The following is a 144,179-nucleotide window of genomic DNA, read 5'->3' as shown; positions in this document are numbered from 1 at the left end:
TTATTTTGCTGTCACAGATAGGAGCAAGGAAAAAGCAGCAGAGTGAGCTGCTGAACTAGAAAAGCCTTCGCTGATTTTGTATGGGTATTATTTATACCCAATGTAATTTAGTTTGATGTAAATAAATATTTTTCATATGTATTAATGTAAAGTTGAGCAATTATATTTATAAATTGTAATAATAATATTTTTGAATTTTATATCTGTAAATTAAACTTGTGAATGTAAATTAGCCTTATTGAATGGAATGTTGATGGAATTATTTTGAAGTGGTTTGATTTGAGAATTTTGAGTTGATTTGGGTTGGGAGTTATGGAAAAATTTATTGAAAGTGTTTTTCTCAGGTATTTGAAGAAATGTTTTCTCAAAATACAGACGACACTTTGCCGAAATTTTTATAGAATTTACTAAAAAATAAAATGAGACAAAAATTTTAAGTAGCTTTAAAACTTTGAATAAATGATTTTAATTCTTACCAAAATGCTTACCACTTCAAAATTGTAAGAAAATGGTTTTAAAATCCCTTGTAGGATACTTAATGGTTATCAGTAGGTGAAGTTTGATAGTTTATTAGGTATTCTACGGGATCATGTCATGCCTTACAAAGGGGTGAGGTGTGACAGGTGGAACCACCAGTGCTGACATGGGACGACTTTCTTAGAGAATTTAGACAAAAATATGTCCCAGATGCTTATGTAGACCAGAAGCTACAAGAGTTCTTAAGTCTCAAGCAAGGGGAGAGAACAGTGGCAAAATATGAGAGAAACTTCTCTCGATTGAGTCATTATGCAGGAAGCCTGCTTACCACTCCTATAAATAGATGTAAACGTTTTGAGGCCGGGTTAAGGCCTAGTATAAGAATGCAAGTTATGGGGTTCTGACACCAGAATTTCTCAGAGCTAATATCGCAAGCCCTGAAACTGGAAAGAATTGAGAATGAAGAAATAGTTAAAAAAGGTACAGAAGAAAAAGAGAAAATTAAAAAGACTACTGATCATGTTACTAATAGTGGGTCAGGAAAAAGAAAGCACATTGGAGAATCTAGCTCACGCGAATCAGGTAGAGATAGATTTTCTGGACTGAAACCACCCCGATCGGATTAGCAAACTCAGCAAAAGCCCAAAAATGCGCTGTCAGATCGACTTTGTGAAACTTGTGGTAAGCCACATAGTGGGGTATGTTATAGAGCCATAGAAGCATGTTTTAATTATGGAGAGACTGGTCGTTTTGCTAAGGATTGTATAAATCCATGCCGTTTTGGATCATTTACTACACCAGAGGGATCAACCTAAGTTTCTACCCCAAAGAGTTCACCATTAATTAGTAGAGGCAGAGGAAGAGGTAAGGGTAGTACACTTAGAAGTCATAGTGCTGCGAATCAGCCAGAACAAGGTGACGCTTCAGCTGGAGTATACACTATGCGGTAGAGGGAAGAGGCTGAAACTTCTGACATTTTTGCTGGTACTTTTTCATTTTTTAACTAAGATATATATATATATATATATATATATATATATATATATATATATATATATATATATATATTGTTTGACCCGGGATCTACATATTTTTATGTTAGTGCCTACATTGTTTGCCTTCCTGCTGTCCCTCGTATTAAAAAAAAAAATTATCAATTACCTAAAAGTAAGTTAAAATAATGGAATTCCTCTAGATGAGTGCAAAGATGTTACAGTTAGTAATTGTCAATGGATATTGTAATCAGAATAAGTTTCGAATATTAGTGAATTCGAGAAGGATAAAATATAGGAAAGTTTGATCTCTTGGAATGTATTGTAGTAACTATGCAATATTCTTGATGTTTGTATTGTAAGCTGCAGATTACAGTACTGACTTGAGATTATTATGTAGAGCTATGTGCTACTCGATAGTACACCAAGATGAGAATAGTTACCAACGACATTTGTTTTGGTATAGTTATGCCAGGACAAAATTTTATTGTTGGAAATGAGTTTGGAAATCCTACTTAGGGATTTAAAACTCAAAATTTAGAATATCGAAAGGTTATAGTTTAGTACAAAAGGAAGTAGGTTATAGAATATTAATAGATAAAAAAGAGTTGTGGAAGTAAAAATTTGAACAATTGGTTCAGATATAACAAAGAAATGTTACAAATATGAGTAAGATTATTGACTAGAATGGTCAGAGGACCAATAATTAGATAAATAATTTTAACATGACCTCAATGGTCATTCAATAAGGGAACATAAATCGAAATATTAGACAGAACGATAGTAAGAAAATATTAGTGTTATACAAACAAATTAAATATTATATTAGCTTGTTAAAAGTCTTACACAAATTCAAAGGAAAGAAGATTATACGATCATATAGAAAGGAGAAAATAAATATGTGACTATTGTAAGATGACTATTGGGTAAATTTTCAAGACGAAACTTATTTTAAGGGGGATAGAATTGTAGCACTCCTATATTCGGTAGTGCATTCTACTGTTCTGGCGACCGGTGTCTGTCCGGACAGCTAGGATGCTTAGAATTATAGTTAAATATTAATGAGGAGACATAAAATAATGAAATATAATAGAGAAAAACACAAGAAAAACAAAGAAAAAATAAGAGCAATGAAATGTGATTAAGTTAAATAAGCCAAAAACCGTAGCGATGGCTGACCACATCAGGAAGTTGCGGCAAGGACCATTGACTAGCCCTGGACCGTGGGTGTAACACCCCTAATTGGATGGCCTGGTATATTTCACTATTCCGGTGACCGGTGTCGGTCCGGACAATTAAGGGGATTAGAACCACACTTAAGATAACTAGATAAGCAATAAACACAAATAATTAGTAATTGTCAATTAGTTAAGTATAAGAAAGAAAAACAAAACATAAGAAGTTAAATGAGCCGAGAGTCACAGCGATGGGTGACCTTCTCGGGAAGGATTGCAAAATCGATTTAAACTCAAATTTCTAACCATAAAATGTGACACCGCGGTCCTTAGGACTATTGCGAACACAGTGGAAAAGAGAAAATCAAGAAAAAGAATTGTTAAGTAAGTCAAATAATTAGGTCAGGGATTCGAAAGAAATATTGAATTATTTGTAAACTGGGTCGAACTAGCAAGGGGCAATTTAATCAATTGACCCCGAGAGCTGACTCCTCACCTAACTGTTAAATAAAATTGGAGAAAAGAAAATTTCGGAATCAGAAATCAAATTAAAGAACTAAAGGGATAATAAAGGAAAAAGAAAAAGAATTAATAGTTGAATTATTACATCACACATATGACATCATGAATGATGTCAAAATTTATTTTAATTTTCACCCAATAATTGACCAAGTCAAATATAATTAGTAAACACATAAAACACAAAAAAATTAAATGAAATTTTACTCTTCTTCCCTCACCATTTTTGGCCAACTCTCTCTCTCCCAAGCTCTCTCACTCAAAACTCCATTAAAGCTCATTTTGAGCTTGATCAAACCCTAAATCCCACGATAAAAACTCCCCTTTCTGTCAATAAACCTTATTAACTCCACTTGAGAAGAAGCTTGAGTAAGAAAAGAAAAGAAGAAAAGGAAGGAATTGAAGGATTTGAAATTCTAAGAAAGGTTAGTAAGCTAAACTTGATTTGTTAGTAGATTTAATTGTGTTTATAGTTGAATAAACTTACAAAGGTAATGAAAACAACTTTGGAGGACTAGTTATGGAATTCGGTTAGTTAGGGTTTGATTTGGAAATGTAAAAATTTGATTGAATTAAACTTGTTAGAATGCTTGAATGATGTATGTAAGCTATGGATTGGTGATTGGAATGTATTAGATTTGAAGTGCATGAAAATTAGGGTTTTGGGCACCTAGGGTTTTGGAGGCAAAAATGTGAGAATTGGTCAAATGTTGTGTTTGACCTTCTTTGAGACGAAAAATGGTCATTTGTGACCAATTGAGATGTGTTGGAAGTGTTAGAAGTGAGTTTAAATTCGGACTGAAAGTGGCCATGCTGTAGGCAGCAGGACCAAGGTCCCTTTGAGGGACCAAAACTGAAAATTTACAAGTCCAATTGGTATGAGACCAATTGGGAATGAAAATAGACACAAATTGGAACATTTTTCATTTAGGAATCATGCCCAAAAAGTGACCAAAACCTAGTGAACGAATTGACCAAATCTGAATTTATGCAGTCTGACCTATACAAAATGACCAAATGAATAGTGTTTGTTCATTTCCCATAACTTGGGCTAGACAGGTCTAAATGACCTGAAATTTTAGCAGTGGATAGTTGAGATATAGACCTAAAACTTTTATGAAGAACAAAAACTCAAATTATGCCATTAACCAAGTCATTTGGCCACCCAAAGTTGGTGACCTAAAACTGCCAGAACCAATTTGGTGCCCAGAAATCTGGGTTAAGTTCAATCCGACAGCCATGATTCAAATGGCTATAACTTGAGCTACAAAACTCCAATTGGAGTGATTCAAAAAGGAGAATAAATTTAAGATAATAGGGAACATTTTCTATGAAGAAAGTTTTGCCAAATTCTAACAGAAAAATGACCAGTGGAACAGTGTAACTTAAGACACCAAAACTAAAAATTTGCAAATTTGCCTAAAAGACTTAGAATTTGAGTAAACAACCAAAATCAACAAATTTAGTGACCAAAATGTGGTATGTGGGTGAAGTTGGAATTCCCATACCTATTAAGCCTTAGAAAGTCAACAAATTGACTTGAATAGTATCATCAATAGTAACCCGAAACATAAATTTTAAAGAACGTCAAGTTTAGCACATTAAAGTTAGGTAAAAGTGAATTTAAATTTATTTTTAGATTTATGCTAAGTTATGGTACTGAAACACTGTGAAACTGTGTGTTTCAGTGGAAAGGAACACCGGGAAAGAACCCGAGGAATCGAGTCAAGGCTAAGAGGCGACTCACTTAAGGTTTGTGCACAATGTAGAATTTCTGTAAATTCTTTTCTGCATATTATTTTGAATAATTTGAAATATTGAATTGTGACATCATTGTGATGAAATATTTATTATGCTTTTGATTTAAATTGTTGAAAGTTATTTGTGTATATTTGAAATGGCAATGTTTAGTGAATTGTTAAGATAAGTTTTGAAACCACAGTGTCATGACCATATATTTGAACACCTCACTAGAATGACTAGCGGGGGTAATCAGTTTCGAATTTTGATTCCTTCTCTGGCTGAAGTGTTGAGGTATGTGTCAGTAGAAGAAGAAATTGAATGAATATCCATATATTTGAGCTAGCTAGCCTTATGATATGACTTCGCCTTAGCCTCTAGCTATTGAGATTATATTTGTTTTGAATGGCATGATATAACTGTGAGTTTTATGAAATTGGTTTTGACACTTCAAAATGAAATTGTTTGGATTAAAATCTCATAATTCATGTTTTGTGTTTAATTCTCATGTTCAGTCCAATTTTTGAATAAATATGATTTAAATTTTGTACAAAGATTATTTTAGTATGTTGTGCACCACTGAGTCGTAGTACTCATCAATGGCAGTTATTGCTATCACAGATTTAGAGGCTAAAGGAGCAGCAGATTGAGCTGCTAAGGACTGAGGAGCTACTTGCTTAAAGTTATCGGGTATATTTTATACCCTAACTGTGAAAAAATTATTTTGATGTATGAAATGTATGTAAAGGTATGGACATGTAAAATTGGTCTTCAGCAGTTTGTATAAAGTTTGTAATAAATTTTAGTTTGAATTTCTCTTAGTTTAAATTTTTGTAATGATGTATATAAATTGTTTTATCTTTAATGAAATATGAATGGAAGTATTTTGCTTAAAATTGAATGAAATTGATTAATGGTATTTTGATGAGTGTTGAATATTGGATGTCACACCCTACCCCTCTATAAGGCATAACATGATCCCGTAGTATACCTAATGAATTACCAACTTCGTCTACTGATAACCCATTAAATACACTACAAGGGATTTTAAAACTTTTCTTACTTCTTTTTACAGTGGTGAGCACTATTTACAGGTGTTAAAAAAACTTTTTCGAACTAAAGTGAAACAGCTAATACATTTGAATTAGTGGTAATTTCTGTAAAAATTTTGGCGGAGTGTCCTCTATATTTTGAATAAAACAGTTCTTCAAAAACCTGTAAAAAGTACTTCAAATATATTTCTTAATCTCAAACTCCAACATAATTCAACACAATATGTTTCTCAACTCAAATCCACAATAATTTTTCAAAAGCTGAGATAAAAGAAATACAATACAAATTTTACAAACCAAAATAACTAATAATTTATTTTTACAACTTCAATGTACAATTTTAATTTACAACTGCTCAAAACCAAGAACAATATATACATACAGTGAACATACATTACAGTACAAAATGCAAAATACGGCATACTCAATATACCCGATGATCTCTCACTGACTGTACTAGCAGCCTAGTCTGCTGCCCTGTCAGTCTGCCTACCTGCGACAGCAATGAAAAGCTATCGCTGAGACAATGTCTCAGTGATGCACAACATTAACCAAATACAACTTTAAATCACAAATCATAAATCATATAAATAGTGGATACGTAAAACCATAGTTAAATTCAAGACAATGAATGTTATAAAGAATTTAAACTCCATTTCATAATATCACAATAAATCTCAATAATCAAAACATAGTTAAATTCAAAAGGCAGTGAATGTCAATAAGAATTTAAACTCCATTTCACAATCTCACAATACGTATCAATAAATCACACACAGGTTGATCATGTTTCAAAGTTCAATTCGTCCCAAAAGCCAATGGCTAATGAGGAATAACATAGCTAGCTAGCAATAATATGAGTACTCATTCTATTCGTCCTCAACAGGCACATACCTCAATACTTAAGCCAGATAGGGAATTCAATTCGTCCCACTAGACAAGCTAGCGAGGAATACAATCAATATACATGATAGCTGTGGTTTCAAACCATTTCCAATGCTTTTCAATCAATAAGTATCCATCAATATCATTCAAACAATTTTTCACAGTTTCAAACCATTTACAATGTTTTTCAAGTAGTAAGTATCCATTCAAACACATTTCCACAATTTAAAATAATAATGTACAAATAGTCATAATTCATTTCAATTGAAAAATTCAAAAGAAATAGCTGTTGTGCACAAACCTCTGATAATTGTCTCCTGTCCTTGACTCAGTGTTTCCTTCCCTTTCCCTGAGTCTTTGCTAGCTGAGAAACACAATTTAAAGTGTTTTAGTACTCATTTAAACTGTCTCTAACGATAATGCTTGATAATTAATTCACTGAATTCTATTATTTGCTTAGTCAACCAAATATGTCGACCCTCGATGCATTCTAGGTATATTTGGTTTTAATGTTACTAATATGTCACATTCAATAGTCTTTTAGGGTTGGTACATGTTACCAAATTCATTTCCATGTATTTTGCGTTTTCTTGCAATTTGCTGAATTCCGGGATACTTGTTTGACCTAGCCGGACGACCTAGTTCTCTCGGTTTTCGGGTTTCAGTCAAAACTACAAACTTGTAGATCTATGTCTTATTGCACGCGGGGCAAAATTTCAGGTCATTCTGAGTTATGTAGACCAAGTTATGGTCATTTTACTATTACTAGTCAAAATGCATCAAAATTGGTCACGTTAGGTCATTTTAGGTTCGGCCAGTTTTTGGACCCGAACTTGTGCAAGCTGTGTGACTTGCTTATGGTCATTTCTGAGCTTTGGTGTCTTCATAAGACTTGTAGATATATGTCTTAGCTATTCATGGTTAAAATTTCAGGTCAATTAGACCTGTTTTGAGTGAGTTATGGCCTAAACACTAACTGCTGCCCAAATGGTCAATTTTCAGGCCTTAATTGCACTAATCCGGATTTGGTCACTTTTCAAGTTACCTTACAAGCAGAATTTTGGTAAGCTTCCTTCATGAAAGTTGGCACATTTTGTGCCTAGTTTCACCTCCAATTGGTCTCATACCAATTGGAGCCACATACTTAAGGTTCTAGGCCCAAAACCTAAGCTGCCCTATTGCATTTTCTTCATTACTCATCAAAGGTCACTTTTAGCATTTACCAAACTCTACATTCATGCCAATTTTGGTTTGTACCATAACCTAAACATATTTCACAACATATTGTTGATCATTTTGGCAGCTTATAATCACACTCAACATACACCATATAGTGCAGAATTTTTTTCAAACTCAATTACAAAAATTTAATCACCTAATCATAACATATAACTTCTCCACTATCATAACATAAAACTTCACCACTATCTTACATACACATTTGGCAAACTTTAGGATTACAATTCATCAAACAACTTCATAAATTTCCAGCATTCTTCAAGAAGCTAACAAGCTGCCGAATTATAAGCCTCCCATAATTACTTTCAAGCTCACTTTCACTTGGTCCACCATCACATATTCATGAAGTCAACTTACTAAAATCTCAAATCACATTAGTCAACATTAATTCTTCACAATACATGTAAGAATAGTTTATTTAGTATATAATTTCATGGCTGTCCATTTAGACATTGACGCATAGAATTTCAAACTCAACATAAATTTCAACTCAAGTGTTCAACTTTAACACACACCAACAATTAACCTACTAAAACTTTTATTCACTTTAATCAACATCAATACCCATCAATTTCATGTGAAAATAGTTCAAACTCTTTAATTACCATGGCTGCCTAAACTAATACATAATCATAACTCACCAAAAACTCAAAATTTCTTCATCAATCTATATATCTCAAGCTTCCCATAAACTTTACTTAAGAAAGAAAACAATTTAAACACTTACGTATTGTTGAGGCTTGTTAAATCTTCATCAAAATCCCTTGAATTTAGTATCTATTTCTTCCTTGTGATGTGGGGATCAAATTTAGTGAAGTGACTTTGGTGTTTGAGTTGGAAATGGAGGAGGTTAGGAAGCTCTCTCAATTTTCGGCCATGGAGGATTTTGAAGGATTCATTTCAGCATGGACAAGGTGAGGGTTGAAGATGAAGTGTTAGTGGATTTACACCTGCCCACTTAGTGATTATTTAACCCCACAGTGCTCCACTTACTATAAATTAACTATATTATATGTTTAAAGTGTTAATTACTCAATTTATACCCCATTTTTGCTATTTACATTAGGTATCACTAATTTAATTTTTCATGACATTTTCAAAGTGTAATATTATTTATTTTTAATGGACATTTAGGTCAAATGACAACTCGGGGTGAAATGACCACACTGCCATTGTTCGGGTTGCATTCTCGATTTTTCGGTAACACCGGGTTTTGTCCGTTTTTTGATTTCTCACTTTTCTTTGTACTAATTATTTAATTTTTATTTAATATTTCTAATGGTATTTATACTTCAATAGGTGTCTATTTAAGTCCTAAAAATATTTTCTAGGGTTCCCCGTGGTCCAGGGCTAGTTAACGGTCCACGCCGCGACTTTCCGGTGCGGTCACCCATCGCTAGGGTTCTCGGCTCGCTTAACTTGGTTGCATTTTTTTTACTATTATTTTTCCTTTGTTTTTCTTGTATTTTCTTTTCTTGTATTTCATTATTTTATGTCTCCTTATTCATATCTAAGTATAGTTCTAGGCATCCTAGCTGTCTGGACAACATTGGTCACAGGAATAGTAGAACGCACCACCGAACATAAGGGTGTTACAATTCTCCCCTCCTTAAAATAAATTTCATCTCAAAATTTTACCTAGCATTAGTCTCTGAACAGCTGTGGGTGCTGTCTCCTCATATCCTCTTCACGTTCCCAAGTAGCCTCATGGCCTGAATGATGGTTCCACAGCACTTTAACTAGGTGTATCTGTTTATTCCTCAGCTGCTTCACCTCATAAGCCAGAATTTCTATGGGTTCTTCCTCATAGGAGAGGTTTGGATTTACCTCAATCTCTTCAATTGATAGTACATGAGATGGGTCTGATCGATACCTCCTTAACATGGACACATGGAAGACACTGTGTATCCTTGCTAACTCCGGAGGTAATGCCAACCGATATGCCAGAGGACCCACTTTTTCTAGAACCTCATATGGTCTGATGAAATGAGGACTCAGTTTCCCCTTTCTGCCAAATCTCATAATCCTCTTCCAATGAGAAACTTTGAGGAATACCTTATCACCCACTGCATATTCAATATCTCTTCTCTTCAGATCAAAATAGGACTTCTGATGGTCTGATGCAGCCTTGAGTCTATCTCTGATCAATCTGATCTTTTCCTCTGTCTGCTGAACAATTTCTGGTCCAATCATCTTTCTTTCACCTACTTCATCCGAACATAATGGAGTTCTGCACTTTCTGCCATACAAAGCTTCATATGGAGGCATCCCAATGCTTGATTGGTAGCTGTTGTTATAAGCAAACTCAATCAAAGGCAAGTGTGTATCCCAACGACCTTCAAACTCAATCACACAAGCCCGTAGCATATCCTCCAATATCTGAATTACCCTTTCAGACTGGCCATCTGTTTGTGGGTGGAATGCTATACTGAAGTTCAATCTAGTTCCTAGAGCTCTCTGAAGACTACCCCGGTGTTACACCCTACCCCTCTGTAAGGCATAACATGATCCCGTAGTATACCTAATGAATTACCAACTCCGTCTACTGATAACCCATTAAATATGCTACAAGGGATTTTAAAAACTTTTCTTACTTCTTTTACAGTGGTGAGCACTATTTACGGGTGTTAAAAACCTTTTTGAACTGAAGTGATAGAACTAACACATTTGACTTATTTGGAATTTCTGTAAAAATTTTGGCAGAATGCCATCTGTATTTTGGATAAAACAGTTCTTCAGAAAACCTGTAAAAAGCACTTCAATATTTTTCCAAATCTCAACTCCAACATATTTCTCAACACAACATATTTCTCAACTCAAATCCACAGTGATTTTTCAAAGTCTGAGATACAAAAAAATATAATAAAATTTTTTTACAAGCCAAAATAACTCATAATTATTTTACAACTTCAAGGTACAATTTAAATTTACAACTGCTCAAAACCAAAAACAATATATACATACAGTGGTCATACATTACAGTACAAAATGCAAAATATGGTATACTCGTTATACCCGAAAAATCTCTCGCTGGGTGTACTAGCAACCTAGTCTGCTGCCCTGTCTGTCTGTCTACCTACGACAGCAATAAAAAGCTATCGCTGAGATAATGTCTCAGCGGTGCACAACATTAACCAAATACATCTTTAAATCACAAAAATCATACAAATAGTGGATACTTAAAACCATAGTTAATTTCAAGACAGTAATTGTCAACAAGAATTTAAACTCCATTTCTCAATATCACAATAAATTTCAATAAGTCAGATCATGGTTGAATTCAAAAGACAGTATATGTCAATAAGAGTTTAAATTCATTTCACAATCTCACAATACATATCAATATATCACACACAGCTTATTCATGTTCCAAAGTTCAATTCGTCCCAAAAGCTGATGGCCAATGAGGTATTCAATTCGTCCCAAAAGTCGATGACTAAAGAGGAATAACATAGCTAGCTAGCAAAAATATGAGTACTCATCCAATTCGTCCTCAACAAGCACACACCTCAACACTTCAGCCAGAGAGGGAGTTCAATTCATCCCACTAGACAAGCTAGCGAGGAATACAATCAATATACATGATAGCTGTGGTTTCAAACCATTTCCAATGCTTTTCAATCAATAAGTATCCATCAATATCATTCAAACAATTTCTCACAATTTCAAACCATTTACAGTGCTTTTCTAGCGATAAATATCCATTCAAACACATTTCCACAATTTAAAACAATAATGTACAAATAGTCATAATTCATTTCAATTGAAAAATTCAAAAGAAATAGTTGTTGTGCACAAACCTCTGATAACTATCTCCTGGTTTGGACTCAGTGTTTCCTTCCCTTTTCCTGAGTCTTTACTAACTGAGAAACACAATTTAAAGTGTTTCAGTACTAAATTAAACTGTCTCTATTGATAATGCTTGATAAGTAATTCACTGAAAGCTATTATTTGCTTAATCACCTAATATACTGACCCTCGATGCGTTCTAGGTAAATTAGGTTTTAGTGTCACTAATATCTCACATTCGATAGTGTTTTAGGGTTGGTACACATTACAAATTTCATTTTCTTGTTTAGTGCATTTTATTGCAACTTGCTGGATTCCGGTACACTAGTTTGACCTAGCAGGAAGACCTAGTTCCCTCAGTTTTCAGGTTTCAGTCAAAACTACAAACTTGTAGATCTATGTCTTATGGAACGTGGGGCAAAATTTCAGGTCATTCTGAGTTATGTAGACCATGTTATGGCCATTTTACTATTGCTGGTCAAATGGCATCAAATTTGGTCATTTTAGGTCAATTTTGGTCAACTTTGGTTCGGCTAGTTTTTGGACCCGAACTTGTGCAAGCTGTTTGACTTTCTTATGGTCATTTCTGGGCTTTGGTGTCTTCATAAGACTTGTAGATATGGGTCTTAACTATTCATGGTTAAAAATTCAAGTCAATTGGACCTGTTTTGAGTGAGTCATGGCCTAAACACTAACTGCTGCCCAAATGGTCAGTTTTTAGGCCTCACTTGCACTTAATCCGGATTTGGTCATTTTTCAAGCTACCTTGCAAGCAGAATTTTGGTATGTTTCCTCCATGAAAGTTGGCACATTTTGTGCCTAGGTTCACCTCCAATTGGTCTCATACCAATTGGAGTTACACATTTAGAGTTATAGGCTGAAATGCATACTGTCCTTAATTACATTGCTTATACATCTATCCATTACACATTTACCTTGCTACAAGTCCACTTCTCTTACCAATTCTGTTTTGGTACATTACCAAAACCATATATCACTTCACTTTAAAGTCACTTTGGGCAGAATACAAATATCTTCAATACACCAAATGAAACTCTAATTCACAAAGTCCAAATACAACCATAAATACACATAAACACTCCCAATTGTCACATACAATTTCCACAACCAATTTACATACATATTCATCAATCCTCAATGTCACAATTTACCCAATATCTTCATGAATTTAAACACTCATCAAGAAGCCTCAAGGCTGCCGAAATGCTTTACATTGCCAAAGTGTCCATAATTTCGTCAACTTCAATCCCAATTGCACAATCACCACATATGCATGGAAATAACTTACTAGGACATTAATTACCCTACTCAACATAATTTGCCATCAAATATATGTAAGAATAAATCATCAAATATACAACTCCGTGGCTGTCCAAACTGGATATATCAATAACTCCTCAAAACTTAAAAATTTCTTCACAAAGCAAACACCCATAACATGTTTTCAAACTTTAACAAAGAAATATTCAAAAACTCAAACTTACCTATTGTTGGGACTTGCTTAATCTTCACTAAAACTTCTTAATATTGGTATCTACTTCTTCCTTGTGAAGTGGGGATAAATTTTAATGAAGATAGGTGTGGGAAAAGGAGGCTTGATCATGGGATTGTTAAGCTTTAAAGGTGGGCGGCCATGGGAGCTTTTCACTTCTTCATTTCAGCATGGGTGAACCAAGAGAGGAAGATGAAGTGTTTAGTGGAGCAATTCTGCCCACTAAACACATATTATAATCCTAAGTGGTCCACTTACACCAAATCAAATATATTTTATGTTTAACTTTCATTTATCTCACATTAAACCCATAATTTTTGCTATTTACTTAATATACCACCAATTAAATTTTTCATTATATTTTCCAAGTGTAATATTATTTATTTTTAATTGAAATTTAGGTCAAAAGACAATTCGGGATGTCGATTGACCATAATGCCCCTGTTCGGGTTGCATTCCCGATTTTTCGGTAACACCGGGTTTTGTCTGTTTTTCGATTTCTCACTTTTCCTTGTACTAATTATTTAATTTTTCTTTGATATTTCTAATGATATTTATACTTCAATTGACGTCTCTTTAAGTCCTAAAAATATTTTTCAGGGTTCCCCGCAGTCCAGGGCTAGTCAACGGTCCACGCCGTGACTTCCCGGTGCGGTCACCCATCGCTAGGGTTCTCGGCTCACTTAACTTGATTACCTTTCTTTGCTATTATTTTTCCTTTATTTTTCTTGTATTTTCTTTTCTTGTATTTCATTATTTTATGTCTCCTCACTCATAACGAAGTGTAGTTCTAGGCATCCTAGCTGTCCGGATAACACTGGTCACCGGAACAGTAGAACGCACTACCGAACATAGGGGTGTTACACCCAGAATCTAGAAGTGAACCTAGGATCTCTGTCAGACACAATTGATACTTGCACTCCATGCAGTTTTACAATCTCATATATGTACAATCTGGCCAATCTTTCCAGGCTATAGTCCATTCGAACTGGCAGAAAGTGAGCAGACTTGGTCAATCTGTCAACTATAACCCATACTGCATCATGAGTATTCTGTGTCCTTGGAAGTCCCGTAACAAAATCCATAGTTATCCATTCCCATTTCCACTCTAGTACTGGCAATTGATGCAACAAACCAGCTGGAACTTGATGTTCTACCTTTACTTGCTGACAAGTTAGGCACTTGGAAACAAATTCAACTATATCTCTCTTCATACCCATCCACCAGTAATGGTCCTTCAGCCCTCTGTACATTTTAGTTCCACCAGGGTGCATAGCAAAACGAGACTCATGTGCTTCCTTCATAATGATCTGTCTCAGTTCAGCATCATTAGGAACGCACATTTTGCCCTGATGTAGCAATAAACCATCATCTTTCACACAAATTTCAGGTTTCTTGCCCTGCTGGACTTCTTTCAGTAGCTTCTGATATTTAACATCACTTTGAGCAGCCATTCCGATCTGATCAATCAACACTGGTTGTACATGCCATGCAACTACTGTCTGTCCCTCATCATCAATCTCTAAACTGTCATGCTGTGCTTTCAATTCATATCTATGGACAAAGGAGAAACTCTGAAACTTGCCATAGTCTTGCGACTTAAGGTGTCAGCCACCACATTTGCTTTCCCTAGCTTATAGTCTGTTAAACAATCATAGTCTTTAATCAGTTCTAACCATCTCCTTTGCCTCAAATTCAATTCATTTTGGGTGCCTAAGTACTTCAAGCTCTTGTGATCTGTGTAAATGTAACATTTCTCTCCATACAAATAGTGCCTCTAGATCTTCAGAGCAAAAACAATAGCTGCTAGCTCCAAATCATGTGTTGGGTAGTTCCTCTCATGCGGTTTCAGCTAGCGTGATGCATAAGCAATGACATTCCGATCTTGCATCAGTACATAGCCTAACCCATTGTGAGAAGCATCAGTATAAACTGTGTATTCTTTACCCGGAGTAGGTAAAGTAAGGACTGGAGCTTCAGTCAAACACCTCTTCAACTCATCAAAACTCTGCTGGCATTTATCTGTCCACTGAAATTTTACATCTTTTCGAAGTAGCTTGGTCATTGGGTAAGATAACATAGAAAACCCTTTCACAAACCGACAGTAATATCCAGCTAAACCCAGAAAACTACGAATTTCTATGATATTCTTGGGCGGTTTCCAATTAAGGATAGCTTTTACCTTACTAGAATCTACCTTGATCCCTTCAGCTGACACAACATGTCCTAAGAAGGAGATTTCTCTCAGCCAAAATTCACATTTCGACAATTTGGCGTATAGTTGTTTCTCTCTAAAAGTCTGCAGTACAATCCGCAGATGTCTGTCATGCTCCTCTATATTCCTCGAATATATCAAAATGTCATTAATAAACACAAATTGGTCGAGATATGGTCTGAAGATAGTGTTCATCAGATCCATAAAAGCAGCTGGAGCATTAGTTAACCCAAATGGCATTACTAGAAATTCATAGTGGCCATACCGAGTTCTGAAAGCAGTTTTTGGAATACTCTACTCTTGCACCTTCAACTGATAATAACCATATCGCAAATCAATTTTGGAGAATACAGTTGCACCCTTCAACTGATCAAACAGATCATCAATGCGAGGCAATGGATATCTGTTCTTTATTGTCACCTTATTCAACTGCCGGTAATCAATACATAAGCGGAGGGTGCCATCTTTCTTCTTAACAAATAATACTGGCGCTCCCCAAGGTGACACGCTAGGGCGAATGAAGCCCTTTTCAAGTAGTTCTTGCAACTGTGCCTTCAACTCCTTCAACTCTACTGGTGCCATTCTGTATGGTATTATGGAGATTGGATCCACACCAGGCATAACATTAATTTCAAACTGCACTTCGCTTTCCGGAGGTAATCCTGGCAATTCATCAGGAAACACATCTGGAAAGTCACATACAGTGGGGATGTCCTTCAAAGCTGGACTATCCACTTGGGTGTCTATCACATGTGCCAAGTACGCCTCACACCCTTTCCTAACCATTTTTCTGGCCAGTGTAGCTGAAATGATGTTTAAAGGCAATAACTGCCTCTCCCCATGTATTACTACATCACCATACTGAGGAAAACCAAAAGTGACTGTCTTCAGTCTACAGTCAATCATCACATGATGCTTGGCTAACCAATCCATGCCCAAGATAACGTCATAATCTCTAAAGGGCATTTCAATCAAATCAGACAGAAAAGTGTGTCCTTGGATCACCAAAGGATAATCCCTATACATTCTATTAACCCTGACTTCCTGTCCTAACGGACTTGTTACTAGCACCTCAAAGTCCATTTTTGTACATGGTACAGCAATGCAATCAATGATGCTAGCACTCACATAAGAATGGGTAGAACCCAGAACAAATAACACAAACACATCCTGATTAAAAGTTGAGAAGGTACCAGCCACAACATCAGATGTCTCAGCCTCTTCTTTCTGTCTCATTGCATAGACTCTGACTGGAGCACTGCCTTGCTCTGATTGTTTCACTGTGCCTTGGCTGCCTGCTGGGCTACCTCTACCCCTGCCTCTACCTCTGCTGGGTGGTTGTGAACTTCTGGTGACAGGGCTCTGAACTAACCCTTCTGCAGTAGTAGGAGGTGGTCCAACTCTGCGAGCACTGGTGCAGTCCTTGGCAAAGTGTCCTGTGGCTCCACAGTTATAACAGGCTCCAATAGCCTTGTAGCATATCTCACCATGATTTCTTCCTCAAGTTTCACATTGGCGGGGAGGGTAGGAACCTCTGGTACTTTGCTGACTAGATAAAGGAGGTTTTTGTCCTGAATATGTTCCCCTACAAGACTTTTTGCCACCTCTGCTGTGTCCCCCATGGTTCTTTCTCTTTCCAGTAGGACCACTGGGACTCTGTTCTACTGATTTTACCTCTTTCTCTGTATTTTCTGATTTCTTTTTCTCAGGAGCTACTTTAGATTCAATTCTTTCTAACTCTAGGGCTTGAGAAATAAGTTCAGAGAAGTTAGTGTGTTTGAATATGACAACTTGTAATCTGATACTGGGCTTCAAGCCGGTTTCAAACCTCTTGCTTCTCTTTCTGCTGGTAGAAAAGTAGACTTATTGCATAATGGCTCAGGCAGGAAAATTCCCTTTCATATTCAGCCACTAATCTACTCCCCTGTTTCAGACATAGGAACTCTTGCAGCTTCTGGTCTACATAAGTATCAGGGACATATTTTTGTCTGAATTCCCTGAGAAAGTCATTCCATGTTAGCACTGCAGGTTCTACCAAACTGTGGGGAATGGTTTTCCACCAGTCATAAGCATCCCCCTGTAGCAAAGATACTGAGTATTCAAATTTGAGCTCCTCTGTGCAGTGCAGTTTCTTGAATACCCTATCCATCCTCTCTAACCACTATTCCGCCTCTAGAGGATCTACTATCCCCTTGAACTCTGTAGCTCCATATTTCATCAATTTGTCATACTGTTTAACAGAAGACTATGGTTGTACCACTGGTGTCTGTGTTGGGACTTGAGTAGGCACATTACCAGCCATTTGTTGGAACATTGCAGCCATCTGTTGAGCGAACTGAGCAGGAAACTGCAGCTGCGAGTGGCTTTCTTGAACCACTGACATTGTGTAGGGCTGGGGCATCCCCTTGCACCTCAGCCTCTATACATTGATCGACTGAACGATCACCCTCTTCCATAGTCAATGCGAGGATCTTAGACCTCCTGAATAAATAACACAAGGAGATTTCCTCCTGTTAGTGCATATTTATAATGTAATGTATTGTATGTATCAAACAATGATATTGAGCAGTTGTACTATGAAGAAAGAATATTCAAGTAACAGGTGAAAACATAATTTAAAAACTAGCTCTGATACCACTAAAACATGTCACACCCTACCCCTCTGTAAGGCATAACATGATCCCGTAGTATACCTAATGAATTACCAACTTCGTCTACTGATAACCCATTAAATACACTACAAAGGATTTTAAAACTTTTCTTACTTCTTTTTACAGTGGTGAGCACTATTTACAGGTGTTAAAAATTTGTTTTTGAACTAAAGTGAAACAGCTAATACATTTGAATTAGTGGTAATTTCTGTAAAAAATTTTAGCGGAGTGTCCTCTGTATTTTGAATAAAACAGTTCTTAAAAAACCTGTAAAAAGCACTTGAAATATATTTCTTAATCTCAAACTCCAACATAATTCAACACAATATGTTTCCCAACTCAAATATACAATAATTTTTCAAAGGCTGAGATAAAAGATATACAATACAAATTTTACAAACCAAAATAACTCATAATTTATTTTTACAACTTCAATGTACAATTTTAATTTACAGCTGCTCAAAATCAAGAACAATATATACATACAGTGAACATACATTACAGTACAAAATGAAAAATACGGTATACTCAATATACCCGATGATCTCTCGCTGAATGTACTAGCAGCTTAGTCTGCTGCCCTGTCAGTCTGCCTACCTGCGAGAGCAATGAAAAGCTATAGCTGAGACATTGTCTCAGTGGTGCACAATATTAACCAAATACAACTTTAAATCACAAATCATAAATCATATAAATAGTGGATACGTAATGTCAGACCCTACCCCTCTGTAAGGCATAACATGATCCTGTAGTAAACCTAATGAATTACCAACTTCGTCTACTGATAACCCATTAAATATACTGCAAGGAATTTTAAAACTTTTCTTACTTCTTTTTACAGTGGTGAGCACTATTTATAGGTGTTAAAAAATTTTTTTGAACTTAAGTGAAAGAGCTAACACATTTGAATTATTAATAATTTCTGTAAAAATTTTGGTAGAGTGCCATCTGTATTTTGGACAAAACAGTTCTTCAAAAATCTGTAAAAAGCACTTCAATATTTTTCTCAATCTCAAACTCCAACATAATTCAACATAATACATTTTTCAACTCAAATCCACAATAATTATTCAAAGACTGAGATTAAAGAAATACAGTACAAATTTTACAAGCCAAAATAACTCATCATTTACTTTACAACTTCAATGAACAAATTTAATTTACAACTGCTCAAAACCAAGAACAATATATACATACAGTGAATATACATTACAGTACAAAATGCAAAATGTGGTATACTCAATATACCCGGTGATCTCTTAGTATAGTACTAGCAGCCTAGTCTGCTGCCTTGTCAGTCTGTCTACCTGCGACAGCAATGAAAAGCTATCGCTGAGTAAAATTTACTCAGTGGTGCACAATAACAGTTTGAAATGCGATACATAAACCTTTTATGGACAATTCACAAATCAAATAGTTCACAATTCCATTTCACAATTTACAAAGTTCATATAACATAAATTTGATCAAATAACTAAGCAACACAGTTTTGCCAATCAATAACACAATTTGATCAAATAACTGAATAACACGATTTTGCCAATCCATAACACAATTTGATCAAATAACTGAATAATACAGTTTTGCCAATCAATAACATCATTTGATCAAATAACTGAATAATACAGTTTTGCCAATCAATAACACCATTTGATCAAATAACTGAGGAATACAGTGTTGCCAATCAATATCACAATTTAGTCAATGACACAATTTTTTTCGCACATGCCGTGTCGTAAACCATGACAAGACACACTCACCCCAATAATCGAAATCAATGAGGGAGGAAGCTAGCTGAATAATGAGTACTCATCCACACTCACCTCAGCCTGGCAAGTCGAAGAGGGAGGAATATATCACACTCACCCCATAAATGGAGGAGGAACATAGTAACAGTGTCATGCCAAGTGTGAATCAAAACAATTTCAAATCACAATATTTCATACAAACCACAAATCACATTTTATCTCAAAATTTCCATTTGCAAGGTTGGCAACACAATAATTTTCAAATAGTATTCCCAAAACCAAAGCAATAAAAAATTATTCGTAACTCATTTCTCCAAATAAATTTGCTAGTAAAAGCAGTGAATATAAAAGTATTGTGCACGGACACAATTTAAAACTATAATGTTCAATTAAATTTTTAAGTAGAAAATGAGAAGTCAAAATTATTGTGCACAAACATAATTTAAAACAATGACATACAAATAATCATAATTTATTTCAATTGAAAAATTCAAAAGAAATACTTATTGTGCACAAACCTCTGATAACTGTCTCCTGGCCTTGACTCAGTGTTTCCTTCCCTTTCCCTAAGTCTTTGCTAACTGAGAAACACAATTTGAAATGTTTCAGTACTTATTTATACTGTCTCTAACGATAATGCTTGATAATTAATTCACTGAATTCTATTATTTGCTTAGTCAACCTAATATGTCGACCCTCGATGCATTCTAGGTAAATTAGATTTTAATGCTACTAATATGTCACATTCGATAGTCTTTTAGGGTTGGTACATATTACCAAATTCATTTCCATGTATCTTGCATTTTCTTGCAATTTGCTGGATTCCGGGATACTAGTTTGACCTAGCCGGACGACCTAGTTCCCTCGGTTTTCGAGTTTCGGTCAAAACTACAAACTTGTAGATCTATGTCTTATTGCATGCGGAGCAAAATTTCAGGTCATTCTGAGTTATGTAGACCAAGTTATGGTCATTTTACTATTGCTGGTCAAATTGTATCAAAATTGGTTACTTTAGGTCATTTTAGGTCAATTTTGGTTCGGCCAGTTTTTGGACACGAATTTGTGAAAGCTGTTTGACTTGCTTATGGTCATTTATGGGCTTTAGTGTCTTCATAAGACTTGTAGATATGGGTCTTAACTATTCATGGTCAAAATTTCAGGTCAATTGGACCTGTTTCGAGTGAGTTATGACCCAAAAACTAACTGCTGCCCAAATGGTCAATTTTCAGGCCTTATTTGCACTTAATCCGGATTTGGTCATTTTTTCAAGCTACCTTGCAAGCAGAATTTTGGCAAGCTTCCTTCATGAAAGTTGGCACATTTTGTGCCTAGTTTCACCTCCAATTGGTCTCATACCAATTGGAGCTACACACTTAAGGTTCTAGGCTCAAAACACAAACTACCCTATGGCATTTTATTCATACTCATCAAAGATCACCTTTAACCCTTACCAAACTTCACCTTTATGCCATTTCTGGTTTGTACCCTAACCTAGACATATTTCACAACATTTTATTGATCATTTTAGCAGCTTACAATCACATTCAACATACACCATTAAGTGCAGAATTTGTCAAATTCAATTACAACAATTTAACTACCTATTCATGCTCATTTACATGTCCAACTTCACACCATCACACATATACCCAAACTGCCATCACAACTAACACAATTCAACATTAATATTCCATCATCCAAACATGAAGTAATATCCTTATGGTTCACCCAACCAGGCTGCCAATTCATGCATTACATTCCATTAATTCCCAAGCTTCAAATTTCAAATACACATCCACATATACTAAGTATACATCACCCAAATAATTTCCTACACACATATACATTTAATCAATCCTTTAATCTACCATTTAGAAGCAAGAATAAGCTGTCCTCAAAGTGTTTCCATGGCTGCCAAAAGTACACATCCCCTTTAAACATCAAACCTCAAAAATTTCTCCATAAATCAAGTACCCATAACATGCTTACACACTTTAATAAAACAATAATAAAAAACTCAAACTTACTACTTTGGAAATTCTTCAAAACTCTACAAAAACTTTCATTTCTTGCTGCTTATCTACTGCCCATGGTGTGAGGATCATTTTTTATGAAGACACTTGCAAGAAATCAAGGCTTGATCATGGAGAACTTGAGCTCCATGCATGGTGCGGTCATGGAGTTTCTTTGGGAGAAATCTTCACTTCGGCAATGGAAGGGAATGAAGGTTGAAGATGAGTTTACAGATTTGTTAGTGGATTTACACCTGCACATTTAATGGTTGTTTAACCCCATAGTGCTCCACTCACCATAAATAATGATATTATATGTTTAAATGTGTTAATTACTCAATTTGAATCCCATTTTTGCTATTTACATTAGGTACCACTAATTAAATTTTTCATGACATTTTCCAAATATAATATCATGTATTTTCAATGGACATTTAGGTCAAAAGACAACTCGGGATGTCAAATGCCCACAATGCCCTTGTTCGCGTTGCATTCTCAATTTTTCGGTAACACCGAGTTTTGTCCGTTTTTCGATTTCTCACTTTTCTTTGTACTAATTAATTAATTTTTCTTTGATATTTCTAATGGTATTTATACTTCAATAGATGTCTATTTAAGTCTTAAAAATAATATCCAGGGTTCCCCGTGGTCTAGGTGTTAGTAGTATGCCCTAGAGCATATCATTTAGTATGTATCTTGTACATAATTTTATTAATAAAAGGCATTTCCACTTTTCCGTTTACATAATATATTTATGTGTAATAGAAAAGGTCCATTGATATTTTGTTAGAAATATTATTCTTAAGTTGTTAAGAATATGAGTGACAATATTTCTAGCACAAAGTATCATAAATAGGTTCACAATCGAGGATACTTCATAATAAGGACATGACTTATCCAGAAAGATTGTATTCATGTTTGTTCCCAAGTTATTTATATGAGATATAAAAAAAATAGAATGGTGAGTCTCATGCCATATAACAAACATGATAGGCACTTATAAATGATAAGTAGGCCGAACCAGTGACACTAATGACAAGCACATGGATTTTACTCTTGTCAATGTTTTGTCATAAATCATATCAGTGCATATAATCTTTAGACCTGAGATAGCACAGTTATCTTGTATATAGGTAGTTTGAGTTTGATACTGCTTTCATACTTGTACTATGTATGGGTATATGGGCATGTGTTGGCTCCTGCTAGTTATATATGGAGGTAGGTGTTGATCAAGATGGAATCTGTTCCTCTAAGTAAATAGAGATAAAATCCTATGTTCATTTAATTGTTCTTGATGTTTCAAGTTCTGGCAGAGACAGATAGATTTATTCGAAAAGAGTTTACGATGAGAAAATCTTTTAATCAAGAACTGGAATTAAAAGAGAACATAATATTCATAGCAAATGGAGTTTGACATAAACCATGACTCGGCTTGAGTTGGGATTTTGTAACATAGAGATTCTAGTGCATGGTAACATATGATTATAGGTTCATTTAAGATAAATCTTATTACTAATTGGGTGGCCATGGCATGCTATGCTAGGTGTTAACCATGGTCTATGAGGTTCATAAAATGATTTAGAGAAATCATTTATGGTAAGAAAGAGTTCTGATGATATCAAGAGTTGATATCATGTCTCATTGCCAATTAGTGATGAGCCTAGTAAGTCACACACATACACAAGTTATCACCTATTCAAATATGATTTAATTAATTAATTAAAGAGTTTAATTGATTAATTAAATAGGTTTGGTTTGCAATTAAATTGCAAAGTCCCTAGCATGACTTGAAACCAAATCTAGATTATTGGATGTGTAGTATAAATTAAATTTATATTTAAAGTGTTTAAATATGAATTTAATTAATGAGAAATTAATTAATAGAGATTAATTAATTAATTTATATTTGATATAAATTAATTAGAAGAAGAAAATAATTATTTTGGGTTAAGAACTCAAAATTAAGACACAGGGGCATTTTGGTCATTTTGCAGTGTGACACGTGGCACCATGAGATGGTGACACATGGCATAACACATAAGCTTGCCAAATGTTTTTTTAATCATGTAAGATGATTAAAATCAAGATTAAATATAGGTTTGACACTTGGCACAATGTGATTGGGTCACTTAAACCTAGAGCTAATCAAAAGGTGACATGTGGCTAGGGTTTAATGTGTTAACCTAGCTATTTAAGTGTGGTTATGAAAAGAAAAAATAACCAGCAGTCTCTCCTCTCCTTTGTCACGCCACTTTGAGGGTTTTTATCTCTTCTTCTTCATCTCTTATCAATTCAAAGAGATTAGCCATCAATCTCTTGAATTAAGAACACTAAAAATTGTTTCTAGTGTCCTGTTTACATCTCTAATCTCTTAAAAGGCAGAACTTGAATTTATAATTAATAGAAAAAGCTTTAGAGGCTGTTCAAGGGCTGCCATAGGTGTTCTTGGTGTGGACAAGCTAGAGGGACAACATTTGGTGTCCTGAAGACGAATCTCAAAGGCGCGAACACTGCGGTGCATCAAGAGGTTAGTGTAATCGTTCTTGATTTAATCTAGGGTTCTAAAATTAATCTGATTAATTTTAAAATCTTAAATGGCAAATACAGATCCAAAAACATATTAAAAGAGTTTTAATATGTTGTTTATCATTGAAATCAAATAGATAAAAATAAATCTTGCATGATGCATGTGACCCTAGGTGAAAATTTTTGAATTCAATGGTATAAACTTGTGTTTTTCATGCTTCCGTTCCTTCACTAGGGTTAGTCAACGGTCCATGCCGTGACTTCCCGGTGCGGTCACCCATCACTAGGGTTCTCGGCTCGCTTAACTTGGTTACATTTCTTTGCTATTATTTTTCCTTTGTTTTTCTTGTATTTTCTTTTCTTTTATTTCATTATTTTATGTCTCCTCACTCATATCGAAGTATAGTTCTAGGCATCCTAGCTGTCCGGACAACACTGGTCACCGGAACAATAGAACGCACTACCGAACATAGGGGTGTTACAATTCGCCCCCCCTTAAATAAATTTCATCCACGAAGTTTTACCCAATAGCCATCTTACAATAGTCATACGTTTATTTTCTCCTTTCTATATGATCGTATAATCTTCTTTTCCTCAAATTTGTATAAGACTTTTAACAATCTAATACAACGTTTAATTTTTTTATATAACACCAATCTTCTCTTACTATTGTCCTGTCTAATATTTCGGTTCATGTTCCTTCTTGAATGACCCTTGAGGTCATGTTAGAATGATTTATCTAGTCATTGGTCTTCTGACCATTCTAGTCAATAGTCTTCCTCACATTCGTAACATTTTTTTGTTATATCTGAACCAACTGTTCGAATTTTTACTTCCATAACTCTTTTTATTTGTCAATATTCTATAACTTACTTCCCTTTTGTACTAAACTATAACCTTTCGATATTCTACCTTTTGAGTTTTAAATCGCTAAGTAGGATTTTCAAACTTATTTCCAACAATAAAAATTCTGTCCTGGCATAACTATACCAAAACAGATGCCGTTGGCAACCATTCTCATCTTGGTGTATTATCGAGTAGTATGTAGCTCTACACAATAATCTCAAGTCAGTACTGTAATCTGCAGCTTACAGTATAAACATCAAGAACATTACATAGTTACTACGATACATCCCAATAGATCAAATTTTCTGATATTTTATCCTTTTCGAATTTACTGATATTCGAATCTTATTCTGATTACAACATCTATTAGCAATTACTAACAGTAACATCCTTCCCCTCATCTAGAGCAATTCCATTACTGCATCTTACTTTTACGTCCTCTTGCCTTACATTAAGTAGGCTCGCCAATTAGCTTTATAATTTATGGTGTGTTAGAAAATACTTTTCGCTGATAAACTCTTTCAAAACTAATTTCACTTATTATCACAATCCTTATCTTAAAGGACTAATCACTAATGCATCAAAATTTATTCCCCTGTAAAGGAATAACAACAGAACATATAGTTCTAATACTAACATAAAAGTATGCAAACTCTAGGTCAAACAATACATATATATATATATCGTAGTTACTAATTGAGAAAGTACCAGTAACAATGTCAAAAGTCTTAGCCTCTTCTCTCTGCCGTATAGCGTATACTCCAGCTGAAGCATCACCCTGTTCTGGCTGATTCATAGTACTCTGACTTTTAGGTGTACTACCCCTACCTCTACCTCTGCCTCTACTAACTGATGGTGAACTCTTTGGGGTAGAAACTTGGGTTGATCCCTTTGGTGTAGTAAATGATCTAGAACGACATGGATTTACACAATCCCTAGCAAAATGACAAGTCTCTCCACAATTAAAACATGCTCCTACGGCTCTATAACATACCCCACTATGTGGTTTACCACAAGTTTCACAAAGTCAATCTGACAGTGCATTTCTGTGTTTCTGTTGAGTTTGCTGATCGGATCGAGGTGGTTTCTGTCCAGAAGATCTATCTCTACCGGACTTCTTACTACCTTTGTTGTATCCCCCAAAGTTTTTCCTCTTTCCAGTAGGACCACTAGAACTCTGTTCTACTGACTTTCCCTCTTTTTCTGTCTTTTCTTATTTCTTTTTCTCAGGAGCCGCTTCAGATTCAATTCTTTCTAATTCTAGTGCTTGAGAAATGAGTTCAGAGAAATTGTTATGTTTGAATCTGACCACTTGTAATCTGATACTAGGCTTGAAGCCTGTTTCAAACCTCTTACATCTCTCCCTACTGGTAGAAAGTAGACTTACTGCATAATGGCTTAGGCAGGAAAATTCCCTTTCATATTTAGCTACCGATCTACTCCCCTGTTTAAGACTTAGGAACTCTTATAGCTTCTGGTCTACATAAGCATCGGGGACATATTTTTGTCTGAATTCCCTGAGAAAGTCATTCCATGTTAGCACTGCAGGTTCTACCAGACTGTGGGGAATGGTTTTCCACCAGTCATAAGCATCCCCCTGTAGCAAAGATACTGAGTATTCAAATCTGAGCTCCTCCGTGCAATGCAGTTTCTTGAATACCCTATCCATCCTCTCTAACCATTGTTCTGCCTCTAGAGGATCTACTGTCCCCTTGAACTCTGTAGCCCCATATTTCAACAATTTTTCATACTGTCTAGCAGAAGACTGTGGTTGTACCACTGGTGTCCGTATTGGGACTTGAGTAGGCACATTACCAGCCATTTGTTGGAACATTGCAGCCATCTGCTGAGCGAACTGAGCAGGAAACTGCGGTACTGCAGGGGCATCCCCTTGCACCTCAGCCTCTATAGATTGATTGACTGAACGATCACCCTCTTCCATGGTCAATGCGAGGATCTTAGATCTCCTGAACAAATAACACTAGGAGATTTCCTCCCATTAGTGCATATTTATAATGTAATGTACTGTATGTATCAAATAATGACATTGAGCAGTTGTACTATGAAGAAAGAATATTCAAATAACATGTGAAAACAGAATTTAAAAACTAGCTCTGATACCACTAAAAAATGTCACACCCTACCCCTCTGTAAGGCATAACATGATCCTGTAGTATACCTAATGAATTACCAACTTCGTCTACTGATAACCCATTAAATACACTACAAGGGATTTTAAAACTTTTCTTACTTCTTTTTATAGTGGTGAGCACTATTTACAGGTGTTAAAAATTTTTTTGAACTTAAGTGAAAGAGCTAACACATTTAAATTATTAATAATTTCTGTAAAAATTTTAGCAGAGTGCCATCTGTATTTTGGACAAAACAGTTCTTCAAAAACCTGTAAAAAGCACTTCAATATTTTTCTCAATCTCAAACTCCAACATAATTCAACATAATACGTTTTTCAACTCAAATCCACAATAATTTTTCAAAGACTGAGATTAAGAAATGCAGTACAAATTTTGAAGGAACGGAAGCGTGAAAAACACAAGATTATACCATTGAATTCAAAAATTTTCACCTAGGGTCACATGCACCATGCAAGATTTATTTTTATCTATTTGATTTCAATGATAAACAACATATTAAAACTCTTTTAATATGTTTTTGGATCTGTATTTGCCATTTAAGATTTTAAAATTAATCAGATTAATTTTAGAACCCTAGATTAAATCAAGAACGATTACACTAACCTCTTGATGTGCTGCAGCGTGTCTGCGCCTTTGAGATTCATCTTCAGGACACCAGATGTTGTCCCTCTAGCTTGTCCACACCAAGAACACCTATGGCAGCCCTTGAACAGCTTCTAAAGCCTTTTCTATTAATTAGAAAATCAAGTTCTGCCTTTTAAGAGATTAAAGATGTAAACAGGACACTAGAAACAATTTCTAGTGTTCTTAATTCAAGAGATTGATGGCTAATCTCTTTGAATTGATGAGAGATGAAGAGAAATAGCTGGAGAGGCTCAAAGTGGCGTGACAATTGAGAGGAGAGGCTGCTGGTTATGTTTTTTTTTTCATAACCCCACTTAAATAGCTAGGTTAACACATTAAACCCTAGCCACATGTCACCTTTTGATTAGCTCTAGGTTTAAGTGACCCAATCACATTGTGCCAAGTGTCAAACCTATATTTAATCTTGATTTTAATCATCTTACATGATTAAAAACATTTGGCAAGCTTATGTGTTATGCCATGTGTCACCATCTCATGGTGCCACGTGTCACAATCGTGAAATGACCAAAATGCCCTCGTGTCTTAATTTTGAGTTCTTAACCCAAAATAATTATTTTCTTCTTCTAATTAATTTATATCAAATATAAATTAATTAATTAATCTCTATTAATTAATTTCTCATCAATTAAATTCATATTTAAACACTTTAAATATAAATTTAATTTATACTACACATCCAATAATCTAGATTTGGTTTCAAGTCATGCTAGGGACTTTGCAATTTTATTGCAAACCAAATCTATTTAATTAATCAATTAAACTCTTTAATTAATTAATTAAATCATATTTAAATAGGTGATAACTTGTGTATGTGTGTGACTTACTAGGCTCATAACTAATTGGCAATGAGACATGATATCAACTCTTAATATCATCAGAACTCTTTCTTACCATAAATGATTTCTCTAAATCATTTTATGAACCTCATAGACCATGGTTAACACCTAGCATAGCATGCCATGGCCACCCAATTATTAATAAGATTTACCTTAAATGAACCTATAATCATATGTTACTATGCACTAGAATCTCTCTGTTACAAAATCCCAACTCAAGCTGGAGTCATGGTTTATGTCAAACTCCATTTGCTATGAATATTATGTTCTCTTTTAATTCCAGTTCTTGATTAAAAGATTTTTCTCATCAGAAACTCTTTTACGAATAAATCTATCTGTCTGCCAGAACTTGAAACATCAAGAACAATTAAATGAACATAGGATTTTAACTCTATTTACTTAGAGGAACAGATTCCATCTTGATCAACACCTACCTCCATATATAACTAGCAGGAGCCAACACATGCCCATATACCCATACATAGTACAAGTATGAAAGCAGTATCAAACTCAAACTACCTATATACAAGATAACTGTATATCTCGTGTCTAAAGATTATATGCAATCGATATGATTTATGACAAAACATTGACAAGAGTAAACTCCATGTGCTTATCATAAGTGTCACTGGTTCGGCCTACTTATCATTTATAAGTGCCTATCATGTTTGTTATATGGCATGAGACTCACCATTCCATCTTATTTATATCTCATATAAATAACTTGGGAACAAACATGAATACAATCTTTCTGGATAAGTCATGTCCTTATTATGAAGTATCCTCGATTGTGAACCTATTTATGATACTTTGTGCTAGAAATATTATCACTCATATTCTTAACAACTTAAGAATAATATTTCTAACAAAATATCAATGGACCTTTTCTATTACACATAAATATATTATGTAAACGGAAAAGTGGAAATGCCTTTTATTAATAAAAATATGTACAAGATACATACTAAATGATATGCTCTAGGGCATACTACTAACAATCTCCCACTAGCACTAGAGCCATTCATTACAATATCTTAGACCTATCTTCTCAAGATGTCGGTCTAACTGGACTTGTGACAAAAGCTTAGTGAATGGATCAGCTGAATTTTTTAGCTGATGTTATTTTTCTGCATGGCTATATCGCCTTGCCCAACTATATCTCTGATAATGTGGTAGTGCCTTTCTATGTGTTTGGATTTTGGGTGAGACCTTAGTTCCTTAGCTCAGATGACTACTCCATTGTTGTCACAAAGGTAATGGAACCGTTGACTCAATGGAAGGAACTACCGTAAGTTCTCACACGAACTTCTTTATCCAAATGACTTCTTTTGCAAGATTCGATGCAGAATATACTCGACCTCGAGTGGAATCTGCAATGCGTGCTCGCTTGGAACTCTTCCAACCGATCGCACCTCCATTACAAATGAACACATATCCCGAGGTAGACTTTCTATCATCGATATCTGATTGGAAATCAGAATCAGTATAACCATCCAATTGCAAGTCTCCACCTCCATAAATCAAGAATAAATCCTTAGTTCTTCTCAAGTACTTAAGGATATTCTTGTGACTATCCGATGTTCCAAACCTGGATTGGATTGATACCGCTAGTCAAACTAACGAGATATGCGATATCCAAACCTAGTACACAACATTGCATACATTAAACTTCCAATAGCCAAGCATATGGAATCCTGTCAATCTTATCTCTTTCTTCAGGTGTATTTGGAGACATCTCTTTAGAAAGGTGGATAACATGTCTCACTGGTAACAATCCTCTCTTGGAATCAAGCATGTTAAACCTCTTTAACACCTTTTCCAAGTATAGACTTTGGGATAAACCAATTATTCTTTTCGCTCTATCTCTATAGATGCGAATCCCAAGAATATAGGTTGCCTCCCCTAAGTCTTTCATGGAGAATGTATTTGACAACCATACCTTTATAGTCGTCAACATACTTGTATCATTACCCATCAACAGTATGTCATCCACATATAAGACAAGGAAAGTGATAGCACTGTCACTAACCTTCTTATATACACATGGCTCATCCTCATTTTTTATAAAACCAAAAGATTTAATGGCTTCATCAAAACGAATGTTCTAACTCCTCGAAGCTTGTTTCAACCCATAAATAGATCGCTTTAGCTTGCATACCTTGGAACCATCTTGGGATTCAAATCCCTTAGGTTGTTCCATGAAAATGTTTTCTTCAATGTATCCATTGAGAAAAGCTGTTTTGACATCTATCTGCCAAATCTCATAATCATAGCATGCAGCTATTGCTAATAAAATCCTAATTGATTTAAGCATGGCAACAGGCGAGAAAGTCTCCTCATAGTCTATTCCTTGCCTTTGGCGAAACCCTTTCGCTACTAGCCTTGCCTTATAGGTCTCTACCTTTCCATCAGAACCAATTTTCTTCTTGAAAACCCATTTGTTCCCTATAGGTACAATACCTTCAGGTGGGTCAACAAGATCCCAAACTTGATTCTTATACATGGAATCAATCTCGGATTTCATAGCATCAATCCATTTTGAAGAGTCTATATCTGATATAGCTTCTTCATAGGTAAGTGGATCATCTCCATGATCTACTTCTTCATGAGTAGACAACTCTTGTTCTTCTTCATGAAGAAAACCATATCTCACCGTGGGTGAGATACCACAGTTGTTCTACGAGGAACAAATTGTAGATGTTTCATTAATGGGTATAGGTTGACTAGATGGATCTATATCCATCCGATGCTGGTTGGTCGAATTCTCCAATTCTAACTCTATTTGCCTTCCTTGCCTCCTTCTTGAACAAACCGTTGTTCAAGAAATGTGGCATCTCTACTTATCACAACCTTTGTGAAGTAGGCAAATAAAAATAATATCCAAAACTATCTTTTGGATATCCAACAAATCGACCTTTTCTCGATCCGGTCTCCAATTTATCGTTGTTCACTTTTTGATATAAGTGGACAACCCCAAATATTAACATGCTTAAGACTTGGTTTTCTTCCATGCCATATCTCATAAGGTGTGGAAGAAACTGATTTTGATGGAATCCTATTCGAATATATAAAGTGATTCTAATGCAAATCCCCAAAAGGAGATTGGCATATCAAGATAGCTCATCATACTACGTACCATATCCAATAAGGTACGATTTCTCCTTCAGATACACCATTCACCGTATGGCGTTCTGGAGGAGTCACCGAGAAATAATGCCATGCTCTCTCAAGTATTCATCAAATTCAGTACTCAAATATTCACCTCCACGATCTGATCGAAGAGCTTTAATACTTTTTCCTGTTTGATTTTCTACTTCAGATTTAAATTCCTTAAACTTTTCAAAGGATTCATGTTTGTATTTCATCAAATACAAATACCCAAACCTTGATTTATCATCAGTAAAGGTAATAAAATAATGAAAGCCCCCTCTAACCATTTCTTTAAACGGACCACATACATCACTATGTATTAGTTCCAAAATATTTTCAGCTCTTAGCCCTTGTCCAACAAAGGGTGATCTAGTCATTTTGCCTTGAAGGCAAGATTCACAAGTTGGAGTAGGCTCAGAGCCCAATGAGGATAGAATCCCCATTTTCTCCAATTTTGCAATCCTATCTTCTGCAACATGACATAACCTTAAATGCCAAATATATTTTGAACTTGAGTTGGTTTTCACCATGGCATTGCATTTATTTAGATTACTATACTATGGCCAATCAAAGCTACCTCTTTTCCTTTATTGCCCGGCATATTCTTTTGGGCAATAACCAGCATGTTGAGTAATTCAGCTAAGGTGCATTCCTGTTTAGTCATATGGAAATTTGTCACAAAATTCCCAAAAGACTCAGGAAGGGACTGAAGGATCAAATCCGTTTGTAGTTGGAAATCCATGTTGAAGTCAAGATGTTCCAACTGCTCAATCAGCAGAATCATCTTGTGGACATGATCCCCAACATTCTGTCCCTTAGACATCCTCATACGGAATAACTGTTTAGATATCTCATACCTAGCATTCCTGCTGTGCTCACCATGCAACTCTTGTAGGTGAAGGAGGATCTCACTCGCACTCTGCATGTTCTCATGTTGCTTCTGTAACTCATTACTCATAGAAGCAAGCATGTAACACTTAGCTCTCATATCATGCTCCTTCCACTTGTCCAAAGTTTCATGTTCCTCTTGTGTGGCCTCTGGAGGTAAGGGACCAGGAACATTTGAATATAGAACATATCCTATATGTTCAAGGTTCAGGACAAGTTTCAAATTTCTTAGCCAATCGCATGATTAGGTCCTGTCAACTGTTGTGATCAAGTATGCTTGCAAGGATATTGGATGGTGGTTGTTTTGTGCTCATTTTTATCGTAAAATTAATCGCAGAAAATAACTGCATTAATTAGTAAATGTATCATGTAATTAACCAAAATGATTATGGTCTTTTAATCAAATTGGTCCTCCCACTAACTTAGCGAATCCTACACTTCCAAAGTAGAAAACGGAAATCCTAGTTGGATGGATTTCTAGTGGGTGATTGAATTCTTATAATTCTATTGATCATCCTCAGGTACATCCATTATTGGAATTACAATAAACTATAAGTGAGCAACTCTTTGCCCATCACATCTCATGTGAGGTTCAATCCTTTACTAGCCCCTAATGCTCAAAATCTCAGTACATCCAATATTGACTTATCTTGCATTAGTTAAGTTGATCCCATTGAGCCAAGAATTATGCAAATAATTTTAATGTCCTCAGTACATCCAATATTGGCCACCAAACCATTTACATATTTACAACATCTCATGCTTAACAATTATTCTTAAGAAAATCTCTTAAATTAATTGCATCTCATGCAACTATTTAAAATTTCTTAAAATAATTGCCCCAATGGAGGGCTTATGTTATAATTACTTTAATTATAGCATTTCCAACTTAATCATTTGTTTGGAAGATTTTATAGCCATCCTAATTACTATTAAGGTCTCACTTTGCACATTATCCATTTAGCATGCATATATCATATAATTGCATACATTCCCATACATCTCATGCATTCATGGATAAGCGATAAATATGGTATGATCATGGACTTTCTAAGGATTCAATTGAGCCACCAAGAATTGAATCAGGGCATTCCTAGGTGCATTTCATTCATTCATTTTACAAGAGTTGCTGAAGGAGTACATAATCAACACTTGATATTGAATTCTCCCACCGGTCCCACCAATGCTCTTGACCTCCTTGAACTTCTTGCAATCCAATATTACATAGTAATCCTTGGCATACCAAGGCGAATTTACAAGAACTTAAATAAATGAAATTACAACCCAAAAATATTACAAACTTAATAATACATGCCCAAAATAAATTAAAATAAATTAATTAATTTACAATCCCAAAGAAACATAAAAGAAATAAATCCAATCACATTGGTCTTTTATAGTCCATGATCATCCATCATGCATATCACTATTTAACAATTAAATAAAACATAGATTCTTAAATTAAATTGAATATCTCATATTCAACTTAAAATTCCAGATTTGAATATGATTCAAATAAATTTAAAAATTCAGATTTGAATCTCATTCAAACAAATTTAAAAATTCAGATTTAAATCACATTCAAACAACTTCAAAAATTCAGATTTGAATCACATTCAAACATTTTTTAAAAAATCAGATTTGAATCACATTCAAATATTTTTAAAAAAATCAGATCTGAATTTTATTGAATCAATTTTAAAAAATCAGATTTAAATATGATTCAAACAACTTTAAAAATTCAGATTTGAATCACATTCAAACAACTTTTAAAATTCAGATTTGAATCACATTCAAACAATTTTTAAAATTCTGATTTGAATCATAATTTAATTGTGTGATTAAAACAACTAATTAAACACTTTAATTAGTCAAAGAATAGGCCTTAGATCATACAACAATTGCAGAATTAAAAGCCAAACCTTGAACCACCCATGGAACCATTGTTGCCGCCACCAATGGTGGCTTCTCAATGTGTGACGCCACATCTCATGATCCAACCAGCAATGAATCTCTTGATCTCATGATCAAACACACAATTAAATTATATAATCAACAATCTAAATGGCAAATATAGTGGCTCTGATACCAATTGAAGGAACGGAAGCGTGAAAAACACAAGATTATACCATTGAATTCAAAAATTTTCACCTAGGGTCACATGCACCATGCAAGATTTATTTTTATCTATTTGATTTCAATGATAAACAACATATTAAAACTCTTTTAATATGTTTTTGGATATGTATTTGCCATTTAAGATTTTAAAATTAATCAGATTAATTTTAGAACCCTAGATTAAATCAAGAACGATTACACTAACTTCTTGATGTGTCAGCAATGTCTGCGCCTTTGAGATTCGTCTTCAGGACACCAGATGTTGTCCCTCTAGCTTGTCCACACCAAGAACACCTATGGCAGCCCTTGAACAGCTTCTAAAGCCTTTTCTATTAATTAGAAAATCAAGTTCTGCCTTTTAAGAGATTAAAGATGTAAACAGGACACTAGAAACAATTTCTAGTGTTCTTAATTCAAGAGATTGATGGCTAATCTCTTTGAATTGATGAGAGATGAAGAGAAATAGCTGGAGAGGCTCAAAGTGGCGTGACAATTGAGAGGAGAGGCTGCTGGTTATGTTTTTTTTTTCATAACCCCACTTAAATAGCTAGGTTAACACATTAAACCCTAGCCACATGTCACCTTTTGATTAGCTCTAGGTTTAAGTGACCCAATCACATTGTGCCAAGTGTCAAACCTATATTTAATCTTGATTTTAATCATCTTACATGATTAAAAAACATTTTGCAAGCTTATGTGTTATGCCATGTGTCACCATCTCATGGTGCCACGTGTCACACTGTGAAATGACCAAAATGCCCCTGTGTCTTAATTTTGAGTTCTTAACCCAAAATAATTATTTTCTTCTTCTAATTAATTTATATCAAATATAAATTAATTAATTAATCTCTATTAATTAATTTCTCATCAATTAAACTCATATTTAAACACTTTAAATATAAATTTAATTTATACTACACATCCAATAATCTAGATTTGGTTTCAAGTCATGCTAGGGACTTTGCAATTTTATTGCAAACCAAATCTATTTAATTAATCAATTAAACTCTTTAATTAATTAATTAAATCATATTTAAATAGGTGATAACTTGTGTATGTGTGTGACTTACTAGGCTCATCACTAATTGGCAATGAGACATGATATGAACTCTGAGTATCATCATAACTCTTTCTTACCATAAATGATTTCTCTAAATCATTTTATGAACCTCATAGACCATGGTTAACACCTAGCATAGCATGCCATGGCCACCCAATTAGTAATAAGATTTACCTTAAATGAACCTATAATCATATGTTACCATGCACTAGAATCTCTCTGTTACAAAATCCCAACTCAAGCCGAGTCATGGTTTATGTCAAACTCCATTTGCTATGAATATTATGTTCTCTTTTAATTCCAGTTCTTGATTAAAAGATTTTTCTCATCGTAAACTCTTTTACGAATAAATCTATCTGTCTGCCAGGAACTTGAAACATCAAGAACAATTAAATGAACATAGGATTTTAACTCTATTTACTTAGAGGAACAGATTCCATCTTGATCAACACCTACCTCCATATATAACTAGCAGGAGCCAACACATGCCCATATACCCATACATAGTACAAGTATGAAAGCGAGATCAAACTCAAACTACCTATATACAAGATAACTGTGCTATCTCAGGTCTAAAGATTATATGCACTGATATGATTTATGACAAAACATTGACAAGAGTAAACTCCATGTGCTTATCATAAGTGTCACTGGTTCGGCCTACTTATCATTTATAAGTGCCTATCATGTTTGTTATATGGCATGAGACTCACCATTCCATCTTATTTATATCTCATATAAATAACTTGGGAACAAACATGAATACAATCTTTCTGGATAAGTCATGTCCTTATTATGAAGTATCCTCGATTGTGAACCTATTTATGATACTTTGTGCTAGAAATATTGTCACTCATATTCTTAACAACTTAAGAATAATATTTCTAACAAAATATCAATGGACCTTTTCTATTACACATAAATATATTATGTAAACGGAAAAGTGGAAATGCCTTTTATTAATAAAAATATGTACAAGATACATACTAAATGATATGCTCTAGGGCATACTACTAACAAATTTTACAAGCCAAAATAACTCATCATTTACTTTACAACTTCAATGTACAATTTTAATTTATAACTGCTCAAAACAAAGAACAATATATACATACAGTGAACATACATTACAGTACAAAATGCAAAATGTGGTATACTCAATATACCCGGTGATCTCTCAGTGTAGTACTAGCAGCCTAGTCTGCTGCCTTGTCAGTCTGTCTACCTGCGACAGCAATGAAAAGCTATCGCTGAGTAAAATTTACTTAGTAGTGCACATTAACAATTTGAAATGTGATACATAAATCTTTTACTGACAATTCACAAATCAAATAGTTCACAATTCCATTTCACAATTTAGAAAGTTCATATAACATAAATTTGATCAAATAACTGAGTAACACAGTTTTTCCAATCAATAACACAATTTGATCAAATAACTAAATAACACGGTTTTGCCAATCCATAACACAATTTGATCAAATAACTGAATAATAAAGTTTTGCCAATCAATAACACCATTTGATCAAATAACTGAATAATACAGTTTTGCCAATCAATAACACCATTTGATCAAATAACTGAAGAATACAGTGTTGCCAATCAATACCACAATTTAGTCCTTGACACAATTTTTTTCGCACATGCCGTGTTGTACACCACGACAAGACACACTCACCCCAATAATCGAAATCAATGAGGGAGGAAGCTAGCTGAATAATGAATACTCATTCACACTCACCTCAGACTGGCAAGTCAAAGAGGGAGGAATATATCACACTCACCCCATAAATGGAGGAGGAATACAGTAACAGTGTCATGCCAAGTGTGAATCAAAACAATTTCAAATCACAATATTTCATACAAACCACAAATCACATTTTATCTCAAAATTTCCATTTGCAAGGTTGGCAACACAATAATTTCCAAATAGTATTCCCAAAACCAAAGCAATAAAAAATTATTCATAACTCTTTTCTCCAAATAAATTTGCTAGTAAAAGCAGTGAATATAAAAGTATTGTGCCCGGACACAATTTAAAACTATAATGTTTAATTAAATTTTTAAGTAGAAAATGAGAAGTCAAAATTATTGTGCATAAATATAATTTAAAACAATGACATACAAATAATCATAATTTATTTCAATTGAAAAATTCAAAAGAAATACTTATTGTGCACAAACCTCTGATAACTGTCTCCTGGCCTTGACTCAGTGTTTCCTTCCCTTTCCCTAAGTCTTTGCTAACTGAGAAACACAATTTGAAGTGTTTCAGTACTTATTTAAACTGTCTCTAACGATAATGCTTGATAATTAATTCACTGAATTCTATTATTTGCTTAGTCAATCTAATATGTCGACCCTCGATGCATTCTAGGTAAATTAGGTTTTAATGTTACTAATATGTCATATTCGATAGTCTTTTAGGGTTGGTACATGTTACCAAATTCATTTCCATGTATCTTGCATTTTCTTGCATCATCCATTGAATTCAAAAATTTTCACCTAGGGTCACATGCATCATGCAAGATTTATTTTTATCTATTTGATTTCAATGATAAACAACATATTAAAACTCTTTTAACATGTTTTTGGATCTGTATTTGCCATTTAAGATTTTAAAATTAATCAGATTTATTTTAGAACCCTAGATTAAATCAAGATCGATTACACTAACCTCTTGATGCACTGCAGCGTGTATGCGCCTTTGAGATTCGTCTTCAGGACACCAGATGTTGTCCCTCTAGCTTGTCCACACCAAGAACACCTATGGCAGCCCTTGAATAGCTTCTAAAGCCTTTTCTATTAATTAGAAATTCAAGTTCTGCCTTTTAAGAGATTAGAGATGTAAATAGGACACTAGAAACAATTCCTAGTGTTCTTAATTCAAGAGATTGATGGCTAATCTCTTTGAATTGATAAGAGATGAAGAAGAAGAGATAAAAACCCTCAAAGTGGCGTGACAAAGGAGTGTGGCTGCTGGTTGTGTTTTATTTTATCATAACAACACTTAAATAGCTAGGTTAACACATTAAACCCTTGCCACATGTCACCCTTTGATTAGCTCTAGGTTTAAGTGACCCAATCACATTGTGCCAAGTGTCAAACCTATATTTAATCTTGATTTTAATCATCTTACATGATTAAAAAACATTTGGCAAGCTTATGTGTTATGCCATGTGTCACCATTTCATGGTGCCACGTGTCACACTGCAAAATGACCAAAATGCTCCTGTGTCTTAATTTTGAGTTCTTAACCCAAAATAATTATTTTCTTCTTCTAATATAAATTAATTAATTAATTTAATTATAAATAAAATTAATTAATTAATCTCTATTAATTAATTTCTCATTAATTAAATTCATATTTAAACACTTTAAATATAAATTTAACTTATATTATACAACCAATAATCTAGATTTGGTTTCAAGTAATGATAGTGACTTTGCAATCTAATTGCAAACCAAACCTATTTAATTAATCAATTTAAACTCTTTAATTAATTAATTAAATCATATTTAATTAGGTGATAACTTGTGTATGTGTGTGACTTACTAGGCTCATCACTAATTGGCAATGAGACATGATATCAACTCTTAATATCATCAGAACTCTTTCTTACCATAAATGATTTCTCTAAATCATTTTATGAACCTCATAGATCCTGGTTAACACCTAGCATAGCATGCCATGGCCACCCAATTAGTAATAAGGTTTACCTTAAATGAACCTATAATCATATGTTACCATGCACTAGAATCTCTCTGTTACAAAATCCCAACTCAAATTTGAGTCATGGTTTATGTCAAACTCCATTTGCTATGAATATTATGTTCTCTTTTAATTCCAGTTCTTGATTAAAAGATTTTCTCATCGAAACTCTTTTACGAATAAATCTATCTGTCCTGGCCAGGAACTTGAAACATAAAGAACAATTAAATGAACATAGTATTTTATCTCTATTTACTTAAAGGAACAGATTCCATCTTGATCAACACCTACCTCCATATATAACTAGTAGGAGCCAACACATGCCCATATACCCATACAGTACAAGTATGAAAGCGAGATCAAACTCAAACTACCTATATACAAGATAACTGTGCTATCTCAGGTCTAAAGATTATATGCACTGATATGATTTATGACAATACATTGAGAAGAGTAAACTCCATGTGCTTGTCATAAGTGCTACTGGTTCAACCTAGTTATCATGTATAAGTGCCTATCATGTTTGTCATATGGCATGAGACTCACCATTCCATCTTATTTATATCTCATACAAATAACTTGGGAACAAACATGAATACAAACTTTCTGGATAAGTCATGTCCTTATTATGAAGTATCCTTGATTGTGAACCTATTTATGATACTTTGTGCTAGAAATATTGTTACTCATATTCTTAACAACTTAAGAATAATATTTCTAACAAAATATCAATGGACCTTTTCTATTATACATAAATATATTATGTAAACGGAAAAGTGGAAATGCCTTTTATTAATAAAAATATATACAAGATACATACTAAATGATATGCTCTAGGGCATACTACTAACAATCTCCCACTAGCACTAGAGCCATTCATTACAATACCTTAGACCCATATTCTCAATATGTCGATCTAACTGAATTTGTGACAAAAGCTTAGTGAATGGATCAGCAGGATTTTTTAGCTGATGTTATTTTTCTGCATGGCTATATTGCCTTGCACAACTATATCTCTGATAATATGGTAGTGCCTTTCTATGTGTTTGGATTTTGGTGAGACCTTAGTTCCTTAGCCTGTATGACTGCTCCATTGTTGTCACAGTGAAATGGAACTGCTGAATCAATGGAAGGAACTCATGTAAGTTCATCACGAACTTCTTTATCCAAACGACTTCCTTTTGAAGCATCGATGCGACAATATACTCAGCCTCTGTAGTGGAATCTGCAGTCGTGCTCTGTTTGGAACTCTTCCAACTGACTGCACCTCCATTACAAATGAACACATATCCAGAGCTAGACTTTCTATCATTGATATCTGATTGGAAATCAGAATCAGTATAACCATCCAATTGCAAGTCTCCACCTCCATAAATCAAGAATAAATCCTTAGTTCTTCTCAAGTACTTAAGGATATTCTTGACAGCTATCCAGTGTTCCAAACCTGGATTGGATTGATACGCTAGTCAAACTAACGAGATATGCGATATCCGGCCTAGTACACAACATTGCATACATTAAACTTCCAATAGCCGAAGCATATGGATTCCTGGCCATCTTATCTCTTTCTTCAGGTGTCTTTGGAGACATCTATTTAGAAAGATGGATACCCTGTCTCACTGGTAACAATCCTCTCTTGGAATCAAGCATGTTAAACCTCTTTAGCACCTTTTCCAAGTATAGACTTTGGGATAAACCAATTATTCTTTTCGCTCTATCTCTATAGATGCGAATGCCAAGAATATAGGTTGCCTCCCCTAAGTCTTTCATGGAGAATGTATTTGACAACCATACCTTTATAGTCGTCAACATACCTGTGTCATTACCCATCAATAGTATGTCATCCACATATAAGACAAGGAAAGTGATAGCACTGTCACTAACCTTCTTATGTACACATGGCTCATCCTCATTTTTGATAAAACCAAAGGATTTAATGGCTTCAACAAAATGAATGTTCCAACTCCTCGAAGCTTGTTTCAACCCATAAATGGATCGCTTTAGCTTGCATACCTTGGAACCATCTTGGGATTCAAATCCCTTAGGTTGTTCCATGAAAATGTTTTCTTCAATGTATCCATTGAGAAAAGCTGTTTTGACATCCATCTGCCAAATCTCATAATCATAGTACGCAGCTATTGCGAATAAAATCCTAATTGATTTAAGCATGGCAACAGGCAAGAAAGTCTCCTCATAGTCGATTCCTTGCCTTTGGCAAAACCCTTTCGCTACTAGCCTTGCCTTATAGGTCTCTACCTTTCCATCAGAACCAATTTTCTTCTTGAAAACCCATTTGTTCCCTATAGGTATAATACCTTCAGGTGGGTCAACAAGATCCCAAACTTGATTCTTATACATGGAATCAATCTCGGATTTCATAGCATCAATCCATTTTGAAGAGTCTATATCTGATATAGCTTCTTCATAGGTAAGTGGATCATCCCCATGATCTACTTCTTCATGAGTAGACAACTCTTGTTCTTCTTCATGAAGAAAACCATATCTCACTGGTGGGTGAGATACCCTGGTTGTTCTACGAGGAACAACTGTAGATGTTTCATTAACGGGTATAGGTTGACTAGATGGATCTATATCCATCTGATATGTTGGTTGGTCAGAATTCTCCAATTCTAACTCTATTTGCCTTCCTTTGCCTCCTTCTTGAACAAACTGTTGTTCAAGAAATGTGGCATCTCTACTTATCACAACCTTTGTGAAGTAGGCAAATAAAAATAATATCCAAAACTATCTTTTGGATATCCAACAAATCGACCTTTTTCTGATCTGGTCTCCAATTTATCAGTGTTCAGCTTTTTGATATAAGCTGGACAACCCCAAATCTTAACATGCTTAAGACTTGGTTTTCTTCCATGCCATATCTCATAAGGAGTGGAAGAAACTGATTTTGATGGAATCCTATTCAGAATATACAAAGCTGATTCTAATGCAAATCCCCAAAAGGAGATTGGCATATCAGTATAGCTCATCATACTACGTACCATATCCAATAGGGTACGATTTCTCCTTTCAGATACACCATTCAGCTGTGGCTTTCCTGGAGGAGTCAGCTGAGAAACAATGCCATGCTCTCTCAAGTATTCATCAAATTCAGTACTCAAATATTCACCTCCACGATCTGATCGAAGAGCTTTAATATTCTTTCCTGTTTGATTTTCTACTTCAGATTTAAATTCTTTGAACTTTTCAAAAGATTCATGTTTGTATTTCATCAAATACAAATACCTAAACCTTGATTTATCATCAGTAAAGGTAATAAAATAATGAAAACCCCCTCTAGCCATTTCTTTAAATGGACCACATACATCACTATGTATTAGCTCCAAAATATTTTCAGCTCTTAGCCCTTGTCCAACAAAGGGTGATCTAGTCATTTTTCCCTGAAGGCAAGATTCACAAGTTGGAGTAGGCTCAGAGCCCAATGAGGATAGAATCCCCATTTTCTCCAGTTTTGCAATCCTATCTTCTGCAACATGACATAACCTTAAGTGCCAAATATATTTTGAACTTGAGTTGGTTTTCACCATGGCATTGCATTCTTTTAGATCACTTGCATTCAATTTGTGTTTGTCATTATTATCCAAATAATAAAGACCATCATTCATATAACCCGAACCAATATATTTATTTCCAAAATAAATATTGCAAACATCATCAGTGAACTGAAATTCATAGCCATTTCTAGTCAAACTAGATATAGAAATGATGTTCTTAAAAGCATCAGGTACATATAAAATATTATCCAAACACAAAACATGTCCAAACATGTAAAAGATTTAGATCCTATGGCTAAAGCTTCAGCTTGAGCCATTGCCAATCCGGACTCTAACATCTTGAGAACGCAAGCTGCTACTATTTGCTAGTTCCTGCATATCATTAGAAATATGAGAACTGGCACCAGTATCTAAAACCCAAGCTGTAGATGAACTATGAGTATCATCAAAATCTAAATAACAAGATATGGACATACCTTCCGAAGGTGTATCCTTCTTGTCCTTCAGAGAAGCAAGATACTCTGGGCAGTTCCTTTTCCAGTGCCCATCCTTTTGGCAGTGGAAACACTTTCCTTTGCCACCATCAGCTTTAGTCTTCCTTTTACGCTTAGCTATTTTCTTGGAAGGACCAGAATCGAGGTTTCTTTTTCTTATTGCCCTTCTTCTTGTTGGACTTTCCAGCAGAAGAAGATGCAACCAAAGCTACCTCTTTTCCTTTATTGCCTGGCATATTCTTTTGGGCAATAACCAGCATGTTGAGTAAACTAACTAAGGTGCATTCCTGTTTAGTCATATGGAAATTTGTCACAAAATTCCCAAAAGACTCAGGAAGGGACTGAAGGATCAAATCCGTCTGTAGTTGGAAATCCATGTTAAAGTCAAGATGTTCCAACTGCTCAATCATCCGAATCATCTTGTGTACATGATCCCCAACATTCATCCCTCGGACATCCTCATACGGAATAGGCATGCGGATATCTCAGACCTAGCATTCCTACTGTGCTCACCATACAACTCTTGTAGGTGAAGGAGGATCTCACTCGCACTCTGCATGTTCTCATGTTGCTTCTGCAACTCATTACTCATGGAAGCAAGCATGTAACACTTAGCTCTCATATCATGCTCCTTCCACTTGTCCAAAGTTTCATGTTCCTCTTGTGTGGCCTCTGGAGGTAAGGGACCAGGAACATTTGAATCTAGAACATATCCTATATGTTCAAGGTTCAGGACAAGTTTCAAATTTCTTAGCCAATCAGACATTAGGTCTGTCAACCTATTGTGATCAAATATGCTTACAAGGATATTGGATGGTGGTGGTTGTTTTGTGCTCATTTTTATCAGAAAATTAACTGCAGAAAATAACCAGATTAATTAGTAAATGTATCATGTAATAAACCAAAATGATTATGGTCTTTTAATCAAATTGGTCCTCCCACTAACTTAGCGAATCCTACACTTCCAAAGTAGAAAACGGAAATCCTAGTTGGATGGATTTCTAGTGGGTGATTGAATTCTTATAATTCTATTGATCATCCTCAGGTACATCCATTATTGGAATTACAATAAACTATAAGTGAGCAACTCTTTGCCCATCACATCTCATGTGAGGTTCAATCCTTTACCTAGCCCCTAATGCTCAAAATCTCAGGTACATCCATTATTGACTTATCTTGCATTAGTTAAGTTGATCCCATTGAGCCAGAAATTATGCAAATAATTTTAATGTCCTCAGGTACATCCAATATTGGCCACTAAACCATTTAAATATTTACAACATCTCATGCTTAACAATTATTCTTAAGAAAATCTCTTAAATAAATTGCATCTTATGCAACTATTTAAAATTTCTTAAAATAATTGCCCCAATGGAGGGCCTATGTTATAATTACTTTAATTATAGCATTTCCAACTTAATCATTTGTTTGGAAGATTTTATGGTCATTCTATTTACTATTAAGGTCTCACTTTGCACATTATCCATTTAGCATGCATATATCATATAATTGCATACATTCCCATACATCTCATGTATTCATGGATAAGCAGTAAATATGGTATGATCATGGACTTTCTAAGGGATTCAAATTCTGAGCCACCAAGAATTGAATCAGTGGCATTCCTAGGTGCATTTCATTCATTCATTTTACAAGAGTTGCTGAAGGAGTACATAATCAACACTTGATCTTGAATTCTCCCACCGGTCCCACCAATGCTCTTGACCTCCTTGAACTTCTTGCAATCCAATATTACATAGTAATCCTTGGCATACCAAGGCGAATTTACAAGAACTTAAATAAATGAAATTACAACCCAAAAATTATTACAAACTTAATAATACATGCCCAAAAAAAATTAAAATAAATTAATTAATTTACAATCCCAAAGAAACATAAAAGAAATAAATCCAATCACATTAGTCTTTTATAGTCCATGATCATCCATCATGCATATCACTATTTAACAATTAAATAAAACATACATACTTAAATTAAATTGAATATCTCATATTCAACTTAAAAATCCAGATTTGAATATGATTCAAATAAATTTAAAAATTCAGATTTGAATCTCATTCAAACAAATTTAAAAATTCAGATTTGAATCACATTCAAACAACTTTAAAAATTCAGATTTGAATCACATTCAAACATTTTTTAAAAAATCAGATTTGAATCACATTCAAATATTTTTTAAAAAAATCAGATCTGAATTTTATTCAATCAATTTTAAAAAATCATATTTAAATATGATTCAAACAACTTTAAAATTCAGATTTGAATCACATTCAAACAACTTTTAAAATTCAGATTTGAATCACATTCAAACAATTTTTAAAAATCTGATTTGAATCATAATTTAATTGTGTGATAGAAACTACTAATTAAACACTTTAATTAGTCAAAGAATAGGCCTTAGATCATACAACAATTACAGAATTAAAAGCCAAACCTTAAACCACCCATGGAAGCCAAACCATGCGCACCATTGATGGTGTTTTTTCAAGTATGACTCCAACTTGCTTTGCAACCAGCAATTAACATTTGATCTAATGATCAAACACACAATTAAATCATATAATCAACAATCTAAATGGCAAATATAGTGGCTCTGATACTAATTGAAGGAACGGAAGCGTGAAAAACACAAGTTTATACTATTGAATTCAAAAATTTTCACCTAAGGTCACATGCATCATGCAAGATTTATTTTTATCTATTTGATTTCAATGATAAACAACATATTAAAACTCTTTTAACATGTTTTTGGATCTGTATTTTCCATTTAAGATTTTAAAATTAATCAGATTAATTTTAGAACCCTAGATTAAATCAAGATCGATTACACTAACCTCTTGATGCACTGCAGCGTGTCTCGCGCTTTGAGATTCGTCTTCGTGACACCAGATGTTGTCCTCTAGCTTGTCCACACCAATAACACCTATGGCAGCCCTTGACCAGCTTCTAAAGCCTTTTCTATTAATTAGAAATTCAAGTTCTGCCTTTTAAGAGATTAGAGATGTAAACAGACACTAGAAACAATTCCTAGTGTTCTTAATTCAAGAGATTGATGGCTAATCTCTTTGAATTGATAAGAGATGAAGAAGAAGAGATAAAAACCCTCAAAGTGGCGTGACAAAGGAGTGTGGCTGCTGGTTGTGTTTTATTTTATCATAACAACACTTAAATAGCTAGGTTAACACATTAAACCCTTGCCACATGTCACCCTTTGATTAGCTCTAGGTTTAAGTGACCCAATCACATTGTGCCAAGTGTCAAACCTATATTTAATCTTGATTTTAATCATCTTACATGATTAAAAAACATTTGGCAAGCTTATGTGTTATGCCATGTGTCACCATTTCATGGTGCCACGTGTCACACCGCAAAATGACCAAAATGCTCCGTGTCTTAATTTTGAGTTCTTAACCCAAAATAATTATTTTCTTCTTCTAATTAATTTATATCAAATATAAATCAATTAATTAATCTCTATTAATTAATTTCTCATTAATTAAATTCATATTTAAACACTTTAAATATAAATTTAACTTATATTATACATCCAATAATCTAGATTTGGTTTCAAGTCATGCTAGGGACTTTGCAATCTAATTGCAAACCAAACCTATTTAATTAATCAATTTAAACTCTTTAATTAATTAATTAAATCATATTTAATTAGGTGATAACTTGTGTATGTGTGTGACTTACTAGGCTCATCACTAATTGGCAATGAGACATGATATCAACTCTTAATATCATCGGAACTCTTTCTTACCATAAATGATTTCTCTAAATCATTTTATGAACCTCATAGACCATGGTTAACACCTAGCATAGCATGCCATGGCCACCCAATTAGTAATAAGGTTTACCTTAAATGAACCTATAATCATATGTTACCATGCACTAGAATCTCTCATTACAAAATCCCAACTCAAGCCGAGTCATGGTTTATGTCAAACTCCATTTGCTATGAATATTATGTTCTCTTTTAATTCCAGTTCTTGATTAAAAGATTTTCTCATCGTAAACTCTTTTACAATAAATCTATCTGTCTGCCAGAACTTGAAACATCAAGAACAATTAAATGAACATAGGATTTTATCTCTATTTACTTAAAGGAACAGATTCCATCTTGATCAACACCTACCTCCATATATAACTAGTAGGAGCCAACACATGCCCATATACCCATACACAGTACAAGTATGAAAGCAGTATCAAACTCAAACTACCTATATACAAGATAACTGTGCTATCTCAGGTCTAAAGATTATATGCACTGATATGATTTATGACAAAACATTGACAAGAGTAAACTCCATGTGCTTGTCATAAGTGTCACTGGTTCGGCCTACTTATCATTTATAAGTGCCTATCATGTTTGTCATATGGCATGAGACTCACCATTCCATCTTATTTATATCTCATACAAATAACTTGGGAACAAACATGAATACAAACTTTCTGGACAAGTCATGTCCTTATTATGAAGTATCCTTGATTGTGAACCTATTTATGATACTTTGTGCTAGAAATATTGTTACTCATATTCTTAACAACTTAAGAATAATATTTCTAACAAAATATCAATGGACCTTTTCTATTACACATAAATATATTATGTAAACGGAAAAGTGGAAATGCCTTTTATTAATAAAAATATATACAAGATACATACTAAATGATATGCTCTAGGGCATACTACTAACAATCTCCCACTAGCACTAGAGCCATTCATTACAATACCTTAGACCCATATTCTCAATATGTCGATCTAACTGAATTTGTGACAAAAGCTTAGTGAATGGATCAGCAGGATTTTTTAGCTGATGTTATTTTTCTGCATGGCTATATTGCCTTGCATAACTATATCTCTGATAATATGGTAGTGCCTTTCTATGTGTTTGGATTTTGGTGAGACCTTAGTTCCTTAGCCTGTATGACTGCTCCATTGTTGTCACAGTGAAATGGAACTGCTGAATCAATGGAAGGAACTACGTAAGTTCTGTCACGAACTTCTTTATCCAAATGACTTCCTTTGAAGCATCCGATGCAAAGAATATACTCACTCAGAGTGGAATCTGCAATGCGTGCTCGCTTGGAACTCTTCCAACCGATCGCACCTCCATTACAAATGAACACATATCCAGAGCTAGACTTTCTATCATCGATATCCGATTGGAAATCGTAATCGTGATAACCATCCAATTGCAAGTCTCCACTTCCATAAATCAAGAATAAATCCTTAGTTCTTCTCAAGTACTTAAGGATATTCTTGATGACTATCCAGATGTTCCAAACTGGATTGGATTGATACCGCTAGTCAAACTAACAAAGATATGCGATATCCGCCTAGTACACAACATTGCATACATTAAACTTCCAATAGCCAAGCATATGGATTCTCGCCATCTTATCTCTTTCTTCGTGTGTCTTTGGAGACATCTATTTAGAAAGATGGATACCTGTCTCACCGGTAACAATCCTCTCTTGGAATCAAGCATGTTAAACCTCTTTAGCACCTTTTCCAAGTATAGACTTTGGGATAAACCAATTATTCTTTCGCTCTATCTCTATAGATGCGAATGCCAAGAATATAGGTTGCCTCCCTAAGTCTTTCATGGAGAATGTATTTGACAACCATACCTTTATAGTCACAACATACCCGTGTCATTACCCATCAATAGTATGTCATCCACATATAAGACAAGGAAAGTGATAGCACTGTCACTAACCTTCTTATGTACACATGGCTCATCCTCATTTTTGATAAAACCAAAGGATTTAATGGCTTCAACAAAATGAATGTTCCAACTCCTCAAGCTTGTTTCAACCCATAAATGGATCGCTTTAGCTTGCATACCTTGGAACCATCTTGGGATTCAAATTCCTTAGGTTGTTCCATGAAAATGTTTTCTTCAATGTATCCATTGAGAAAAGTTGTTTTGACATCCATCTGCCAAATCTCATAATCATAGTACGCAGCTATTGCGAATAAAATCCTAATTGATTTAAGATGGCAACAGCAAGAAAGTCTCCTCATAGTCGATTCCTTGCCTTTGGCAAAACCCTTCGCTACTAGCCTTGCCTTATAGGTCTCTACCTTTCCATCGTAACCAATTTTCTTCTTGAAAACCCATTTGTTCCCTATAGGTATAATACCTTCAGTGGGTCAACAAGATCCCAAACTTGATTCTTATACATGGAATCAATCTCGATTTCATAGCATCAATCCATTTTGAAGAGTCTATATCTGATATAGCTTCTTCATAGGTAAGTGGATCATCTCCATGATCTACTTCTTCATGAGTAGACAACTCTTGTTCTTCTTCATGAAGAAAACCATATCTCACTGGTGGGTGAGATACCCTGGTTGTTCTACGAGGAACAATTGTAGATATTTCATTAACGGGTATAGGTTGACTAGATGGATCTATATCCATCGATATGTTGGTTGGTCGAATTCTCCAATTCTAACTCTATTTGCCTTCCTTTGCCTCCTTCTTGAACAAACTGTTGTTCAAGAAATGTGGCATCTCTACTTATCACAACCTTTTGTGAAGTAGGCAAATAAAAATAATATCCAAAACTATCTTTTAGATATCCAACAAATCGACCTTTTTCTCGATCCGTCTCCAATTTATCGTTGTTCACTTTTGATATAAGTGGACAACCCCAAATCTTAACATGCTTAAGACTTGGTTTTCTTCCATGCCATATCTCATAAGGAGTGGAAGAAACTGATTTTGATGGAATCCTATTCGAATATACAAAGTCGATTCTAATGCAAATCCCAAAAGGAGATTGGCATATCAAGATAGCTCATCATACTACGTACCATATCCAATAGGGTACGATTTCTCCTTTCAGATACACCATTCACCGTGGCTTTCCGGAGGAGTCACCGAGAAACAATTCCATGCTCTCTCAAGTATTAATCAAATTAAGGACTCAAATATTCACCTCCACGATCTGATCTAAGAGCTTTAATATTCTTTCCTGTTTGATTTTCTACTTCATATTTAAATTCTTTGAACTTTTCAAAAGATTCATGTTTGTATTTCATCAAATACAAATACCTAAACCTTGATTTATCATCAAGAAAGGTAATAAAATAATGAAAACCCCTCTAGCCATTTCTTTAAATGGACCACATACATCACTATGTATTAGCTCCAAAATATTTTCACTCTTAGCCCCGTCCAACAAAGGGTGATCTAGTCATTTTTCCTCAATGCAAGATTCACAAGTTGGAGTAGGCTCAGAGCCCAATGAGGATAGAATCCCCATTTTCTCCAGTTTTGCAATCCTATCTTCTGCAACATGACATAACCTTAAGTGCCAAATATATTTTGAACTTGAGTTGGTTTTCACCATGGCATTGCATTCTTTTAGATCACTTGCATTCAATTTGTGTTTGTCATTATTATCCAAATAATAAAGACCATCATTCATATAACCCGAACCAATATATTTATTTCCAAAATAAATATTGCAAACATCATCAGTGAACTGAAATTCATAGCCATTTCTAGTCAAACTAGATATAGAAATGATGTTCTTAAAAGCATCAGGTACATATAAAATATTATCCAAACACAAAACATGTCCAAACATGTAAAAAGATTTAGATCCTATGGCTAAAGCTTCAACAGTTGAGCCATTGCCAATCCGGACTCTAACATCTTGAGAACGCAAGCTGCTACTATTTGCTAGTTCCTGCATATCATTAGAAATATGAGAACTGGCACCAGTATCTAAAACCCAAGCTGTAGATGAACTATGAGTATCATCAAAATCTAAATAACAAGATATGGACATACCTTCCGAAGGTGTATCCTTCTTGTCCTTCAGAGAAGCAAGATACTCTGGGCAGTTCCTTTTCCAGTGCCCATCCTTTTGGCAGTGGAAACACTTTCCTTTGCCACCATCTGCTTTTTTCTTCCTTTTCTATTTAGCTATTTTCTTTGAAGGACCAGAAATCTGAGGTTTCTTTTTCTTATTGCCCTTCTTCTTGTTGGACTTTCCAGCAGAAGAAGATGCAACCAAAGCTACCTCTTTTCCTTTATTGCCTGGCATATTCTTTTGGGCAATAACCAGCATGTTGAGTAAACTAACTAAGGTGCATTCCTGTTTAGTCATATGGAAATTTGTCACAAAATTCCCAAAAGACTCAGGAAGGGACTGAAGGATCAAATCCGTCTGTAGTTGGAAATCCATGTTAAAGTCAAGATGTTCCAACTGCTCAATCATCCGAATCATCTTGTGGACATGATCCCCAACATTCTGTCCCTCAGACATCCTCATACGGAATAGCTGTCTGGATATCTCATACCTAGCATTCCTACTGTGCTCACCATACAACTCTTGTAGGTGAAGGAGGATCTCACTCGCACTCTGCATGTTCTCATGTTGCTTCTGCAACTCATTACTCATGGAAGCAAGCATGTAACACTTAGCTCTCATATCATGCTCCTTCCACTTGTCCAAAGTTTCATGTTCCTCTTGTGTGGCCTCCGGAGGTAAGGGACCAGAACATTTGAATCTAGAACATATCCTATATGTTCAAGGTTCAGACAAGTTTCAAATTTCTTAGCCAATCGCATGCATTAGGTCCTGTCAACCTATTGTGATCAAATATGCTTACAAGGATATTGGATGGTGGTGGTTGTTTTGTGCTCATTTTTATCAGAAAATTAACTGCAGAAAATAACCAGATTAATTAGTAAATGTATCATGTAATAAACCAAAATGATTATGGTCTTTTAATCAAATTGGTCCTCCCACTAACTTAGCGAATCCTACACTTCCAAAGTAGAAAACGGAAATCCTAGTTGGATGGATTTCTAGTGGGTGATTGAATTCTTATAATTCTATTGATCATCCTCAGGTACATCCATTATTGGAATTACAATAAACTATAAGTGAGCAACTCTTTACCCATCACATCTCATGTGAGGTTCAATCCTTTACCTAGCCCCTAATGCTCAAAATCTCAGGTACATCCATTATTGACTTATCTTGCATTAGTTAAGTTGATCCCATTGAGCCAATAATTATGCAAATAATTTTAATGTCCTCAGGTACATCCAATATTGGCCACTAAACCATTTAAATATTTACAACATCTCATGCTTAACAATTATTCTTAAGAAAATCTCTTAAATAAATTGCATCTTATGCAACTATTTAAAATTTCTTAAAATAATTGCCCCAATGGAGGGCCTATGTTATAATTACTTTAATTATAGCATTTCCAACTTAATCATTTGTTTGGAAGATTTTATGGTCATTCTATTTACTATTAAGGTCTCACTTTGCACATTATCCATTTAGCATGCATATATCATATAATTGCATACATTCCCATACATCTCATGTATTCATGGATAAGCAGTAAATATGGTATGATCATGGACTTTCTAAGGGATTCAATTCAGAGCCACCAAGAATTGAATCAGGGCATTCCTAGGTGCATTTCATTCATTCATTTTACAAGAGTTGCTGAAGGAGTACATAATCAACACTTGATCTTGAATTCCTCCCACTGGTCCCACCAATGCTCTTGACCTCCTTGAACTTCTTGCAATCCAATATTACATAGTAATCCTTGGCATACCAAGGCGAATTTACAAGAACTTAAATAAATGAAATTACAACCCAAAAATTATTACAAACTTAATAATACATGCCCAAAAAAAATTAAAATAAATTAATTAATTTACAATCCCAAAGAAACATAAAAGAAATAAATCCAATCACATTAGTCTTTTATAGTCCATGATCATCCATCATGCATATCACTATTTAACAATTAAATAAAACATACATACTTAAATTAAATTGAATATCTCATATTCAACTTAAAAATCCAGATTTGAATATGATTCAAATAAATTTAAAAATTCAGATTTGAATCTCATTCAAACAAATTTAAAAATTCAGATTTGAATCACATTCAAACAACTTTAAAAATTCAGATTTGAATCACATTCAAACATTTTTTAAAAAATCAGATTTGAATCACATTCAAATATTTTTTAAAAAATCAGATCTGAATTTTATTCAATCAATTTTAAAAAATCAGATTTAAATATGATTCAAACAACTTTAAAAATTCAGATTTGAATCACATTCAAACAACTTTTAAAATTCAGATTTGAATCACATTCAAACAATTTTTAAAAATCTGATTTGAATCATAATTTAATTGTGTGATAAAAACTACTAATTAAACACTTTAATTAGTCAAAGAATAGGCCTTAGATCATACAACAATTGCAGAATTAAAAGCCAAACCTTAAACCACCCATGGAAGCCAAACCATGCGCACCATTGATGGTGTTTTTTCAAGTATGCCGCCAACTTGCTTTGCAACCAGCAATGAACATTTGATCTCATGATCAAACACACAATTAAATCATATAATCAACAATCTAAATGGCAAATATAGTGGCTCTGATACTAATTGAAGGAACGGAAGCGTGAAAAACACAAGTTTATACTATTGAATTCAAAAATTTTCACCTAAGGTCACATGCATCATGCAAGATTTATTTTTATCTATTTGATTTCAATGATAAACAACATATTAAAACTCTTTTAACATGTTTTTGGATCTGTATTTTCCATTTAAGATTTTAAAATTAATCAGATTAATTTTAGAACCCTAGATTAAATCAAGATCGATTACACTAACCTCTTGATGCACTGCAGCGTGTCTGCGCCTTTGAGATTCGTCTTCAGGACACCAGATGTTGTCCCTCTAGCTTGTCCACACCAATAACACCTATGGCAGCCCTTGACCAGCTTCTAAAGCCTTTTCTATTAATTAGAAATTCAAGTTCTGCCTTTTAAGAGATTAGAGATGTAAACAGGACACTAGAAACAATTCCTAGTGTTCTTAATTCAAGAGATTGATGGCTAATCTCTTTGAATTGATAAGAGATGAAGAAGAAGAGATAAAAACCCTCAAAGTGGCGTGACAAAGGAGTGTGGCTGCTGGTTGTGTTTTATTTTATCATAACAACACTTAAATAGCTAGGTTAACACATTAAACCCTTGCCACATGTCACCCTTTGATTAGCTCTAGGTTTAAGTGACCCAATCACATTGTGCCAAGTGTCAAACCTATATTTAATCTTGATTTTAATCATCTTACATGATTAAAAACATTTGGCAAGCTTATGTTATGCCATGTGTCACCATTTCATGGTGCCACGTGTCACACTGCAAAATGACCAAAATGCTCCTGTGTCTTAATTTTGAGTTCTTAACCCAAAATAATTATTTTCTTCTTCTAATTAATTTATATCAAATATAAATCAATTAATTAATCTCTATTAATTAATTTCTCATTAATTAAATTCATATTTAAACACTTTAAATATAAATTTAACTTATATTATACATCCAATAATCTAGATTTGGTTTCAAGTCATGCTAGGACTTTGCAATCTAATTGCAAACCAAACCTATTTAATTAATCAATTTAAACTCTTTAATTAATTAATTAAATCATATTTAATTAGGTGATAACTTGTGTATGTGTGTGACTTACTAGGCTCATCACTAATTGGCAATGAGACATGATATCAACTCTTAATATCATCAGAACTCTTTCTTACCATAAATGATTTCTCTAAATCATTTTATGAACCTCATAGACCATGGTTAACACCTAGCATAGCATGCCATGGCCACCCAATTAGTAATAAGGTTTACCTTAAATGAACCTATAATCATATGTTACCATGCACTAGAATCTCTCTGTTACAAAATCCCAACTCAAGCCGAGTCATGGTTTATGTCAAACTCCATTTGCTATGAATATTATGTTCTCTTTTAATTTCAGTTCTTGATTAAAAAGATTTTCTCATCAGAAACTCTTTTCTGAATAAATCTATCTGTCCTGGCCAGGAACTTGAAACATCAAGAACAATTAAATGAACATAGGATTTTATCTCTATTTACTTAAAGGAACAGATTCCATCTTGATCAACACCTACCTCCATATATAACTAGTAGGAGCCAACACATGCCCATATACCCATACACAGTACAAGTATGAAAGCAGTATCAAACTCAAACTACCTATATACAAGATAACTGTGCTATCTCAGGTCTAAAGATTATATGCACTGATATGATTTATGACAAAACATTGACAAGAGTAAACTCCATGTGCTTGTCATAAGTGTCACTGGTTCGGCCTACTTATCATTTATAAGTGCCTATCATGTTTGTCATATGGCATGAGACTCACCATTCCATCTTATTTATATCTCATACAAATAACTTGGGAACAAACATGAATACAAACTTTCTGGACAAGTCATGTCCTTATTATGAAGTATCCTTGATTGTGAACCTATTTATGATACTTTGTGCTAGAAATATTGTTACTCATATTCTTAACAACTTAAGAATAATATTTCTAACAAAATATCAATGGACCTTTTCTATTACACATAAATATATTATGTAAACGGAAAAGTGGAAATGCCTTTTATTAATAAAAATATATACAAGATACATACTAAATGATATGCTCTAGGGCATACTACTAACAATCTCCCACTAGCACTAGAGCCATTCATTACAATACCTTAGACCCATATTCTCAATATGTCGATCTAACTGAATTTGTGACAAAAGCTTAGTGAATGGATCAGCAGGATTTTTTAGCTGATGTTATTTTTCTGCATGGCTATATTGCCTTGCACAACTATATCTCTGATAATATGGTAGTGCCTTTCTATGTGTTTGGATTTTGGTGAGACCTTAGTTCCTTAGCCTGTATGACTGCTCCATTGTTGTCACAGTGAAATGGAACTGCTGAATCAATGGAAGGAACTACTGTAAGTTCTGTCACGAACTTCTTTATCCAAACAGCTTCCTTTTGAAGCATCTGATGCAGCAATATACTCAGCCTCTGTAGTGGAATCTGCAGTCGTGCTCTGTTTGGAACTCTTCCAACTGACTGCACCTCCATTACAAATGAACACATATCCAGAGCTAGACTTTCTATCATCGATATCTGATTGGAAATCAGAATCAGTATAACCATCCAATTGCAAGTCTCCACCTCCATAAATCAAGAATAAATCCTTAGTTCTTCTCAAGTACTTAAGGATATTCTTGACAGCTATCCAGTGTTCCAAACCTGGATTGGATTGATACCTGCTAGTCAAACTAACAGCATATGCGATATCCGGCCTAGTACACAACATTGCATACATTAAACTTCCAATAGCCGAAGCATATGGATTCCTGGCCATCTTATCTCTTTCTTCAGGTGTCTTTGGAGACATCTATTTAGAAAGATGGATACCCTGTCTCACTGGTAACAATCCTCTCTTGGAATCAAGCATGTTAAACCTCTTTAGCACCTTTTCCAAGTATAGACTTTGGGATAAACCAATTATTCTTTTCGCTCTATCTCTATAGATGCGAATGCCAAGAATATAGGTTGCCTCCCCTAAGTCTTTCATGGAGAATGTATTTGACAACCATACCTTTATAGTCGTCAACATACCTGTGTCATTACCCATCAATAGTATGTCATCCACATATAAGACAAGGAAAGTGATAGCACTGTCACTAACCTTCTTATGTACACATGGCTCATCCTCATTTTTGATAAAACCAAAGGATTTAATGGCTTCAACAAAATGAATGTTCCAACTCCTCGAAGCTTGTTTCAACCCATAAATGGATCGCTTTAGCTTGCATACCTTGGAACCATCTTGGGATTCAAATTCCTTAGGTTGTTCCATGAAAATGTTTTCTTCAATGTATCCATTGAGAAAAGTTGTTTTGACATCCATCTGCCAAATCTCATAATCATAGTACGCAGCTATTGCGAATAAAATCCTAATTGATTTAAGCATGGCAACAGGCAAGAAAGTCTCCTCATAGTCGATTCCTTGCCTTTGGCAAAACCCTTTCGCTACTAGCCTTGCCTTATAGGTCTCTACCTTTCCATCAGAACCAATTTTCTTCTTGAAAACCCATTTGTTCCCTATAGGTATAATACCTTCAGGTGGGTCAACAAGATCCCAAACTTGATTCTTATACATGGAATCAATCTCGGATTTCATAGCATCAATCCATTTTGAAGAGTCTATATCTGATATAGCTTCTTCATAGGTAAGTGGATCATCCCCATGATCTACTTCTTCATGAGTAGACAACTCTTGTTCTTCTTCATGAAGAAAACCATATCTCACTGGTGGGTGAGATACCCTGGTTGTTCTACGAGGAACAACTGTAGATGTTTCATTAACGGGTATAGGTTGACTAGATGGATCTATATCCATCTGATATGTTGGTTGGTCAGAATTCTCCAATTCTAACTCTATTTGCCTTCCTTTGCCTCCTTCTTGAACAAACTGTTGTTCAAGAAATGTGGCATCTCTACTTATCACAACCTTTTGTGAAGTAGGCAAATAAAAATAATATCCAAAACTATCTTTTGGATATCCAACAAATCGACCTTTTTCTGATCTGGTCTCCAATTTATCAGTGTTCAGCTTTTTGATATAAGCTGGACAACCCCAAATCTTAACATGCTTAAGACTTGGTTTTCTTCCATGCCATATCTCATAAGGAGTGGAAGAAACTGATTTTGATGGAATCCTATTCAGAATATACAAAGCTGATTCTAATGCAAATCCCCAAAAGGAGATTGGCATATCAGTATAGCTCATCATACTACGTACCATATCCAATAGGGTACGATTTCTCCTTTCAGATACACCATTCAGCTGTGGCTTTCCTGGAGGAGTCAGCTGAGAAACAATGCCATGCTCTCTCAAGTATTCATCAAATTCGATTACTCAAATATTCACCTCCACGATCTGATCGAAGAGCTTTAATATTCTTTCCTGTTTGATTTTCTACTTCAGATTTAAATTCTTTGAACTTTTCAAAAGATTCATGTTTGTATTTCATCAAATACAAATACCTAAACCTTGATTTATCATCAGTAAAGGTAATAAAATAATGAAAACCCCCTCTAGCCATTTCTTTAAATGGACCACATACATCACTATGTATTAGCTCCAAAATATTTTCAGCTCTTAGCCCCTGTCCAACAAAGGGTGATCTAGTCATTTTTCCCTGAAGGCAAGATTCACAAGTTGGAGTAGGCTCAGAGCCCAATGAGGATAGAATCCCCATTTTCTCCAGTTTTGCAATCCTATCTTCTGCAACATGACATAACCTTAAGTGCCAAATATATTTTGAACTTGAGTTGGTTTTCACCATGGCATTGCATTCTTTTAGATCACTTGCATTCAATTTGTGTTTGTCATTATTATCCAAATAATAAAGACCATCATTCATATAACCCGAACCAATATATTTATTTCCAAAATAAATATTGCAAACATCATCAGTGAACTGAAATTCATAGCCATTTCTAGTCAAACTAGATATAGAAATGATGTTCTTAAAAGCATCAGGTACATATAAAATATTATCCAAACACAAAACATGTCCAAACATGTAAAAAGATTTAGATCCTATGGCTAAAGCTTCAACAGTTGAGCCATTGCCAATCCGGACTCTAACATCTTGAGAACGCAAGCTGCTACTATTTGCTAGTTCCTGCATATCATTAGAAATATGAGAACTGGCACCAGTATCTAAAACCCAAGCTGTAGATGAACTATGAGTATCATCAAAATCTAAATAACAAGATATGGACATACCTTAGAAGGTGTATCCTTCTTGTCCTTCAGAGAAGCAAGATACTGCAGGCGGTTCCTTTTCCAGTGCCCATCCTTTTGGCGTGGAAACACTTTCCTTTGCCACCATCGACTTTAGTCTTCCTTTTACTGTTTAGCTATTTTCTTGGAAGGACCAGAATCTGAGGTTTCTTTTTCTTATTGCCCTTCTTCTTGTTGGACTTTCCAGAAGAAGATGCAACCAAAGCTACCTCTTTTCCTTTATTGCCTGGCATATTCTTTTGGGCAATAACCAGCATGTTGAGTAAACTAACTAAGGTGCATTCCTGTTTAGTCATATGGAAATTTGTCACAAAATTCCCAAAAGACTGAGGAAGGGACTGAAGGATCAAATCCGTCTGTAGTTGGAAATCCATGTTAAAGTCAAGATGTTCAAACTGCTCAATCATCCGCATCATCTGGTGGACATGATCCCCAACATTACATCCCTCGGACATCCTCATACGGAATAGGCATGCGGATATCTCATACCTAGCATTCCCTCTGTGCTCACCATACAACTCTTGTAGGTGAAGGAGGATCTCACTCGCACTCTGCATGTTCTCATGTTGCTTCTGCAACTCATTACTCATGGAAGCAAGCATGTAACACTTAGCTCTCATATCATGCTCCTTCCACTTGTCCAAAGTTTCATGTTCCTCTTGTGTGGCCTCTGGAGGTAAGGGACCAGGAACATTTGAATCTAGAACATATCCTATATGTTCAAGGTTCAGGACAAGTTTCAAATTTCTTAGGCAATCAGACAGATTAGGTCCTGTCAACCTATTGTGATCAAATATGCTTACAAGGATATTGGATGGTGGTGGTTGTTTTGTGCTCATTTTTATCAGAAAATTAACTGCAGAAAATAACCAGATTAATTAGTAAATGTATCATGTAATAAACCAAAATGATTATGGTCTTTTAATCAAATTGGTCCTCCCACTAACTTAGCGAATCCTACACTTCCAAAGTAGAAAACGGAAATCCTAGTTGGATGGATTTCTAGTGGGTGATTGAATTCTTATAATTCTATTGATCATCCTCAGGTACATCCATTATTGGAATTACAATAAAGTATAAGTGAGCAACTCTTTGCCCATCACATCTCATGTGAGGTTCAATCCTTTACCTAGCCCCTAATGCTCAAAATCTCAGGTACATCCATTATTGACTTATCTTGCATTAGTTAAGTTGATCCCATTGAGCCAGTAATTATGCAAATAATTTTAATGTCCTCAGGTACATCCAATATTGGCCACTAAACCATTTAAATATTTACAACATCTCATGCTTAACAATTATTCTTAAGAAAATCTCTTAAATAAATTGCATCTTATGCAACTATTTAAAATTTCTTAAAATAATTGCCCCAATGGAGGGCCTATGTTATAATTACTTTAATTATAGCATTTCCAACTTAATCATTTGTTTGGAAGATTTTATGGTCATTCTATTTACTATTAAGGTCTCACTTTGCACATTATCCATTTAGCATGCATATATCATATAATTGCATACATTCCCATACATCTCATGTATTCATGGATAAGCAGTAAATATGGTATGATCATGGACTTTCTAAGGGATTCAATTTTGAGCCACCAAGAATTGAATCAGGGCATTCCTAGGTGCATTTCATTCATTCATTTTACAAGAGTTGCTGAAGGAGTACATAATCAACACTTGATCTTGAATTCCTCCCACTGGTCCCACCAATGCTCTTGACCTCCTTGAACTTCTTGCAATCCAATATTACATAGTAATCCTTGGCATACCAAGGCGAATTTACAAGAACTTAAATAAATGAAATTACAACCCAAAAATTATTACAAACTTAATAATACATGCCCAAAAAAAATTAAAATAAATTAATTAATTTACAATCCCAAAGAAACATAAAAGAAATAAATCCAATCACATTAGTCTTTTATAGTCCATGATCATCCATCATGCATATCACTATTTAACAATTAAATAAAACATACATACTTAAATTAAATTGAATATCTCATATTCAACTTAAAAATCCAGATTTGAATATGATTCAAATAAATTTAAAAATTCAGATTTGAATCTCATTCAAACAAATTTAAAAATTCAGATTTGAATCACATTCAAACAACTTTAAAAATTCAGATTTGAATCACATTCAAACATTTTTTAAAAAATCAGATTTGAATCACATTCAAATATTTTTTAAAAAATCAGATCTGAATTTTATTCAATCAATTTTAAAAAATCAGATTTAAATATGATTCAAACAACTTTAAAAATTCAGATTTGAATCACATTCAAACAACTTTTAAAATTCAGATTTGAATCACATTCAAACAATTTTTAAAAATCTGATTTGAATCATAATTTAATTGTGTGATAAAAACTACTAATTAAACACTTTAATTAGTCAAAGAATAGGCCTTAGATCATACAACAATTGCAGAATTAAAAGCCAAACCTTAAACCACCCATGGAAGCCAAACCATGCGCACCATTGATGGTGCTTTTTCAAGTATGCCGCCAACTTGCTTTGCAACCAGCAATGAACATTTGATCTCATGATCAAACACACAATTAAATCATATAATCAACAATCTAAATGGCAAATATAGTGGCTCTGATACTAATTGAAGGCAGGCGTGAAAAACACAAGTTTATACTATTGAATTCAAAAATTTTCACCTAAGGTCACATGCATCATGCAAGATTTATTTTTATCTATTTGATTTCAATGATAAACAACATATTAAAACTCTTTTAACATGTTTTTGGATCTGTATTTTCCATTTAAGATTTTAAAATTAATCAGATTAATTTTAGAACCCTAGATTAAATCAAGATCGATTACACTAACGTCTTGATGAACTTCTTCGTGTCTGCGCCTTTGAGATTCGTCTTCAGGACACCAGATGTTGTCCCTCTAGCTTGTCCACACCAATAACACCTATGGCAGCCCTTGACCAGCTTCTAAAGCCTTTTCTATTAATTAGAAATTCAAGTTCTGCCTTTTAAGAGATTAGAGATGTAAACAGGACACTAGAAACAATTCCTAGTGTTCTTAATTCAAGAGATTGATGGCTAATCTCTTTGAATTGATAAGAGATGAAGAAGAAGAGATAAAAACCCTCAAAGTGGCGTGACAAAGGAGTGTGGCTGCTGGTTGTGTTTTATTTTATCATAACAACACTTAAATAGCTAGGTTAACACATTAAACCCTTGCCACATGTCACCCTTTGATTAGCTCTAGGTTTAAGTGACCCAATCACATTGTGCCAAGTGTCAAACCTATATTTAATCTTGATTTTAATCATCTTACATGATTAAAAAACATTTGGCAAGCTTATGTGTTATGCCATGTGTCACCATTTCATGGTGCCACGTGTCACACTGCAAAATGACCAAAATGCTCCTGTGTCTTAATTTTGAGTTCTTAACCCAAAATAATTATTTTCTTCTTCTAATTAATTTATATCAAATATAAATCAATTAATTAATCTCTATTAATTAATTTCTCATTAATTAAATTCATATTTAAACACTTTAAATATAAATTTAACTTATATTATACATCCAATAATCTAGATTTGGTTTCAAGTCATGCTAGGGACTTTGCAATCTAATTGCAAACCAAACCTATTTAATTAATCAATTTAAACTCTTTAATTAATTAATTAAATCATATTTAATTAGGTGATAACTTGTGTATGTGTGTGACTTACTAGGCTCATCACTAATTGGCAATGAGACATGATATCAACTCTTAATATCATCAGAACTCTTTCTTACCATAAATGATTTCTCTAAATCATTTTATGAACCTCATAGACCATGGTTAACACCTAGCATAGCATGCCATGGCCACCCAATTAGTAATAAGGTTTACCTTAAATGAACCTATAATCATATGTTACCATGCACTAGAATCTCTGCATTTACAAAATCCCAACTCAAGTGGAGTCATGGTTTATGTCAAACTCCATTTGCTATGAATATTATGTTCTCTTTTAATTCCAGTTCTTGATTAAAAGATTTTCTCATCGAAACTCTTTTACGAATAAATCTATCTGTCTGGCAGAACTTGAAACATCAAGAACAATTAAATGAACATAGGATTTTATCTCTATTTACTTAAAGGCAGATTCCATCTTGATCAACACCTACCTCCATATATAACTAGTAGGAGCCAACACATGCCCATATACCCATACAGTACAAGTATGAAAGCAGTTATCAAACTCAAACTACCTATATACAAGATAAGCTGTGCTATCTCGTGTCTAAAGATTATATGCACGATATGATTTATGATAAAACATTGACAAGAGTAAACTCCATGTGCTTGTCATAAGTGTCACTGGTTCGGCCTACTTATCATTTATAAGTGCCTATCATGTTTGTCATATGGCATGAGACTCACCATTCCATCTTATTTATATCTCATACAAATAACTTGGGAACAAACATGAATACAAACTTTCTGGACAAGTCATGTCCTTATTATGAAGTATCCTTGATTGTGAACCTATTTATGATACTTTGTGCTAGAAATATTGTTACTCATATTCTTAACAACTTAAGAATAATATTTCTAACAAAATATCAATGGACCTTTTCTATTACACATAAATATATTATGTAAACGGAAAAGTGGAAATGCCTTTTATTAATAAAAATATATACAAGATACATACTAAATGATATGCTCTAGGGCATACTACTAACAATCTCCCACTAGCACTAGAGCCATTCATTACAATACCTTAGACCCATATTCTCAATATGTCGATCTAACTGAATTTGTGACAAAAGCTTAGTGAATGGATCAGCAGGATTTTTTAGCTGATGTTATTTTTCTGCATGGCTATATTGCCTTGCACAACTATATCTCTGATAATATGGTAGTGCCTTTCTATGTGTTTGGATTTTGGTGAGACCTTAGTTCCTTAGCCTGTATGACTGCTCCATTGTTGTCACGATGAAATGGAACCGCTGAATCAATGGAAGGAACTACCGTAAGTTCTCACGAACTTCTTTATCCAAACGACTTCCTTTTGAAGCATCGATGCGACAATATACTCGGCCTCTGTAGTGGAATCTGCGATCGTGCTCTGTTTGGAACTCTTCCAACCATTGCACCTCCATTACAAATGAACACATATCGAGCTAGACTTTCTATCATCGATATCGATTGGAAATCGAATCGAGTATAACCATCCAATTGCAAGTCTCCACCTCCATAAATCAAGAATAAATCCTTAGTTCTTCTCAAGTACTTAAGGATATTCTTGTGACTATCGATGTTCCAAACTGGATTGGATTGATACCGCTAGTCAAACTAACGACATATGCGATATCAGGCCTAGTACACAACATTGCATACATTAAACTTCCAATAGCCAAGCATATGGATTCTGGCCATCTTATCTCTTTCTTGGTGTCTTTGGAGACATCTATTTAGAAAGATGGATACCTGTCTCACTTGGTAACAATCCTCTCTTAGAATCAAGCATGTTAAACCTCTTTAGCACCTTTTCCAAGTATAGACTTTGGGATAAACCAATTATTCTTTTCGCTCTATCTCTATAGATGCGAATGCCAAGAATATAGGTTGCCTCCCCTAAGTCTTTCATGGAGAATGTATTTGACAACCATACCTTTATAGTCGTCAACATACTGTGTCATTACCCATCAATAGTATGTCATCCACATATAAGACAAGGAAAGTGATAGCACTCACTAACCTTCTTATGTACACATGGCTCATCCTCATTTTTGATAAAACCAAAGGATTTAATGGCTTCAACAAAATGAATGTTCCAACTCCTCGAAGCTTGTTTCAACCCATAAATGGATCGCTTTAGCTTGCATACCTTGGAACCATCTTGGGATTCAAATTCCTTAGGTTGTTCCATGAAAATGTTTTCTTCAATGTATCCATTGAGAAAAGTTGTTTTGACATCCATCTGCCAAATCTCATAATCATAGTACGCAGCTATTGCGAATAAAATCCTAATTGATTTAAGCATGGCAACAGGCAAGAAAGTCTCCTCATAGTCGATTCCTTGCCTTTGGCAAAACCCTTTCGCTACTAGCCTTGCCTTATAGGTCTCTACCTTTCCATCAGAACCAATTTTCTTCTTGAAAACCCATTTGTTCCCTATAGGTATAATACCTTCAGGTGGGTCAACAAGATCCCAAACTTGATTCTTATACATGGAATCAATCTCGGATTTCATAGCATCAATCCATTTTGAAGAGTCTATATCTGATATAGCTTCTTCATAGGTAAGTGGATCATCCCCATGATCTACTTCTTCATGAGTAGACAACTCTTGTTCTTCTTCATGAAGAAAACCATATCTCACTGGTGGGTGAGATACCCTGGTTGTTCTACGAGGAACAACTGTAGATGTTTCATTAACGGGTATAGGTTGACTAGATGGATCTATATCCATCTGATATGTTGGTTGGTCAGAATTCTCCAATTCTAACTCTATTTGCCTTCCTTTGCCTCCTTCTTGAACAAACTGTTGTTCAAGAAATGTGGCATCTCTACTTATCACAACCTTTTGTGAAGTAGGCAAATAAAAATAATATCCAAAACTATCTTTTGGATATCCAACAAATCGACCTTTTTCTGATCTGGTCTCCAATTTATCAGTGTTGACTTTTTGATATAAATTTGGACAACCCCAAATCTTAACATGCTTAAGACTTGGTTTTCTTCCATGCCATATCTCATAAGGAGTGGAAGAAAGCGATTTTGATGGAATCCTATTCAGAATATACAAAGTCGATTCTAATGCAAATCCCCAAAGGAGATTGGCATATCGGTATAGCTCATCATACTACGTACCATATCCAATAGTACGATTTCTCCTTCGGATACACCATTCAGTTGTGGCTTTCTGGAGAGTCGGTGAGAAACAATGCCATGCTCTCTCAAGTATTCATCAAATTCGATTACTCAAATATTCACCTCCACGATCCGATCGAAGAGCTTTAATATTCTTTCTGTTTGATTTTCTACTTGATTTAAATTCTTTGAACTTTTCAAAAGATTCATGTTTGTATTTCATCAAATACAAATACCTAAACCTTGATTTATCATCGATAAAGGTAATAAAATAATGAAAACCCCTCTAGCCATTTCTTTAAATGGACCACATACATCACTATGTATTAGCTCCAAAATATTTTCACTCTTAGCCCTGTCCAACAAAGGGTGATCTAGTCATTTTCCTGAAGGCAAGATTCACAAGTTGGAGTAGGCTCAGAGCCCAATGAGATAGAATCCCCATTTTCTCCGGTTTGCAATCCTATCTTACGCAACATGACATAACCTTAAGTGCCAAATATATTTTGAACTTGAGTTGGTTTTCACCATGGCATTGCATTCTTTTAGATCACTTGCATTCAATTTGTGTTTGTCATTATTATCCAAATAATAAAGACCATCATACATATAAACCGAACCAATATATTTATTTACAAAATAAAAATTGCAAACATCATTATAGAACTGAAATTAATAACAATTTCTATTCAAACAAGATATAGAAATGATGTTAATAAAAGCATCAGTACATATAAAATATTATCCAAACACAAAAAATGTCAAAACATGTAATAAGATTTAGATCCTATGGCTAAATATTCAACATTAGAGCCATTGCCAATCAGGAATATAACATCTTGAGAACGCATAGTCGCTACTATTTGCTAGTTCCTGCATATCATTAGAAATATGAGAAGCGGCACCGATATCTAAAACCCAAAGTGTAGATGAACAATGAGTATCATCAAAAACTAAATAACAAGATATGGACATAACTTAAGAAGTAGTATCCTTCTTGTCCTTCAGAGAAGCAAGATACTCTGGGCAGTTCCTTTTCCAGTGCCCATCCTTTTGGCAGTGGAAACACTTTCCTTTGCCACCATCAGCTTTAGTCTTCCTTTTCTGTTTAGCTATTTTCTTGGAAGGACCAGGAATCTGAGGTTTCTTTTTCTTATTGCCCTTCTTCTTGTTGGACTTTCCAGTAGAAGAAGATGCAACCAAAGCTACCTCTTTTCCTTTATTGCCTGGCATATTCTTTTGGGCAATAACCAGCATGTTGAGTAAACTAACTAAGGTGCATTCCTGTTTAGTCATATGGAAATTTGTCACAAAATTCCCAAAAGACTCAGGAAGGGACTGAAGGATCAAATCCGTCTGTAGTTGGAAATCCATGTTAAAGTCAAGATGTTCCAACTGCTCAATCATCCGAATCATCTTGTGGACATGATCCCCAACATTCTGTCCCTCAGACATCCTCATACGGAATAGCTGTCTGGATATCTCATACCTAGCATTCCTACTGTGCTCACCATACAACTCTTGTAGGTGAAGGAGGATCTCACTCGCACTCTGCATGTTCTCATGTTGCTTCTGCAACTCATTACTCATGGAAGCAAGCATGTAACACTTAGCTCTCATATCATGCTCCTTCCACTTGTCCAAAGTTTCATGTTCCTCTTGTGTGGCCTCTGGAGGTAAGGGACCAGGAACATTTGAATCTAGAACATATCCTATATGTTCAAGGTTCAGGACAAGTTTCAAATTTCTTAGCCAATCAGACAGATTAGGTCCTGTCAACCTATTGTGATCAAATATGCTTACAAGGATATTGGATGGTGGTGGTTGTTTTGTGCTCATTTTTATCAGAAAATTAACTGCAGAAAATAACCAGATTAATTAGTAAATGTATCATGTAATAAACCAAAATGATTATGGTCTTTTAATCAAATTGGTCCTCCCACTAACTTAGCGAATCCTACACTTCCAAAGTAGAAAACGGAAATCCTAGTTGGATGGATTTCTAGTGGGTGATTGAATTCTTATAATTCTATTGATCATCCTCAGGTACATCCATTATTGGAATTACAATAAAGTATAAGTGAGCAACTCTTTGCCCATCACATCTCATGTGAGGTTCAATCCTTTACCTAGCCCCTAATGCTCAAAATCTCAGGTACATCCATTATTGACTTATCTTGCATTAGTTAAGTTGATCCCATTGAGCCAGTAATTATGCAAATAATTTTAATGTCCTCAGGTACATCCAATATTGGCCACTAAACCATTTAAATATTTACAACATCTCATGCTTAACAATTATTCTTAAGAAAATCTCTTAAATAAATTGCATCTTATGCAACTATTTAAAATTTCTTAAAATAATTGCCCCAATGGAGGGCCTATGTTATAATTACTTTAATTATAGCATTTCCAACTTAATCATTTGTTTGGAAGATTTTATGGTCATTCTATTTACTATTAAGGTCTCACTTTGCACATTATCCATTTAGCATGCATATATCATATAATTGCATACATTCCCATACATCTCATGTATTCATGGATAAGCAGTAAATATGGTATGATCATGGACTTTCTAAGGGATTCAATTCTGAGCCACCAAGAATTGAATCAGGGCATTCCTAGGTGCATTTCATTCATTCATTTTACAAGAGTTGCTGAAGGAGTACATAATCAACACTTGATCTTGAATTCCTCCCACTGGTCCCACCAATGCTCTTGACCTCCTTGAACTTCTTGCAATCCAATATTACATAGTAATCCTTGGCATACCAAGGCGAATTTACAAGAACTTAAATAAATGAAATTACAACCCAAAAATTATTACAAACTTAATAATACATGCCCAAAAAAAATTAAAATAAATTAATTAATTTACAATCCCAAAGAAACATAAAAGAAATAAATCCAATCACATTAGTCTTTTATAGTCCATGATCATCCATCATGCATATCACTATTTAACAATTAAATAAAACATACATACTTAAATTAAATTGAATATCTCATATTCAACTTAAAAATCCAGATTTGAATATGATTCAAATAAATTTAAAAATTCAGATTTGAATCTCATTCAAACAAATTTAAAAATTCAGATTTGAATCACATTCAAACAACTTTAAAAATTCAGATTTGAATCACATTCAAACATTTTTTAAAAAATCAGATTTGAATCACATTCAAATATTTTTTAAAAAATCAGATCTGAATTTTATTCAATCAATTTTAAAAAATCAGATTTAAATATGATTCAAACAACTTTAAAAATTCAGATTTGAATCACATTCAAACAACTTTTAAAATTCAGATTTGAATCACATTCAAACAATTTTTAAAAATCTGATTTGAATCATAATTTAATTGTGTGATAAAAACTACTAATTAAACACTTTAATTAGTCAAAGAATAGGCCTTAGATCATACAACAATTGCAGAATTAAAAGCCAAACCTTAAACCACCCATGGAAGCCAAACCATGCGCACCATTGATGGTGCTTTTTCAAGTATGCCGCCAACTTGCTTTGCAACCAGCAATGAACATTTGATCTCATGATTAAACACACAATTAAATCATATAATCAACAATCTAAATGGCAAATATAGTGGCTCTGATACTAATTGAAGGAACAGGCGTGAAAAACACAAGTTTATACTATTGAATTCAAAAATTTTCACCTAAGGTCACATGCATCATGCAAGATTTATTTTTATCTATTTGATTTCAATGATAAACAACATATTAAAACTCTTTTAACATGTTTTTGGATCTGTATTTTCCATTTAAGATTTTAAAATTAATCAGATTAATTTTAGAACCCTAGATTAAATCAAGATCGATTACACTAACCTCTTGATGCACTGCAGCGTGTCTGCGCCTTTGAGATTCGTCTTCAGGACACCAGATGTTGTCCCTCTAGCTTGTCCACACCAATAACACCTATGGCAGCCCTTGACCAGCTTCTAAAGCCTTTTCTATTAATTAGAAATTCAAGTTCTGCCTTTTAAGAGATTAGAGATGTAAACAGGACACTAGAAACAATTCCTAGTGTTCTTAATTCAAGAGATTGATGGCTAATCTCTTTGAATTGATAAGAGATGAAGAAGAAGAGATAAAAACCCTCAAAGTGGCGTGACAAAGGAGTGTGGCTGCTGGTTGTGTTTTATTTTATCATAACAACACTTAAATAGCTAGGTTAACACATTAAACCCTTGCCACATGTCACCCTTTGATTAGCTCTAGGTTTAAGTGACCCAATCACATTGTGCCAAGTGTCAAACCTATATTTAATCTTGATTTTAATCATCTTACATGATTAAAAAACATTTGGCAAGCTTATGTGTTATGCCATGTGTCACCATTTCATGGTGCCACGTGTCACACTGCAAAATGACCAAAATGCTCCTGTGTCTTAATTTTGAGTTCTTAACCCAAAATAATTATTTTCTTCTTCTAATATAAATTAATTAATTAATTTAATTATAAATAAAATTAATTAATTAATCTCTATTAATTAATTTCTCATTAATTAAATTCATATTTAAACACTTTAAATATAAATTTAACTTATATTATACAACCAATAATCTAGATTTGGTTTCAAGTCAGGCTAGGGACTTTGCAATCTAATTGCAAACCAAACCTATTTAATTAATCAATTTAAACTCTTTAATTAATTAATTAAATCATATTTAATTAGGTGATAACTTGTGTATGTGTGTGACTTACTAGGCTCATCACTAATTGGCAATGAGACATGATATCAACTCTTAATATCATCAGAACTCTTTCTTACCATAAATGATTTCTCTAAATCATTTTATGAACCTCATAGACCATGGTTAACACCTAGCATAGCATGCCATGGCCACCCAATTAGTAATAAGGTTTACCTTAAATGAACCTATAATCATATGTTACCATGCACTAGAATCTCTCTGTTACAAAATCCCAACTCAAGCTGGAGTCATGGTTTATGTCAAACTCCATTTGCTATGAATATTATGTTCTCTTTTAATTCCAGTTCTTGATTAAAAGATTTTCTCATCGAAACTCTTTTACGAATAAATCTATCTGTCTGGCCAGAACTTGAAACATCAAGAACAATTAAATGAACATAGGATTTTATCTCTATTTACTTAAAGGAACAGATTCCATCTTGATCAACACCTACCTCCATATATAACTAGTAGGAGCCAACACATGCCCATATACCCATACACAGTACAAGTATGAAAGCAGTATCAAACTCAAACTACCTATATACAAGATAATTGTGCTATCTCAGGTCTAAAGATTATATGCACTGATATGATTTATGACAAAACATTGACAAGAGTAAACTCCATGTGCTTGTCATAAGTGTCACTGGTTCGGCCTACTTATCATTTATAAGTGCCTATCATGTTTGTCATATGGCATGAGACTCACCATTCCATCTTATTTATATCTCATATAAATAACTTGGGAACAAACATGAATACAAACTTTCTGGATAAGTCATGTCCTTATTATGAAGTATCCTTGATTGTGAACCTATTTATGATACTTTGTGCTAGAAATATTGTCACTCATATTCTTAACAACTTAAGAATAATATTTCTAACAAAATATCAATGGACCTTTTCTATTACACATAAATATATTATGTAAACGGAAAAGTGGAAATGCCTTTTATTAATAAAAATATATACAAGATACATACTAAATGATATGCTCTAGGGCATACTACTAACAGACACTTGCAAGAAATCAAGGCTTGATCATGGAGAACTTGAGCTCCATGCATGGTGCGGCCATGGAGTTTCTTTGGGAGAAATCTTCACTTCGGCAATGGAAGGGAATAAAGGTTGAAGATGAGTTTACAGATTTGTTAGTGGATTTACACCTGCACATTTAATGGTTGTTTAACCCCATAGTGCTCCACTCACCATAAATAATGATATTATATGTTTAAATGTGTTAATTACTCAATTTGAATCCCATTTTTGCTATTTACATTAGGTACCACTAATTAAATTTTTCATGACATTTTCCAAATATAATATCATGTATTTTCAATGGACATTTAGGTCAAAAGACAACTCGGGATGTCAAATGGCCACAATGCCCCTGTTCGGATTGCATTCCCAATTTTTCGGTAGCGCCGGGTTTTGTTCGTTTTTCGATTTCTCACTTTTCTTTGTACTAATTAATTAATTTTTCTTTGATATTTCTAATGGTATTTATACTTCAATAGGTTTCTATTTAAGTCTTAAAAATAATTTCCAGGGTTCCCCGTGGTCCAGGGTTAGTCAACGGTCCACGCCGTGACTTCCCGGTGCGGTCACCCATCGCTAGGGTTCTCGGCTCGCTTAACTTGGTTACATTTCTTTGCTATTATTTTTCCTTTGTTTTTCTTGTATTTTCTTTTCTTTTATTTCATTATTTTATGTCTCCTCACTCATATTAAAGTGTAGTTCTAGGCATCCTAGCTGTCCGGACAACACTGGTCACCGGAACAGTAGAACTCACTACCGAACATAGGGGTGTTACACATAAAACCATAGTTAAATTCAAGACAGTGAATGTTATAAAGAATTTAAACTCCATTTCATAATATCACAATAAATCTCAATAATCAAAACATAGTTAAATTCAAAAGACAGTGAATGTCAATAAGAATTTAAACTCCATTTCACAATCTCACAATACATATCAATAAATCACACATAGCTTGATCATGTTCCAAAGTTCAATTCGTCCCAAAAGCCAATAGCTAAGGAGGAATAACATAGCTAGCTAGCAATAATATGAGTACTCATTCTATTCGTCCTCAACAGGCACACACCTCAATACTTCAGCCAGAGAGGGAATTCAATTCGTCCCACCAGGCAAGCTAGCGAGGAATACAATCAATATACATGATAGTTGTGGTTTCAAACCATTTCCAATGCTTTTCAATCAATAAGTATCCATCAATATCATGCAAACAATTTTTCACAGTTTCAAACCATTTACAATGTTTTTCAAGCAGTAAGTATCCATTTAAACACATTTCAACAATTTAAAACAATAATGTACAAATAGTGATAATTCATTTCAATTGAAAAATTCAAAAGAAATAGCTATTGTGCACAAACCTCTGATAATTGTCTCCTGGCCTTGACTCAGTGTTTCCTTCCCTTTCCATGAGTCTTTACTAGCTGAGAAAAACAATTTGAAGTGTTTCAGTACTCATTGAAACTGTCTCTAACGATAATGCTTGATAATTAATTCACTGAATTCTATTATTTGCTTAGTTAACTAAATATGTCGACCCTCGATGCATTCTAGGTAAATTTGGTTTTAATGTTACTAATATGTTACATTCAATAGTCTTTTAGGGTTGGTACATGTTACCAAATTCATTTCCATGTATTTTGCGTTTTCTTGCAATTTGCTGAATTTCGGGATACTAGTTTGACATAGCCGGACGACCTAGTTCCCTCGGTTTTCAAGTTTCAGTCAAAACTACAAACTTGTAGATCTATGTGTTATTGTACATGAGGCAAAATTTCAGGTCATTCTGAGTTATGTAGACCAAGTTATGGTCATTTTACTATTGCTGGTCAAAATGCATCAAAATTGGTCACTTTAGGTCATTTTAGGTTATTTTAGGTTCGGCCAGTTTTTGGACCCGAACTTGTGCAAGCTGTTTGACTCGCTTATGTTCATTTATGGGCTTTGGTGTCTTAATAAGACTTGTATATATATGTCTTAACTATTCATGGTTAAAATTTTAGGTCAATGGGACCTGTTTTGAGTGAGTTATGGCCTAAATACTAACTGCTGCCCAAATGGTCAATTTTCAGGCCTTAATTGCACTAATCCAGATTCGGTTACTTTTCAAGTTACCTTACAAGCAGAATTTTGGTAAGCTTCCTTCATGAAAGTTGGCACATTTTGTGCCTAGTTTCAGCTCCAATTGGTCTCATACCAATTGGAGCCACACACTTAAGGTTCTAGGCCCAAAACATAAACTGCCCTTTGCATTTTCTTCATTACTCATCAAAGGTCACTTTTAGCATTTACCAAACTCCACATTAATGCCAATTTTGGTTTGTACCATAACCTAAACATATTTCACAACATATTGTTGATCATTTTGGCTGCTTATAATCACACTCAATATAGGCCATATAGTGCAGAATTTTTTTCAAACTCAATTACAACAATTTAATCACCTAATCATAACATATAACTTCTCCACTATCATAACATATAACTTCAACACTATCTTACATACACATGTGGCAAACTTTAGGATTACAATTCATCAAACAACTTCATAAATTTCCAGCATTCTTCAAGAAGCTAACAAGCTACCGAATTGTAAGCCTCCCATAATTACATTCAAGCTCACTTTCACTTGGTCCACCATCAAATATTCATGAAGTCAACTTACTAAAATCTTAAATCACATTAGTCAATATTAATTCTTCACAATACATGTAAGAATAGAATTTCAAACTTAACATAAATTTCAAACTTAGAATTTCAAACTATTGGAAGTGCATTTAGACATTCACGGTTTATTTAGTATATAATTTCATGGTTGTCCATTTAGACATTCACGCATAGAATTTCAAACTTAACATAAATTTTAACTCAAGTGTTCAACTTTAACACACACCAATAATTAACCTACTAAAACTTTTATTCACTTTAATCAACATCAATACCCATCAATTTCATGTGAAAATAGTTCAAACTCTTTAATTACCATGGCTGCCTAAACTAATACATAATCCTAACTCACCAAAAACTCAAAATTTCTTCATCAATCTATTTATGTCAATCTTCCCATAAACTTTACTTAAGAAAGAAAACAATTTAAACACTTACCTATTGTTGGGGCTTGTTAAATCTTCCCCAAAATCCCTTGAATTTAGTATCTATTTCTTCCTTGTGATGTGGGGATCAAATTTAGTGAAGTGACTTTGGTGTTTGAGTTGGAAATGGAGGAGGTTAGGAAGCTCTCTCAAATTTCGGCCATGGAGGATTTTGAAGGATTCATTTTGGCATGGACAAGGTTTGGGTTGAAGATGAAGTGTTAGTGGATTTACACCTGCCCACTTAGTGATTATTTAACCCCATAGTGCTCCACTCACTATAAATTAACTATATTATATGTTTAAAGTGTTAATTACTTAATTTATACCCCATTTTTCTTATTTACATTAGGTACCACTAATTTAATTTTTCGTGACATTTTGAAAGTATAATATTATTTATTTTTAATGGAAATTTAGGTCAAAAGACAACTCGGGGTGTCAAATGACCACACTGCCCTTGTTCGGGTTGCATTCCCGATTTTTCGGTAACACCGGGTTTTGTCTATTTTTCGATTTCTCACTTTTCTTTGTACTAATTATTTAATTTTTATTTAACATTTCTAATGGTATTTATACTTCAATAGGTGTCAATTTAAGGCCTAAAAATATTTTTCAGGGTTCCCCACGGTCCAGGGCTAGTCAACGGTCCACGCCACGACTTCCCGGTGCGGTCACCCATCGCTAGGGTTCTCGGCTTGCTTAACTTGGTTACATTTCTTTACTATTATTTTTTCTTTATTTTTCTTGTATCTTCTTTTCTTGTATTTCATTATTTTATGTCTCCTCACTCATATCTAAGTGTAGTTCTAGGCATCCTAACTGTCCGGACAACACTGGTCATAGGAACAGTAGAACGCACCACCTAACATAGGGGTGTTACATTGGAAATTGTGGATTTGAATTTTTGGAAATTGATAAATGATGTTGAAATTGATTGGGATTGTTGTGAATTTGAAGAAGTTGTTGAGACAAATTATTGGAAGTGCTTTTTTTTAGGTATTCGAAGAACTGTTTTATTAAAATACAGACGGCGCTCTGCCGAAATTTCTATAAAATTGCAGAAAAATAAAATGGGCCAAAAATTTTAACTAGTTTTCAACCTTAATTAAATTTTTTAATACCTATTAGAAAGTGCTCACCACTTATAAAAGTAAGAAAATTATTTTAAAGTCCCTTGTAGGGTACTTAATGAGTTATCGGTAGGTGAAATTCGATAGTTCATTAGGTATTCTACGGGACCATGTTATGCCTTACAGAGGGGCAAGGTGTGACAGCAGGGAACCCTGGGAAATATTTTTTAAGACTTAAATAAACATCTATTAAAGTATAAATGATATTAGAAATGTCAAAGAAAAATTAATTAATTAGTACAAAGAAAAACGAAAAATCGAGAAACTGACAAAAATCAGTGTTACCGAAAATTTGGGAATACAACCTGAATAGGGGCATTGTGGTCAATTGACACACGAGTTGACTTTTGACCTCAATGTCCATTAAAAATAAGTGGTATTACAATTTGAAAATATCATGAAAAATAAAAATATGGTACATAATGTAAATAGTGGAAGTAATGAGGAAAATTTGCAAATTTAGTAACTTTAAATAACTAAGTCATTTTCTAAAGTTGGTGCTCCACTAACTAACATTGTGGGACCCCTTTATAAAGCATTTGGACAGATTAAACTTCATCTTCAACCTCATTTCAACACCAGCCGAAACTAATTCTCATGGAAGCTCCCATGGCCGCCCCATTTTCCACCTTCATCTACCCATGATCAAGCTTTGTTCTTCCTAAATTCCATCACTAAAGTTGGACTATACAACTTGGCAAAGAGTGTGGCAGCAAAAAGGGAAGGATTTGAAGAAGTTTTAACAAGCTTCAAAAGAGTTAAGTGCTTGTTTTCCATTGTTTCTTCATTAAAGTTGCAGTAGAGGTTATGGGGTGTTAGATTATGGAAGAAATTATGAGATTTGATGTGTTATTGAAGTGTACCATTTTGGGCATCCATGGAAGTGAAAGGTATGGGCTTTGTTGTTCTATGAATTTGATGGGTAATGAAGTTAATTAGAGTGCTTAAATGTATAAGAGTTTGATTTATATGTATATGTGTGAATTGTGAATGTAAAGTGAGATCACATGTTGAAATTGGGAAGCTTGATGTATACGAACAATTTGGGCAGCCTCATGGTGAAGATTGGTAATGCTTAAGTTCATGAAAAGTTGTTGAATTATGGTACAAAAAGTGGTAGCTTATGTATATGAAATAGTAATGATAATGTATGTAATTTAGTAGTGGAAATTGTATGTATTGGTTAGGAGTATTATGTGGAAAATTGTTTGGAATTGGATATTGTAAATTAGGAGTTGTATTTGGTGTATGTAAGCTCATTGTATTCTGCCCAAAGTTGCTATAATGTAAACTATTGAATGAGTATGATATGGTACAAGTGCAGAATGGTTTGGGAAGTAAAGATATAGTTGGTGAATGTGTGATTGGTTTAGTGTTTAAGAGACATGTAAAGGCAGTATACAAATGAGTCTATAACCCTAAGTGTGTGACTCCAATTGGTATGAGGCCAATTGGAGGTGAAATTAGACACAAAATGTGCCAACTTTCATGAAGAAAGCCTACCTAAATTCTGTCCAGAAAGTGACATGAGAATTGACCAAATCCGGATTAGTGATATTGCAAACCTGAAAATTGACTATTTGAACAGCAGTCAGTATTTTGGCCGTAACTCAGTCAAAACAGGTCCAAATGACCTAAAATTTTTGCCATGGATAGCGTAGACATAGAGCTACAACTCTTATGAAGACAAAAAAACCCATAAATGACCATAAGCAAGTCAAAATGCTTGCACAAGTTCGGGTATAAAAACTGTTAGAATCGGAAATGACCTAAAAATGAACTAAGGTTGGCATTTTAGTGCAATCTATCCAGCAATAGTAAAATGGCCATAACTTGGTCTAAGAAACTCCAAATGGCCTAAAATTAGTGGCAAAACTTCACTAAGACATAGACCTACAAGTTTGTAATTCTGACCAGAACCCAAAAACTGAGGGAACTAGGCCATCTGGCTAGGTCAAAACAGCATACGAAAATCTGATAAATTGCAATAAAATGCAATACACTTGAAAATGAATTTGGTAACATGTACCAATACCAAAGGACTATAAAATGTGACATATTGATAATATTAAAATTTATTCTTCTAGAGAGCATCAAAGGTCAACATTATAGGTTGACTAATGAAAGCAATAGTACTAAATAAATTAATTATTGAACCTTATTGTTAGAAACAATTTAACTGAGTACCGAAACACTTTAAATTGTGTGTTTCAGTTGAAAAGGATATTGAAAAGCATAAGGAACATTGAGTCAAGGCCTAGAGGGGACTCAAACCAGGTCTGTGCACAATACTTTTTATATTCATTGCTTTTACTAGAAAATTTATTTGGTGAAATGAGTTATAAATAATTTTTTTATTGTTTTGGCTTTGGGAATATTATTTGGAAATTATTGTGCTGCCTACTTTGCAAATGGAAATTTTGAGATAAAATGTGATTTTATGGTTTGTATGAAATATCTAAATATTGTGATTTGGAATTTTTTTTGATTCACACAAGGGATGGCAATATTACTATGTTCCTCCTCCATTTATGGGGTGAGTATGACTATATTCCTCTCTCTTTGACTTATCAGTCTAAGGTGAGTATGGATGTTCATTATCTAGCTAGCTACCTCCTTCATTGATTTCGATTAGTGGGGTGAGTATGTCTTGTTGTGGTGTATAACATGGCATGTTCGAAAAAATTTGTATCATGACCTAAGTTGTGTTATTGATTGGCAATACTGTGTTATTCAATTATTTGATCAAATTTGTGTTATATGAGCTTTGAAAAATTGTGAATTGTTTGAATTGTAAATTGTCAATAAAAGTATTAGATACCGCATTTGAAATTGTTATTGTGCACCACTGAGTAAATTTTACTCAGTGATAGCTTTTTCATTGCTGTCATAGGTAGACAAACAGACAGAGCAGCAGAGTAGGCTGCTTGTGCTACATTTTGGGATTTTGCCCGGTATATTGAGTATACCACTTTTTTTGTAATTTTTGTTGTAATGTATGTGTACTATATGTATATATTATACTTGGTCTTGAGCAATTATAAAATAAAGTTGTAAATTATTTTGGCCTGTCAAAATGTTGTATTACAATTCTCTTATTTCAGCTTTTGAAATACTCATTTATTTTGCACTTTATTTTTTGAATTACTGAAAATGATATTGAATTGAGTTTGAACGATGTTGAGGACACTGATTTGAATTGAGCCATATTGGAGTTTGGGATTGAACAAATATATTGAAAGTGCTTTTTATAGGTTTTTGAAGAACTATTTTGCTCCAAATACAGACAGCACTCTACCAAAATTTTTACCGAAATTACTGATGTTTCAGATTTGTTATTTGGTTTCACTTTAGTAAATAACTTTTAACACCTCTTAAAAGTGCTCACCACTGTAAAAAAAAATAAGAAAAGGTTTAAAATCCCTTATAGTGTATTAATGGGTTTTCAGTATACGAAGTTTGGTAATTCATTAGGTATACTACGGGATCATGTTACATCTTACGGAGGCGTAGGGTGTGACATACCCATCCACCAGAAATGCTCTTTTAGCCATCTGTACATTTTAGTTCGACCAGGGTGCATAACAAAAGGAGACTCATATGCTTCCTTCATAATGTTCTATCTCAATTCCACATCATTGGGACTGCACATTCTGCCTTGATGTAGTAGTAAACCATCATCTCTCACAGAAAATTCAGGTTTCTTGCCCTGCTGGACTTCTTTCAGTAGCTTATGATATTTTTCATCATTTTGCGCAGCCATTCTGATCTGATCAATCAACACTGGCTATACCTGCCATGCAACTGCTGTCTATCCCTCATCATCAATCTCTAAATTGTCATGCTGTGCTTTCAAGTCATGTATCATGGATAAAGGAGAAACTCTGAGACTTGCCATAATCTTGCGACTTAAGGCGTCAACCACCACATTTGCTTTCCCTGGCTGATAGTCTATTAAGCAATCATAGTCTTTAATAAGTTCTAACCATCTCTTCTGTCTCAAGTTTAATTCTTTTTGAGTGCCCAAATACTTCAAGCTCTTGTGATCTATGTAGATATAACACTTCTCCACATATAAGTAATGTCTCCCGATCTTCAGAGCATAAACAATAGCTGCTAGCTCCAAGTCATGTGTCGGATAGTTCCTCTCATGTGGTTTCAACTGGCGTGATGCATAAGCAATGACATTTCGATCTTGTATCAGTACACAACCTAATCCATTGTGAGAAGCATCACTATAAACTGTATATTCTTTACCCGGGGTAGGTAAAGTAAAGACTGGAGCTTCAGTCAAACACCTCTTCAACTCATCAAAACTCTACTGGCATTTATCCGTCCACTAAAATTTCACATCTTTCCAAAGCAGCTTAGTTAGTTGAGAAGCCAACATAGAAAACCCTTTCACAAATCGGCGGTAGTATCCAGCTAAACCTAGAAAATTGTGAATTTTTGTGACATTCTTGGGTGGCTTCCAATTAAGGATAGCTTCTACCTTGCTGGAATCTACTTTGATCCCTTCAACTGACACAATATGTCCCAAGAAAGAGATTCCTTTCAGCCAAAATTCACATTTCGACAATTTGGCATATAGCTATTTCTCCCTTAAGGTCTGTAGTATAATCCACAGATGTTTATCATGCTCCTCTGCATTCCTAGAATATATCAAAATATCATCCATAAACACCAACATAAACTAGTCGAGATATGGTCTGAAGATAGTGTTCATTAGATCCATAAAAGCAGCTGGAGCATTTGTTAACCCGAATGACATTACCAGAAACTCATAGTGGCCATATTGAGTTTGGAAAGTAGTTTTTGGAATACTCTACTCTTGCACTTTCAACTGATAATAACCAGATCACAAATCAATTTTGGAGATCACAACTGATCAAACAGATCATTAATGCGAGGCAATGGATATCTGTTCTTTATTGCCACCTTTTTCAACTGTCGGTAGTCAATACATAAGCGGAGAGTGCCATCTTTCTTCTTAACAAACAATAATGGCGCTCCCCAAGGCAACACATTAGGGCGGATGAAGCCCTTTTCAAGTAGTTCTTGCAACTATACCTTCAACTCCTTCAATTCTACTAGTGCCATTCTATATGGTGTTATGGAGATTAGATCCACACCAGGCATAACATCAATCTCAAACTGCACTTCTCTTTTTGGAGGTAATCCTGAAAATTCATCAGGAAACACATTTGGAAAGTCATATATTGTAGGGATGTCCCTCAATGCTGGACTCCCCACTTGGGTGTCTACCACATGTGCCAAGTATGCTTCATACCCCTTTCTGATCATTTTTCTGGCTAGAGCAGCCAAAATGATGTTTGATGGCAATAGCTGCCTCTCTCTGTGTATTACCACATCACTATACTGAGGGAGACCAAAAGTGATTATCTTCAGTCTACAGTCAATCACGGCGTGATGACTGGCTAACCAATCCATGCCTAAGATGATATCATAATCTCTGAAGGGCATTTCAATGAGATCAGACAGAAAAAGTAAGTCCTTGGATCACCAAAGGACAATCCCTATACATTTTATTGACCCTGACCTCTTGTTTTAGTCAACTTGTTACTAGCACTTGAAAGTCCATTTTCGTACACGGAACAGCAATGCAATCAATGATACTAGCACTCACATAGGAGTGGGTAGAACCTGTATCAAATAATACAAATACATCTTGATTAAAAGTTGAGAAGGTACCAGCCACAATATCAGATGTTTTAGCGTCTTCCCTATGTCTCATTGTGTAAACTCTGGCTGCACTGCCTTGCTCTGACTGATTTACTGTGCCTTGGCTACCTGATGGACTACCTTTACCCCTGCCTCTACCTCTGTTAGGTGGTTATGAACCTCTGGTGGCAGGATTTTGAACTGACTCTTCTACAGTGGTAGGAGGTGGTCCAACTCTACGGGTACTGGTGCAGTCTTTGGCAAAGTGTCTTATACCCCTGCAGTTATAACAGGCTCCTATGGCCTTGTAGCATATCCCACCGTGATTTCTACCACAAGTTTCATATTGACAGGGAGGGTAGGAACTTCTGGTAGTTTGCTAACCTGATAGAGGAGGTTTCTATCTTGAAAATCTTCCCCTACCAAACTTTTTACCACCCCTGTTTTGTCCCCCAAAGTTCTTTCCCTTTCCAGGAGGACCACTAGAACTCTGATCCACTAACTTCCCCTCTTTCTCTTTTTCTGTCTTCTCTGATTTCTTTTTCTCCGGGGCCGCTTCTGACTCAATTTTTTCTAATTCAAGTGCTTGATAAATGAGCTCAGAGAAGTTATTATGTTTGAATCCGACCACTTGTAGTTTGAGACTAGGCTTTAAGCCGGTTTCAAACCTCTTACATCTTTCTCTGCTAGTAGAAAGGAGACTTCCTGCATAGTGGCTCAGGCGGGAAAACTCCCTTTCATATTCTGCCACTGGTCTACTTCCCTGTTTCAGACTTAAGAACTCCTGTAGCTTCTAGTCCACAAAGGCATCTGGGACATATTTTTATCTAAACTCCCGAAGAAAATCATCCCAAGTTAGCACTGGAGGTTCCTGTAACATCCCCACTGTACGTGTTCTGTACATTCAATTGCTCCAGTAGTCAAATAACAGTCCAGGAAAGTTAGGATGTCTAAAACTACACTTCAGTAATAGTGAACAGACATATAATGATGAAATAAATAAAAAGAAAATATAAGAAAAATCAAACAAAAATGAAAGAGAGAAAATGATGCTAAGTTAAGCAGTAAGCACTGCATGATGGGTGACTGCACTAGGAAGGCCGTTGCCGACCCTAGGACCGCTGGGAACCCTCTGAATTTAATTTTGAGACATAAATAAAGGCTTATTGAAATGTAATTGACACTAGAAATATCAAATAAAAATTAATAGATTAGTACAAAGAAAAATGAAAAATCGAGAAACAGACAAAAATCAGTATTACCGAAAAATCGGGAATATAACCCAAAGTGGGGTATTTTGGTCATTTGACACATAGTGTTGCCTTTTGACCTCAATCTCCATTAAAAATAAATGATATTACACTTAGAAAATTTCAAAGAAAAATTAGAAAGTTAGTATAAATGAAAATAAAAATTAAAGAAATCGGCGGTACAAGGAGTAAATCGGTGTTACCGAAAAAGTCCGAACTAGACACGAAGAGGGGCATTTTGGTCAATTGACACCTAGAGTTGACTTTTGACCTAAATGTCCATGAAAAATAAGTAGTATTAAATTTTGAAAATGTCATGAAAATAAGAAGTTTTATACATAATGTAATTAAAAGAAATTATGGGGACATAATTGAAATAACTATAAGTTTAATTATACTAATATTAACCTAAAGTGAGTGGCATATATTATATTCATAAATCTTAATTAGTGGAGCATTATGGACGTGTAAAAGCACTAAGTGGACAGATTTTATGAGGAAAACCATCATTTTCTTCATTTCCACTTCCATGGCCGAATATGGGTCTCCATTTTTCCTCCATGAGAACTCATCATGCAAGCTTCAATCCTCCCCCATTTTCAACTTAAAACTCAAGGTTCCCTTCTTCAAACTTTGTCTCCACACCATGGGAAAGCTTTGGGCAGCAAGAAAAAGAAGAAATTTCAAGGTTTAGCAAGCTCTAAACAAAGGTTAGTGCTAGTTTTCCTTACCTCACTTAATTAAAATTTGTACTAAGGTTGAGATGAGTTGAATTATTGAAAAATTAGATGGATTGGATGAATATTTAATGGTGATTGAATTTGGCAGCCATGGAACCTAAAGAGGTTTGAATTATCTCTTCATGTATTTGATGGGAAATGATATTGATTAAGGTAATTAGAGGTCATAGCAAATTAACTTTATGTATATGTTGAGATTGAGTGATTGAATTAGGAGTTTGAAAGAATTGTTGAAGACCTTGGATAATTGTTGAATTGGAGCAGCCTTGAGAAGCATGAAAATGGTTAATTTATGCATATTATTATTGATTAATGGTGCTCAATTTATGTGATTATAAGTGGTAGAATTTAATTATAAGAGTACATGTGAGGTTGACAATGTGAAAGTGGGTTTTGAACAAAATTTTGAAGACTTGAACAATTGAGCTTGAAATTGGCAGCCTATAATGTTATGAATTCCATTTGAATTTATGTAATATATTGATGAGATGTGATGGTATTAAATTGTAAATTGTGACATGTTAGTGCTTAATTTCCCCATTTTCTTTCATTAGATCTTGTTTTGAGCTTTGGGTGAGTTGATTTGTGAAGAAATTGAGTAAATTAATGTATATTTGGTGAGCCTTTCATTTCAGCAGCCAAGACATTCATGGGATTTTGATGTGTTTAAATGATGTAGATGAGTTTAAAGATGATGTTTGATATGGGTATATGTATGGGAAGTGATAGGACTTGAATTGATTGAAATTGAGAAATTTAAATTATGGTTTGAAACAATTATTAGAGATTTGTGTTGTTGCTTCATTTTGGGCAGCCATGAACCCTTGTTGAGCTTGAGTTATTTTTACTTCTAATGAATGAAAATGAAGGTTGATTAATTCAAATGAAAGTTGTAGTAAGTTTGTATTTAAGTATGTACATGCAGTGTTTAAATTAAGGGTGTGAAATGGAACCTTGATGCTTTGAGCAAACTGCCATGTTTGGCAGCCCCTAATAGCATGAATTTGTGTGTTAACATGTGATTATTAATGGTATATGCTAATGTTAAATTGTGGGCAGCAAGTGTAAGTGACATTCAAGTATGAATATATTGAAGTGTATGTGTAATATTGACATTGAAGTATGTTAAATTTTGGTGGAAGTGAATGTTGAACTTAATGATGAATTGTGTGCATTGAGCACTTGAACATTCTGCCCAGAATTATTGCTGGAATTGTGTACAATAGATGTATGGAAGTGTTGTTGATTGAATATTGTAGTAATGAGGAGGAGAAGGAACATTAAATTGGGAGTGTATGAGCTTTGTGCAGGTTGTGTATTGAAGGCAGCACCTAAATTAGGCCATAAGTGCCAAACTGTGAACCCAATTGGTATGAGACCAATGGGGGGTGAAACTAGACACCAAATAGGCCAACTTTCATGTAGAAAGGTTGCCAAAATTCTGCCTAGAAACTGACCTTAAAAAGTGACCAAATCCGGATTAGTGCATTTAAGGCCTGAAAGCTGACCATTTGGGCTGCAGTTAGTGTTTAGGCCATAACTCACTCAAAACAGATCCAATTAACCTGAAATTTTGACCATGAATAGTTAAGACCTATATCTACAAGTCTTATGAAGAAACCCAAGCCCAGAAATGACCATAAACAAGTCAAAAAGTTTGCACAAATTCGGGTCCAAAAACTGGCCGAACCTAAAATGACATAAAATGACCTAAAGTGACCAATTTTGATACATTTTGACCAGCAATAGTAAAATGACCATAACTTGGCCTACATAACTCAGAATGACCTGAAATTTTGCCCCGCGTTCCATAAGACATAGACCTACAAGTTTGTAGTTTAGACTGAAACCCAAAAATCAAGGGAACTAGGTCGTCTAGCTAGGTCAAAATAGTAGACCGAAATCCGATAAATTGCAATAAAATGCAATACACTTGGAAATGAAATTGGTAACATATACCAACACTAAAGGGCTATAAAATGTGACATATTGGTAACATTAGAATTGACTCATGTAATGCATCAAGGGTCAACATTACAGGTTGACTAATGAAATGAATTGAAGGGAATAGTACCAAGAGAAATAGGACTTTAAGCTAGACAAATCTAGCAAACAAAAATTGAGAAATTGATCAAATTTTGCACTAAAGGTGCAATCTGTCCAACTTTAGTAAATTGACCATAACTTGGTCTATACAACTTAGAATGACTTGAAATTTTGCCCCGCTTGCAATAAGACATAGAGCTACAATTTTTCTTCTTTGACCAAAAGCTAAAAAGCAAGAGAAATAGGACTTTAAGCTAGACAAATCTAGCACACAAAAATTGAGAAATTGACCAAATTTTGAAGTAAAGGTGCAATCTGTCCAGCTTTAGTAGATTGACCATAACTTGGTCTATACAACTCGAAATGACCTAAAATTTTGCCCCGCATGCAATAAGACATAGAGCTACAATTTTGCTTCTTTGACCAGAAGCTAAAAACCAAGGAAAATAGGACTTTAAGCTAGACTAATCTAGCACACTAAAATTGAAAATTGGTAATTACATAAAATGATGCTTGAAGTGATTTGGCAATGAATGCCAACTTATGAAAAGGGTAAATTGCATTACATTGACAACATATTAAATTGTAAATTTTGACATGTTGATGCTAGAATCAACCTATCCATGATGCATAAAAAGGCCAATAATTTTATTGACTAGTGAAAGGCATAAAGATGTATAAACCCTATGAATAAAGAATTAAATATGTAACATTGTAATATGCCCTAATTTTCCTAGTTGACTAGTTTGGATAGGTTGGCATGCTAATAGGATTCTCGACAATGTTACAGAAATGACTTTACGTCATACTGTGTTTTATGGCTTATTATGCCATACTATGATTTTAATAGCCTATTGCTATACAGTTTGTGTTATTATACTCGGCTTAATGCCTGATTGATTATATGGCTTTTTAGCCACACTGTTTGCACACTGGGAGATACTTTGTGACCGATGGTGTGATGGCCCGAGGTACTAGGTACCGAGTGCTAGTATATCCGTTTATCCAGTCTGGTCAGTGTATAGGCTATATGGGCAGTCATTTAAAACATTATTCAATTCGGGAAGCTAAGTTAAGTTAAGTATAATGAAATTTTAGTATAATTAAATTAAGTATAGAATGAATGAGTAAAAGAAATTAGCAAAAGAAACATAACAAAAATATAAATTGCAGAACCGTAGAGACTTGAAATACAATACAGTGAGAATAATTTGTATACTAGGTAGTATTGCTAAAAAGTTATAAACTAAGCACTTCCAAAGAGGAACAAACTAGTATATAAGATCGTTGATACTAGAAATACCATACCAAATTAAATTGATTCTTGAGTATCTTAATTATGATTTATTTCTTTCTTTAATTGTATATATTATTTCTTGTTATACTATTGCACCACTAAGCAGAAATGCTTAGCGCGATGGAATTGCTTCCTCGCGCAGGTACTGAAGGTAAAACCAGTAGACTATCGACTGAGATTTTTGGAGTCCAGATCTGCAGAAGTGTCAGAAGAATTGAAGGTTGTCACCTCCTCAGCAATGCATGTAGATAGGGCTCATATTTATATATATTATGTATTTTGTTCATTCTAAGTGTAATGTAAATTATTTGTACATCCTGTACTTGATAAATTTATGTAATTTGTTGGGAAATTATGCAAAATAATAAAATGTAAGAATTTTGATATATGAGTTAAGTATCTGATCATGATGATTCTGATTGAGATTGAGTATGAAAAATTTTGAGACTGATTCTGAGTTGTGAATTTGAGTACATATTGAAAATGTTTTTGGAAGGTTTAGAAGAACTGTTTGTCCAAATTACTGCCAGTACTCTGCTGGATTAGCATTGAAATTTTTTAATTTTCTAAATTAGTCAGATTTTGATAAAAGTAAAAATAGCCTAAACCTCAGATAAAGTTTTTGAATAAGTGAATCTAGAACTATAATGAAATCAGATAAGATCAGGTGCTCCGGCACGCCGTGTAGCACGTCTTGCTCGGCTACACTGTAGACGGGTGAGGGGTGTTACATTTCGTGGTATCAGAGCACGGTTTAGGTATTCCTAGGCACAGATAAGTAAAAAGAACTAGTGTGCATACATGCATTGCATTCATAAGGGTCGAGGTGACACTATGCAGATCTTTTTATTTTTTATTATTCAAAGTTAAGATATGGACTTAGAGCCGCAGAGGGCATTAGAAAAAGAAGTAGAAAACCATGTTCATGAGGTTATAACGTAATAACTACGTAATGTTCTCGATGTTTGTATTGTAAGCTGCAGATTACAGTACCGACATGAGATTATTGTGTAGAGCTACGTGCTTCCTCATGGTACAATAAACTAAGAATATTTATAAGTAATCTATAATTTGATACAGTTAAGCCCGAATAGAGTACTATTACGAGAAATAAATGTGAAAATTCTAGTCAGAAATTTAAAACTTCATAACTAGCCTATCAAAAGACTACACTTCTAAAGTAGATAGAGTAAGTGACTCGGTTACACTAATGTGGACTACCATTACCACAAAAATTGCTATGAGCTTAGAGAATCTAGTATGGCTATAAATTAGAAAGAACACCTTGAGGATGAAGATATCTGGACATTGATATGGAGTCTTATCAGTATTTTAATATTTTTGACAGGAAGGAATGATGTAGGTATTTGAGAATACATTTAGAAATTGTATTGATGCTCTCTCCGGAAGCAAGAATAGATACCTTCCATTGATGGAGTTAGTTTGGCTGAGTTGCAAGTAAAGCCGAATCTGTTACAACAGATACAGGATGGGCATAAGACAGATGGGAAATTAATGGCTGTTATGGGCAAAATCACTGAGGGGAAGGAAACTGAATATGAAGTGAAAAAAAAATGGGTGCCTGTACTATAAAGAAAGAGTATGTGTACCAGATGATAAAGAGTTGAAAACCAGTATTCTAAAAGAAGCACATAACAGTGTGTATGCTATGCACCCAGAAAGCACAAAAATGTACCATGACCTGAAACTCTGATACTGGTGGCTAGGTTTGAAGAAGGACATAGTTGACTATGTAACTAGATGCTTGACATGTTAGCAAGTCAAAGCAGAACATCAAGTTCCATTAGGTTTGTTACAGCCCATAAACATACCTGAATGGAAATGGGACCAAGTCACTATGGACTTTGTCAGTGGTTTACCTCTCACTCAGAAGAAGCATGATGCAGTATGGGTGATTGTAGATAGGTTGATCAAATCAGCACATTTTCTGCCAGTTAGAACTGACTACTCACTGGAAAAGCTAGCAGAATTGTATATCAGTGAGATAGTTAGACTACATGGAATTCCGCTTTCCATTATTTCTGATAGAAACCCGAGGTTTACATCTAGATTTTGGAAGAAATTACAAGAATCCTTGGGCACACAACTCCATTTTAGTACGGCTTTCATCCTCAGACGAATGGACAGTCAGAAAGAATAATCAAGGTAAATTTTGAAACTCACTGAGTTATTGCAAATAATAAACTGATAATAATGATAGTAATAACTGAATATGTGTGATAGGTCCTCGAGGATATGCTGAGAAGTTGTGTTATTGAGTTTGAGGGAAGTTGGGACAGATACCTTCCACTGATAGAATTTGCATACAATAATAGCTATCAAGCTAGCATACAAATGGCACCCTATGAAACACTGTATGGGAGAAAATGCAGAACACCTGTATGTTGGACTGAGTTGGGTGAAGATAAGCTAGTGGGGCCAGACCTGATAAAACAGACAGAGGAAAAGGTGAAACTGATAAAGGCCAATTTGAAAATTGCCTTAGACCGACAGAAATCTTATGCTGACTTGAGGAGAAAAGACATTGAGTATGAAGTTGGTGAGAAGGTATTTCTCAGAGTATCACCGTGGAAGAAAGTGTTGAGATTTGGGAAAAAGGGAAAATTAAGCCCTAGGTTTATTGGCCCATATGAAGTTATTGAACGTGTGGGACCAGTAGCCTACAGATTAGCCTTACCACCTGAGCTGGACAAGATACATAATGTGTTCCATGTCTCGATGCTCAAAAGATACAGATCAGATCCTTCACATGTCATCTCAGAAGAAGAAATTGTGGTACCACCTGACCTGACATATGAAGAAGAATCAATTAAAATCTTGGCACGAGAGGTAAAATAGCTCAGAAATAAGACAATTTCACTAGTGAAAATCCTATGGAGACACCACAACACGGAAGAGGCAACATGGGAGAGCGAGGAGACAATGAGACAATAGTTCCCTCAGCTCTTCACATCAGGTAAATTTCGAGGACAAAATTTTTATTTAGAGGGGAAGAGTTGTAACATCCCCACTGTACGTGTTCTGTACATTCAATTGCTCCAGTAGTCAAATAACAGTCCAGGAAAGTTAGGATGTCTGGAACTACACTTCGGTGATAGTGAACAGACATATAATGATGAAATAAATAAAAAGAAAATATAAGAAAAATCAAACAAAAATGAAAGAGAGAAAATGATGCTAAGTTAAACGAGTAAGACCGCAATGATGGGTGATCAGACTGGGAAGGCCGTTGTTTAATTCTAGACCGCATGATGAACCCCCTGAATTTAATTTTGAGACATAAATAAAGGTTTATTGAAATGTAATTGACACTAGAAATATCAAAGAAAAATTAATAGATTAGTACAAAGAAAAATGAAAAATCGAGAAACAGACAAAAATCGGTGTTACCGAAAAATCGAGAATATAACCCGAAGTGGGGTATTTTGGTCATTTGACATATAGTGTTGCCTTTTGACCTCAATCTCCATTAAAAATAAATGATATTACACTTAGAAAATTTCAAAGAAAAATTAGAAAGTTAGTATAAACGAAAAATAAAAATTAAAGAAATCGGCGGTACAAGGAGTAAATCAGTGTTACCGAAAAAGTCTGAACTTGACCCGAAGAGGGGCATTTTGGTCAATTGACACCTAGAGTTGACTTTTGACCTAAATGTCCATGAAAGATAAGTAGTATTAAATTTTGAAAATGTCATGAAAATAAGAAGTTTTATACATAATGTAATTAAAAGAAATTATGGGGACATAATTGAAATAACTATAAGTTTAATTATACTAATATTAACCTAAAGTGAGTGGCATATATTATATTCATAAATCTTAATTAGTGGAGCATTATGGACTTGTAAAAGCACTAAGTGGATAGATTTTATGAGGAAAACCATCATTTTCTTCAATTCCACTTCCGTGGCCGAATATGGGTCTCCATTTTTCCTCCATGAGAACTCATCATGCAAGCTTCAATCCTCCCCCATTTTCAACTTAAAACTCAAGGTTCCCCTCATCAAACTTTGTCTCCACACCATGGGAAAGCTTTGGGCAGCAAGAAAAAGAAGAAATTTCAAGGTTTAGCAAGCTCTAAACAAAGGTTAGTGCTAGTTTTCCTTACCTCACTTAATTAAAATTTGTACTAAGGTTGAGATGAGTTGAATTATTGAAAAATTAGATGGATTGGATGAATATTTAATAGTGATGGAATTTGGCAGCCATGGAACCTAAAGAGGTTTGAATTATCTTTACATGTATTTGATGGGAAATGATATTGATTAAGGTAATTAGAGGTCCTAGCAAATTAACTTTATGTATATGTTGAGATTGAGTGATTGAATTAGGAGTTTGAAAGAATTGTTGAATACCTTGGATAATTGTTGAATTGGGGCAGCCTTGAGAAGCATGAAATGGTTAATTTATGCATATTATTGTTGATTAATGGTGCTCAATTTATGTGATTATAAGTGGTAGAATTTAATTGTAAGAGTACATGTGAGGTTGACAATGTGAAAGTGGGTTTTGAACAAAATTTTGAAGACTTGGACAATTGAGCTTGAAATTGGCAACCTATAATGTTATGAATTGTATTTTAATTTATGTAATATATTGATGAGATGTGATGGTATTAAATTGTAAATTGTGACATGTTAGTGCTTAATTTTCCCATTTTCTTTCATTAGATCCTGTTTTGAGCTTTGGGTGAGTTGATTTGTGAAGAAATTGAGTAAATTAATGTATATTTGGTGAGCCTTTCATTTCGGCAGCCAAGACATTCATGGGATTTTGATGTGTTTAAATGATGTAGATGAGTTTAAAGATGATGTTTGATATGGGTATATGTATTGGAAGTGATAGGACTTGAATTGATTGAAATTGAGAAATTTAAATTATGGTTTGAAACAATTATTGGAGATTTGTGTTGTTGCTTCATTTTGGGCAGTCATGAACCCTTATTGAGCTTGAGTTATTTTTACTTCTAATGAATGAAAATGAAGATTGATTAATTCAAATGAAAGTTGTAGTAAGTTTGTATTTAAGTATGTACATGCAGTGTTTAAATTAAGGGTGTGAAATGGAACCTTGATGCCTTGAGGAAACTGCCATGTTTGGCAGCCCCTAATAGCATGAATTTGTGTGTGAACATGTGATTATTAATGGTATATGCTAATGTTAAATTGTGGGCAGCAAGTGTAAGTGACATTGAAGTATGAATGTGTTGAAGTGTATGTGTAATATTGACATTGAAGTATGTTGAATTTTGGTGGAAGTGAATATTGAACTTAATGATAAATTGTGTGCATTGAGCACTTGAACATTCTGCCCAGAATTATTGCTGGAATTGTGTACAATAGATGTATGGAAGTGTTGTTGATTGAATACTGCAGTAATGAGGAGGAGAAGGAACATTAAATTGGGAGTGTATGAGCTTTGTGCAGGTTGTATATTGAAGGCAGCACCTAAATTAGGCCATAAGTGCCAAACTGTGAACCCAATTGGTATGAGGCCAATGGGGGGTGAAACTAGACACCAAATAGGCCAACTTTCATGTAGAAAGGTTGCCAAAATTCTGCCTAGAAACTGACCTTAAAAAGTGACCAAATCCGGATTAGTGCATTTAAGGCCTGAAAACTGACCATTTGGGCAGCAGTTAGTGTTTAGGCCATAACTAACTCAAAACAGGTCCAATTGACCTGAAATTTTGACCATGAATAGTTAAGACCTATATCTACAAGTCTTATGAAGACACCCAAGCCCAGAAATGACCATAAGAGAGTCAAAAAGCTTGCACAAATTCGGGTCCAAAAACTGGCTGAACCTAAAATGACATAAAATGACCTAAAGTGACCAATTTTGATACATTTTGACCAGCAATAGTAAAATGACCATAACTTGGTCTACATAACTCAGAATGACCTGAAATTTCACCCCGCATTCCATAAGACATAGACCTACAAGTTTGTAGTTTGGACCGAAACCCAAAAATCGAGGAAACTAGGTCGTCCGGCTAGGTCAAAATAGTAGACCGAAATCCGGTAAATTTCAATAAAATGCAATACACTTGGAAATGAAATTGGTAACATATACAAACACTAAAGGGCTATAATATGTGACATATTGATAACATTAGAATTGACTCACGTAGTGCATCAAGGGTCAACATTACAGGTTGACTAATGAAATGAATTGAAGGGAATAGTACCAAGAGAAATAGGACTTTAAGCTAGACAAATCTAGCAAACAAAAATTGAGAAATTGATCAAATTTTGCACTAAAGGTGCAATCTGTCCAACTTTAGTAAATTGATCATAACTTGGTCTATACAACTTAGAATTACCTGAAATTTTTCCCCCCGTGCAATAAGACATTGAGCTACAATTTTCCTTCTTTGACCAAAAGCTAAAAAGCAAGAGAAATAGGACTTTAAGCTAGACAAATCTAGCACACAAAAATTTAGAAATTGACCAAATTTTGAAGTAAAGGTGTAATCTGTCCAGCTTTAGTAGATTGACCATAACTTGGTCTATACAACTCGAAATGACCTGAAATTTTGCCCTGCGTGCAATAAGACATAGAGCTACAATTTTGCTTCTTTGACCAGAAGCTAAAAACCAAGGAAAATAGGACTTTAAGCTAGACCAATCTAGCACACTAAAATGGAAAATTGGTAATTACATAAAATGATGCTTGGAGTGATTTGGCAATGAATGCCAACTTGTGAAAAGGGTAAATTGCATTATATTGACAACATATTAAATTGTAAATTGTGACATGTTGATGCTAGAATCAACCTATCCATGATGCATAAAAAGGTCAATAATTTTATTGACTAGTGAAAGGCATAAAGATGTATAAACCCTATGAATAAAGAATTAAATATGTAACATTGTAATATGCCCTAATTTGCCTAGTTGACTAGTTTGGATAGGTTGGCATGCCAATAGGATTCTGACAGCTGTTCTGTAAATGACTTTACGTCATACTGTGTTTTATGGCTTATTATGCCATACTATGATTTTAATAGCCTATTGCTATACAATTTGTGTTATTATACTCGGCTTAATGCCTAATTGATTATATGGCTTTTTAGCCACACTATTTGCACACCGGGTGATACTTTGTGACTGATGGTGTGACGGCCCAAGGTACTAGGTACCCAGTGCTAGTATATCCGTTTATCCAGTCTAGTCAGTGTATAGGCCATATGGGCAGTCATTTAAAACATTATTCAATTTGAGAAGCTAAGTTAAGTAAAGTATAATGAAATTTTAGTACAATTAAATTAAGTATAGAATGAATGAGTAAAAGAAATTAGCAAAAGAAACATAACAAAAATATAAATTGCAGAACCGTACAGACTTGAAATACAATACAGTGAGAATAATTTGTATACTGGGTAGTATTACTGAAAAGTTATAAACTAAGCACTTCCAAAGAGGAACAAACTAGTATATAAGATTGTTGATACTAGAAATACCATACCAAATTAAATTGATTCTTGAGTATCTGAATTATGATTTATTTGTTTCTTTAATTATATATATTCACAACTCAGAATCAGCCTGATTCTCAGTCAGTGTAGCACGTCTTGCTCGGCTACACTGTAGACAGGTGAGGGGTGTTACAGTTCCACCAAACTATGGGGAATGGCTTTCCACCAGTCATATGCATCCCCCTATAGTAGTGACACTGAATACTCAAATCTTAGCTCGTCTGTACAATGCAATTTCTAAAACACCCTATCTATTCTCTCTAACCAATGCTATGCGTCTAGTGGATCTACTATCCCCTTGAACTCAATAGCCCCATATTTAATCAGCTTGTCATACTGCCTAGCTGAAGGCTATCGTTGTACCACTGGTGTCTGCAGTGCGGCTTGAGTAGGCATGTTACCAGCCATCTGTTGGAACATTGCAGCCATTTGCTGTGCAAATTGAGTGGGGAACTACTGTATTGAGGGGGTGGGTGTGGCTGATCCACTCACATTGCGAAGGGCTGGGGCTTCCCTTTGTACCTCAGCCTCTATTGATTGATCGACTGAACGATCCCCTTCTTCCATAGTCAATTAGAGGATATTATATATCCTGAATAAATAACACAAAGAGATTTCCTCCCGTTAGTGCATATTTATAATGTAATGTACTGTATGTATCAAACCATGACATTGAGCAGTTGTACTATGAAGAAAGAATATTCAAATTACAGGTCAAAACAGATTTAAAAACTAGCTCTGATACCACTAAAACATGTCACACCTTTCCCCTCCGTAAGGCATAACATGATCCCGTAGTATACCTAACGAATTACCAAACTTCGTCTACTGATAATCCATTAAATACACTACAAAGGATTTTAAACATTTTTCTTATTTCATTTTACAGTGGCTAGCACTTTTGATAGGAGTTAAAAAATTTATAACTGAAGTGAAACCAAATAAGACATCTGAAGTATCAATAATTTCTGTAAAAATTTCGGCAGAGTGCCGTCTGTATTTGGAGCAAAATAGTTCTTCATAAACCTGTAAAAAAAAAAAAAACACTTCCAATATATTTGTTCAATCCCAAACTCCAATATGGCTCAACACAAATCAATTTCCTCAACATAAGTTAAACTCAATTCAATATAAATTTTCAGTAGTTCCAAAAATAGAATGCAAAAAGACTGAGCAGTTCAAAAGCTGATATAAGAGAAGTATAGTGCAAAAATTACAAGGAGGCACTATACTCAATATACCCGACAAAATCCCAAAAGTATGGTACAAGCAGCCTACTTTACTGCTTTATCTGTTTGCCTACCTGCAACAGCAGTGAAAAAGCTATCGCTGAGCCAATGTCTCAGTGGTGCACAACATTAACAAAATGCAATTTAAAACCATAAACCATAAATCACATGAACTGTGGATACTTAAAATCATAGTTAATTTCAAAAGACAGAGAATGTCATAAAGAATTAAATTCCATTTCACAATGTCACAATTAATACTAATAAATCACACACACAGCTTAATCATTATTCCAAAGTCCAATTCGTTCCAAAAGCCAATAGCTAATGAGGAATAATATAGCTAGCTAGCAATTATATGAATACTCATCCTATTCGTCCTCAACTGACAGACACCTCAACACTTCAGCTAGAGAGGGAATTCAAAGCCAATTCATCCCACTAGACAAGCTAGCGAGGAATTCAATCAAATATACATGATAGCTTTGGTCTCAAACCATTTGCAATATTTTTCAAATATACATGACAAATTTGATCCTTCAGTCCCTACTTGAGTTATTTGGGAATTTTGTGACAAATTTTTATATGACTAAGCAGGAATACACCTTGGCTGGTTTACTTAACATGCTGGTTATTGCCCAAAAGAATTTGCCGGGCAATAAAGGAAAAAAGGTAGCTTTGATTGCATCTTCTTCTGCTGGAAAGTCCAACAAGAAGAAAGGCAATAAGAAAAAGTAACCTCAATTCCTGGTCCTTCCAAGAAGATAGCTAAACAGAAAGGGAAGACCAAAGCTGATGGAGGCAAAGGAAAGTGTTTCCATTGCCAGAAGGATGGGTACTGGAGAAGGAACTCCCCAGAGTATCTTGCTTCTCTGAAGAAAAAGAAGGATACACCTTTAGAAGGTATGTCTATATCTTGTTATTTAGATGCTGATGATGCTCATAGTTCATCTACAGCATGGGTTTTAGATACTGGTGCCAGTTCTTGAAGGAGCGAAAGCAAGAAAAACACAAGTTTTGATCATTCAATTCAAAATTTTTCTTCTAAGGTCTCATGCATCATGCAGGATTCATTATTTACCTATTTGATTTCAATGTTCAATAACATATTAAAACTGTCACACCCTACTCCCCTGTAAGACGTAACATGATCCCGTAGTACACCTACTGAATTACCGTATTTCGCCTACCGATAACACATTAGATATACTACAAGGAATTTTAAAATAATTTTCGTGAAATTTAAATCATCGCTTAAAATCTGGTGTTATAAAAATTTTTCAAAATTTTGGTAAAGTGCCGGCTGTATTTTGAGAAAATAGTTCTTCAAACCTGAAAAGGAAAACACTCCCAATATGTTTTCTCAAATACAACTCCAATAACTTCATTTCAACTCACAATTCAAATCTCAATAATCAATCAATTCATTTTCAAACCAATCTCATCATAAAGAACATTTCATTGATTACAAGACTCAACATTTATATCACAATAATTTACATTTAATTACATACCAAATATTTTACAAGAGTTTTTATACAACTGCTCAAATAATTTACATATGTATTATTACATACATACATTAAAACCTGTGTACATGGGTATACCTATGATAAACCTGGAGCTGATCTGAACGTGTCTTCAAAGAAGCTTACTCAATTTCTCTATGACAGCATACAAAGCTATCGCTGAGTGGTGAACTCAGTGGTACACAACTATAATTTAAAACATAATACAATATACCTTAACAAAAGTTACAGTAAATAATTTGGAAATCTGGATACTCATCAAATTCCAAAAATCAAAATATGTTCATTACTAATAATATAAATCATTTGTATAAAATGACTTTGATTATGAAATTCAATTTATCAAATCACAACTAAACATTTAAGGTAGTTCCAACAATATATGGAAATAAGATTAATTCCCACAAAATCAATTATACATAAATCATAATTAAAATCACAATTCCTTACTATTTAATAACCATTCTTTATTTCGAAAATCATTCCTTATCTCAAAAGCCATTCTTTATCTCAAAAACCATTCTTTATCTCACTAACTATGCAAGACTAATCCGAAAGGGCCATCTTCGGGGTGATTCTAACTCCCTATGGTCGGGGAGGTCGAATCAGATTCTAACTCCCTATGGTTGGGGAGGTCGAATCATCGTGCACAGTACACACCACAATAATGAAACTTTCGAAAGGGCCATAACAAATAAAAACTTAGATCTAACCTCTAATAAGAGGAGAATCTAAGCCTGTGCATGTACCATGATAATCAAAACACAACTAACTCCATTGTCTTCTCAACAAATGAGAGAGACGGGTAATAACCTAGTCAAGTATCTATAGTGAGATATAAAAGAATATCACAATCCTTTTAGTGAGCATAAATCACAATACAATTCAATTCAAAGTCAATTCCAATATCCAATAATTTTTATGCTCATCACAATTCAAATCATAAATTTGCATTTTTCCATGCAAATTGCCCATCATAATTCAAAACATGTTCTATCACAATTTTCCAAAATATAATTTATTCAGTCCACAACAATGCTTAATACTTGTGGAAATACCATTTCACAAAGCTAAATTCATACACACTATAACAATTTCAATAATCATTGAATTAAATCCAATGCTTGTTAAACATAATACATAAGAAAAATACGTCATTTAATCATATGAAATATTCATAACAAAATAAGTTAAAAACTAGTTGTGCACAAACCTAATTTGAGTCGCTCCTAGGCTTTCACTCAATGTTCATTATGCTTCTCAATATCCTTATCAACTGAAACACACAATTTAAACTGTTTCAGTACTCCATGAATTTGTTTCTAACAATAAAATCTAATAGCTAAATTTTCTTAGTACTATTCCCTTCAATTCATTTCATTAGTCAACCTATAATGTTGACCCTTTATGCACTCTAAGTGAGTTAATTCTAATGTTACCAATATGTCACATTTTATAGCCCTTTAGTGTTGGTATATGTTACCAAATTCATTTTTAAGTGTATTGCATTTTATTGCATTTTACCAGATTTCGGTGTACTATTTTGACTTAGCCGGACGACCTAGTTTCCTCGGTTTTCGATTTTTGGTCCAAACTACAAACTTGTAGATCTATGTCTTATTGCACGTGGGGCAAACTTTTAGGTCATTCTGAGTTGTGTAGACCAAGATATGGTCAATTTACCAATGATAGACAGAATGCACTAAAATGGTAAGCTTAGGTCATTTTTAAGTCAGTTTTGGTTCGGCCAGTTTTGGTACCTGAACTTGTGCAAGCTATTTGGCTTGGTTTTGGCCATTTCTGGGCTATGGTGTCTTCATAAGAATTGTAGATCTATGTCGAAAACGTTCATGGCAAAAATTTCAGGTTATTCAGACCTATTTTGAGTAAGTTATGGTCAAAACATTAACTGCTGCCTAAATAGTCAATTTTCAGGCTTTCAAGTCACTAATCCGGATTTTGTCATTTTTCAAGTCGCCTTCCAGGCAAAATTTAGGTAAGCTTCCATCATGAAAGTTGGCACATTTTGCGCCTAGTTTCACCTCCATTTGGTCTCATACCAATTGGAGTCACACAGTTAGGGTTATAGGTCCATTTGGACACTGCCCTCTACATGCTTTTCAAACACCAAACCAAACACATGTTTACCAATTATATTTTCACTTCCCATACCATTCTGCATTTGGCACTGACCAAAACCATTCCAATCTCTACATTATAGGTCAACTTGGGCAGAATATAACCACTTCAAATCCACCAAATGCAGTCACCATTCACAAAGTTTAATCACAATAATATATACACATAAATACTTCTAATTATCACACAAACTTCCATCATCAAATTACATACCTATCACTACCATTCCACACACATATATGCTGCCATTCTTTTGTACAATATTTCAACAAAATTTCATGAATTTGAACCTTTCCAATTTCCATTTTGAGGCTGCCCAAAAATTACACATACACATTAACTTCCATTTTCATTTTTCAAGCTTACAAATCAAACTTTATACATGGAATTCAACTTCAATACAATTAAACATTTAAATCAACACCCCAAATCACCAATTACATGAAGAAAACAAGTTACATATTAAACTTCCATGCCTCTATTCGGGTTGCATTCCTGATTTTTTAGTAACACCTAGTTTTGTCGTTTTCTCGATTTCTCATTTTTCTTTGTACTAATTAATTAATTTTTCTTTGATATTTCTAATGACATTTATACTTCAATAAGTCTTTAATTATGTCTCGAAACTAAATTTCGAGGGTTCTCTGCAGTCCTGGGGTCGGCTATTGCCTGTGCCATAAGTTCCCCATGCGGTCACCCATCGCTGCGGTGCTGGCTTGTTTAACTTAGTTTCATTTCATTGCTATTATTTTTCTTTATTTTTCTTATATTTTATTTTCTTGTATTTTATTATTTTATGTCTCCTCACTAACAATTAAATGTAGTTCTAGGCATCCTACCTGTCCGGACTGACACTGGTCACTGGAACAATAGAACGCACTACTGAACATAGGGGTGTTACAATTCTTCCCCCCTTAAAATAAATTTCGCCCACGAAATTTTACCCAATAGCCGTCTTACAATATTCACACATTTATTTCCTCCTTTCTATATGATCATATAATCTTCTTTCCTCTGAATTTGTATAAGACTTTTAACAATCTAATATAACATTTACTTTCTTTATACAGCAATAATCTTTTCTTACTATTGTTCTGTCTAATATTTCGATTCATGTTCCCTTCTTGAATGACCATTATGGTCGTATTAGAATTACCTTTCTAATCATGGATCCTTTGACCATTCTAGTCAATAATCTTACTCACATTCGTAACATTTCTTTGTTATATCTGAACCAATTGTTCAAATTTTTACTTCCACAACACTTTTTATCTATTAATATTCTATAACTTTCTTTCTTTTGTACTAAACTATAACCTTTCGATATTCTAACCTTTGAGTTTTAAATCCCTAATTAGGATTTCCAAACTCATTTCTAACAATAAAATTTTGTCCTAACATAACTATACCAATACAGATTCCGTTGGCAACTATTCTCATCTTGGTGCACTATCAGTAGTTCGTAGCTCTACACAATAATCTCAAGTCAGTACTGTAATCTGCAGCTTACAGTATAAACTTCAAGAACATTGCATAGTTACTACGATACATTCCAATAGATCAAACTTTCCTATCATTTATCCTTTTCGAATTCACTAATATCTAAAACTTATTTTGATTACAATATCAATTGACAATTAATAACTAAAACATCTTTGCCCTCATCTAGAGCAATTCTATTACTGCAATTTACTTTTATGTCCTCTTGCCTTACATTAAGTAGGCTTGCCATTTAGCTTTATAATTTACGGTGTGTTAAAAAATACTTTTCGCTAATAAACTCTTCCAGAACTAATTTCACTTATTATCACATTCCTTATCTTAAAGGACTAATCACTACTGCATCAAAATTTATTCCCATGTAAAGGAATAATAATAGAACATATAGTTTTAACACTAACATACAAATAAGTAATGCTGGGATCAAATAATAACTCATTATTTCTTTCAAAAATTAAAAACTTACTAGCAGCTACATCCGAAGTTTCTGTTCTTTTTCCTTGGCGCATTATGGACGCTCTAACTGATGCGCTACTATGTTCGGGTTAATTCACTATGTTATGGTTGTGAGGAGTATCAACTCTATTTCTATCTCGACCTTTACTGACTATCTGTGAACTTTGGAGAGTAGATCGAGGTGCTTTAGTACAATCTTTAACAAAGTGTCCAAGTTTTCCACAATTGTAGCAGGCTCCAGAGGCCTTACGACAAATACCTCCATGTAGCTTGCCACAAACATGGCAGAAACGGGCAGAATAGGAACTTTTGGTTATTCGACGACTAGATCTTGGTGTTCTCTACCTTGATCATCCGCCTCTGTCATATCCCTGAGCTAGGGGTTCCTCAAATTCTTTCTCTTTCCCAAATTACTGTTTGAGCTCTGAACCGTTGTCACACCCTACCCCTTTGTAAGGCATAATATGATCCCGTAGTATACCTAATGAATTACTAACTTCGTCTACTAATAACCAATTAAATACACTACAAGGGATTTTAAAACTTTTCTTACTTCTTTTTACAATGGTGAGCACTATTTATAGGTGTTATGTGACACCCCTTACCCGACTACAGTGTAGCCGAGCAAGTTATGCCACTCAGTGTGCCGGAGCACTCTATTTTATCTTTATTCATTTTTATCGTAGTTTGAATATAACTTGTGAAATATAATTCATTTATTGAAATTGTAATTTATTTGAGGTTCCGAAAATTTTAAAGAATATCCAGCGAAGTACCGGCTAAAAATGGATAAAACAGTTCTTCGGAACCTGTGAAAAACACTTCTAATAATCATATTCATCTATTCACAAACTCCAATATCAAAATCTCAATATTTTTCAACCATTCATTTCTCAATCATTCATCACATTTGATAGTCATGTAACAGTCACAGATCAATATTCACTTTTCCATTTACAAACACAATTTTGCATTATTTACATGAAAATCAAAATACATTACATAAGTTTCATTTACACAAAGGAAAATAAAAATCAATTACAAATTACCAAAATGAAGCCTAGTGTCCTACCAATGCACTGTAGACGGTGAGGTGACACGGACACTATGCAAAACTATGAACTGCCTTACCGAATCTGTGGTCTACTGGGCCCTCTGTCCAAATCTTGCACTACGCACGCAAAGCGCGCTAAGCATAAAGCTTAGTGGTGCCAATAATACAAGAAAATATAATATGCAAATAAAAATAATAATTTCCTTGCTATTGTGTTCATAAGAAATGAGTAATTACTAACTTATTGTTTAGTCGAGGGCTAATCATGTTTTATGATATTAACTTCTTCATGCATTTCGTTAATTTTTTTTTTTCATGATCTTGAGCTTCCTTGTATTTTTGTAATCATTCCTGATACTTAATTTTCGTATTTTCTTTAATAATCAGTTCACAGTTATACTTTCCCATTCATTTGGTTGCCCAAGTAACCTATACTGGATGACTGGACTGGATAACAGGTCGTTGGCACTGGGCACCGCGGTGCCTCGGGCCGTCATACCATGGGATGCAGAACGTCAACCATGTATGCAGTCAATATAGCTAAAAGCTATGATATCACATAATCGGGCATAAAAGCCATGAATACGGGCATAAAAGCCATGGATACGGGCATAAAGCCATGAATACAGGCACAAAGCCTTTCCTTTCGCAGTACTGCTAAAACAATACCCTATTGGCATGCCAAACTATCCAAACCAATCTAGTTAGGTATAGTAGGGCATTTGATACTTTTAAATTTTTCAAATTTTGAATTTCAAGTTTTAGTGTCACTATTAACCTCATTGGTCAACAAAAATGTTGACTCTTGGATAGAAAATAGGTGTATTGGTTTTAACACCCCAAACATAAGACATTTTGTATTTAAAACTTGTTGGAATTGGTCACCATTACCATTTCCCAACTTAAATCTAAGAGGGCAGAAATTTCAATTTTTGTGACCCAAATTTACTGTTCCATTGGGCCCTGTTGCAGTGGGAATTTGAGGAAATGGTAAACATGAAAGTTGTTGCTTATTGTGTCTAGTTGAATTTTTTTTTTGAATCACTCCATTTGGAGTTTTGTAGCTCCAGATATGGTCAAAAAACCATAGCTGGCCAGATTTCCAAAACTGCAGAATTACCATATCTACAGTAACATGAACAGTGACTGCCACTGCCATTTGGGTTAGGTTCTGGTCATAATTTGGGGTAGATTTCTTCATGAAAGTTGTTTTTCTATGTCTTAACTTGTTGCTGTAAAAATTTCAGGTCAATTGACCTTATCTACAGTGAGTTATGGCCAAATGAACAGTTACTGTTCATTTGGTCATTTTTGCAGGTGCTGTTGCAGGGTATCCGGATTGGGGCCAACTTTTGATCCACTTGCTTTGGTCTTTTGGGCATGGTTTCTTCAGAAAAAATGTGCCATTATAAGCCTAGTTTCATGTCCAATTGGCCAAACACCAATTGGACCAACACAGCCAAAGATATGGCAGTCCAAGTGGACTGAAATTTCAGTCACCCTGCTGCTGTCTTTAGGCAGCCTACACATTCACTTTGCCATGCATTAACTCACTTCAAATTATGATTAACTTGCCTTAAATGGTCACTAATTGACCACTAGAATGTCCATTAATCAATTCAAATGCCAAGTCCAATTTTCACCCTTAAAACCCTAATTCCCATTATGAATTTTCACAACTTACCTTAATTAACTACTAGTTCATTATCCTTATATTTATACACTTTAAATATGGTTTCTAGTTCACTCCAAGTCCATCACAAACACTCAATCCTATTCCTTTCTTAGGGCAGCCGAAATCCATGGCATAAATACCCATAAGTTTCATTCATTTAATCCACAATTTCATACTCATTTTTAAGTCCTTAACATGGAACAAGAGATATACATGCACAATTAAGCACTAACCTCTTTGCTCAACTTATTGAGCTTGTGAAAACTCTAGAATTTCTCCTCTTTGTGGCTGCCTAGAGTTGCCTTGTGATGTGGGGACAAGTTTTAGTGAAGGTGACTTAGGGTTTAGTAGTGGAATTTCATGGGAAATGGAAGAAATTAAAGGAAACTTTCATGGAGGGTTATGGAAAAGGGGAGGTCACGTTTTGGCTGAAGAAGAAGAAGAAGATGACCAGAATTTTTGGTCTCCTTTGGTCTCTTTTATTAGTTGATTAAAGGGTTGTTTAATTATGATTGGAGGAAGCTTTTTACATGACATCACAATATGTCATATTTGGCATTTTATTGCATTTTCTTTTCTTTTCTTTTCTACTAACTTTCAATTAATTTTTCATCAATATTAATTCATATTTTATGTCATAATAATTATTTACTCAACTGGACAAGTCGGCCAAAAATCGTCTCTGAAGGCGAAATGACCAAAATGCCCTCCGTTTGGCTTAATGGGTCAAAATTGTCTGTACCGATTGTAAAATTTTTCTAAATATTTTCTTGGAATTCTAATGCCATAGGAACCTCAATGACCCTTCTCTGGAGTCCCAAAAATTATTTTATGAATTTTTTTCCGGGTCTAGGACTCCTCGTTGCGAGAACCGCAACTTCCCTCTGGGTTACCCATCGCTTGGGCACCGGCTCATTTGACTTGGTTGTATTTTATTTCTAAAATTTTTCCTAAATTTTTCTTCTTAATATTTGAGTAAATTTTGGTTTTTGACTTTATTTTAAATATTTTTCCGGACGTTCTAGCTGTCCGGACCGACACCGGTCACCGGAACAGTAGAATGTACGGAGTTGCTACCGGGAGGGTGTTACAACTCTTCCCCTCTAATTTAAATTTCGTCCTCGAAATTTACCTGACTTAAGTAATTATGGAGTTGCTACCTTCTTGTTTCTTCACTTCCTTGTATCGCCTCATCAGTGTCTGGGTTTGGCTCTTCCTGAGCTTCCATAGCATATACTTGTGGTGCCACCCTGACTTCGGGCTTTTCAACTGTCTCAAAAACAATCTTCTGTGAAATGTCAACCATTTATGCTCTACCCAATCTTTTACCCCTTTGAACTATAGGGAAAGGTCTATCAACTTGTACCGGAGCTATTGAACCACTCCTCTGAGGGCAATCTCTTATGAAATGATCCGTAGCCCCACACTTGAAACACTCTCCAGTTAACAATCGACACTCCTCTCTGTGTCTTCTACCACAATGCATACATTCAGGCACTGGGGTTGATCCCCTTGTTATTGTGCCCGGGGAACTAGCTATAGATATTCCAATCTGGCCTCTGTGGCTCTGTGTCTGATCTTGTGAACTAGAACCCTTAAACTTCTTACTATCAGTTGGTATACTTGACTGTCCTGGTCCAAAATCCCTCTTACACTGCCTATCTTTTCTATTTTGTTCATTTATTCTCACTTTCTCCACTTTTAATGCAGCTTCCACTAACTTGGCGAAGTCTGTGATCCCCAAGGCAGTGATCATGATCTTTATATTATCATTTAATCCCTCTTCAAATCTCTTACACCTTTCAGCTTCATTAGGGACTATCTCCCTTCCATAGCGGCTCAATCTTACGAATTCCTTCTCATACTTACCATCGACAACCGTCTGCCTCGGGATAATAAACTCTCTTCTTCTCTCTTCTAGGTATACAAGATCCACATATTTCTTCTTAAATTCGGAGAGAAAGAAGTCCCATGTCACTATTTCTCGCTGCACTTCATCGACACGTTGTCCCACCATTTATATGCATCGTCTTGCAGCAGAGATACAGCAGATTCCAAGTTTTGCTCTGGAGTGCAATGGAGTTGTTTTAGAATTCTGCCTGTTCTGTTCAACCAATTTTCGACTGCAACAAAATCATCTTCTCTCTTACCATAGAAGTCCACTGCTCCAAACTTTCTTAGCCTTTCCAGGTGTGATTTCTGCTGTGAAGCTGGTGGTGGTGGTGGTGGTGCTGGCATTACTCCGGCCATTTGTCTAAAGAAATTGGCCATTTGCTGGAACATGGCCTGTGGAGGCCGAAAGGTGCTCGCTGAGCTGGTGGAGTAGGTTCTCCCCTACCCCCAGTCTCAGCTGCTACAGGTGGAGCATGACTCTCCACTTCCTCCTCGACTGCTCTCTGTGATGAAGGGTCCATATCCTATTCAAAATAAGAAAGACAAACTGATCTACATTAGTGTCACCTCGACTCTTACAAATCCAATGCATGGTACGGACTCAATCTAGGCCCAGAAACGCCTAAACCGTACTATGATACCACTAAATGTGACACCCCTTACCCGACTACAGTGTAGCCGAGCAAGTTATGCCACTCAGTGTGCCGAAGCACTCTATTTTATCTTAATTCATTTTTATCGTAGTTTGAATATAACTTGTGAAATATAATTCATTTATTGAAATTGTAATTTATTTGAGGTTCCGAAAATTTTAAAGAAAATCCGGCGAAGTACCGGCTAAAAATGGATAAAACAGTTCTTCGGAACCTGTGAAAAACACTTCTAATAATCATATTCATCTATTCACAAACTCCAATATCAAAATCTCAATATTTTTCAACCATTCGTTTCTCAATCATTCATCACATTTGATAGTCATGTAACAGTCACAGATTAATATTCACTTTTCCATTTACAAACACAATTTTGCATTATTTACATGAAAATCAAAATACATTACATAAGTTTCATTTACACAAAGGAAAATAAAAATCAATTACAAATTACCAAAATGAAGCCTAGTGTCCTACCAATGCACTGTAGACGATGAGGTGACACGAACACTATGCAGAACTGTGAACTGCCTTACCGAATCTGTGGTCTACTGGGCCCTCTGTCCAAATCTTCAGTACCTACGCGTTGCAAAAGCGACGCGCTAAGCATAAAGCTTAGTGGTGCCAATAATACAAGAAAATATAATATGCAAATAAAAATAATAATTTCCTTGCTATTGTGTTCATAAGAAATGAGTAATTACTAACTTATTGTTTAGTAGAGGGCTAATCATGTTTTATGATATTAACTTCTTCTTGCATTTTGTTAATTTTTTTTTTCATGATCTTGAGCTTCCTTGTATTTTTGTAATCATTCCTGGTACTTAATTTTCGTATTTTCTTTAATAATCAGTTCACGGTTATACTTTCCCATTCATTTGGTTGCCCAAGTAACCTATACTGGATGACTGGACTGGATAATGGGTCGTTGGCACTGGGCACCGCGGTGCCTCGGGCCATCATACCATGGGACGCAGAACATCAACCACGTATGCAGTCAATATAGCTAAAAGCTATGATATCACATAATCGGGCATAAAAGCCATGAATACGGGTATAAAAGCCATGGATACGGGCATAAAGCCATGAATACAGGCACAGAGCCTTTCCTTTCGCAGTACTGCTAAAACAATACCCTATTGGCATGCCAAACTATCCAAACCAATCTAGTTAGGTATAGTAGGGCATTTGATACTATTAAATTTTTCAAATTTTGAATTTCAAGTTTTGGTGTCACTATTAACCTCATTGGTCAACAAAAATGTTGACTTTTGGATAGAAAATAGGTGTATTGGTTTTAACACCCCAAACATACCACATTTTGTATTTAAAACTTGTTGGAATTGGCCACCATTACCATTTCCCAGCTTAAATCTAGGAGGGCAGAAATTTCAGTTTTTGTGACCCAACTTTACTGTTCCATTGGGCCCTGTTGCAGTGGGAATTTGAGGAAATGGTAAACATGAAAGTTATTCCTTATTTTGTCTAGTTGAATTTCATTTTTTGAATCACTCCATTTGGAGTTTTGTAGCTCCAGATATGGTCCAAAAACCATAGCTGGCCAGATTTCTAAAACTGCAGAATTACCATATCTACAGTAACATGAACAGTGACTGCCACTGCCATTTGGGTTAGATTTTGGTCATAATTTGGGGTATGTTTCTTCATGAAAGTTGTTTGTCTATGTCTTAACTTGTTTCTGTAAAAATTTCAGGTCAATTGACCTTATCTACAGTGAGTTATGGCCAAATACTGTTCATTTGGTCATTTCTGCAGGTGCTGTTGCAGGGTATCCGGATTGGGGCCAACTTTTGATCCACTTGCTTTGGTCTTTTGGGCATGGTTTCTTCAGAAAAAATGTGCCACTATAAGCCTAGTTTCATGTCCAATTGGCCAAACACCGATTGGACCAACACAGAAAAAGATATGGCAGTCCAAGTGGACTGAAATTTCAGTCACCCTGCTGCTGTCTTTAGGCAGCCTACACTTTCACTTTTCCATGCATTAACTCACTTCAAATTATGATTAACTTGCCTTAAATGGTCACTAATTGACCACTAGAATGTCCATTAATCAATTCAAATGCCAAGTCCAATTTTCACCCTTAAAACCCTAATTCCCATTATGAATTTTCACAACTTACCTTAAATAACTACTAGTTCATTATCCTTATATTTATACACTTTAAACATGGTTTCTAGTTCACTCCAAGTCCATCACAAACACTCAATCCTATTCCTTTCTTAGGGCAGCCGAAATCCATGGCATACATACCCATAAGTTTCATTCATTTAATCCACAATTTCATACTCATTTTTAAGTCCTTAACATGGAACAAGAGATATACATGCATAATTAAGCACTAACCTCTTTGCTCAACTTATTGAGCTTGTGAAAACTCTAGAATTTCTCCTCTTTGTGGCTTCCTAGAGTTGCCTTGTGATGTGGGGACAAGTTTTAGTGAAGGTGACTTAGGGTTTAGTAGTGGAATTTCATGGGAAATGGAAGAAATTAATGGAAACTTTCATGGAGGGTTATGGAAAAGGGGAGGTCACGTTTTGGCTGAAGAAGAAGAAGAAGATGACCAGAAGTTTTGGTCTCCTTTGGTCTCTTTTATTAGTTAATTAAAGGGTTGTTTAATTGTGATTGGAGGAAGCTTTTTAAATGACATCACAATATGTCATATTTGGCATTTTATGGCATTTTCTTTTCTTTTCTTTTCTACTAACTTTCAATTAATTTTTCATCAATATTAATTCATATTTTATGTCATAATAATTATTTACTCAACTGGACAAGTCGGCCAAAAATTGTCTCTGCAGGCGAAATGACCAAAATGCCCTCCGTTTGGCTTAACGGGTCAAAATTGTCTGTACCAATTGTAAAATTTTTCTAAATATTTTCCTGGCATTCTAATGCTATAGGAACCTCAATGACCCTTCTCTGGAGTCCCAAAAATTATTTTATGAATTTTTTTCCTGGTCTAGGGCTCCTCGTTGCGAGAACTGCAACTTCCCTCTGGGTTACCCATCGCTTGGGCACCGGCTCATTTGACTTGGTTGTATTTTATTTCTAAAATTTTTCCTAAATTTTTCTTCTTAATATTTGAGTAAATTTTGGTTTTTGACTTTATTTTAAATATTTTTCCGGACGTTCTAGCTGTCCGGACCGACACGTCACCGAATAAAGAGAATGTACTGAGTTGCTACCGGAGGGTGTTACAACTCTTCCTCTAATTTAAATTTCGTCCTCGAAATTTACTCGACTTAAGTAATTAGGAGTTGCTACCTTCTTGTTTCTTCACTTCCTTGTATCGCCTCATCGATTATGCAGGTTTGGCTCTTCCTGAGCTTCCATAGCATATACTTGTGGTGCCACCCTGACTTCGGGCTTTTCAACTGTCTCAAAAACAATCTTCTGTGAAATGTCAACCATTTATGCTCTACCCAATCTTTTACCCCTTTGAACTATAGGGAAAGGTCTATCAACTTGTACCGCAGCTATTGAACCACTCCTCTGAGGGCAATCTCTTATGAAATGATCCGTAGCCCCACACTTGAAACACTCTCCAGTTAACAATCGACACTCCTCTCTGTGTCTTCTACCACAATGCATACATTCAGCATCGGTTGATCCCCTTGTTATTGTGCCCGGGGAACTAGCTATAGATATTCCAATCTGGCCTCTGTGGCCCTGTGTCTGATCTTGTGAACTAGAACCCTTAAACTTCTTACTATCAGTTGGTATACTTGACTGTCCTGGTCCAAATTCCCTCTTACACTGCCTATCTTTCCTATTTTGTTCATTTATTCTCACTTTCTCCACTTTTAATGCAGCTTCCACTAACTTGGCGAAGTCTGTGATCCCCAAGGCAGTGATCATGATCTTTATATTATCATTTAATCCCTCTTCAAATCTCTTACACCTTTCAGCTTCATTAGGGACTATCTCCCTTCCATAGCGGCTCAATCTTACGAATTCATTCTAATACTCGGCCATCGACAACCTGTCTCGCTCAGATAATAAACTCTCTTCTTCTCTCTTCTAGGTATACAAGACCACATATTTCTTCTTAAATTCGGAGAGAAAGAAGTCCCATGTCACTATTTCTGGCTGCACTTCACTGGACACAGTGTCCCACCATTTATATGCATCGTCTTGCAGCAGAGATACAGCAGATTCCAAGTTTTGCTCTGGAGTGCAATGGAGTTGTTTTAGAATTCTGCCTGTTCTGTTCAACCAATTTTCGGCTGCAACAGAATCATCTTCTCTCTTACCATAGAAGTCCACTGCTCCAAACTTTCTTAGCCTTTCCAGGTGTGATTTCTGCTGTGGAGCTGGTGGTGGTGGTGGTGGTGCTGGCATTACTCCGGCCATTTGTCTAAAGAAATCGGCCATTTGCTGGAACATGGCCTGTGGAGGCTGAGCAGGCTCTGCTTGAGCTGGTGGAGTAGGTTCTCCCCTACCCCGCCTCACCGCACAGTGGAGCATGACTCTCCACTTCCTCCTCGACTGCTCTCTGTGATGAAGGGTCCATATCCTATTCAAAATAAGAAAGACAAACGGATCTACATTAGTGTCACCTCGACTCTTACAAATCCAATGCATGGTACGGACTCAATCTAGGCCCAGAAACGCCTAAACCGTACTCTGATACCACTAAATGTGACACCCCTTACCCGACTACAGTGTAGCCGAGCAAGTTATGCCACTCAGTGTGCCGAAGCACTCTATTTTATCTTAATTCATTTTTATCGTAGTTTGAATATAACTTGTGAAATATAATTCATTTATTGAAATTGTAATTTATTTGAGGTTCCGAAAATTTTAAAGAAAATCCGGCGAAGTACCGGCTAAAAATGGATAAAACAGTTCTTCGGAACCTGTGAAAAACACTTCTAATAATCATATTCATCTATTCACAAACTCCAATATCAAAATCTCAATATTTTTCAACCATTCGTTTCTCAATCATTCATCACATTTGATAGTCATGTAATCCACGCATCAATATTCACTTTTCCATTTACAAACACAATTTTGCATTATTTACATGAAAATCAAAATACATTACATAAGTTTCATTTACACAAAGGAAAATAAAAATCAATTACAAATTACCAAAATGAAGCCTAGTGTCCTACCAATGCAATCAGACGATGAGGTGACACGGACACTATGCGTAATCGTGAACCGCTTACCGAACTGTGGTCTACTGGGCCCTCTGTCCAAATCTTCAGTACCTACGCGTTGCAAAAGCGACGCGCTAAGCATAAAGCTTAGTGGTGCCAATAATACAAGAAAATATAATATGCAAATAAAAATAATAATTTCCTTGCTATTGTGTTCATAAGAAATGAGTAATTACTAACTTATTGTTTAGTCGAGGGCTAATCATGTTTTATGATATTAACTTCTTCATGCATTTTGTTAATTTTTTTTTTCATGATCTTGAGCTTCCTTGTATTTTTGTAATCATTCCTGGTACTTAATTTTCGTATTTTCTTTAATAATCAGTTCACGGTTATACTTTCCCATTCATTTGGTTGCCCAAGTAACCTATACTGGATGACTGGACTGGATAATGGGTCGTTGGCACTGGGCACCGCGGTGCCTCGGGCCGTCATACCATGGGACGCAGAACATCAACCACGTATGCAGTCAATATAGCTAAAAGCTATGATATCACATAATCGGGCATAAAAGCCATGAATACGGGTATAAAAGCCATGGATACGGGCATAAAGCCATGAATACAGGCACAAAGCCTTTCCTTTCGCAGTACTGCTAAAACAATACCCTATTGGCATGCCAAACTATCCAAACCAATCTAGTTAGGTATAGTAGGGCATTTGATACTATTAAACTTTTCAAATTTTGAATTTCAAGTTTTGGTGTCACTATTAACCTCATTGGTCAACAAAAATGTTGACTTTTGGATAGAAAATAGGTGTATTGGTTTTAACACCCCAAACATACCACATTTTGTATTTAAAACTTGTTGGAATTGGTCACCATTACCATTTCCCAGCTTAAATCTAGGAGGGCAGAAATTTCAGTTTTTGTGACCCAACTTTACTGTTCCATTGGGCCCTGTTGCAGTGGGAATTTGAGGAAATGGTAAACATGAAAGTTATTCCTTATTTTGTCTAGTTGAATTTACTTTTTTGAATCACTCCATTTGGAGTTTTGTAGCTCCAGATATGGTCCAAAAACCATAGCTGGCCAGATTTCTAAAACTGCAGAATTACCATATCTACAGTAACATGAACAGTGACTGCCACTGCCATTTGGGTTAGATTCTGGTCATAATTTGGGGTATGTTTCTTCATGAAAGTTGTTTGTCTATGTCTTAACTTGTTTCTGTAAAAATTTCAGGTCAATTGACCTTATCTACAGTGAGTTATGGCCAAGTTACTGTTGATTTGGTCATTTCTGCAGGTGCTGTTGCAGGGTATCCGGATTGGGGCCAACTTTTGATCCACTTGCTTTGGTCTTTTGGGCATGGTTTCTCAGAAAAAATGTGCCATTATAAGCCTAGTTTCATGTCCAATTGGCCAAACACCGATTGGACCAACACAGCCAAAGATATGGCAGTCCAAGTGGACTGAAATTTGATCACCTACCTGCCTTTAGGCAGCCTACACTTTCACTTTTCCATGCATTAACTCACTTCAAATTATGATTAACTTGCCTTAAATGGTCACTAATTGACCACTAGAATGTCCATTAATCAATTCAAATGCCAAGTCCAATTTTCACCCTTAAAACCCTAATTCCCATTATGAATTTTCACAACTTACCTTAAATAACTACTAGTTCATTATCCTTATATTTATACACTTTAAACATGGTTTCTAGTTCACTCCAAGTCCATCACAAACACTCAATCCTATTCCTTTCTTAGGGCAGCCGAAATCCATGGCATACATACCCATAAGTTTCATTCATTTAATCCACAATTTCATACTCATTTTTAAGTCCTTAACATGGAACAAGAGATATACATGCATAATTAAGCACTAACCTCTTTGCTCAACTTATTGAGCTTGTGAAAACTCTAGAATTTCTCCTCTTTCTGGCTGCCTAGAGTTGCCTTGTGATGTGGGGACAAGTTTTAGTGAAGGTGACTTAGGGTTTAGTAGTGGAATTTCATGGGAAATGGAAGAAATTAAAGGAAACTTTCATGGAGGGTTATGGAAAAGGGGAGGTCACGTTTTGGCTGAAGAAGAAGAAGAAGATGACCAGAAGTTTTGGTCTCCTTTGGCCTCTTTTATTAGTTAATTAAAGGGTTGTTTAATTGTGATTGGAGGAAGCTTTTTAAATGACATCACAATATGTCATATTTGGCATTTTATGGCATTTTCTTTTCTTTTCTTTTCTACTAACTTTCAATTAATTTTTCATCAATATTAATTCATATTTTATGTCATAATAATTACTTACTCAACTGGAAAAGTCGGCCAAAAATCGTCTCTGCAGGCGAAATGACCAAAATGCCCTCCGTTTGGCTTAACGGGTCAAAATTGTCTGTACCAATTGTAAAATTTTTCTAAATATTTTCCTGGCATTCTAATGCCATAGGAACCTCAATGACCCTTCTCTGGAGTCCCAAAAATTATTTTATGAATTTTTTTCCGGGTCTAGGGCTCCTCGTTGCGAGAACTGCAACTTCCCTCTGGGTTACCCATCGCTTGGGCACCGGCTCATTTGACTTGGTTGTATTTTATTTCTAAAATTTTTCCTAAATTTTTCTTCTTAATATTTGAGTAAATTTTGGTTTTTTACTTTATTTTAAATATTTTTCCGGACGTTCTAGCTGTCCGGACCAACACCGGTCACCGGAATAGTAGAATGTACGGCGTTGCTACCGGGAGGGTGTTACAACTCTTCCCCTCTAATTTAAATTTCGTCCTCGAAATTTACCTGACTTAAGTAATCGGGGAGTTGCTACCTTCTTGTTTCTTCACTTCCTTGTATCGCCTCATCAGTGTCTGGGCTTGGCTCTTCCTGAGCTTCCATAGCATATACTTGTGGTGCCACCCTGACTTCGGGCTTTTCAACTGTCTCAGAAACAATCTTCTGTGAAATGTCAACCATTTCTGCTCTACCCGATCTTTTACCCCTTTGAACTATAGGGAAAGGTCTATCAACTTGTACCGGAGCTATTGAACCACTCCTCTGAGGGCAATCTCTTATGAAATGATCCGTAGCCCCACACTTGAAACACTCTCCAGTTAACAATCGACACTCCCCTCTGTGTCTTCTACCACAATGCATACATTCAGGCACTGGGGTTGATCCCCTTGTTATTGTGCCCGGGGAACTAGCTATAGATATTCAAATCTGGCCTCTGTGGCCCTGTGTCTGATCTTGTGAACTAGAACCCTTAAACTTCTTACTATCAGTTGGTATACTTGACTGTCCTGGTCCAAATTCCCTCTTACACTGCCTATCTTTCCTATTTTGTTCATTTATTCTCACTTTCTCCACTTTTAATGCAGTTTCCACTAACTTGGCGAAGTCTGTGATCCCCAAGGCAGTGATCATGATCTTTATATTATCATTTAATCGCTCTTCAAATCTCTTACACCTTTCAGCTTCATTAGGGACTATCTCCCTTCCATAGCGGCTCAATCTTACGAATTCCTTCTCATACTCGGCCACTGACAACTGTCTCTGCCTTAGGTTAATAAACTCTCTTCTTCTCTCTTCTAGGTATACAGTACCCACATATTTCTTCTTAAATTCGGAGAGAAATAAGTCCCATGTCACTATTTCTGCCTGCACTTCACTGGACACAGTGTCCCACCATTCATATGCATCGTCTTGCAGCAGAGATACAGCAGATTCCAAGTTTTGCTATGGAGTGCAATGGAGTTGTTTTAGAATTCTGACTGTTCTGTTCAACCAATTTTCGGCTGCAACAGAATCATCTTCTCTCTTACCATAGAAGTTCACTGCTCCAAACTTTCTTAGCCTTTCCAGGTGTGATTTCTGCTGTGGAGGTGGTGGTGGTGGTGGTGGTGCTAGCATTACTGCGGCCATTTGTCTAAAGAAATCGGCCATTTGCTGGAACATGGCCTGTGGAGGCTGAGCAGGCTCTGCTTGAGCTGGTGGAGTAGGTTCTCCCCTACCCCCAGTCTCTGCTGCTACAGGTGGAGCATGACTCTCCACTTCCTCCTCGACTGCTCTCTGTGATGAAAGGTCCATATCCTATTCAAAATAAGAAACACAAACAGATCTGCATTAGTGTCACCTCGAATCTTACAAATGCAATGCATGGTATGGACTCAATCTAGGCCCAGAAACGCCTAAACCGTGCTCTGATACCACTAAATGTGACACCCCTTACCCGACTATAGTGTAGCCGAGCAAGTTATGCCACTCAGTGTGCCGGAGCACTCTATTTTATCTTAATTCATTTTTATCGTAGTTTGAATATAACTTGTGAAATATAATTCATTTATTGAAATTGTAATTTATTTGAGGTTCCGAAAATTTTAAAGAAAATCCGACGGAGTACCGGCTAAAAATGGAGAAAACAGTTCTTCGGAACCTGTGAAAAACACTTCTAATAATCATATTCATCTATTCACAAACTCCAATATCAAAATCTCAATATTTTTCAACCATTCGTTTCTCAATCATTCATCACATTTGATAGTCATGTAACAGTCACAGATCAATATTCACTTTTCCATTTACAAACACAATTTTGCATTATTTACATGAAAATCAAAATACATTACATAAGTGTCATTTACACAAAGGAAAATAAAAATCAATTACAAATTACCAAAATGAAGCCTAGTGTCCTACCAATGCACTGTAGACGGTGAGGTGACACGGACACTATGCAGAACTGTGAATTGCCTTACCGAATCTGTGGTCAACTGGGCCCTCTGTCCAAATCTTCAGTACCTACGCGTCGCAAAAGCGACGCGCTAAGCATAAAGCTTAGTGGTGCCAATATTACAAGAAAATATAATATGCAAATAAAAATAATAATTTCCCTGCTATTGTGTTCATAAGAAATGAGTAATTACTAACTTATTGTTTAGTCGAGGGCTAATCATGTTTTATGATATTAACTTCTTCATGCATTTCGTTAATTATTTTTTTTTTTTCATGATCTTCATCTTCCTTGTATTTTTGTAATCATTCCTGATACTTAATTTTCGTATTTTCTTTAATAATCAGTTCACAGTTATACTTTTCCATTCATTTGGTTGCCCAAGTAACCTATACTGGATGACTGGACTGGATAACGGGTCGTTGGCACTGGGCACCGCGGTGCCTCGGGCCGTCATACGATGGGACACAGAACATCAACCACGTATGCAGTCAATATAGCTAAAAGCTATGATATCACATAATCGGGCATAAAAGCCATGAATACGGGCATAAAAGCCATGGATACGGGCATAAAGCCATGAATACAGGCACAAAGCCTTTCCTTTCGCAGTACTGCTAAAACAATACCCTATTGGCATGCCAAACTATCCAAACCAATCTAGTTCGGTATACTAGGGCATTTGATACTTTTAAATTTTTCAAATTTTGAATTTCAAGTTTTGGTGTCACTATTAACCTCATTGGTCAACAAAAATGTTGACTTTTAGATAGAAAATAGGTGTATTGGTTTTAACACCCCAAACATACCATATTTTGTATTTAAAACTTGTTGGAATTGGTCACCATTACCATTTCCCAACTTAAATCTAAGAGGGCAGAAATTTCAGTTTTTGTGACCCAACTTTACTGTTCCATTGGACCCTGTTGCAGTGGGAATTTGAGGAAATGGTAAACATGAAAGTTGTTCCTTATTTTGTCTAGTTGAATTTCCTTTTTTGAATCACTCCATTTGGAGTTTTGTAGCTCCAGATATGGTCCAAAAACCATAGCTGGCCAGATTTCCAAAACTGCAGAATTACCATATCTACAGTAACATGAACAGTGAATGCCACTGCCATTTGGGTTAGGTTCTGGTCATAATTTGGGGTAGGTTTCTTCATGAAAGTTGTTTGTCTATATCTTAACTTGTTACTGTAAAACTTTCAGGTCAATTGACCTTATCTACAGTGAGTTATGGCAAAATGAACAGTTACTGTTCATTTGGTCATTTTTGCAGGTGCTGTTGCAGGGTATCCGGATTGGGGCCAACTTTTGATCCACTTGCTTTGGTCTTTTGGGCATGGTTTCTTCAGAAAAAATGTGCCATTATAAGCCTAGTTTCATGTCCAATTGGCCAAACACCAATTGGACCAACACAGCCAAAGTTATGGCAGTCCAAGTGGACTGAAATTTCAGTCACCCTGCTACTGTCTTTAGGCAGCCTACACATTCACTTTGCCATGCATTAACTCACTTCAAATTATGATTAACTTGCCTTAAATGGTCACTAATTGACCACTAGAATGTCCATTAATCAATTCAAATGCCAAGTCCAATTTTCACCCTTAAAACCCTAATTCCCATTATGAATTTTCACAACTTACCTTAATTAACTACTAGTTCATTATCCTTATATTTATACACTTTAAACATGGTTTCTAGTTAACTCCAAGTCCATCACAAACACTCAATCCTATTCCTTTCTTAGGGCAGCCGAAATCCATGGCATACATACCCATGAGTTTCATTCATTTAATCCATAATTTCATACTCATTTTTAAGTCCTTAACATGGAACAAGAGATATACATGCATAATTAAGCACTAACCTCTTTGCTCAACTTATTGAGCTTGAGAAAACTCTATAATTTCTCCTCTTTGTGGCTGCCTAGAGTTGCCTTGTGATGTGGGGACAAGTTTTAGTGAAGGTGACTTAGGGTTTAGTAGTGGAATTTCATGGGAAATGGAAGAAACTAAAGGAAACTTTCATGGAGGGTTATGGAAAAGGGGAGGTCACGTTTTGGCTGAAGAAGAAGAAGAAGATGACCAGAATTTTTGGTCTCCTTTGGTCTCTTTTATTAGTTAATTAAAGGGTTGTTTAATTGTGATTGGAGGAAGCTTTTTAAATGACATCACAATATGTCATATTTGGCATTTTATTACATTTTCTTTTCTACTAACTTTCAATTAATTTTTCATCAATATTAATTCATTTTTTATGTCATAATAATTATTTACTCAACTGGACAAGTCGGCCAAAAATCGTCTCTGAAGGCGAAATGACCAAAATGCCCTCCGTTTGGCTTAACGGGTCAAAATTGTCTGTACCAATTGTAAAAATTATTTTGGTCATAGGAACCTCCATGACCCTTCTCTGGAGTGCCAAAAATTATTTTATGAATTTTTTTCCGGGTCTAGGGCTCCTCGTTGCGAGAACCGCAACTTCCCTCTGGGTTACCCATCGCTTGGGCACCGGCTCATTTGACTTGGTTGTATTTTATTTCTAAAATTTTTCCTAAATTTTTCTTTTTAATATTTGAGTAAATTTTGGTTTTTGACTTTAGTTTAAATATTTTTCTAGATGTTCTAGCTGTCCGGACCGACACCGGTCACCGGAACAGTAGAATGTACGGAGTTGCTACCGGGAGGGTGTTACATGTTAAAAATTTTTTGAACTGAAGGGAAACAGCTAACACATTTGAATTATTAGTAATTTCTGTAAAAATTTTGGCGGAGTGCCATCTGTATTTTGATTAAAACAGTTCTTTAAAAACCTATAAAAAGCACTTCAAATATATTTCTCAATCTGATACTCCAACAATTAATCAACACAATATGTTTCTCAACACAAATCCACAATAATTTTTCAATATTTCCACTAGAGAAGCTAGCGAGGAATTCAATCAATATACATGATAGCTGTGGTTTCAAACCATTTACAATGCTTTTCAATCAATAAGTATCCATCAAATATCATTCAAACAATTTCTCATAGTTTCAAACCATTTACAATGCTTTTCAAGCAATAAGTATCCATTCAAACACATTTCCACAATTTAAAACAATAATATACAAATAGTCATAATTTATTTTAATTGAAAATTTTAAAAGAAATAACTGTTGTGCACAAACCTCTGATAACTGTCTCTTGGCTCTGATTAGTGTTTCCTTCCCCTTCTCTGAGTCTTTGCTAACTGAGAAACACAATTTCAAGTGTTTCAGTGCTCATTTAAACTGTCTTTAACGATAATGCTTAATAATTAATTTATTGAATTCTATTATTTCCTTAGTCAACCTAAGATATTGACCCTTGATGCAGTCTAGGTGAATTAGGTTTTAATGTTACCAATATGTCATATTTGTAGCCTTTTAGTATTGGTACATGTTACCAAATTCATTTCCATGTATATTGGGTTTTATTGCAATTTGTCGAATTCTGGTATACAAATTTGACCTAGTCGGATGACCTAGTTACCTCGATTTTCGAGTTTCGATCAAAACTATAAACTTGTAGATCTATGTCTTATTGCACGCGGGGAAAAATTTCAGATCATTATGAGTTTAACAGACCAAGTTACAGTCATTTTACTATTGCTGGTCCGAATGTACAAAAATTGGTCACTTTAGGTCATTTTAGGTTCGGCCAGTTTTTGGACCCGAACCTTTGCAAGCTATTTGGCTTACTTATGGTCAATTCTGGGCTTTGGTGTCTTCATAAGACTTGTAGATATATGTCTCAACCATTCATGGTAAAAATTTCAGGTCAATTAGAACTTGTTTTGAGTGAGTCATGGCCAAAACACTAACTGCTGCCCAAATAGTCAATTTTCTGGCCTTAAATCCACTTATCCGGATTTGGTCATTTTTCAAGTTACCTTTAAAGTAGAATTTTGGTAAGCTTCCTTCATAAAATTTGGCTCTTTTTGTGCCTAGTTTCACCTCCAATTGGTCTCATACCAATTAGTGTAACACCCCTATGTTCGGTAGTGCGTTCTACTGTTCCAGTGACCAGTGTTGTCTGGACAGCTAGGATGCCTAGAACTACACTTCAATATGAGTGAGGAGACATAAAATAATGAAATAAAAGAAAATAAAATACAAGAAAAACAAAGGAAAAATAATAGTAACGAAATGCAATCAAATTCAGCGAGCCGAGAACCCTAGCGATGGGTGACCGCACCGGGAAGTAACGGTGTGGACCGTTGACTAGCCCTGGAATGCGGGAACCCTGGAAAATATTTTTAGGACTTAAAGAGACATCAATTGAAGTATAAATGTCATTAAAAATATCAAAGAAAAATTAATTAATTAGTATAAAGAAAAGTGAGAAATCGAAAAACGGACAAAACCCGGTGTTACCGAAAAATCATGAATGCAACCCGAACAGGGGCATTGTGGTCATTTGATATCCCGAGTTGTCTTTTGACCTAAATGTCCATTAAAAATAAATAATATTACACTTGGAAAATGTCATGAAAAATTAAATTAGGGGTACCTAATGTAAATAGCCAAAAGTGGAGTATAAGTTGGATAATTAGCACTTAAATCATATTTAATTATTTTCTTAGGTGAGTGGACTGCTAAGGATTTAAAATATGCATTAAGTGGGCAGATTACCTCCACTCACACTTCATCTTCAACCTTAAAAATCACCATTGCCGAAATGAACTCCAACAAAATCCTCCCACGGTCGCCCCATTTGCATGCCACACTCCACCCATTTGCAAGTTGAATTTTCCTTACTTGTCTTAAGTAATTTTGATCCCTACCTCACAAGGAAGAAGTAGATACCAAAATCAAGGGAGTTTAGTGAAGATTTAAGAAGCCTCATCCATAGGTAAGTTTGAGTTTTTGATTGTTGCTTTGTTAAAGTTTGTAAGGATGTTATAGGCATTTGATTTATAGAGAGATTTTGAAATTTTGGTGAATTATTGTTATGCACTAGTTAGGCAGCCATGGCAACTTAAGAATTTGAATTATTTTCACATGCAATCGATGGGTATTAGCGTTTATTAAAGTAAATCAAAGTTTAGTAAGTTAGTTATTGATGTATGTTAATTTGAACACTTGAATTGGAAATTTTTGTTGAATTTGGAATTATATGTGTGATTGTCTAAATGGATAGCCATGGGATTGTACACTAAATGAAATATAATTACATGTATTGTGGAGAATTAACTTTGGCTAATGTGATTCAAAGTTTGGTAAGTTAACTTCATGTATGTGGAATGGTGACCAAGTGAAAAATTTGAGTTTGAAGACAATTATGGAGGTGTACCATTGTGATAGTTTGTTAACTCTTGAAGAATGTTGTAATTCATGATTGGTTTATGGAATAATGATGTTAATTTGTGTTGGTTATTATGGCAGTTTGGGTATGTGTGTGATGGTGTGAAGTTGGACATGTAAAAGTGTTATGGTTAGGTGATTGAATTGTTGTAAATTTGGTTTGAAAAATTCTGCACTTTATGATGTATGTTGAATGTAATTGTAAGCTGCCAAAATGACCTATAATATGTTGTGAAATATGTTTAGGTCATGGTACAGCCAGAATTGGCTTGAATATTGAGTTTGGTAAGTGTTAAGAGTGATCCTTGATGTGTATGAAAGAAATGCAATAAGGCAGTTTGTGTTTTAGGCCTAGAACTTTAAGTGTGTGGCTCCAATTGGTATGAGACCAATTGAAGGTGAGACTAGACACAAAATGTGCCAATTTTCATGAAGGAAGCATACCAAAATTCTGCTTGCAAGGTAGCTTGAAAAATGACCAAATCCGGATTAAGTGCAAATAAGGCCTGAAAATTGACCATTTGGGCAGCAGTGAGTTTTTAGGCCATAACTCACTCAAAACAAGTCCAATTGACCTGACATTTTGACCATGAATAGTTAAGACCCATATCTACAAGTCTTACGAAGACACCAAAGCAGGAAAATGACCATAAGCAAGTCAAACAGCTTGCACAAGTTCGGGTCCAAAAACTGGCCGAACCAAAATTGACCTAAAATGACCTAAAGTGATCAATTTTGATGCAATTTGACCAGCAATAGTAAAATGACCATAACTTGGATTACATAACTCAGAATGACCTGAAATTTTGCCCCGCGTGCAATAAGACATAGGTCTACAAGTTTGTAGTTTTGACCGAAACCCGAAAACCGAGGAAACTAGGTCATCCAGCTAGGTCAAACTAGTATCCCGGAATCCAGCAAATTGCAAGAAAATGCAGTATACACGGAAATGAACTTGGTAACATGTACCAACCCTAAAAGACTATCGAATGTGACATGTTAGTAACATTAAAACCTAATTTACCTAGAATGCATCGAGGGTCGATATATTAAGTTAATTAAGCAAATAATAGCATTCAGTGAATTACTTATCAAGCATTATCGTTAGAGACAGTTTAATTTAGTACTGAAACGCTTCAAATTGTGTTTCTCAGTTAGCAAAGACTCAGGAAAAGGGAAGGAAACACTGAGTCAAGACCAGGAGACAGTTATCAGTGGTTTGTGCACAACAGCTATTTCTTTTGAAATTTTCAATTGAAATGAATTATGACTATTTGTACATTATTGTTTTAAATTGTGGAAATGTGTTTGAATGGATACTTACTGATTGAAAAGTATAGTAAATGGTTTGAAACTGTGAAAAATTGTTTGAATGATATTGATGGATACTTATTAACTGAAAAGCGTTGGAAATGATTTGAAACCACAGCTATCATGTTTATTGATTGTATTCCTCGCTAGCTTATCTAGTGGGACGAATTGAATTCCCTCTCTGGCTGAAGTGTTGAGGTGTGTGCCTGTTGAGGACGAATAGAATGAGTACTAATATTTTTGCTAGCTAGCTATGTTATTCCTCATTAGTCATCGACTTTTGGGACGAATTGAATACCTCATTAGCCATCGGCTTTTGGGACGAATTGAATCTTGGAACATGAATAAGCTGTGTGTGATTTATTGATATGTATTGTGAGATTGTGAAATGAATTTAAACTCTTATTGACATTCACTGTCTTTTGAAGTTAACTATGTTTTGATCTCTGAGATTTATTGTGATATTGTGTTAAATTCCTTATGACATTAATTGTCTTGAATTTAACTATGATTTGACGTATCCATCATTTATATGATTTTATGAATTGTGATTTAAAGTTGTATTTGGTTAATGTTGTGCACCACTGAGACATTGTCTCAGCGATAACTTTTCATTGCTGTCACAGGTAGACAGATGGACAGGGCAGCAGATTAGGCTGCTAGTACATCTAGCGAGAGATTATCGGGTATAACGAGTATACTACATTTTGCATTTTGTACTGTAATGTATGACCACTGTATATACATATTGTTCTTGGTTTTGAGCAGTTATAAATTAAAATTGTACATTGAAGTTGCAAAGTAAATTATGAGATATTTTGGCTTGTACAATTTGTACTGTATTTCTTTATCTCAGCCTTTGAAAATTATTGTGGATTGAGTTGAAAAACATATTGTGTTGAATTTTGTTGGAGTTTGAGATTGAGGAAAATATTGAAGTGTTTTTTAACAGGTTTCCTGAAGAACTGTTTTATCCAAAATACAGATGGCACTTAGCTAAAATTTTTACAGAAATTCCTAATAATTCAAATGTGTTAGTTCTATCACTTCAGTTCAAAAAGTTTTTAACACCTGCAAATAGTGCTCACTACTGTAAAAAAAAAAAAAAAAAAAAAGTAAGAAAAGTTTTAAAATCCCTTGTAGTGTATTTAATGAGTTATCAGTAAACGAATTTGGTAATTTATTAGGTATACTACGGGATCATGTTATGCCTTATAGAGTGATAAGGTGTGACATGTTTTAGTGGTATCAGAGCTAGTTTTTAAATTTTGTTTTCACATGTTATTTAAATATTCTTTCTTCATAGTACAACTGCTCAATATCATTGTTTGATACATACAGTACATTACATTATAAATATGCACTAACAGGAGGAAATCTCCTTGTGTTATTTGTTCACGAGATCTAAGATGCTCGCATTGACTATGGAAGAGGGTGATCGTTCAGTCGATCAATCTATAGAGGCTGAGGTACAAGGGGATGCCCCAACCCTACACAATGTCAGTGGTTCAGTAGCACTAGCCCCCGCAGTACCGTAGTTTCCTGCTCAGTTCTCTCAGCAAATGGCTGCAATGTTCCAACAAATGGCTACAAATGTGCCTACTCAAGTCCCAATACAGACACCAGTGGTACAACCACAGTCTCCTGCTAAGCAGTATGACAAATTGATGAAATATGGGGCTACAGAGTTCAAGGGGACAGTAGATCCTCTAGAGGCTGAGCAGTGGTTAGAGAGGATGGATAGGGTATTCAAGAAACTGCATTGCACAGAGGAACTCAGTATCTTTGCTATAGGGGGATGCTTATGACTGGTGGAAAACCCTTCCCCACTGTCTGGTAGAACCTGCAGTGTTAACATGGAATGACTTTCTCAGGGAATTCAGACAAAAATATGTCCCTGATGCTTATGTAGACTAGAAGTTGCAAGAGTTCCTAAGTCTGAAACAGGAGACCAGATCAGTGGCTGAGTATGAAAGAGAATTTTCCCGCCTAAGCCATTATGCAGTAAGTTTACTTGCTACCAGCAGGGAGAGATGCAAGAGGTTTGAAACTAGCTTGAAGCCTAGTATCAGATTACAAGTGATCGGATTCAAACACACTAACTTTTCAGAACTTGTTTCTCAAGCCCTAGAGTTGGAAAGAATTGAGTCTGAAGCTGCTCCTGAGAAAAAGAAATCAGAGAAGACAAAGAAAGAGGGAAAATCTGTAGAACAGAGTTCCAGTGGTCCTACTGGAAAGAGGAAGAATCATGGGGGACGCAGCAGAGGTGGCAAGAAGTCTAGTAGGGGAAGATATTTAGGACAGAAGCCTCCCCTATCTGGTCAGCAGAGTACCAGAGGTTCCTGCCCTCCCGGCAATGTGAAACTTGTGGAAGAAATCATGGTGGGATATGCTACAAGCCTATTAGAGCTTGTTATAACTGTGGAGGCACAGGACACTTTGTCAAGGACTGCACCAGTAGTCGCAGAGTTGGACCACCTCCTACTACTGCAGAAGCGTCAGCTCAGAGCCCTGTCACCAGAAGTTCACAACCACTTAGCAGGGGTAGAGGCAGGGGTAGAGGTAGCCCAGCAGGCAGCCAAGGCACAGTAAAACATTCAAAGCAAGACAATGCTCCAGTCAGAGTCTATGCAATGAGACAGAGAGAAGAGGCCGAGACATCTGATGTTGTGGCTGGTACCTTCTCAACTTTTAATCAAGATGTGTTTGTGTTATTTGATCCGGGTTCTACCCATTCTTATGTGAGTACTAGCATCATTGATTGCATTGTTGTTCCATGTACAAAAATGGACTTTGAGGTGCTAGTAACAAGTCCACTATAACAGGAGGTCAGGGTTAATAGAATGTATAGAGATTGTCCTTTGGTGATCCAAGGACACACTTTTCTGTCTGATTTCATTGAAATGCCCTTCAGAGATTATGGTATCATCTTGGGCATGGATTGGTTAGCTAGGCATCATGCCATGATTGATCAGAGGTCAAGATCACTTTTGGTCTCCCTCAGTACAGTGATGTGGTAATACATGGGGAGAGGCAGTTATTGCCATCAAACATCATTTTGTCTGCACTAGCCAGAAAAATGATCAGAAAGGGGTGTGAAGCATACTTGGCACATGTGGTAGACACCCAAGTGGGGAGTCCAGCATTGAAGGACATCCCTACAGTATATGACTTTCCAGATGTGTTTCCTGATGAATTGCCAGGATTACCTCTGGAAAGAGAATTGCAGTTTGAAATTAATGTTATGCCTGGTGTGGATCCAATCTCCATAACACCATATAGAATGGCACCAGCAGAGTTGAAGGAGTTGAAGATACAGTTGCAAGAATTACTTGAAAAGGGCTTCATCCGCCCTAGTGTGTCACCTTGGGGAGCACCAGTGCTGTTTGTTAAGAAGAAGGATGGTACTCTCTGTTTATGTATAGATTACCGGCAGTTGAATAAGGTGACAATAAAGAACAGATATCCATTGCCTCGCATTGATGATATGTTTGATCAGTTGAAGGGTGCAACTGTATTCTCCAAAATTGATTTGCGATCTGGTTATTATCAGTTGAAGGTGCAAGAGCAGAGTATTCCAAAAACTGCTTTCAGAACTCGGTATGGGCACTATGAGTTTCTAGTAATGCCATTCGGGTTAACAAATGCTCCAGCTGCTTTTATGGATCTAATGAACACTATCTTCAGACCATATCTCGACCAATTTGTGGTGGTATTTATTGATGACATTTTGATATACTCGAGGAATGCAGAGGAGCATGACAGACATCTGCAGATTATACTGCAGACTTTAAGGGAGAAACAACTATACGCCAAATTATCGAAGTGTGAATTTTGAAGGGATCAAGGTAGATTCCAGCAAGGTAGAAGCTATCCTTAATTGGAAGCCGCCCAGGAATATCACAGAAATTCGTAGTTTTCTGGGTTTAGCTGGATATTACCGTCGGTTTGTGAAGGGGTTTTCTATGTTATCTTCTCCACTGACCAAACTGCTTCGGAAAGATGTAAAATTTCAGTGGACAGATAAATGCCAGCAAAGTTTTGATGAGTTGAAGAGGTGTTTAACTGAAGCTCCAGTCCTCACTTTACCTACTCCGGGTAAAGAATACACAGTTTATAGTGATACTTTTCACAATGGGTTAGGCTGTCTACTGATGCAAGATCGGAATGTCATTGCTTATGCATCACGTCAGCTGAAACCGCATGAGAGGAACTACCCAACACATGATCTGGAGCTAGCAGCTATTGTTTTTGCTCTGAAGATCTGGAGACACTATTTGTATGGGGAGAAATGCTACATTTACGCAGATCACAAGAGCTTGAAGTACTTAGGCACCCAGAAGGAATTTAATTTGAGGCAGAGGAGATGGTTAGAACTCATTAATGATTATGATTTCTTAATAGACTATTAGCCAAGGAAAGTAAATGTAGTGGCTGACGCCTTAAGTCGTAAGACTATGGCAAGTCTCAGAGTTTCTCCTTTGTCCATGGTATTGAATTGAAAGCACAGCATGCCAGTTTAGAGATTGATAATGAGGGACAGACAGTAGTTGCATGGCATGTACAGCCAGTGTTGATTGATCAGATTAGAATGACTGCTCAGAGTGATGAAAAATATCAGAAGCTACTGAAAGAAGTCCAACAGGGCAAGAAACTTGAATTTTCTGTGAAAGATGATGGTTTATTGCTACATCAGGGCAGAATGTGCGTTTCTAGTGATGTGGAATTGAGACAAATCATTATGAAGGAAGCACATGAGTCTCCTTTTGCTATGCACCCTGGTGGAACTAAAATGTACAGAGGGCTAAAAGAGCATTACTGGTGGATGGGTATGAAGAGAGATATAGCTGAATTTATTTCCAAATGCCTAACTTGTCAGCAAGTAAAGGCAGAACATCAAGTTCCAACTGGTTTGTTACATCCTTTGTCAGTACCAGAGTGGACATGGGAGTGAATAACTATGGATTTTGTTACAGGACTCCCAAGGACACAGAGTGGTCATGACGCAGTATGGGTTATAGTTGACAGATTGACCAAGTCTGCTCACTTTTTGCCAGTTCGGATGGATTATAGCTTGGAAAGATTGGCCAGATTGTACATATATGAGATTGTAAAATTGCATGGAGTGCCAGTATCAATTGCGTCTGACAGAGATCCTAGGTTCACTTCTAGATTCTAGGGTGGTCTTCAGAGAGCCCTAGGAACTAGATTGAACTTCAGCACAGCATTCCACCCATAGACAGATGGCCAGTCTGAAAGGGTAATTCAGATATTGGAGGATATGCTACGCGCTTGTGTGATTGAATTTGAAGGTAGTTGGGATACACAATTGCCTTTGATTGAGTTTGTTTATAACAACTGTCGCAATGGGATTTTGCGGTCGCCCGGACGATCACTCACCGAAGTGGGAAAGAGTGAGGAGTCGCCACCTTAGTTTTGAGGGAAACTAAAGAAAACCATTTGAGAAGTTAAATTAAAAATGAAACCACTTCAAAACAGAGATTCTGAGTTCGGGGTCCGTAAACGGGTGGGGAAGGTGTTAGGCACCCCACCTCGTCCCTTAATAAGGGTAAGTAGATTTAATTCTGCGTCCTTTACAAATTAGTTAGAAGGGCTTAGGCGGCAATGTTAATCCTTTTGGTAGAAGGAATGTTTGATTTTTCACTAAATTTGGATCACCCAGATACATAAGTAAATGAGACAACCTTAGTGAACGGGTGTGAGAATCGGATAAGAACTCTCCTCCGATTTTTTGAAGTTGTTCATTAAAATTTAGAGGGGAGACCGGATAAGAACCCTCCTCCGGTCTCTTTTAAGTTATTTATTTGAAGTTTTGAGGATGAGACCGGATAAGAACTCTCCTCCGATCTCTTTCAGATGTTTATTAAAATTTGAGGTTGAGACCGGATAAGAACTCTCCTCCGATCCCTATTTAATGTTTATTAAAATTTTGAAGGGAGACCGGATAAGAATCCTCCTCCGATCTCTTTTAAGTTATTTATTAAAATTTTGGGAGGAGACCGGATAAGAACCCTCCTCCGATCTCCTTTAGAGTTATTTATTAAAATTTTGAGAGGAGACCGGATAAGAACCCTCCTCCGATCTCCTTTAGAGTTATTCGTTAATGTTTTGAGTTGAGACCGGATAAGAACTCTCTTCCGATCCCTACTTAATGTTTATCAAAATTTTGAAGGGAGACCGGATAAGAACCCTCCTCCGATCTCCTTTAAGAGTTGACTTAAAACTTTTAGGCAAGGATAGGATAAGGACTCTTCCGACCCCTTCTATTTTGATGAGACTCGGACAAAGACTTTTCCGACCTTTAAAAATTTAACCACAGCTACGGGTTTTAAGAACCTAAAACTAAGAATTCTGACCTTCAAAAATGCCGGGGATAAGGTTTATGGATCTCATGTGGCTGAACGGGAACACTAGACTTGATTCATCGACCTTTTCATGTAGTCATTTTACCAATATCTATTAATGACCGATCCACTCTGTTTTGTTTACTTTGGTCTTATTCCATTTCATGACATCTTTGTCGAATTGCTGTTTACGTCGGCCTAATAGTTCGGCTATCTTCCTGACGGTTATTCAGGTCCTCTTTTTAAAGGAGACCTCTAAGTTGCAGCTACCTACGTTTACCCAACCATTTATATACTACAAAGAGTTAGAAAACTGGTTTTCAGAAATGACGGAGATCAATAAAATGAACTGATCACTAAAAATGATTTGAGAGTGACTTTCTTTGGGATTGCTTGTGCAGAAATGGTCTAGATGTAAGAAGAACAAGGAAAATGCGGGAAATAAACGTAGACGCTTAATAAAACAGTAACATGAACTCTTATAACAATATTTTCTCTTGGGTTCTCTTGTACAAAATACCCTTGAAGAAAGTTGCAGATGTATGAAGAACAAAGGAAGTGCAGGAAACAAACGTAAATGAGTGTGAACTCTTACCTGTGAGGAGCCAAATATATTGAAATAACTGTGAAGTGGTAAACAGTGATGGCGGATTGATCAGCCTGAGAGTTGATGTCTGTCGTGAAACCGAGAGATACTTTAGCTAAAAGGTAACCGGGTAAGAACCAGGTGAAAGGAAGTTGAGCTTGAACAGAGGAAAGGAAAGCAGAGATGATGAGAGTATGACCAGATAATGAACAAACTGAAAATGTAGAGTTCCAATATTCAAAATCTTTTTCAAGAAAACACTCCTGAAAACTAGTTCCAAAAGTATTTTTAATCACTACAAAACAACAGAGTAACAAACTGAATGAAGTTTCAGAGTTCCTCCACGATAATAGCAGCCTCTTGCCTATATTTTTGTCCCCCCCTTGAACAGTTTTTCATGCAGGTATTTATAGGAATCGGGTGCTCCCCATGAAGGGTCAGGATTCATTTTGAGGGAGATGGAGGGTCAGGATTTTGAAGTACATGATCGGATGTTCAGGAATTAAAGAGAATCAAAACGAATGGCTGAGATCGCTTCTCAAAGTATTTGTCCTTTTCCTCTTTTAATCCGACGGTCTTGAATCCTCTTGTCCGGAACGATCTGAGGGCTGAGAGTGAAAAACGCTGGTATTATCATCTTCTCTTTTGATCCAAGGGTTCCGGATTCATCCTTACAAGTGAGATCAACGGTGGAGATTGGGATGTACAGGATCACATGACATACCCTCGCACTGTCAAGATTAAGTGCGATTCTTAGGCGTGCGGTGGAGATCTCGCTCGCCATGCTTTAACTACCTCTACCCGATTCGACGACGGTTATTGGAATTTGTCTTATTCTTTTGTCTTCCGATCCTCCCCTAGCTCCTATTCCGATCTCTCATGCCGATCTCCTATCTCCGATCTCTTTATCCTTGATCACCGATTCGGTCCAAGCATTAATTACATCTCAATTTTCAAGCGTTCGCCGCTTTCCGCCAAAGATTAAATGCCCATTTCCCCTATACATACCCCTGTTGATAGTGGCATTTCCTTCATTCGATTTTTCTCTCTTTCTCCTTGTTTCTTGGTTCTAGCTGTTCCGGGGAAAGTTCCGGCTACAACTGTGGTTTTGATCCTCTTCCGATGGAATTCCCTATTCCTCGACTGAAAATTTACGATCCCGGTGATTGGATGGTCCTAATTGACGATGGTGAGAGAACTGGATTTGACCGATCCGTATTGCGGGCTTCGGTTGTACCGATCTCGAGTTGCTCAACTGAGTTCATTCGGCTTCTCATCACATTGAGTGTTCCGACAGCGATTCTGATCCACATTGGGTGTTCCGACAGCGGATGAAGCATCCGGTCGGCAATATCCTTGGGATCAGTTATAAACTGATCCTTAGAACACCTGGGAGTATCCTTGGGATTAGTTATAAACTGATCCTTAGATCACCTGGGAGTATCCTTGGGATCAGTTATAAACTGATCCTTAGATCAGCCTCTTCAGATAGGATTTTTCACCGGTCTCTAGAGATCGTCCAAATGATGTAATTTTTCAATGTAATCAGATCTCTAGAGATCGGCCACATGATGTAGCTAGACCTTTATTGTAATCCGATCCCTAGAGATCGCCCAAATGATGTAATCCGATCTTTTGAGAATAAAGACTTTATTTTGTCGGTTATCATCTTATTTTTGCATTGATTATTTTCCGATCTCTGATATATTTGTCCGATCTGATTCTTTACCTGAATGACACTTAACTGATTCCTTATTTTAAAATGTTTAACTCATTATGCCGATCTCTGATTAACCGATCTCAGAACATTCGGATGTTTGAGAAAAGTGTCAAAACAGCTGTCCAATCCCACCAATCGATGCACGCTTAGAACCTCGCGAGCATTAAATGCTCGGACTAGTATAAATAGGGCGCGGGTTAGCCGCTTGTTCTCTCATTTCGTTTCTAGTCTCGCTCATAGCTTCAAGTTCTCTCATTTTCCGTTTCCGACGCCGATTAGACTCTGGTAAGGACTTTGATCTTCTTTTTTGTTTAAGTTCTTTGTTTCTTTTGAAAATGAGCGGTGCCGAAGGTCAGAGAGCGGCGAGCCCTCCTTCCATTGAGTTCTCTTGGTCATCGCGTCGATGAAGAAGAGGCAGCTGCCAAGCGCGCAACCCGACCCCTTAGGATCCTCGCTTCCAGTCGTGGGCGGTCGTACCATTAAGGCGCACGCGCTCTTCTTCAAGGAGAGACCTTCCCATAGACGAGCTTCCGCTCGGTTCTTCGAGAATCCGCTCTGCGATGCTTGTTCAAGAATACAATATTTGTCCCGATTCGCTCGAGCTAATCAAGTGCCATGGCGACTTCGTGTCGATCACTTCTTTAAAGAGAACGACAGTGGTTATGGTGTATGAGGAACAAGTTAAAGGCCGTCCGAGGTTCCTCTAGACGATTTCTATAAGGAAGTCCTAAAACTTCACCGAGCATCCATTGTTCAAATTCACCCCAACTCGTGGCGGATCTTGGTAGCTTTCCGAGGTCTATGCCGAGCTAAGGGAATCGGACTACGGCTAAAGTGTTCGCCAAGCCGCACCGCTAACTCACCGAAAGGACGATGACCATCGGTTCTTTCAGCGAAGCCTAATTGCGGCTCTTTTCCGATCCGCCTCGTCTCTTAAGAACTGGAAGAATCGCTTTCTTCATTGTGAGGAGCAAAGATCCGAGCCGCTTTGAGGACTTCCCCGCACTGGTGGTACCAGTGGACCCTTGCTTCCAACCATATTACCTCGAGCGAAGAGGAAAGTTTGATAGTGATGGATCTCAAGAGTGAGGCTGCCACTAAAAAGTATTCTTGTTTGGATTCGTGATCGCCGAGCCGCACCATTGGACTGCTCACCGCCATGCCAAGACCGCGAACTTCCGCTCTAACCTCGGCATCGGTATTTTCTATACCTCGATCTCGTGACCTTAGCGATCTCACTAACCTTTTCTTTGTGCGGGTATGGCGGGTGGTGAGGGTTCAAGGAAACTAAGAAGGAGAGAGAGATCTCCTGAAGATAAAGGAGATAAAGCGTTGAACGACTCCAAACGCCTGGCCACGAACTGGGAGATACAAAGTGATCCTCCCAACCTTCGGTCCGCCGACCACTGAAGCTACCCGATCTCCTCCTAGATTGGAGGAGCAGCCTCCGACTTTGCAGCTTGTTCCAAGCAGGAAGGGGGCCTACTCAAGCTTCGGGAGGACCTCTTCTGGGCGCCAAGCACCGATCGATCGCTTGAGGAATAATCGGATCACAAGGAGAACTCGATTTCGCCAAAGTCCCGGGTCTACCATCTTCTTTCCGAGGATCGGGACAGTTATCCTGCATGGTCTCGACGACATATTGACTCGACCATGAGCTTAAACGTGGAGTGTCGATGAACCGCACCATGATCCGAAAGGATTCAGCTACCGGGTAAGGAGATCGGGAAGAAGAATCAGAGGTGGATTCCTCCGATCCCAACTCTCATCCGCCGGGATTATATATCTCAAGTCGAGGGACGGCAAAGCTCCATGAAGACCGGTTGGCGACGAATCGTGCTTTGGATGAGAGGGACCGTGCTCTTAAGGAAGTCCAGTGCTTCACGCCAACGGTTACTGTGTCGCTCAACTTATAGAGGAACTTGAGGCGAAGGATAAGGAGCTTAAGGAGAAAGACAAGGAGCTTAAGGAGAGGGATGAGGAGATGGTGACGGAATAGCCGAGGCCTATGTGAAGGCTCACAAGGATCTCTTGGCCGCACTCCGTGAGCGTTACCTAAGAAGACTTTTCTTGGATGGCCGATGTGGCTCCCGAGGACAATGATGAAGACAAAGGAGGATGAAGCCGAGGGTGAGAGGGAGAGAGGGAGTGATCCAACAGATCAGCCGGGGTGATCCTCACCAATAACTTGTACAAAGTATGACATGAAATGAAATGCCTTTTGTTCAATGAATGATTGTGATCGGAAAATTTTAAACCATTGTTTGTCTGAGTATTTGATTGTATGAGCACAAAGAAACAAAAACTAAATGTGATTATTAATCTAAGTATGAGAGATCGGAAAGCACTTTGAACATGAGATCGGAGGGAAGAAATGTCAATGTAACTTGATCAAAATTTAACTCGAACACTTAAGATCGGAATCGAACCAAAACTTTAGCTCTTAGACTTTCGGAAAGGAAGTCAGCAGTAAAACTGGTAGGAAAAGATCTAGTGCCAGTTCATTTTATTCATCAACAGAGATCAGGAATATACTGGACGGGTCCGGAAATTCGACAACGGGTTTGAAAGGTCGGTAGAGATCGGCTAGGCTTTAATGAATGTGAGGACCTGGCATTGATTCAATTCTTTGTGAGGAGAGATCGGAAATGTGACCGTTTATCAAAGAGGGATCGGAAACGTGATTAGCTGTTCAAAGAAGGATTTTTATTGATTCTAGGGATCGACCAAAATATGGTGTCGACAGCTGCCCCTCTTTACGTAATTTCTATTAAAGGAAAGATTTCCGTATAGGAATTATGTAAAGAATCCGACTCATATTTTGGACGATTAGGTATTTGAAATTAGGGAACTAAAGCACACCTAAGTTAATGACCTAGAAAATTAAAATCAACTTGGATCTAGAAACCAGAGGTTGATAACAGGAATGTAAATTGCATGACATTAAAATCAACTTAGATCAAGGAACCAGAGGTTGATAACAGAAATGTAAATTGCAGGAAATTAAAATCAACTTGGATCAAGGAACCAGAGGTTGATAATAGAATTTTAAATGGCGAAATTAAAATCAACTTAGATCAAGGAACCAGAGGTTGATAACAGAAATGTAAATTGCATGAAATTAAAATCAACTTAGATCAAGGAACCAGAGGTTGATGGTGGAATTGCATGAAATTAAAAATCAACTTAGATCAAGGAACCAGAGGTTGATAACAGAAATGTAAATTGCATGAAATTAAAATCAACTTGGATCAAGGAACCAGAGGTTGATAATAGAATTTTAAATGGCGAAATTAAAATCAACTTAGATCAAGGAACCAGAGGTTGATAACAGAAATGTAAATTGCATGAAATTAAAATCAACTTGGATCAAGGAACCAGAGGTTGATGGTGGAATTGCATGAAATTAAAATCAACTTGGATCAAGGATCCAGAGGTTGATGGTGGAATTGCAGGAAATTAAAATCAACTTGGATCAAGGAACCAGAGGTTGATAGCAGAAATTTAAATTGCAGGAAATTAAAATCAACTTGGATCAAGGAACCAGAGGTTGATGGTGGAATTGCAGGAAATTAAAATCAACTTGGATCAAGGATCCAGAGGTTGATAGCAGAAATTTAAATTGCAGGAAATTAAAATCAACTTACAAGGCGAGTCTAACCCTGACACATGAAGTTCTTTCCCTGAAGAAGTGTACTTAACAAGATAACGAAGGCGGATGATTAATGGAGGAGGAGTTGCAAGACCTGACCTATGATCTCATTCTTTCGGATGCCCCTTTTTCATTCCCGACTTTCTTCTTACTCTACGGAGAGCGCCCTTGCAGGTTTTCACTTTCTCTTCGTCCATTTGACCAGAAGCGCCCTTTCGGGTTTTCACCTCTAGAAGTTTTTTTTTTTTTTTTTTTTGAAGGCTATTTCCTGCAAATCTCATAATAAAGTACATGAGGTTATCAATTTTCAAATTCAAATCTTATGGCAAAAATTTTAACTAATTAATAGCGCATTAAACACAGAAAAAGGATAGCATGGGGAAAATAACAACAGAAGGAGTGAAGTATAACTTTATTAGAAAGAATAGACTTTCAAAGGAGAGGAAAAGGTACAAAGATAGATCTCACATATTCCTTATGGTTAGTTTTGAAGTCTTTTAACTGCCATTATTTCGAGTTCTCCGGAGTCTCATGCCTTAACGGTCTCTTCTCTATTCGCGGTTTCATACCTTCTTCCTTATTTCTCCACTTTGGTTCTTGGGACGCCCTTTTGGGTTTTCACCCCGAGAAGGTTTTTTTTTTTTTTTTTTTTTGATGCCCTTTCGGGTTTTCATCCTTTCTCCTCCTTAGGCATAGTATCTCTTGACAGTGTCGGCATTCACAGGTCTCGGGAATTCTTCACCGTCCATGTGGGTCAAGATCAAGGCTCCTCCAGAAAACGCCTTTTTAACCACATAGGGTCCCTCATAGGTTGGTGACCATTTGCCCCGGGGATCGTTTTGGTTTGGCAGCACTTTCTTCAGAACTAAGTCCCCAGGTTGGAATTCCCGTGGGCGTACATTTTTATCAAACGCTCGGGCCATTTTCCTCTGGTATAATTGTCCGTGACATGCTGCTGTTAACCTTTTCTCATCCAGCAAATTCAACTGATCCAACCTTGACTGGATCCATTCTGACTCATCGATCCCTGATTCCTTCAGAATCCTTAGGGACGGGATTTCAACCTCAATAGGCAATACAGCTTCCATCCCGTAGACCAGTGAGTATGGAATTGCCCCGGTCGAGGTTCTTACGGAAGTCCGGTATGCGTGAAGAGCGTAGGGAAGCATATCATGCCAATCCCTATATGTGACCGTCATTTTCCGGATTATTCTCTTGAGGTTTTTGTTTGCAGCTTCCACCGCTCCATTCATCTGGGGACGGTATGGGGAGGAATTGAGGTGTCGGATTTTGTATTGGTCACATAATTCCTGAATCTTCGGACCATTCAAGTTCTTGGCATTATCAGTGACAATTTCATTCGGTAGACCATGCCGGCAGATGATATTGTTTTTGAAGAATTTGAGAAACGTGTTCTGCGTGATGTGAGCATAGGATGTCGCCTCGACCCACTTGGAGAAATAGTCGATGGCTACAAGGATGAATCTGTGCCCATTGGATGCCTTGGGATTGATGGGACCAATCACATCTATGCCCCACATTGCAAAAGGCCACGGTGAGACGAGATTGAAGCGACTTGTGAGGTGGCACATTTATCGGATCTGCGTAATCGACACTTGTGGCACTTCCGAAATACTCGATGCAATCCTTTTCCATTGTGGTCCAAAAATACCCACGTCGCATGATTTGCTTCACATCATATGACCATTGGCGTGAGTGGCACAATTTCTCATGAGTTTCAAAGAGGATTCTCTTTGCTTCTTTTGCATCTACGCATCTCGCACTGGCCGTTGGAGCTTCTTTTGTATAGGGTTTCTCCACTGGGAAAGTACCCTAATGCTAACCTCCGAATCACCTTCTTTTCATTTTTGCTTGCCCCTGAAGGGAATTCTCTGGTTCTACAGTAGACTAGGATGTCAGATACCAAGGCTTTCCGTCGGGCTCTTCTTCAATCATGAAGCAATAGGCTGGCTCATCCCTTACCTTAATCTTCAACGTCTGAAACGTCTGCCCTTCTTCGATTTGAGCCATAACAGCTAGAGTAGCTAAGGCATCAGCAAATTGATTCTTGTCTCTACTCAGGTGAGTGAAAGAGATTTCTTCGAATTTCTTGATCAACTCCAGTAAGTACTTCTGATATGGGATCAACTTGGGATCCTTAGTTTGCCATTCTCCCTTGACTTGATAGATTATCAGAGCCGAGTCTCCGTACACCTCCAAAATATTTTTTTTTTTTTTTTTTTTTTTTTTTTTGAAGGCTATTTCCTGCAAATCTCATAATAAAGTACGTGAGGTTATCAATTTTCAAATTCAAATCTTATGGCAAAAATTTTAACTAATTAGTAGCGCATTAAACAAAGAGAAAGGATAGCAAAAAGTGAGTAGGCAGAAAAATAAGAGCAGAAGGAACAAGGTATAACTTTATTATGGTCTTAGAAAAGCGAAGATAAACTTTCAAAGGGAAAGGGCATAAGGTTAGATCTCACATATTCCTTATGGTTAGTTTTGAAGTCTTTTAACTGCCATTATTTCGATTCTTCTGAAGCCTCATGCCGTAACGGTCTCTTCTCTATCCGTGGTTGCATGCCCCTTTCCTTATTTCTCCACTTTGGTTCTTGGGACGCCCTTTTGGGTTTTCACCCCGAGAAGGTTTTTTTTTTTTTTTTTTTTTTTTTTTTTTTTTTTGATGCCCTTTCGGGTTTTCATCCTTTCTCCTCCTTAGGCATAGTATCTCTTGACAGTGTCGGCATTCACAGGTCTCGGGAATTCTTCACCGTCCATGTGGGTCAAGATCAAGGCTCCTCCAGAAAACGCCTTTTTAACCACATAGGGTCCCTCATAGGTTGGTGACCATTTGCCCCGGGGATCGTTTTGGTTTGGCAGCACTTTCTTCAGAACTAAGTCCCCAGGTTGGAATTCCCGTGGGCGTACATTTTTATCAAACGCCGCCATTTTCCTCTCGTATAATTGTCCGTGACATGTCTTGTTAACCTTTTCTCATCCAAAGAAATTCAATCGATCCAACCTTGATCGATCCATTCTGACTCATCGATCCCTGATTCCTTCAGAATCCTTAGGGACGGGATTTCAACCTCAATAGGCAATACAGCTTCCATCCCGTAGACCAGTGAGTATGGAGTTGCCCCGGTCGAGGTTCTTACGGAAGTCCGGTATGCGTGAAGAGCGTAGGGAAGCATATCATGCCAATCCCTATATGTGACCGTCATTTTCCGGATTATTCTCTTGAGGTTTTTGTTTGCAGCTTCCACCGCTCCATTCATCTGGGGACGGTATGGGGAGGAATTGAGGTGTCGGATTTTGTATTGGTCACATAATTCCTGAATCTTCGGACCATTCAAGTTCTTGGCATTATCAGTGACAATTTCATTCGGTAGACCATGCCGGCAGATGACATTGTTTTTGAAGAATTTGAGAAACGTGTTCTGCGTGATGTGAGCATAGGATGTCGCCTCGACCCACTTGGAGAAATAGTCGATGGCTACAAGGATGAATCTGTGCCCATTGGATGCCTTGGGATTGATGGGACCAATCACATCTATGCCCCACATTGCAAAAGGCCACGGTGAGACGAGATTGAACAGCTTGTGAGGTGGCACATTTTTCTGATCTCACAGAACTGACACTTGTGGCACTTCCGGAAATACTCGATGCAATCCTTTTCCATTGTGGTCCAAAAATACCCACGTCGCATGATTTGCTTCGTCATCATATGACCATTGGCGTGAGTGGCATAATTTCCCTCATGAGTTTCAAAGAGGATTCTCTTTGCTTCTTTTGCATCTACGCATCTCAGTAATTCGCCGTTGGAGCTTCTTTTGTATAGGGTTTCTCCACTGGGAAAGTACCCTAATGCTAACCTCCGAATCATCTTCTTTTCATTTTTGCTTGCCCCTGAAGGGAATTCTCTGGTTCTACAGTAGACTAGGATGTCATGATACCAAGGCTTTCCGTCGGGCTCTTCTTCAATCATGAAGCAATAGGCTGGCTCATCCCTTACCTTAATCTTCAACGTCAAACGTCGCCTCTTCTTCGATTTGAGCCATAACAGCTAGAGTAGCTAAGGCATCAGCAAATTGATTCTTGTCTCTACTCAGGTGAGTGAAAGAGATTTCTTCGAATTTCTTGATCAACTCCAGTAAGTACTTCTGATATGGGATCAACTTGGGATCCTTAGTTTGCCATTCTCCCTTGACTTGATAGATTATCAGAGCCGAGTCTCCGTACACCTCCAACTTTCTGATTTTCATCTCTATAGAGGCATGTAGACCCATTACACAAGCTTCATACTCATGACATTGTTGGTACAAATAAACCCCAATTTAGCAAATATCGGAAATGTTTTCCGTCCGGGGATACTAGTACAGCTCCGATTCCATTTCCTGATAAATTGACTGCTCCATCAAAATACATTTCCCATACATCGGTTGGCTCGTCTTCTTTGCAGTCTACCTCATTAATATGTTCATCAGGGAACTCGAAATTCAGAGCTTCATAATCCTGGATAGGGTTTTCTGCTAGGAGGTCAGCAATCACGCTACCTTTCACCGCTTTTCGGGTCATGTAGACTATGTCGTATTGGGAGAGTATAACCTGCCACTTGGCTATCCTTCCCGGCACGAATGGGCTTTCAAATACGATTCGATAGGATCCATCCCGAGATAAGCCATGTCTTGTGATTCAACATATAGTGCTTGAGGCGATTTGTCATCCATGCTAACGCAGCAGCAAGTCTTTTCTAAGAAGGAGTACCTTGACTCACAATCATTGAACTTCTTGCTCGTAATAAATGGCCCTCTCTTTTCGCCGGAATTATCATGTCGCCCCAAACACACCCCATGGAATTCGTTGGACCGCACAGGATTAAAGGCCTTCCCGCCACAGTGGGACCACATCGTGGATTTGACAAATCGCTTGATTGTCTCAAAGCCTTTTGACAATCCGAATCCCATTGGGTAGGGTTGTTCTTCCGAGTAATCAAAATAGGCTCACTTTGGCGGTGAGATTAGAAATAAACCTCAAATGTAGTTCAACTTTCCTAAAATCGCACCTCCCTTTCTCGCTTTTGGGGACGGCATTTCTTGAATAGCTCGAACTTTGTCTGGGTCCACTTCTATCCCTTTCTCGCTTACTATGAATCCCAACAATTTTCCCGATCTAGCTCCGAATATGCACTTAGCAGGGTTCAGCTTCAACTGGTATTTCCTGAGGCTTTCAAACACCCTCCTTATCACCTGAACGTGGCTCTCCTCTCCCCGGGATTTGATGATCATATCATCCACATACACCTCCACTTCTTTATGCATCATATCGTGGAATAATGTGACCATTGCGCTACCGTAAGTAGCCCCGCATTCTTCAACCCGAATGGCATGACCCGAGCAGCGTATCACCCCCATTGGGTGATAAAAGCAGTTTTATCCTTGTCTTCCTCATCCATTGGGATCTGATTGTACCCTGATGCCCCATCAATACACGAACATCTGCCCAAACCCGCGGCATTGTCAACTAGCACATCAATGTGGGGGAGAGGGAAATCGTCTTTCAAACTAGCTTTATTAAGATCCCGGTAGTCAACGCACACCCTGACTCTCCGTCTTTCTTCATTACCGGACGACGTTAGCCACCCATTGGGGGTATTTGACCACTTCTAAGAACCCGGCCATATCGTTCTTGACTTCATCCCGAACCTTAAGCAAAGGTGTCGATTCATTCTCCTTAACTTTTGTTTTACCGGATTGTCCCCGGATCAAGGGAATTTTGTGCGCATTATCCGAGGGTCCAAACCGACCATGTCATCATAGCTCCAAGAGAACACGTCGAGAAATTCCTTAAGCAGACCGATCATATCTCCCAATTCCTCACTTTCCACTACCTTAAGTTCCCTTTTTACTTCTTCCGTGCCTAAGTTTATTGTGCGCGTTTCATTTTCACAAGGCACGAGGGAGGGTTCATCTTTTTCATTGCTTTCCTCTGTAAGGTCTTCCTCAGAATCACTTGAAGTAATGGCAGTTATGGGGATTTCAAAATTAACCAGAGGGATTCCTGAGTCTATTGGATTATTAGGTGTTAATTGATGAATTGTCCTGAAGGAATAAAGAATAGAACATGTTATAAGGATGGAATTAAAAAGGAAAGAAAAAGAGTATTGGATTAAAAATGCGCTATTAATTCATTAATATTAATGCCATAAGAAAAGGTCCATTTACAGTATTACACTTGTCACCATGGACAAAGTGATCAAGTGTAGATAACTGCAGGTACTTTACTCGAGATTGAGTACAGGATATCCTCCGTTGTCCGCTTGTCAAGCTCCCGCTTCTTCACCATTGGCGAAACTAGGGCCTCATACAAGGAATCCAGCTTGGATGACATCTATGGATGGATCATCGTGATTCTTCCAGACTCACGGATGTTGAATGACCGGTTTAGTGAAGATTTCCGTGATTCTCGGGACTACTTTCACCTTTCCCTTCTTCTGGTCAAATCTCTGATCCCGAAGCATTTTTCTCATCCGGAACCGCCCATCCTCGAGGGCATCCTCCTCATAACCCAAACCACAACGGCCTATCTTCCAATGGCCAGATAGGCTCGACAATCCCTTGTAATGTGGCGCCTAGGCCTTTACCCTCTTCATACCCGCTTGATATTACTTTGGCCACCATAGCCATGGCCCCTCCTTCCCAAAGATCTTGCAATTCAAGGGCCCGGAAAGAACTTTCCAATGACTCTCTACGCTTCCACATAAGGGAGTGATTGCGGCTTGGTGACCAAGATGGCCTCTTCGCCTCTTATCGTGATGATTTTGCCGCCCTTAATGTATTTGACCTTCCGTGCAAAGTCGAAGGAACAAAGATTCGCAGAATGGATCCATGGCCTCCCAACAACATAGTGTAAGCGGCTCAATGTTCATCACTTGAAACGTGATATTGAAAGTACATGCACCGACTGGATTGGCAAGTCAACGCCCCCAAAGACCTCTCTCCTTGTTCCGCCAAAAGCTCTCACCACCATAGCACTTTGACGTATGTCCGATTGGTCAACCGCAATCTAGCCAAGGTAGCGCTAGGCAAGACATTGAGGGCTGATCCGTTATCGATGAGGACCTTGGCCACTATACAGCCTTTTACATTTCACCGCTACATGCAGAGCTTTATTGTGCCCTAAGCTCATGGATCTACCTCTTCTTCGTAAAAGGCTACGAGCCGATGCCCGGATTTGTCCTACTATTTTCTCAAACCGCCCGAGTAATGTCTGGTTCACAAAGGCTTGATCCAGATTCTTTGTAAGGCTTGTCGGTGGACTTCCGAGCTCGTGATCAATGATAACAGTGATATTCGGCGGGGTTTTCTCAACCGCCCACTACGCCATACTCGCCTGTTTCATTATTTGGAGCAGCAGCTCCTCCTCTTCTCTATGCTCAATGTGCTCGCTTCCTCGCTTTCTCAACCTCCTCTTCCGTGTTTTTTGACGACTCTCCCATTTTTACTTTCCTTTCCTCTTCTCTCTTTCTTCGTTCTCAGAACACCTTCCACTTCGAGTTATAAACTCGACTTCTTGTTCAGGTGGAGAGGATCTTGTTGCAATAACGGGCCGAGAACTGGTTTGGGGAGTGATGTTGCTGGTAGGTCCATCATAAGTCATCCTGAAATGCTCGTGAGGAGCAAAACATGGTTTTGGTGGTGCCGGAGGCGAGGCCAGGCTAGGAGCGGATGTGCTGCTTGACGCTCCCTGAGTAAAAACTTGGAAATTGTAGTTCCAAGGGACAGCATGAGTGTTGGTGATGGGGAGCTGAGGTGGAGTTCGGATAACCGTTACCGGCGGTGAGGCTACCGGGGGTGAGAAGGTGATTCTGGGTTTGGAGGTAGAGGTATTCGTCAGATCTTGTGGTGTTCACTTCCCTTCCGTCTTTGACCTCTTCCGACATCTCGTAACCTTAAAAGACAATAAGTTCCGACTCTTGCTGAACCTCACAATCTCGCACTGTGGTCCGCGCCTCCGTGATAAGGACACCCCGTATCCTCCTCAGCTCCCGCTACCTGAGGGCAAAGGTAACCTTCCCTCGTTGCTATAGCAAAAATCTCCTCAAAGTAAGGAACCAGCTTATCCACTTCAGGTGTTGATCCCTCTCCTTTAGACTCAATCATATTTACACCACTAC

Source organism: Hevea brasiliensis, chromosome 10 (genome assembly GCF_030052815.1).
Source record: "Hevea brasiliensis isolate MT/VB/25A 57/8 chromosome 10, ASM3005281v1, whole genome shotgun sequence".
NCBI lineage: Eukaryota > Viridiplantae > Streptophyta > Magnoliopsida > Malpighiales > Euphorbiaceae > Hevea > Hevea brasiliensis.
Note: the sequence above shows the minus strand (reverse complement) of the source record.